Source organism: Colossoma macropomum, unplaced genomic scaffold (genome assembly GCF_904425465.1).
Source record: "Colossoma macropomum unplaced genomic scaffold, Colossoma_macropomum, whole genome shotgun sequence".
Taxonomy (NCBI): domain Eukaryota; kingdom Metazoa; phylum Chordata; class Actinopteri; order Characiformes; family Serrasalmidae; genus Colossoma; species Colossoma macropomum.
Window position 1 is genome coordinate 36,730,702 of NW_023494787.1, and position 144,179 is coordinate 36,874,880.

The 144,179-nt window shown below is 38.8% G+C and overlaps 6 protein-coding genes across 10 annotated transcripts in view; all 6 read right to left on the bottom strand.

Moving 5' to 3' along the window:
• Positions 1-14,989: 14,989 nt before the first annotated feature.
• rps27.1 (ribosomal protein S27) lies at positions 14,990-18,530 on the bottom strand. The gene is made up of 4 exons (XM_036567178.1): positions 18,473-18,530; positions 17,831-17,939; positions 17,157-17,267; positions 14,990-15,222 (listed from the first exon to the last, which is right to left on the bottom strand). Exons 1-4 carry the CDS (start codon positions 18,476-18,478, stop codon positions 15,194-15,196), a joined length of 255 nt encoding a protein of 84 aa, XP_036423071.1. The 5' UTR covers positions 18,479-18,530; the 3' UTR covers positions 14,990-15,193.
• A 4,346-nt stretch (positions 18,531-22,876) lies between these two features.
• On the bottom strand, positions 22,877-28,707 carry LOC118805970 (cortexin domain-containing 1-like). The gene is made up of 2 exons (XM_036567180.1): positions 28,599-28,707; positions 22,877-23,690 (listed from the first exon to the last, which is right to left on the bottom strand). The coding sequence occupies exon 2, from the start codon at positions 23,338-23,340 to the stop codon at positions 23,155-23,157; it is 186 nt and encodes a 61-aa protein (XP_036423073.1). The 5' UTR covers positions 23,341-23,690; positions 28,599-28,707; the 3' UTR covers positions 22,877-23,154.
• Positions 28,708-32,923: 4,216 nt separating this feature from the next.
• On the bottom strand, positions 32,924-59,087 carry cers2a (ceramide synthase 2a). The gene is made up of 11 exons (XM_036567179.1): positions 58,555-59,087; positions 49,513-49,686; positions 48,662-48,779; positions 46,909-47,027; positions 44,698-44,755; positions 44,550-44,600; positions 43,547-43,639; positions 40,601-40,729; positions 39,393-39,499; positions 39,051-39,204; positions 32,924-37,256 (listed from the first exon to the last, which is right to left on the bottom strand). The coding sequence occupies exons 2-11, from the start codon at positions 49,683-49,685 to the stop codon at positions 37,098-37,100; spliced, it is 1,161 nt and encodes a 386-aa protein (XP_036423072.1). The 5' UTR covers position 49,686; positions 58,555-59,087; the 3' UTR covers positions 32,924-37,097.
• Positions 59,088-61,294: 2,207 nt separating this feature from the next.
• celf3a (cugbp, Elav-like family member 3a) lies at positions 61,295-94,844 on the bottom strand. Of its 4 annotated transcripts, none has more exons than XR_005007072.1 (14): positions 93,147-93,336; positions 92,648-92,730; positions 76,601-76,649; positions 73,773-73,898; positions 70,638-70,717; positions 69,981-70,124; positions 68,692-68,836; positions 68,321-68,470; positions 67,482-67,541; positions 67,195-67,299; positions 66,815-66,958; positions 65,520-65,656; positions 65,043-65,142; positions 61,295-62,556 (listed from the first exon to the last, which is right to left on the bottom strand). XR_005007072.1 is itself a non-coding variant. In XM_036567183.1 (14 exons), the coding sequence occupies exons 2-13, from the start codon at positions 93,289-93,291 to the stop codon at positions 65,529-65,531; spliced, it is 1,359 nt and encodes a 452-aa protein (XP_036423076.1). In that variant the 5' UTR covers positions 93,292-93,362; positions 94,048-94,844; the 3' UTR covers positions 61,295-62,556; positions 65,520-65,528. The 4 variants fall into 4 exon arrangements, 2 of the variants coding, with proteins under 2 accessions (XP_036423076.1, XP_036423075.1); XM_036567183.1 differs by lacking the exon at positions 65,043-65,142 and adding an exon at positions 94,048-94,844 and having other exon boundaries at positions 93,147-93,362; XR_005007071.1 differs by having other exon boundaries at positions 65,043-65,656.
• An 11,428-nt stretch (positions 94,845-106,272) lies between these two features.
• rprd2a (regulation of nuclear pre-mRNA domain containing 2a) lies at positions 106,273-133,030 on the bottom strand. Its single transcript, XM_036567181.1, has 10 exons — positions 132,814-133,030; positions 115,663-115,792; positions 115,158-115,288; positions 114,861-114,913; positions 114,388-114,514; positions 114,037-114,212; positions 113,528-113,852; positions 113,132-113,362; positions 112,804-113,010; positions 106,273-110,573 (listed from the first exon to the last, which is right to left on the bottom strand). The coding sequence occupies exons 1-10, from the start codon at positions 133,004-133,006 to the stop codon at positions 108,730-108,732; spliced, it is 3,417 nt and encodes a 1,138-aa protein (XP_036423074.1). The 5' UTR covers positions 133,007-133,030; the 3' UTR covers positions 106,273-108,729.
• Positions 133,031-143,532: 10,502 nt separating this feature from the next.
• The window catches only part of ciarta (circadian associated repressor of transcription a), a 13,687-nt gene continuing 13,040 nt past the window's right edge, over positions 143,533-144,179 (bottom strand). For both annotated transcript variants that reach the window (XM_036567185.1, XM_036567186.1), the window contains one exon: positions 143,533-144,179. This exon is cut by the window's right edge. The gene's annotated coding sequence lies outside the window, so the exon portion shown is untranslated.

Sequence of the window (144,179 nt, forward strand, 5' to 3'; positions counted from 1 at the left end):
TAAAATGCTGTGCGTGTACGCTTTTGTTAGGCAGCTTTTAAATATTTCACACTCACAAGAGGTTCCTGAGCCTCTGATTTGACTCTGAAACTATGTAGGAGCTTTCTTTAATCATGTACACTCTTATAAATAATGCTGCCTTAAAGGGTTCTTAGGAGTGACGCCACAGGTTAACCAATTCTGAGTCCTTAGAGAACCTTTCAGTGGATGATTCTTCAAAGAACCATCAAAAATAAGATGAGTGAGTGTGAAGAACCTTTTTGAAGTTTAAAAGATCCTTAATATAACGTAAAGGATCCATACAAATTAAAGGAATCTGCTCGAAACGGCCAAAAAACTATTTAGGAAGCTTTATGATGAAACAGATAGTTCTGGTCACAAAGGCATAGCCAGGGGGTTGCCAAGGGTGGCCAGTGCCACCCTGGAATGAAGCATGGCCATGCTCCCGGTCAGCCCAGTTATGGAAAGTGAGACAGTCAGCCATCATTAATAAAACATCAATTATGCTTCATGGTGAAAATCTGCCTTTAGGGCAGTTACCAATCAGTTATAAGAGTCTGATGATGCTACATTTAATAATTAGCATATCTTGTTGTGGCCAATTTAATCAGCAAACAGGCGAGTGAATGTGCACTGGGTCCCTTCAGCAGGGATAACACACACATATGTATGTGTGTTATGAAGTAAGCTACCCGATGGTAAGACGCACTAACTACCAAAAATGAGTCATTATGAGTCATTTCTTTTTACAGTTGAATACAAGCATCTGTTGTAGGTTTCCTTATACAGTGCTGTGTAATCATTAAACTCATATATGACCTGTAGCAAGAACAGCCAAAATTAATAATTTCTATGTCTGTCTGTATAAAAAGTTAATATTGTGCACTGAAAAACTGAGGCATTTATTTTATTTTATTCAAATACATCATTTCCTCATAAATGACTAAATATGTTACATCAACACAGTTTTGTCTTTCAGTTTACTTTCAGCAGTAGCTGTACTGATGTGATATTTTATTCATGTGGAAATAATACAGAGAAAAAAACACTTTTTCTCTTAGCAGTGTGCCACCCCAACAAAATGTCTAGGTCTTACCTGGCCACCCCATTCTAAAAGCTCTAGCTACGCCCCTGTCCAGTCATAAAAGGTTGATGGCACACCACAATCGATAAATGCACACCTTTGACCACCTCACAACAACTGCATTCTCTATAAGTGCACCACTACACTGCTCACGTGATAGACAGGACCAGGCATCAGCATGTATATGAAGTTAATGGCCTGAAACATCTGCATATCCTACAGAATCCGGCACTGTTAAACAGACTAGCATCATCTACTGGATTCACTGCAAAACTGCAGCATAGAAAGTAAATAATATGTCACTTGCTATATATGTTTTGCAAGTTTGAAATGTCTATGTTTTTAGTAGATCTTCCTTAAACCTACTCAGTATGGCCAAGTATGATACCCCTCCTAATTACTGAGCTCAGGTGTTTCAGCCCCACCCTTTGCTAAACAGTGTATAAAATGAAGCACAAAGCTATGCAATCTCCATAGATAAATGCTGGCAGTAGAATGGGTAAGTACTATTATTGTGAAACTGAAGCATCTAGGAGCCACGACAGCTTAGCCACGAAGCATAGACTTGCAAACTCACATAGTAGCACTGCCGATTAGCTCTTGCATCACTTGCAACAGAGTTCCAAACTGCCTCCAGAAGCAATATCAGCACAAGAACTGTGTGGGAAGCTTCATAAAAATGGATAAGATCACTATGCACAATGCCAAGCATCAGAAGAAGCAGTGTAAAGAACGCCGCCACTGGACTCTGGAGCAGTGGAAACGTGTTTTCTGGATTGATGGATCACACTTCACTGTCTGGCAGCCTGATGGATGAATCTGGGTTTGGTGGATACCAGGAGAACACTCCCTACTGGAACACATAGTGCAAACAGTAAAGTTTGGTGGAGGAGGAATAATGATCTGGGGCTGTTTTTCAGGGTTTGGGCTCTGCCCCTTAGTTCCAGTGAAGGGTAATGTTAATGTTACGACATACAAAGACATTTTTGCCAACTACATGCTTCCAACTTTGTGGCAACAGCTTGGGGAAAGCCCTTTCCTGTTCCAGCATGACTGTACCCCTGTGCAGAAAGCGAGCTCCATAAAGATGTGGTTTGACAGATTTGGTGTGGAAGAACTCCAGAGCTGCACAAAGCCCTGACCTCAGTCATATATAATTTTCTAATTTAGTAATTTGTGATAGATTACTTTGAGTAACTTGTCCAACACAGCTAGCACCACTACATATGATAAATACTACTCATGATAAAATCACTGTAAAGCACAGTCTCTCGTAGTTTATTGCTTTATTTTTTAACTGTATAGGCTGCGTAGAACGTACGTGTCAGGCGGGGATGTAAGGCTATGAATATGAAGTGCAATTTTGGCTGAAAGTGTATGTGTTTAAAGAGACGGACGACTGTATGTTGAGGGACTTTAATTGACAAAGTGCAGGGAGATGCAGGCACCCTAAGCCAATGTGCTTAGTTAAACTCTTCTCCTCATTCGTCCACACGAAGTGCTGAGACAGGAACGAGGGAATGAGACGGGGAGAACAAGGAGAGAGAGAGGGAGGGAGAGAGAGAGAGAGAGAGAGGGAGGGCGAGAGAGAGAAAGAGAAAGTGAGAGAGGGAGGTACAGAGGAAGAGACGGTGTAATAGATTACCCTATTACTTCAGCTGCCCTTCCAAAGCCTCCATGGGGGGGTAGCCAGTATGTGTGTGTGTACACACGCACTTGTGTGTGTAGCACGGTCAGGCATCCCAGGAGTTCTGCAGGATGGAGGTTTTCACACTTCATTGCTCTAAGAGAGGAAACAGAGAATAGAACTGAAAATGAGAAACGCAGTTGTGACACAGGTAGCAATATATAATAAGAGAAACTAAAGTAGTTCATATTTCACTCGGAGACAGCCGCTAATTACCACGATTGCCTCGATATTCACAATGGCATCTCAAGTGTCAAAAGATGAACTCAGCAAATTTACTTCATAATGCATAACAGCTAAGCAGTAAAACAAGTTGTTAAGACAGATGAGTCAACAAATTTCAAATAAAACAACTATCCAGATCATTAAAATCACCACTATCTATCTTAAAATAAAAAAAATAATACTATAAACAGCCCATATCCTACATTATTCTTCTGTTTTCATTCTTTGCTGAAATCCACATATAACCTTTATATGGGTTTATGAGCCAAAAACAGCCACAAACGTCTTACTTTCAGACTTAAACAGGTCATTTTTCTCTGTTCTGTTTGGATGTCCTGTATTGTGCGTCACTCAAAAAGCAGTCCAGGTTGAAACACTCTTTATAACTTCAGCATTAGTGGGCGGGGCTAAACTGCTAAGCAGGCTGATATGGATCACTCTATCAAATTGGTTAAAAGTCAGCGATCAAAACACATTTCCGACTTTTTATTAACTGGGACTTTAAACTAATTCCTTCTGCTTTGAATGACCATATATTTAATCATGTTTATTTCATTAAAATAAATGACTCAACATTCCGATTTGTCACTACCAAAATAATCCGAAACTTTACCAAATGTTTCGGTAGTGACAATTTTAGCTAATTTTGAGCTTAACTCAAGAACACTAGTCAGAACATGACTAGCAAACACAGCAGATTTACACACATAAAATCATAAAATTTTTCAGTAAAACACAAAAAATGCTTACTTAATTGTCACATCGTTGACCATCATCCAAATACGACATATGCTGGTTTTGGAGGTGATCAGCAATGCTGCTCTAAGCTGATTTTTCTAGCAGTGTGAGTAAAAAGATGAAGTCATATCAGCAGTCATGTATAAGAAATGGAGCTTTTTGGAACCTAAAGTGCAGCAAATCAATTGTTAAGGTTTTAAAACGCTAAGCATTTTAAAGTAATTTATTGCTATGACTCATAAACAGCTTTGTCCGCCATTATTTTTGGGTTTGAGAAGGGAAATACGCCAGGTCGCAATGATTTCTGGGCAAGTTCTTCTGCTGAAGTTGACACAGGTGTTCTCTCGATCCCCTGTTCATCTAACACCCTTCATCTTAGCTAATAAAGTAATGGAACAGCCAAAGTGGACGAGTGCTTGTTAAAACCCGGTACTGAACCGTGCGGTAAGGAGTAAGCTGGCTTTTCAGCCACTTTAGGCCTGTACTTTAATAATTGCATACAAGGAACAAAAAAAGACAATTACATTGTTAATTGCAAGTATATGGTAATAATTGTCAGCTACGAATTCATGATTGTGACAGATGTGTTAATGAGGTGTGTCCACACTTTAGACTGTTGTATGTTGATGCATGTACCCAAAAGTCCAGAATATAATGCAAAAAATAGAAAAAGAAAAAAATGAATCTGCTGTGAATGTATTTCTCTAGCATAGTCTCGTAAGCAGCCTAATTGCTAATTCTTTAATGGCTAATTCTTTCTGTTACAATTAATGGAGCCACTGAAGTGATTCTGGCAGGCTGCTTATGCCAAGACTAAAGCAACAAACAGCATTAGACGGAAGGACCACTGGCCAAGTGTTACTTATTCAAATCTATCACAAGTTGCCTCGCATGTTTGGTGACTAATAAAAAATATTGGACGCATTAGCCTCCAAGCAACATTTTATGCGGACTGGTGCATTACGCTGGCGTAATGCATTTAAAGCCCACTTTAAAATCACATAGGCTTATCTGTTGCAGATGTTCAGTGAAACTCTTTAACCACATTTGTCACTGGAGGCTGCACTGCTCCTATTTTAAAACATTCAGTAGACTCGGTTCATCACGAGGCACAAACTAAAATAGAGTTAAATGTAACATTTTTTTTCTGCAGTTAAACAGGTTCAAACTGAACCCGCTTTTGATCATCTTCTTGTATTCCCATAGCAACCCCATCTTTGAATTTTCACAGCAGTCAGACAGATATTTCTCAAGATTCAGCCTGAAGTCTTTTTTTATCCTTTGAAAGTAACTTTTTCTCGTCAAAAGTGTTTCTGAATGCTGAGCTGTGTCTAAGTCACAGAACTCACACCTGTATTAAGTTGATCACTCTATTGGTGGATGTAACACAGCAACGCTTAAAACAAGGAAGTCGCAGTGACAGTCAGCCCCCCAAAGTAAACGATGAGCAAAATCCATATCGCTCCACACATATTTTACAAAGCTAATATTTTGGAACTTGTTTTTACAGATTAGTCAAAAGAGTTCTACTAGTAGCATATATAAAACAGATTTCAATTTTTTCATGCTAATATCAGCTCTTTTACTTCATGGTCAAAAATTTGACACAGCCTCTTTTCACTAATCATATATATTTTGATGCAGATATTTAGACTGGAAAGCTTGTTCTGATCCAAACAACATAGAAATGTCTTTGATTAATTTTGACCATATAAAACTGTCTGATTTGTCTAGCAAATGTCACAACCTGCCCCACAGTCTGTTATAATTAACCCTGCCTGTGGGGCAAGTTGTAATATTTGCTCAGGCCACTCTTGGCCCAAGTGTTCATAAAAGATAGGTGATAAGTGTGGATTTTCATTTGTAGCAGAGACATGCAGGTTGCTTGTATAAAATATTACAGTGCCATGAACAGATTTTCTGATTTCTTCTAATTTTGCATATTTGTGACAATCGTTTCAAGTCTTCAAACAACATTTAATGCAAGACAAAACCTAAGTAAACTAAAAAAAAAATGTAAATGATCATTTCTGTTATTAAGGGAAAATAACTATGTAACACCAAAAGTAGTTGCCGCATATCACAATTGCCAAAAAAACACTTTAATGACCTCAAAGCCTTTTGGAATAATATTCTGAGGACTGATGAGTTAAAAGTGGTACTTTTTTTGAAAGCATGTCCTGTTTATATCTGGCGTAAAGCTAACACAGCATTCCACAATAAGAATGTCATATCAGCAGTTAAAGGTGGTGGTAGTTTTATGGTTTGGGGATGTTTTGCTGCTTCAGAACCTTGGTGACTTGCCAACTGACGGAACCATGAATTCTGCTCTCTACCAGAAAAGCCTACAGGAGAATGTCTTGTTGTCAGTTCTTCAGTTTGTGATCTAAAGCTCAAGTGAAATTGGGTTATGCAGCAAGACAATGATCCACAGCACAAGAGCAAGTCCAGCTCTGAACAGCTTAAAAGAAAGTTCTGACTTGAACGCCACTAACATGCTGTGGCAGAATCCTAAACAGTCAGCTCATGCTTGAAAGTAGGGGTGGGCAATATGACTATTTTATCTTTAACATGATAAACTGCATTACAATATGGTTTATATCATGGATACCGTCAAAACTTAAAGAACACTCACCCAACTGCGCTTTTCTTCACAAATTCAGCATAATTATTCCTGTTTAATTGGAAATAGTGCAGTACAGCGTGTGAAACATTGAAAAAAATCACTTTAATTCGGATTAGCATTTGGCACTGATAGTTTTTTTCTGTTCCAATTTTTCAAACCTCACAAAAACTAAGTATCGCAATAAATATCCTGTATCTTGAAAACGTCTTTAAAGATCCTGATATTGTATTTTTGCTATATCACTCACCTCTACTTGAACGGCTGAATTAAAGCAATTCTACAAAGAAGAGTGAACCAAAATGTATCCACAGCGATGTGAAAGACTGATCTGTAGGAAGTGTTTGGTTGCAGTTGTTGATACTAATGGTGGCACACCAAGTTATTAAGTTTGGGGGACAATCACTTTTTCATATGGGTGATATAGGCATTGCGAAACTTCTTTTCCTTCAATAAATGAAATGATCATTTGAAAACTGTGTTTTGCGTTTCCTCATGTTATCCTTGTCTTATATTACATTTTGTATGAGGATCCACAAACATTCAGTGTGACAAGTATGCAAAAAGGGGAAATCGGGAGGGCAAATACTTTAATTTAGGTGGGCAATTTAAAAGGGCAAATACCTCTAGTTTAGCAAAAATCAAAATTTGTTAGATTCTGTTCTCCCCTATAAAACTAGATATTGCTGTGTAAGAAATCCTGTGTTGCTTAATTTTTTTGTACATTACATTGGTTCATTTGAATGTTACAGCTTTTTACTCTTAAAACAACAGAGCTTACAATAATAATGCTTTCATTATAGTTATGACTCAGTTAGAAGTCTCAGTTCAGCGTTTTGCTGTCAGCTGCTTGCCTCACTAAGCTCTCTCTTATTTAATTCTCATTTGATTCATATCTCATTTGCTGCTCGCATGATGGAATGAACAGGAGCTTCAGGGAATATTCTGGAGCTTTTCACTCAAACGTCAGGACTGTTCAGCTGAGCATGAGACAAGAGAGACTGCTGATGAACAGTTCTGACAGCTGCATACAGAGCAGAGATTATGGTGCTGCTTTGTTTACAAACATAGAAAGTGTCCGCTGCATCTCAGACTGGGGCAAAGTAGTTGAAGTGTTATCTTTGGCAACATCTAGTGGTAATTCTGGGATCTGCAATTCTCATAACATAATGTAATATATGCAGAATAATGTTAACTTTAGCATAATATTTACAATAATAATAATAATAATAATAATAATAATAATAATAATGTTTAGTTATGTAGCAAATTACATTTTCTAAGTGAAAATATGTTAACACATCCTCTACAGAGAAGACACTTCTGCTGATTTTTATGTACAATTACTGTTTATTTAGTGAGTTTAACATATTAGAAAAACACCAGTACAAAGTTAAAACATATTTTCTGTTTTATTTTTTTCCAGTATGTTAAACTCAGCAAAAATTGTGCATTAAAATTTGCTGGGAAAAAGTGTAATATTTAGGTTTCCTGTAGAGAATGTGTCAGCTAACTGAAGGTCTACAAACTTTTCTACAAACTTTTGCATACAACTATAGGTAAAACACTAGAGGGATAAGATACCATGTTCTAAATCAGTGTTTATTAGTCCTGCTCTTGGCTATGCACTCCACTCCACAGGTTCAGGTATTCCTTGTTGGAACACCTGTTCCAGCTCATTAACTGATTACAGAGTCCTTCATGAGCTGGATCAGGAGTGCTGAGTCAAGAAGTGCTTGAAACTATGCAGTGCTGTAGGTTGCAAGGAGCAGGATTAAGAAACAGTAGTTTGAATGAAACAACACCGGTTACAAAAAATATACGAGTAACTAAGAGAGAATGAACCACAGTACCACAGGCCAGGGGTGCTCCTGAAGATCTACCATGCTGCGGAGTTTAGCTCCACCCCTAATCTAACACACTTGTTCCAGGTTATGAAGGTCATCAGGGGCATCTGAGTATTCAAGCCAGGTGTGCTGGATCTGAAATCTCCAGGGTGGTAGATCTCCAGTACCCGGATTGGGCACTCCTGCTCCAGGCATAAACCGGCATAAACAAACATGTTTGAATCAGAATTGAAAAACACCCATTTTGCTTCCATTCCTATTACTGTCTGGAATGCTATTTGAGAGTTTAGAAGCTTTATAAGACAATGATTTTCCACCAACTGAGCTGTAAGCGATCCTAGAAGTTTGCAGCAAGCCTGCCTCAGCTGAGTGAGGCAGTCTGGACAGATATAACGCTTCAGATCAGTAAATGTCATAAGCAAGAACCTCTATTCACTTTTTCTTTAACAGAAAGCCAGTGTAAACAGTAAAGTGTGATAAGCACAAGTTTTTTTTTTTTTTCCTGGCAGGCACACAGGCTGCCACATTGACAGCTAGTTTCACTAGTTCTGAAAGAGGTTGAAATTTTGGCCATATTTCATTTTGACAGTCCCTCAAATAGATTATCTACAAATGCTATAAATGTTTTAAAACCATCTGGTAAAACTCAGATAAACAGTGTATGAACATACTTAGGTTTAGGATGGGGCCTGAAGTTAAGATCAAGTCTAAAGTTCAATTTCATAGAATTACCTGCACTGAGCGGAACAGTCAGTTGCATTTAGTAAATTGGCTTAGGATTCAAAACAAAGCAAGCATCTAGTATCAGCTTCAGTGTGATATCAAAATAAAATGTCATTGAAGTTTCTCTCTCCCATTTTACCTAAATTATATTTCTAAATTACATTCATTATAAGATTTTATATATATGCCATCCACAATATTAGAAACACCTACTTCCTCTCATCTAGCTCTTTATGAGCTCTGCCTGCCTTACAGATCTTTTATTTCTATTACTACTGTTGTTCAATAAAGTTGGATGCCAAACGTTTGAACACCCCTGGGGGTATTCCACAAAGTAGGATTTCTCAGTTTAGCAAGATAACTTAAGCCCAAAGTCAAGCCTGTCCAGCAGGAAAAGAGCTGAGGGACATTCACATTGGACAGTCCTCATCTTTGGGCTTAAGTTATCTGGCTACCTGGCTGACATGTTTTGTTGATTTCCAAAGTGAAAATATGTTGAAACATTCTCTACAACAAACAAACCACAATGTGGCATTATTCTGCAATGTTTAGTGCCCAGTTTCTATTTATTTGGTATGTTTCACATATTGGAAAAACATAAAATGTGCCATAACTTCTGCACAGGCACATTGAATGTTTTATTTTCTTTTCCAATGTGTTCAAGTCAGTAAATAAAAGTAACTGTGCATTAAAATGTGCAAGAGTGTTTTCCATAGAGGATGCATTAACTTTTCATTTGGAAAACCAACAAAACGTCATTTGATCGGGGTGCCCAAGATTTTGCACACGACTGTATATCTGTACATCACCACTGGGTCACTGCTGACCAGATATTATTTTTTGTGGCAGACCGTTCTCACCACAGTAGTGGCATTGACATGGTAGTGTGTGTGGTGCTGGTATGAGTGTATCAGGCAGGTGGTTTCACACACATTAACCACACCACTGTGTTGTGAGTGGTCCTAAAAGCAGCTCTGTGGTCAGAAAGTGACCCTGAAGAGTTGGAGGATGTCAAATGGAAATTGTGCATCAAGAAATGAGGTAAAGCCTTTTACAGAACACCATTACACTGGAGCTGCACAAAGTACAACAGGAAATAAATAATACATAAAAAGCTATACAGTTCAAACTGTACAAACAGTAGGCCAAAATAATTCACGCATGTCTAATTGAGTGAGTTAAACTGCAGCATAGCCTAAAGGTAATCAGATTAGAACTCTGTGCAATTAAGCTGAAGCATCTTAGTAGCATTAATGTGATTTTGAGAGAACTAGGGGAGAAAGAATTGCACACCAGGCATTTCCTATGTCAGTGCACTCACTTTCAGTTTAAAAAAAAGCAGTAGGGATCTAATTTAAATCAGATCTACAGATGTTAAAACCAAAGTCAGGCCAACACTCGCTGATTATTTAACTCAGGTGTGTCCAATCTTATCCGCCAAGGCCTGGTGCGGCTGCAGGTTTTCATTCCAACCAAGCCGGAGCACATATGATTAATTGTTGAAGACTGAGACCAAATGATTAAAGAAGTGGAATCAGGTGTCCTTCTGCTTGATTGAATTGAAAACCTGCCGCCACTCCAGCCCTTGGCGGATAAAACTGAACACACTTCATTTAACTGATGCAGGAAGGGGGAACTGAGGGCCAGAGTCCAGTAGAGTTTGGTGATTTTCCTCTTTTAACACACCCAGTTTAAGGGGATACTGCCTGACCACTTCTTATTTCTCCCATTATGCCTAAAATAAAAGAGATGAGCAATTCCTCAATGAATGGGGTAAACTGAGCTTAATGGCTAAGAATGAAAACAATTAAACCTGTTCATGCATGAACTTTCTTTAATTTTGGAAAGTAGAAGAATGTATTCAATTAAAAATCAAAGAAAACTTAACAGTATCTTTCCAATTTTCTACAGAAAACAGGTTTTAGTCAGTAGGACCATTGATAAAAAATATCTGTCTGTTGTTCTCAATCTGAGGTGATTCATCTGCGCTTGGATTGGTTGAGATCCGCTTGTCAACAAATACACACATACTGAGATATAATAAGTTTTCATGATTAAAATTCATGATAAAATTCCTTATTACTCAACCGATTTTCACTAAATTTGTTATAATCCTTAGACATCTCTGCATGTTGCTGATTCTTTAAACATATGATTGACCTGGTGCTATATTTGTAATGTGCCTCCAATAATGGGATCTCCCTTGAGCAGCACATCAAATGTTTGTGACCTAGATTTTAAAAATCTGAACAATAATGTTAAAATAGCTGTCATAAAAAACACATCAGATATAACTACAGATGTATTTACAATTATCAGAGAGATAAAAGCAGATTTCTTTGACAATTTGCTTACACCTGTGCACATAGGGCAGTGCTAAAAATAAATAAACAATAAATTAAAAAAGAAAAAAAAGAAAAATACAGGTTTCTGAGTTGCACTTATTGCTCTCAGTAGCTTTTATTTCTCTTTTATAACTGTGAACGTGCTGGTTAGCTGCCTAGAGCAGCAGGAAGTATTTAGTCTGCACTTGATTCTAAAAACCAACCTGAGCTTAGCTCAAGCCCCGGTGTTATTGCAGAGGAAAGCAGGCACACCAACGCACAAGCATGAATGCTCACAACAGCGTAGGCCACAGGTGTCAGTCTCCAGTCCTCGCGGGCCAACACACTGCAGACTCCAGCACACTGCCTCATTAAACACACCTGATTCAGCTCATCAGCTAATTAGCAAGGCCTTCATGAACTGAATTCAGAGCATTAGATGAGGGTAAACGCTAATCTCCACAGCAGTTTTGCCTGGAAGGTGCCCAGTTTGACACGCCTGGTCTAGACTCTGCGATGATTTGATGCAGAAGCATTTCAGCCTTTGAATATATGTACTGTTGTCTGTTGTTATATATATATATATATATATATATATATATATATGAACACACACACACACACATATTGTGACAGTGAAATGTTTTTAAATAGTAATGTTTTTAGATAGTAAAATTGAAATACTGAAACACAGTTATTCATTTTTAATGCACAGTCACAACACTGCTTTGACAGCGAGTCAGAGATTCATGAGTTCTCATAAACCTTCTCTGTTCTTCCCTCCCTCTTCCTTCCATGTCTGGATGGACACGACATAAACAAAATCACAAAATAAATGGGTATATCTGAGAATTTTAATTCTTTACCAAAAAAACTGACATTAGAGCCATCTTGTTTATAAATATTGTCGAACGGCTAATAGCCTATTAGCTGCTGAAGTGCTGCTAGTTTCAGAGTTGACCTTAGCAAAACCTAACCTAGCTGTGTCATATCTGTCTACAGGTCTAACTATAGGTAGGACAGCCTAAATTTGATCGCCTAAATCTCCTTAGCATATGATGTTACCAGCTTTAAAAGAAGAATTAGGATAATCACCTTATCAGGAGTAAGTAACTCGCGCGTGATGTTTATCTTTCTTCCTGATATGTGAAGCACTTTTTGGAATAAAAAAGTGTATTAAGTACACGCAAAATCGCATCTATAAAAGTCAGTATACCGCCTGGTTAAACAAAAAGGTCAGTATATTAACTTTCACCACTGCTAGAAAAACGACCTGATTAAAGTTACATTAAATACCTCCGTGCAGTTTTACAGTAATAAGCATTCGACTGTGACGGCCTAACACTACAGTAAGGCAGGGCTGGGCGGATCGATACTGAAATATAGATAAATCTGATCCTGACGTTTCTTTTTTAGAATCGATTCTGACATGACGATATCTGTACTAGGTGTTTCCTTTAAGAGTATGCAGTATTATTAAACTCATGATGAAAAAGAAAAAGAAAAAATATATATCAGCAAATAAATGTGTAGGATAGGAACTACTTTTCCTGCCGCCTTTTCTCTCCGGCACAGACAGCCACAGGTGACAGTAAATGCTCTGCAATGGCAGATCATTTGGAGTTATCTCCCCAAACAGTTTATTTAATACTAACGCATATTAATGTCCATTTTTTCCTGGTTTTTCATTTTTTCACGAATGATTCCCCTTTTAAAAGAACTGGTAAGTGTACTGATATATAAATGTTTTACTTGGTATCAGATGAAAATCCGTGGTGCTCTCATCCTTATAGTGAGGTGACAGCTGAACTATAAGCGCTCAGAAAAACTCTGGTGACATGGTGTTTTGTGCCCCTGGTGACAGTAAGACCTACACAGCACTGACACTGCGTTTCAGCACTTTTCCTCACAATGGCGGCCGGTGCTCTTTGTGCTGTGCTGTGGGATTTTCACTACTGACAGATCAGATCAGGATCTGGAGCTCGCTGATACACTTCATAAGAGATTAGTGGTGACAGGGCTCGGGCTTTAACCTGTCCTCTGCTCTTTCAGCTGCACCTCTGTCTGAAGATAATTCTCTGGTCAAAGTCATTCTGTGTTACCACAAACACACACGGGCCTGATGGACAGCCTGTTTTCTGAGAACTTCTCTCAGTTTAGAGGACCGATTAACTACACATGATGGTTTCTTTAAGGGCTCTTTAGTAAAGAAAATGGTTCAGTATAGAACCATGAACACTCAAAGAACCCTTTCCATGATTAAACGTTCTTTGCATCGTGAAAGGATTCTTCATATTAATGGACAATGTGCTGTAGATGGTTCTATATAGCACCAAAAGGGGTTCTTTTATTGGTACAAGCTTGATATCATGACAAAAGCAGAACCGTTTTTGGTGCTATATGGAATCATTTTCAGCACATTCTCCATCAGTCTGAAGTACCGTTTCATGATGCAAGGAATCTTGTAATCATGAAAAGGGTTCTTTGAATGTTCATGGTTCTATACAGAACCATTTTCTTTCCTAAATAACCCTTGAAGAACCATCATTTTTAAGTGTGTGCCTGAAGATCACAGAATCAGTGGAATTGATTTCAAAAGGTTTTTTTAAACAGTGAAGTGCATTATGTATTTTGTCTTTTTTCATACATGTTCAAATGTATTTCATAAATACATTACTTGTGTCATTTCCCAATACATTTTAAAATATGGTCAATATAACAATATACTCTGAAATTCATTTTAGTATTTGAAATGTATTTGAAACATATTTCAAATATATAAATACATAAAATTATACATTATTATACAGTATTATATAAATACATAAAGTTGTTATATAAAAGCTGAGAGAGAGAGACATGAGCTGGGTAGCAAATGAGCTGTTAGAAAAAAGCTTTGCTTATGTATGGTGTGCCTGAAAACAGCTGGAAAAAAAGCATCACAACTTGCTTTTGACGCTCTTGAAACACTTCAGTATTATTTTTATGCCTCTATTAATCCACACAACCCACGAAGGGTTCTAGTTTATGCATAGACCTTAGTACGTAATGTCCAAGACTAAAATTAAACATTTTTTTTTCAACTGAGTCATCAACTCGCACCAAACACACCAATAGCCTGTGACTGTGTTCAAATCAGACTGAGCAATAGATTCATTTTGATCCAATGATTCAAATGAATCAGTATGAGCATCACTAGTTACCACTGTCTTTGCAGCATCTAACAGCTTGAAGGCATGCATAGGCTTTTTTGAGAATGAAAGCATTTTAGTACAAAAACAATCGATGAATGGATTTACTGTTATCTCAGCAGCCTTAAACTCAAACTAAGAGCATTCCTGTTAAGGTGGCTCAGCATATATAACTTTACCTCAAGTTAAAAATAAATAATAAAAAAATTATAATAAAATTATTTGATAGAGCCCAACTATATGAACAGTTCCAGAGCAGCTGCTATCCATTTCCACGTTAACTTAAACAGAATATTTTAGCAGATGCAGTCTTGGAGCATTTTTATGAGACTGAAAGTCTAGTCAGTAGTCTCAGCTTCAATCACAAGTTCTGCTTTACATTCATTCGATTCTGCAGAACTTAAATACAGGCAACGAGATATAAACAGTTGCTTTGCCTCGACTGTAATAAAGATAATTATGACCGTAGGAAAAACATGCTCATGTCCCCAGACTGTAATATGAAATGTCTGTACCTCTTTACATTTTAGAAAGAGCAAACATCACATCTTTTTAGCCAAAACATTTTATTGAAAGAAAGAGACTGGGTTGGAGAGCCATCCTTTCAAGTAACCAAGCAACTAATGATGATGGTTCTGTTCCTTCTTTCATGTGGAATCAGCAGAGATCAAAGATCAAAGCCAGAAGCAGAGTTCACGAGGGTCCAACCCCATCTCTCTCTTCCTCTTTACTGGAACACCTAGCAAAGAGCTTAATGCTGCTTCCTCCTGAAGGAACACCCTGAGAGAAACACAAAGTAAGAGAATATTATACTTCAGAACCATTCATCACCAGGCACATCTGAATTAAGGTTACTAAAGCAAATAACTGAAAGCAGCACATTTACCCCATAAAATTTTACTTCTTTTCATTGTGCCAGCATAAATACAGTCCCTATAATAAGCTTGTGGATGTAGGTAATTTGTCCCGAAGAGCTCTCATGCTCCAGAATCAGTTAATCAATTTGAAATCAGCGGTCTCTGGGTTCAACATGTGCCATTAGTAATCATTTATCTTTTAATTAGCAAGAACATGGAATCAATCGCCCACACTCTCATCCAAAACAAAGATTTAGCGGATGTCTGCCCATATAATTCCACTTAAACTGCATGATTACCTCTTCAAGCTAATTCCCTCATATTAACACAAAGTAATGGACTACACTATGTTAATTATGTTTCCTGATGAAATTATGGGTGCTAACCTAGAAATTTGTAACACACAGTGAAGATCATTTGAGAAACATTTCTACAGCAATAAAGCAACCTTTTTACCATTAGCAGCATTACAGCAAAGACCCGAAATAGACTCATTTAAAAATGACAAAACAAATGCAAAGATCACTAAACCTCAACTAAATACAAGGTCAATTTCAAAACACTTATTTACCATATGACTATTGTAAACACAAGAGGCAGGCAAGCAGGCAAAATTTATGCTCATGTAACAAATTGCACTTCCAATTGCAGTCGCTTTTACCATTTCACATTATGACTGAGAAATGTGCTAAATGTGTCTTCTAAATGTTGCTCCACATTATTACTGAAATTGTTCTCATCAACATGAACTGGAAATCATGGCCCATTTTTCTTCCTTAACATAATGTATTTCTGAGTGAAACACCATCAGAGAGGAAGCGTCTCAGCTAATTGAGCATAAGGAAAAAAAGGGGGTAAAACTTGCCATTATTGGCTAATATTTCAAATAGTCAAATGGTGTGCGATAACGTAGCCAAAACCCTGAACTGTTTTAAGTGGCATGAAAGTCATTACATTTTAATGGGAGACAAGAGTTTCGCCTTTTAAAGAGGCACTCCAGCCAAGAAGAAAAAAAAAATTAGCCCTTGGTACATCTGTTGTAAAGAGGCCTATCTGCACCCTACAGGGGCACCACAGAAGTCTCTACAGTGAGATTTCACAGTTTAAAGACTACAAACCCCCCTCTGAAAATGGGATTAATTTATGCTGCATTTGGAATGCTAATTGGAAGGTTGTATATACCAGATTCTTAAATAGTAAATACAACTAAACTGTTTGGATGCTCGTTCACAGATACGCCCTTTACACGGAAAAAGAAAGCATGGGGATCTAGAAAATACATATCCTGCTATTTCTTTGCCGTGTTAAAGTGCACAGATTTACTAAAAGCCCAGCAAGTATGTATTTTTTTGCATTCACTACAAGTTGAGCGATTTTCCACTCGTGTAAAAGGTTGTGTTATATGTCACATCTCATAAACTCATGCATCATCTAGAATCACAAGCTTACCAACTGTAAATACGACTGTCGGCCGTTCACGCAGAATTTACAAGCAGGAAAAGCATGACTGCTAATGTTACTGCTAAGAAACTGAACATCACGTCTGTATTTATTTGCCTCTACACCAGTGGCTATGCTAGTAGTCAGGACAATTCTTTGTCAGAGGGGGGATTTCCAGCAGCTGAATGATGTAACTTAATGCATGCTGGGGACTGTAGTGAGAAAACACTGATGGACGAAGACAAAGGACACAAAAATTGTGAATTCTGTCAAACCTATAAGGGATGCAATCAAACATCACGTAACATGATAAGATATGGTGGCTTTCAGCTAGAAAACATGCTTAATATGGCCAGGGACATAAGATGAAAAGGGTCAACTGTAATTTCAGGTTCTTTTTAAGTGCAGGACACACACCTTCTGTGAGACGTGCTTTGCCTCCAGTGGGTTGACATAACACAGTTGAGCAGCCAACACAGAGCACTACTGTCTGAGCATGGCTGAACACTGTGGTGATCTTATAGCATCCTGTGAGAGAGACAGAGAGAAATTCTCAATATACATTCACATTGAAATGTATTGTTGCACCTCTCCATGTTATATACTTAAGAGTATTCCACCAATTACATTAACATTTCTGAATATTTCAGTGGTTAAGATGTAAACAGTCATTCAGAGTGGTTTGGTGTGAAATGCTTTATCATAGACTTCTTTACAGTGGTGGGGACAGAAATCAGAAGTCACAATGCCTACAACAGAAATAGTCACTTTATTCCCCAAAACCAGTGAACCTACATGTACCTTCTGAGTTTTCATATGCAAGGTTAAAGGTATAATAGTAATAAATCTAAAAATTAAGTATTCTTTAGTGAGTATTTAGCCTCATTATGCCACGAACTGATTCAAGTAAATAGATTAAAATCCATTTATGCCAAATCATTATCATAAAACTATCACAAAATGTTTCATATGAGGTTGCATGTATCATTTCATGTAATAACTCTTCAGGCATCTGGTTCCTATCACAACCCCTGTGAACAATTCTGACTCTGCAAGTTTCTCTAAAACAGAGCATGTTCAGGAGACTGTACCTGGACACTTGACATCCATGAAGTATGAGTTAGGGCTCTGTACGAGACGCTTCTTCTTGTGCCTCCTCCTCTCCTCCTCAGGGGTCGGGTGCAACAAGTCTTTTGCGAGCTGTAGGCGTTACAGTAAGCAATTACTTGAGGAGAAGGACTTTCACATGGGTTCCCACACAGTAAAACAGCAACCAAAACGCGAACAGTTCTACAACACTGCTGAGAAAAACAGCTTTTCATTTGCATTGTCTGCCCCATTTTCCCATGTTAATGCCTAGCGATTTCACCGACCTTTGTTTCAGTAATACTAGCTCAAATTCCTCTACAGTGTTTTCGAGATACATACACAGCCTAATAATGATTCAAAACCTTAAAATTTTGTAAGATTTGAAGAATGCGTCACTCAGGAGAAAAGCCTAGAAGCCTCCCTCCATGTTTAGTTGTATGCGCGCCGCCATCTTAGCAGAGGCAGCTCTTCAGCACGCAGCAGTCACCAAAAACACGGTGAATTCGGAGCTCCGACGAGACTAAACCTCTCAAAACATACAGCACGCTGCGCTGAACACACTCTTCCATATATATTGCGGTGTTTTCAGACCTAAAGCCGCCAAATAAGCTTGTATTTTGAGTAAATTTGTCTCCTCTACTTACTGGCATGTTGGCGAGGATTCAGCCGCTGCCGGAAAGGAAGTACTGGCGGAAACGGCGGGGTGTTATTGACAGTGCATGTGACCATTCTTCTGTTCGGGGAGGACGGAGAGGCCATGTTGGCGAGGTCAGCCTGCTGCCACACTCATCATGGCTGATTTTAAGTGGATGTTTATTCTATTTATATTACATATACATTATACAGTATAATAATATAGTACATTATTAAATAGTATGTCAAAATAGTACACCACCAATAGTACATTTAGCAATGTTTTAGGCTATCCAAAGGTATCCACACACCACCTCCATTTCGCAAATTCAGGTTCTTTTTTCCATTTCATAAATATTATTATTATTATTATTATTATTATTAGTAGTAGTAGTAGTAGTAGTAGTAGTAGTAGTATTTTGTTCCTAATTCAGTCATATACAATGCCAATGGTTCTCCCATCTCATGATGCTAAGCTGAGACAGTAAAAGAGAGCACATGCTTCCTCCAAGACATGTGGAGCGTTATTGCATCTTTTCTAACATTACTGGACAGTTTAACATGCTAACTACCATCCAGTTAGCAAGAGGATAGCAGGCCACTGTTGGCCTGCTGAAGGCTAACCTAGTGTTTTATGGGAGGCCCACTGGTGGTTAAGCAGAGTAAACTGCTGCTTTTCATTGCTGATTTTCCACTCACATTCGAATTTACTTATTTTTGCTCAATTTAGTTAATAATTTTAATCTAGCACATTAAACATTTTAATCTAGCCTAGTATCAGTAACATTCTGACCAAAACCAGTCTGTATTAGGCATTCTCACAATTTTTTACTCTCTCAGTAATTTGTAATATTTGTCTTAGTTTATTTTCCAAAATAAAAGACTTTGTGCATTTAAAATCTGTTTGAGTAGATTAAAAACTAGTTAGTCCTTGTATGCAGGACAATAATCTAGGTGGTCCGAGGGTGGACCAGCAGTGGCATATGATCAGCTTGGTGCCAAACTTTTGGGCAATTTTGTTAGATTAGCACCTGTGTTGGCTAGCTTCATGCTGAGTGATGGGGGAGATGGAGGGCCATCTTACCCACCCAGAGAGAGCAAGTGGACTTCCGGCCATGGATGGCTGTGGCACTGCTGAAGATTGAGTTTGCAACTTCGCAACAATAGGTTTAAACAAAACGCCGAATTCAGCCACTTTAAGGTGCACCAATTGCTGACAGACATCTTTTAGATGGAGTGAACAAAATAAAATACCAGATCATACGAAGTGTTTCCTACAATATGCTAAATTACTGAAAATGTTTGTTGCATGTCAATTTATAAGGTCTTTTTGGTTTCTAATACCCATAATTTCCATACAGGGGTATCTTTTAAAGAAAATTCAAAAAAGTTTCAAAAATGTCTGCACAGTTCAGTAGCTGAGCTGCAAACGAGTCATTCCAAGTGGTTTGATGTGAAATGTCTCAGATTGGCTCCGATTTTGTTACAGTGGTGGTGAAGGGAACCAGGGATTGTGATATCTATGCAGGGTTGGGATAGCTACTGAAAAATTAGTAGTTAGCTACTCGGTAGCTATACTTTCCCAAAAGTTGTAGCTAGCTACAATTTAGCTACTTTTCCAGAAAAAGTAGTGGCTACTTTTCAGCTACTTTTGAAAAGTAGTGCACTACTTTTTAGCTGCTTTAAAAGTGCGATTGTCAGAAAGTTTGTGAATCTCCACCTGACACACCAAACAAGCCCAACTGACAGTTCGAACAAGACACTGCATTTAATCATGTGCCAGAAAGAAACATACAATTGAAAAACTGCAAATATACAAAAAGATCACCAAAAAGTTGAAGTGTAACAAACAATCAAACTTACACAACCAAAGGTGTGATATCCAACAAAAACTTAGACTAAGTAACGGCAAAGTCAATTATTCCAGCTTTTTCCTAACAAAAATCAACAAAAATAAACTCATACAAACCAAACAATTTTGTGCAAAGCACTGTCAACTGCTGAAATAAAACTCCTCCAATTTACACATTTCAGCAAGATAGACATGACATTCAGAGTCCTTTATTAAACTTCAGCAACACTTTAGCCTCAAAATTCCCATCAGTGACCGTGACTCTGTTTGGGGTGAGAATCAGGCCTGAATAATCTCTCCACTGCTGCAGAGCTGTTGCAGATCCACAGCAGAACTAGATTTTTAGGCAAAATAACATAATCTTCCTTTGCTGTAAAATGGTTATAACACAGTTCTAGCACAGTTTTCACAGTAAATCGTCTTAAACGCTAGAGTTAATGTAGAACTTCAAATTCACCAACCTTTAACGCTGAAGACTGACGCACAGACTTCTGGTCACACAGCAGCTCAGATAACGAAAAGGCAAAGGGAAAGATTTAAGACGAACATCGATAAATTGGAGATGAATGGACTTATTTGCATTTATAAGCACTCAGCTGATTTCCTTATACATTTAATCTTCAACAAGTCGTGAGGCTGTAATCGTTTTTCATTCTCCAGCTTCTCGTTCCAATTTTCCAGTTCCACCTTAAATGGTGCAGCAGTGCAATCTGGCGCCTCAGGCACCATTTAAGGTGGAACGGGACAATTCAAATGAGAAGCTGGAGAATGAGAAGCAACTTCAGCCTCGTAAAAAGTTCAAAAGCGGCTATAGCTGAGGTAAAGGTTTTGCAGAGCAAAGTAAGTCTGAGTTTTCGGACTATGTATGACCGCGTTCTGTGGTTCAGATTTTGCGTGGATTGCTTGAAGCCTGTAGCGAAATTGTAACGAAAATGATCTCTATAGCTACACAAAAATTTGTAGGCGCTACAGCTATTAGCTACATTTTATAAAACTGTAGCGGCTACAGCTGTTAGCTACAAAAATTTGTAGTTAGCTACAAAAAGTAGCACGCTGCTTAGCTACTCCCCCATCCCTGTATCTATGCAATGCAAATATGGCCATTTTTTACAATCCAAAACCACCAGTGGACTTACACGTCTTTTGAGTTTTATATGTAACATTGATGCTGGTAACATAGTGGAAAATCTGAAAAATTAGTTACCTTCAGGGTCAATTTTGCCTTACAACACCCTGCTTGTACCTCTCCACCATGAATGGCTTGAATGGCTTTTAATGTCTTAAACCAAAACATTCTCTCAAACTAGTATAAAATAATGTCTTAAGCATCAGTCCATTTACTTGTAACCATTTCAGGCAATATCTTTAATGTAATTTCTTTATGTGAGAACAATAAACTTTTTTTCAGACATCTGGTTCCTGTTAACACCCAGTTAAGTTTCTCTAGAATGAAGTATTTCACATCAAACTACTCTGAATGGCTTTGTTTACATCTTAACCATTTAATTATACATATATAGTATACAAATATACATTATACATACATAATTTAGAAAAGTCATCGTAATTTCTTTTAACATTACATGTATTCACCTTTTTTCATTAACTTCTTTAGCCCAATATTCCCCACATGGTTTTGCATGAACTGGATGTTAAGAGAAGCACTCACCCAATTCAAAGTTTAGAACAGTTCAGAAAGTCAGGAAGATTAATATTTCATGACATTTCTGCACAGGTTACTGAGAAGACTCTTCATGTCATATTGATATAATAAAAGAATGTGACTGGCATGCAGAGGCTGCATGTCCTTTGTCAGTCTCTGCAAGTTGCCCTGAAAAATACAGCAACAGCCACAGTATGATTGTTTAACATGGGCAGTTTAGTCCTCCAACACTCTACTGTTGCATTACCTGTTGCCAGTGTCACTGTTATTTGTCGTAATTATTGCAACGTAGTGTAATTGTTATAGGGTTTAAACAATGAATGTTTCTTTTTAGTAGTGGTAAAATTTGCTGGTGTATGAAAAAAGTGTCTTATGTATCTCACAACTACACAATGTTTGTCCAAAAGTGTCCAGATGCCCTTTTAATTAGTGGATTCAGCTACTCTTTACGGCGGAAACATGTATTACAGTGCATACACACAGTTCCATAGAGACTGTACACAGTATAAAGCTCCCTGAAGTGTGACAGTGGAGCAATGGAAACACATTTTTCAGAGTTAAGTATGACTGGCATGAACTGGGGCAATGAAACACAATCCAATTCCCTTAGGATGAGTTGGATTGGCGTTTATGATGCAGAACTAATCATCCAACATCGGTAGCTGACCTCACTAATGCTCTTGTGGCTGAATGAAATGCAATGTCCCAACATCTGGGGGAAAGCCTTCCCAGAAGAGTAGAGGCTGTTATTGCAAAAAAAACTCCCTTTTTCTAACTTTGATTTCAGAAGAAAAGCTGGACATGTAGGTGTCTGGATACTTTTGGCCATATATTGTATGTCTAATCAATAGAAACAAAGCATGTTGATCTTCAAACATTTTTTTTTATTATTTCTTTCAAACAATGGTAGCATTAAGAATTCAAACATACAAATATCATTGTGACACACAAACAGTGGCAATAATCGGATATGTTGGTGCCTGTACAAAAATACTCCAAAGTCATACTCCATATTCATAAATTGGCCTTGACATATAGTCATACAAAGCTTGTTTCCCAGCACAGTCCCTATTATCTCCATGAACCAGGTCCCTCCACATCTATAGCTACTGTCCTCACAGAAGTCCAGGCCTAATCCCTGCAGTGTAATCACTGCGCGGGATTGGCCAAAGCAACCGTCAGTTATTGATCTGCTCCTCCTGATAGGTGGAGGTGGAGATGGCTCCATAAGGATCGATCACCGTTTGGGCGCAGCGGACAATTGTGACAAACAAGAAGAGGCAGAGCAGGAGTAGAAAGAAGAGGGCAAAGCCCAAGTCCACATCAACCTCTAGCCAAGATGATGGATGTGCTTGTTGGTCCATTGAGGCTCAGGAACTCAGGTAAGGATCAACTGTAGCACAAAGGCTTCTTCAGAGGCGTCTCCCACTATTGTAGTATCAGCTTACTCTCTTTGACTTTACACCAGTGTGATGTAATCTCCTCTACTTCTGCCCTTAAGGGTGGTTGGCTCAGTGGGGCTAAAGCCAGAGACCTTCTGGTGCAAAGGGGGTAGAGCCAAAGACCTATGACTGCAGAAAATGTAATATTTATTCCGCAATCCACAATTCAAATGCCACTCTGAACACAGACAGCCCCATCTTCAGGATGAACCTTCTCAGAAAAACTTCTGTAGGTTGCCTGATGTTTATGAATTCACAGTCATAAGAATCTCCTGAAATGAAAAAGAGCAACATAGCACTTGTTATGTATAACTAGGGGCGATTTAATGCAAAGGCTTACCTGAGCTGAAGCCCAGGGGCCCCAAGTAATTCAGGGCCTCTGATTGGTTGTTCTTTTTTATTATTACTGTTTTTTCACTCCTACCCAGATTGATAACAGGCCTACCCAATCAAATGTGGAAAGAATATTTATTAGGCGGACTTGTTAAGACAACAAGCACTGTCACTGTATAGCCATACAAATTATTATGCTCTCCGCCACGCTCCGCCTTCTTCTCTCCAAACACTCCAATCACTGCACAGCAACCATTGCTATCCACCATCGCCTCAAGATGAGTTTGTTATCTGTGCACCAGTGTTTGAATGTGAAGCTCCAGCTTCGGTTAAAAGATGTAACTGAGGTCAGTTACATGTGAGATTCTGTCCCATAGAGTGTCATTTTCTACAGTTTTCTGAGAATTTGGTATTTACGATGCTCCTTTAATACAATGGCAGAAATGAGCTTTGTGAAAATGTCAACACAAACTATTAATGTTACCTAAGTGCATCAAGGGTAGGACAAGAATATAATGTTACCATAAACGTGTTTTATGCCAGCCATGGCAGAATGTTTCACCTACGATACTTAGGGTTATGTTATTAAGTTTGCTGTATTGTTTTTCCTCATCTTTGCACATCTCATGTGTCTGATTTTATCTCATGTGGGCTTCTTTGGGTCTGCACATTTGGAAAAAAGTTAGGCTACCCATTTTTTCGAAGGCCTGGCCAAAATGTACTTATTCCAAGGCCACTGAAACAGATGATAGACTATAGCTTATCTTGGACCTCGGTTGTTTTGGTGATGTTGATGGTTTTACAGAGTAAACTGTACCACACACCGCTGGAGAAGCGTTGCACGACAGTTTATACAGAGCACAGCTAGCACATATGGGCTCAAGTTGAAGTTCATCTCAAGTTCAATGCAAATTTCAAATCTTGACTGACAATGGCTTTAAGTCATTTGGTTTTGGGTTTTGGGAGTTTTCTGAGGCTGAAACTGGCACCTTATTTGCCGGCTTCCTATTTGAATTTTCCTTTCCACCTTAAAAGGTGCAGCAGTCACAGGTGTCAGAATGTGGGATATGAAAAATGTAAATTATGTCCCCAATACAGCATGTCGTTTTCTACTCATTAAAGGCCAAAAACAAATTTAAAAATGTTGTCAGTGATTTGGTACTTACAATGCTCTTTTGGCACAAAAGCTAAAATGGGCTGTGTCAAAATGTCAAACGTCTACTTCAATGCCTCGTGTAATCAAAGGTAGGATATAAATAGTCCATGAACATTTTTCGTGCTTGCCGTGGCAGTATGCTTTAGCTTAGGATGATTAGTTTTTAAGTTTGCTGTGTTTTTTTCCTCATCTTTGTACATCTCAGCCATCTGATTTGAACTCAGTTATGTCATCTTCATTGGGCAAAGGTTGTGCCTGTGGTGAGCAGGCACATGCTTTATAGTGAAGGGTGATGCAGTGTTGGTTGGGTTAATGTGAATCCGACATTCTGGTTGATGTGTACATAGTCTTGCTATTGTTTTGTAAAAGTATAGGTTTAGAAGCATTGAAATAGGCAGTGTGAGGACTGCACTGCTGTTAGGAATAGATTATAGCCTGATGTTATGACACTGCGGTACATGGCGTGTTTGGAAATTGTTTGTACCAAATTGGTCCACATACTTTTTCACAGACCTACCCAAAAAACATTCTTGCCTACACAAAAATGCTCTAGATTTTACATCTCAGATTTTGAATTATTGAGAAATTTTGAAAAAATACATTTTTAATGAAGACAAGGAAAGAAAAGGAGGAAATACAGTCTAATTCCAGGACAACACATCACTTCTCAGCAAAGCAGAGATTTTCATTACAGGATACACAGTAGTGCAGATACATTCTCTAGTGGCCAAAACTGAAAAGTGAATTTAACATACTACCAGTCCATGAATCAAATATAACATTTGTCCACTGGTAACGATCTGCATTGTACTGTCTCCATTATTCTCTCATTCCACACTCATCATTTTCTGCTTCAGTATGTTGATCCACCACTCTCCTCCTCATAGTTGCACAAAAAGCTTTCATATTACCACACCTACGTTCTGTCCATCCTCCATCACCATAACAGCTCGCCCACGTGACGTCCCCTTGGCACATGGGCCTTAATCAATAGTTTAACAGGGGGGTTGAATGGCGACGAGTGCAGTTTGGTCGTAGCTCAGTACAGCCCTGCCTTTTGTTCTACTGTCACGCAGGGCTGCCATCCAGTCACCTGCCCTATTCAGCACCTCAGTAACTCAAGCAGGGTTCAGACCACAGGCTGTTACAGCAATGCGTTGCACCCAGAGAAGTGAAGGATGGAAGGAGGGAGTGGGGATAAAGAATTGGAAGAGAGGAGTGGATGATGCGAGGGAGGAGAAACATAATCCCTGGTGGCAATTAAGTTGCCCATCAGAGGCAGTCCAGAAAGAACCTGACTCTACTAATACAAATTGAACATTGCTACTGTTTGGGTGGCGGCTGTAAGGCTGTAAGGGGCAAAAGCAGGAAGTGGGGTGATGGAGTAAAGTGATCCTGCTCTCCTGCAATTAGCTGAAATGTCTACTGATCCGCTGCCCAATAAACAGTCGTTTGCAAATGTTTGAATACCCCGGGTTAAATTACGTTTTATTTCTCTTAAATATGGCATTTTAATGCGTTTTATTGCACAATATCTATTTATTTGCTGAGTTTAACATATTCAACATATATAGATATATATCGCTGCTCTCTGAAGAAAACCTCGTATCTCCATGTTTTGTTTTTCAGCTTTTTACATAATTTGAAAACGTCTGTCACCCTTTACATTGTATGTAAATTTCATGATGAATGGACCAAAAGAAACGGCCCAAAATGACTTGGAAAAAAAGTATAGTTCCATTGACAAGTAAAAGTAAAGTAGGTTTTTTCCTTTTCCTGTAAAGTTACTATTGTGGAGATACGAGGTTTTCTTTTGACGACATTGATATATAGTTTCAAAAATCTTCATTGCAAAAACAGCGTGTTTTTATTTCATCATGGTTGTGACATCACACCTATGAACACCGCCCATTAAACCTCCATCAGTTTAGCTTGCTCCTTCGCCTCAAAGTTTTTTAGGCAGATCTGAAGAAAACAATTAAACATTTTCCTGATTTAGCATGATCTTTACCTGGTGAAATGTGATGTTCCTGATTGCCAGAAAGCAAATGCATCATTGCAGCTTTCCAAAAATCCGGACAATCAAAAGGAGTGGCTTACCATAGTGTAGTGGAAGTTTTATATTTTTTCTAAAGTTCTTCAAGGCTACCACACGCCCGCCACGTCAGACGGACAGCAATCTCTCCATTGCACTCCACTCATTATTTTGCTAAGCTAAACTAAGAATGAGAAAAATGGTGGTAGATGAAAAGAAACAAGTTGTTTTTATATATTCCATTGCCATTTGCTACACAGCACGATGTGACGCTGCACAATGGTTAGTAGCCTTGAGGATTTTAGAATAAACTTAACTGTTGGTTCCTTACATTTCAGCGCAGACTGCTTTTTGAATGAGGTGTACCACATTTTACTTGTGAGAGGGAACAAAATAGTATTAAGAAAAATATTCCATTTAATTGTAAGGAACACAAAGAAGTAAAAAATATATAAATGAATTATGACCAAAACCACACAAATGTTATAAGTAGACTTACTTATTGATTCATTGCAAACACACAATTTATAAGTATGCCACAGCGCTTCTATGAATACTGAAGCCTAACCCACACTAGATGTGCCAGGTGCATGACACACAGCGTCCTCAACTACACTTTAAGTAATTCAAACACTGTTATCTCATTCTTTTTCTCAAACTCCACCTGTCTAGTTCAGCAGAGTTTGGTTTGGCAGGCGACACTGAAATCTCACCTTCTGTCTGTCGTCCTCAGATGTGCAAAGTAGGCCGTATTCCAATGAAAGTAGTGGCAAAGATGAACTTAGTCTGAGGGACGTCATGTGCTTACAACTGATAACACTCTCAGTCTGGAAATGATGCCAGTTAGGTGCTAAAATGAATCAAGGCGGTATCAGGCTATCACCTGAAAACTGAAGCTACTGGATTTGCATTTTGTTTATGGACAAAACAAAAGCTGTCTCCATCATCTATCATGGACAGGTCTGTTTTCGCCTACTGACTCCTAAGTTGATCAAAGCTTGTTAGTGAATGCTTGGGGTGGGTGAACATGCTCACCAGTCTACTCCCCTACTAAGGTATCATGCACCTTGCTTTACATTTTCAACAGGCAGCAGGACCCCCAGCAAGAGGACTACAGGAGCATCTCTGTAACATGAAGACAACTTCAGAAACAATGGTCCTTCCTCTGTATAAAACTATCTATACCCAGTAAATGAATACCCCAGACAAGGCTCAAATTTTGGAATGGAGCTTCAATAATGATGAAGAAGCACGTCTAGTATTTCTAAACATACTTTATATTCATATATCAAGTTACTGACTGCTAGTCAGTCTGCAGTTGTTCAGTAAGTTGGATAATAATAGTTCTAAAGCTATGAGTAAGTCTTGTTTGATGCTCTCAGGAATAATACAGATATTATACTGATACTGTATAATCAATGGTTTATTGAACAGTATTCTAACAGATGGATTACAACATAAGTTGCTGCAGTTGTAGGTCACTTAATGAGGCGGCTAAAATGTCAGGCATTATTACATATTCATAACGTGTAGCTTGTGATTCATCTTTAAGCACATTAACGTTCTATTGCACTCACAATTTTAAGGTCACTTTCACTTTTACTCAAGCAGTTTCCATAGTGTGTCTAATTTGTTGCTATAGTTGTGCTAACTTACCTGTGTAACGTACGTCCCATCAGCAGCTGTGTGTCTTCTATAAGGAACTGCAGATGGTCTATAGTGTGGCCTGGAGTTTATGGAGCATGGAGGGGAGAGTATGTGTGTGTGGGGGGGTTAATGCCACTCCCCCGCTCTTCTCTCTGCCAATAGAGTAACAAAGACCTTACCTCAATGGGATTAGAGTAACCTTCGGTGACCTTTCCACGTTCAGCAAGTGGAGAAGCGACACGGCCACATTAGCATACAGAGTCCATTACACCTAGAGTGTGTGTTGTTCCTGATTGCTGCACCGGGGTCTGATTTCACCCCACACGCTGCCACGCCAGTGTTAAGAACTGTACGATAGACAGTAACTGATCTGAGATATAAAGAGGCCTACAGCAGTTAAAAGGTAATGGCCTCCAAAGTTCATTACATGAGGCTCATCTCTATCAGTTGTAAATCTCTAAGTAGTGTCATGTGCTCGTCCTCACTGCAGGGAATTTCTTTACTGCAAGAAATTACAGTGTGGTACAGCACAGTGCAGTAAGACATTTTGCGGGTTGAAAAAACGTGCTGATTATTTCATACTTCTACCTTGACATAAAAATACTTACTCATTACTCATTGTCTCACCCAACAACAGGGTTGTTAAAACAGCTGGGAAAAATTGCAGGTCATCAACAGTTTAATGATCTATGTACCTTAATAATAGCTGTGTATGTAACAAAATAAAATGTAATATGAAAATGATTTTAACGGTTATCCATTTTGTCAAGAGCTTTGAGCACTGCAGTCTGTGTTAAAAGAAATGTCTCCTTGAATTAATACATTATAGAAATGTTTTATTTAGCAGGAATGGACAGTTAGCTGTATTTGGATACACTGACTGGCCACTTCATTAAGTACATCTCCTTATTTCTACCCTCACTGTCCATTTAATCAGCTCCACTTACCATATAGGAGCACTTTGTAGTTCTACAATTACAGTCTGTAGTCCGGCTGTTTCTCTGCATTCTTTGTTAGCCCCCTTTCACCCTGTTCTTCAATGGTCAGGACCCCTATAGGACCACCACAGAGCAGGTATTATTTTACTGACATGGTGGTGGCGTGTTAGCACTGGCATGAGTGGATCAGAGAGTGCCCTGATATGGGTAGCGCCAGTAGCACATTGATTTTGAGTGTCAGCCTGTCCGAGTGTAGGGCTATCATCACAAACTTTATACACTGCACATAGCAACCTAAATAGCACAACTAACAGTCAGTGTTTACATTAAATTTACAAATGTACATTCAATGGTGACAAGCTGTTCTTACTTCTAAGCTCTAGGCCTTTTGATGATAATTGAGTTGATAAAAATAACTTTAAACCCAAACTACTTATGCATTAAATACGATTTTTAAAATATGAAATATAAACAGAATTCTACTGTTACTTTAGTAATATTTTAAGAGTGTATCCCTACTTTAACTTAAGTAAAGACATTGTGTACTTCTCCACCACTGTTCAGTACAACTACTGATAAACATAAATGAAAAATTCATTACATTTGACTGATATAATTGCCATCATTATTTAATGTTTATATTTGTGGTTTAAATTCGAAATCGAATTATTTCTATATACTAGAGTGAATGCATTCTAGTCATGAATGCACCAGAAAATATTTTCTGACATTGAAAGGGTCTGTTTTTTAGGGATAATGTTTAGATTTCATTGCTGCTAGTTGAGTTATGCCAATGAATAATAGGCCTGGGATATACGGCACCAACACTGCCCTCCTCTACAGCAGATCTTTTGCAATTGCAATGATTTATTTCCTCTTATCTGTTATTATTTATGTTTGGTGTATATTAACGTATACCTAGTATAACTGGCTGAACAAGTTGAGTATTTGTACACTGTTAGAAATAAAAGGTACTGTGCAGGTACATTTTTCATTCATCAAGGTACAAACAATGTAAATGTACCTTCAAATGTACAACAGTGGTTTTAAGGTCCAATTGTGTACCTTAAATACATTTTTCCCAGATGAAAAGTACATATTTGTATCTTTTCATAACCTAATGTTTTAAAACTGATCAAAGAAATAAAAGACTGGAGACGAGACGGGATGTATGGAGTTAATACAACTTAGAAAATATAATTAATATAGTTAATACAACTTAGAAAATATAATTTTAATTATGGTTCAATGATGTTCCCTGACTAAAGGTACTGAGATGTACCCTTGAGGGTACCACCCCAGTGACAAGAGTGGTACTCAGTGACAGTTTTGTTCCTTTATTTCTGAGAGTGTACTGTATTTGTGGACCATAGTGAAGCCTAAGATTATTCCCCAGGACAATAAAATTCTGCTAAATAAAAAAAATAAAACACCACTTGACATAATGTTCTGAGGGAAAAAAATTGTAATTTGAAAATGCTGTTCATCTTAGTCCCTTTTCTTCACGATAGCTCCTTGAAACTCCCACTCAGTAAGCAGCAGGACACATTAAGTGGCTGTAATTTCCAGGTGACAGTATCACTGTTTATGTCCCACCCATAACCAGCATCCTGTTTTTGGAGAACGGGAAGCATTGTTCAAATGCAAGAGTCATTTTCTTCCAGTGAATCAAGTAACCACCGAGGTGTGACAGCTGGGATTTATGCTGAGTGAAGGGTTTTTCCATGGCGGATGCCACCAATCAGACTCACTCCACTCAAATACAATGTAACTTTATCATGTTGGGAACTCGAGACAAAGCTATAGGTTACCATACTGTACCACACCGCTCTAACCTGCATTACACAGAAAACGTAAAGTTTCGAGGATGTAATGGAAATATCCTTTGATTCCCAAGACATGCTGTATTTAAAGTATTTCAACACTTCTCTTTTATGCCACCTTGTTGATGGACGGCTGTGACTCCAGACATCAGTGGCTCATTTGTTCCAGATATACGTAATTGAATATACAGTGACCTTGGTATCATTTACAAAGGTTAGCTAGATTTGCTGGCTGGAGTTTGCAGCTGGTTAGAGTGTTAGAGTGCACATAATTTATGTTGGATGTTGGAATTTGACCACTTGACAATGTGCATGGAGAATCTATCACTGGTAGGCTAAACACATACATTTTCCTTTAATAGTCATTTTCGGAACCAGGTAATGAAGGCTTCGACCACCCCCGTTGAAAAATACATCATAAATCAGCACGGATTCCATGCTAGTCTGGTGCTGATTTAGCTGGCCACCATGCTGGCGTACCAGCATCCAAAACACAACATATGCTGGTTTTGCTGGTGGCCAGCCATGCTAGTTTTTGTAGCAGGGCCCTTTAACACCCCAAAGGCAGTATAAATAAAAAGTATTCCAATACAGTAAATAATTTTTCATAGTTTCTCAGCTGTGTCAGTAAAACACATGTAATACAATTTCAAACACTTTTAAAATGGGCTTAAAGTGTTGACACTGCCCCAGGCTTGACTCCCTCATTACACATTCATCCTTTGTGAATGTTTCTGTAAAGGTGAAGCAAAATTTCTGCATAATTCAGATGTAAACAAAGTCATTCAGAGTGGTTTAATAAGAAATGATTCACCGTAGAGAAACTTACTGACTTAGACTTCTTTACCGTGGTGCTTTGCCACACAACACCCTGCATGTTCCTCTCCACAATGAATGGCCTTTTAAAAACATTTTAGGCCAAAACCTTTTCTCAAAACTATCGTAAAACAGTGTTGCAGGCATCGTATTTGTGGGCGTTGTGTAACATCTTTCTGTGAGGAAGTTTTTAAGAGGCCTTAAGCTGTTCACAAGTCACCACCATGACAAATTCTGACTTTCTCTAGAGCAGAGCATTTCTCATCAAACCACTATGAATGACTTTGTCTACATCTTAACCACTTAATTTTGCAGAAAGAATCAATGGAATTCAGTTTTAATCTTGTATTTCAAATGAAGGTCTGTTAACTGTTGACTAATGTAGTTCAGGTTACTTGTGCAGGGCATTTCTTGAATATATGATGCTGGTTTTCTGTTAGTAAGATTTAGCAGTATAGTTACCTACATACAGAATCTGTTAGACTTCTATTAGATTAGATCTATTAGATTAGGTTTCTAGGATCCCTGTATTGGTCTGCAGATCTGAATGAGCATTCTTCTTTCAAGAGTCCAAGCACTTACGGAGTCCTAGAATGTTCTAAACAGAGAAACCTCTGAACATCTGAGAAACCACTGAATGCATTAAGAGGCTGATAATGGGAGACAAGGAGACAATACAGGTTTAGTTGCTGCATGGAATTCCACTCTTTTCCAACCGATAAGGAAAGAAAAACAATAATAAAACAAGGCCATGAACTTGGTTATCCACAAGAGTCTTTTATCTTACATTGCATAAAGGCAATACAAAATACAACATAAAAACACTGGCAGTTGGGACACTCATGTTTCTGTGTGTGTTTGGGACCACTGAAGGCAATACATGGTGAGAGCTATTTGGCTGAATTGGTCTTGGCATCTAGCCTGGAAAGAGTGATGGTTATAGGATAAAGAGGAGAGACAAACAGAAAAAGGTTGGGGGAAAGAAAAAAAATGAGGAGCTCCTCATGAAGAGGCTTGTGATAGCTGATGTAAAAACCACCCCAAAAGTTGCTAGGTTTCGCTTCCTGGACTCAGCCCAGCAAAATCAGAGCAATCAGTGTAAGCTTATGAGCTACAAGGCAGCTGAAGCTCTACACTGACATTGATGCTAATCCCATTCGCAGTAATGGTTTTCCTTTGGAGGGAAGGCAGACTGGCTCTGCAAAGCGGAACGGGTCGCAAGATTCAGGATGGTCTGAACTAAGGGTGGGCGACATGAGAGTACAATAACATTACTAGGATAAATGACATCATGATAAGCTTTTCTGAGCATATAGTGAGCAACATCAGTTCCTCTAGACTGACTGACTGGAAGCTCCTGGGCCTATTTGTGGAAGATTGTGAGTTCCTGGTGATGCTGCGAGTCCTAGAAAGCATAACTCATACTACCATGTACTAACAGTCTTTGATCGCTTTTTAAAATGCTGCATTAATGGAGTATATTAAACCTTAGTAAGGGTACATTTACTTGTAACTGTCTTTAAATACCATGATTTTAGATATTCGCCATATTACCCACCTCTAGCTTGTATCAGGGTTGAGGAGCAGTGCTTGTAGAGCAAGAGAAGAATGTGAATAAGCAGACAAGAAGATAGAACAAACATAAGACAAGGCGCTTACATGGGTGACATATATATAACACAACAAAACAAGAAACTGAATGGACACTATAGATAAACATAATGACTGGATCTTTCATTAGCTGCAATACAACAAAATAAACAACAAGGACCTGAACATGTAAACCGTATGACCTCAACAATAATTATATTCCTGGTCTCAGGTAGTGTTCTCCTCTTCAGTTCTAACACTTTGGACATAAGCATTCGGGTCGTGATACAGTATAAATGTTGAGTTAGTTGAATAATGAACAGGAAACACTTAAGAATATGGCCTCTTTCTACATGGATGCTATTACCCGTAAAACCTATAAAGCATAAGCTATTTCAGTCATGTTGGAGCACTGCTGTCTTATAGATGAGTTATGTGATGAACTGTCTGTTCAAGCAGTCTGACTCTGAATATTTTATAAAGTGCATCTGATGGTCAACAAATACTGACATACACTTAACATATGGAAGATAACACACTGGTTTGTCTGTTACTCTGAAAAGCCAGCTTCTTTTTAGTAGATCAGACTTTTCTGTTCAGAGATGAAGGTGTGGTGGGGAGGACTTCTGTTCAACTTGTTATAGACATGACTTTAGAACAGGCCTACCTCCACCTGGTGGTGATTTTTATCCTTCTTCCCAGCAGGCCCATGTTACTGAAGTGTAGAATGGGTAATATCAGTCCACAAGAAATGTGTACAAGCAATTCCAACTGAAAAAGAAACTATATTTGTTGTATTATTGGCTTATGGCATAAGTCAACTGAATAATTTTAGGCCTCAAATAAAAAAATTGAAAGGAAAGGCAATAAAAAAACAAAGATAAAACAAAAATACAATAAAAAATTAAAGTGAATAATCTCAATGTTCTCCTTTGTTTTAGAGAAGCAAAACAAATGGATCAAAAGAAATAAGCACAAACAAACGGTAAATTACTTATTTTTAAAATAATTTCTCTCCTTGATATGTAGCAGTTGTTGTTTTTTTTTTTTTTAGAGCAAATCTTGACGAGTCGTACAACTCCGACGTGCTGATTTAAGCAAGAACAGCATCTATGGCTGGATTACATTTTAGTTCCCATTATAATGCAGCAGAAAAAAAAGACAGTTGACACACAAAAAGGCAGGACATTTAAACATTTGGCGGTTTAGCTACTGGTCGCTCCCACAGTGGGACGTCATGGCAGCACAAATGGTTCCGCTGAACCAATCCCAGCAGTCCTGGAGGGTCCTAGTCATGCACAAGTTTAGTGTTTTCCCTGATTTACCACACTCAAGTCATCATGTGGTTGACCTGTTCATGCTCCGCCCACACATATTTATTTGTAGCTACTGTTACGATGTCGAACAAGTTTTATAGAATGTTAGTAAAAACCTCATTTAAATACCAAAAAAAATATAGGTTTTTGTTTGACGCAAACAAGCAAATTGGTGGCAAATTCATCATCATTTCCAACCTGCCTATTAGCTATAAGAGCAAAGTTCAGCACAAACCCAGGACCTCAATATTATTATGTAGACGCTAAACAAAGATTGAATAACATATTTTGACACAAACTTGTCCAACCTAGCAAGGGCTTGCTACAAAGGGCTGCACTTGCAAGCAGAGCATGAACAGGTCAATGACTAAGATGAGTCAGATGTGTTCTAACTGGGAAAACTCTCAACCGTGCATTGCTGTGGTCCTCGAGAACCAGCTTCTACAAGATAATCTTTAGGGCAGCGGTAGTGTATAGCAAGATTAGGCAATATAGTACATATAATAGTGCAAGTGAAATAAGGACAGGTCGAGTGAGGAGGGCTCTCGGCTAGGCGAGTGTGCATGCATACATACGTACACTAGGAATGTTTAGGGAGATTCAGCTAAAGGCCACTTGGTGAAAAGGGGATGCTGTACGCGGAATAAAATGGAAATTTAGCCAATAGTTTGTGGGTGGTGCACTTGCAACACTTCAGGTAATTCCACAAAGTTACCTGTTAAGACCTGCAGTCTTTTAATGTTAGCAGGGATATTCACCCCTACATGGGATCTGTATGAACAAGTAAGGAAGAGTGACTAGGGTCGCACAGTGACCTGATGTGATGAGAAGGAAGGGGAATCAGGCTAGAACTAAAAAGTGTGTGTGTGTGGGGCGAGTGAGGGTTCAATATCGAAGAAATACTTCAGCATTTTGTAAGCTAATATTTATCTGCCGCGTCTGTAGCCTTTAACCACAGAAAACAAAAACAAAGTTATAATAGAAGCCAATGGGCAGCTGCTTCAAGTGTTTTCCTTTTACTCTATAAAGGGAAACTACATTATTGTCTGTGGGAATTAAATGTATGCTGCAGACATGGTAGATGGAGATCCTGCTAAAAACACTGAAGTATTCTTTTAAAGTGGAATTCCACCAATTTTTAAATCGGTCAGATGTACCCGAAGTCATTGAGTGGTTTTATGTGAAATGCTCTGTTCTAAAGAAAGATTCATAAGACAGAAGTCATAACTGTTTTTTTTTTGTTTTTTGATACTTCTGCAACAAGAGTTTGGCCTAAAATATATATTTTTATTTAAATCCAGAGGTTCATGCATGGTATTCTAAGCAAACGCCCAAAGAAGTTAATTTTTTCTATGTTCAATATGACATATCACACATCAATATTACCTATCAAAACTCAGAAGCCTCACTGTTCATTTTGGACAGTAAATAAAATGACTGTATTTGACTATATCATGACCCCTGGTTCTTATCAGCACCACTCTAAAGAAATCTGAGTTAGCAAGTTACTCTACAATGAACTGTTTCACATCAAACCACTCTGAATGACTTTACATCTCAACCATTGAATTACGTTGTAATTTCAAAAAACTGTCAGAATTCCCCTTTAACAAGGCACTAAGCAGGTCATACACTGGACAGTGGAGAATTTCTAACAAGAACAAGTCCAGGTTTTATTCACTGCTTCAAGATCCCCTTGTTTCTTCTTTAGAATTTAGTGCATTTTAGTGCATAGACCAAAAAGACTTCTGGATTTATGGTTATTCAAGTTTGTTTGCTGGGACTATTAGGATTAGTGTTTGAGTGTAAGATAAATCAGCTTTTAACACTTGGTAAAATGTGTGCGTGTGTGTGTGTGAGTGTGTGTGTGTGTGTGTTTGTAGGCCAGTTCTTTAACTTGAGTGTCCCCCCACCCTGCCTCAGTCTACTGCTCTCGCCCAGGTGGTATGAGTGTGCGCCACAGGCAGCTAGGGAGGACATCACCACGTTTCCACCTCTTCACCCTCCCTCCTCCTCTCTGCTCCATTACTCCGTCTTGCGGTGGTTGTTGTTGGACGGAGAGTGGCCATTCTGCAGTGGTCCATTTTTTGTTTTGGCCCTTCTCTCTTTCTCCTGCATGGCCTCATCCTCCTCCTCTGAATCGTCCGTCTCTTCTCGGTCACTCCTCTCGTCCTCCACAATATGCTGAATGACAAAAGAAAGGCAGTTAGTGCTGTTTTAAATGACAGCGGATGCATCCAGTATGTTAGGTGTTTTCACTAATAATCTAGTTTTCACTAATAAACTAATCTTAAAACACACACACACACACACACACACACACACACACACTTATTATATCTATTTAAGCAGATAAGCTAAAAGACAACACACTGTCTTCACATCTTCCACTAGCCAAGCTGCTTTCCAATATTCAAATACTAAGAACCGTTGAGAATACTTTGATTTGTTCTTGATCCACCCAAAATACAGAGGATGCATTAGTTTAATGTGCCACTGAAAACAAACTGAAAGTCCTCTAACTCTTTTCAACATGATCATTATTGGTGGAGAATGCAAATAAATGGTGCATTTAAATCTGCTTAGAAGAAAAATGAGATGAGAAATTAGCAGTAAAATGTCAAATCTTTGCTCAACTGGTACAAATAATACCTAATATGAAAGTTTCGTCAAGAGAAGGCAGTAATATCAGACTGAGGTTGTCTTAGCTGAATTAGTGCTGGCTACCTGGATGTTCTGATGACGTCTGTTCAAACTCTCTCAAGCACGCTCCTTTTCATTGTCATTCATGGAGCAACATGCAATACGACTGAAAAGCATTCCTCTAGTCTGCACAGCGCACTTCACAGTGCAACTCCAACAAGACATAAAACTCCACAAGTCAGCTCCCTGCTTGCTTTAGCCTCGGGAGCGATTCATGCTGTCACTGTGCTACAGAGACTGTTGTTGACAGAGACAGATGAGAAACAGGATCAAAACTATGAAACCTACTTTAGTGTCATTCCATACCAACTCACCTAGCTCCCCCAGTTCATGTCATGGATTTTCTTGAAAAAATTCATGTAAAAACTTCTAATAAATTCATGAGACCTTGCAAAACCCGATATGGCTTTAAGCCTGGCCTCCTCAGCTATACCCATGCCCTGCTGATACAGGCTCTAGGTATGCCAAATTCCAAGACATTTTATAAAGTATGCCAAAGTATGCCAGCACACTAACTTCCAAAACATCTTACAACAGACTTCTTCACATAATACAAGTTACAGCGCCATACTTAAAGCCACCTAAATCTATGGGGCATAAGCATGGCTGTATTTTTGTGTATGATACAGATGATACAGAAAACGGTGTTAAAACTTTTGTTAAAGAAGCGTGCTGTGTCTTGTCCATACATTCACAGGAATAAATCAGATGCAAACATTTCCGCTCCTCGCTCAAAACATTCTGTAATAATGCCCCTCCAACTCCACTCCAGGTTTTCTATTTCTCGCTCCACGCTCACTTAACAGAGAAAACCTGGATCTAAGTTTAAAGTGCCGTCTTTACAGAACGCTTTGAGTCATTTCACTGAATGATGGTGTTATGTTAGTGTCTGAGAAATAAACCTTGAGGTTGAGCACGTAAAGGTTTCTTATTCCAGTGACGACATTGAAATTATGAGTAAACAGGAATTAAATACAAGTGCTATGTTTACGATAAGACATGACTAAAGAACTATTTTCAGAACACATTAGCTATCTAGCAAAGTAAACGGTAATAGCTGTTGAAGTGCTTCAGACTGGCTCTGCTCTGGATTAGCAATGTGCACAGATACTCAAGTTCCCAACTTATCCTTTCAAGTGGTAAATCCAGTTCACAAGCTCATTTAAATTATCTCCTTAATATGTCTCTGAAGCATTTCTGTAAAAATCAAGTCAGTAAACCTGAACATGAGCTGAATTTCAGCTCATCAGCAGAAAGAGAGAGAGGCTGTCTTACATTGCCAGGGAGGAACTTGATGGCCATGCGCAGAATAAGCACGAACCAGAAGATGTGCAGACACTGGAGCACCAGCAGAAGCCCATTAAAAAAATAATAACCAAAGAATGGTGGATAGATGGTCACTGGATACACCCACGTACAATGCATGATCCTAAAAGAGTGAGAGAAAGAGAGAGCACAAAGCAGAGATTAGATTTCAAATTAATTAAATGAGTTAAAAGTGCAGTCAAATTAATTATAGATTTGTCCCATTAATTCTGATTCTTTCAAAACATCTGTGGGAAAAAAAAGCAAGGGGTCTGTTAATAAGCTGAAGTTCAGCTGAACTGTACTGCTCACCAGAACGGGAAGATCACAAGTCTTGTGATGAAGAAGACAGCAGCAAAAACGATGAAGATGTAGTTACATGTCTTTCTCCAGCCGGCGTAGTTAAACATTTTTGCTGACTGTAACACAGAAAGAGATAGATAGATAGATAGATAGATAGATAGATAGATAGAGTGAGAGGGTGAGAGGGTGAGAGGGTGAAAAAGAAAAACAAAGAGAGAAAGAAAGAAAAAGAGGAAGAGACAAAATTATTGTGAGAAATAAAGAGAAAACAAGAGAGGAAAAGAGAGTGAGAGAAAAAAATAAGAGAGTAAAAGGTTTATAGTGTTGTTGCTCTGAGGCTCCACCAGGTGTGAGCATTAGACAGTGTCTGTGAACACCTTACTTTATTTAGTGAAGAAGTTAGAAACGGAAGTATACAGGAATCCTGAGGGACGTTTTAAGCAGCTCCAAACTTCCCATTTACCATCCAGATAAATAAAAATCAAAAAGTTTGTAAGCAACATCTCATTTTACACAGCTTGTGATGGATCTTAACACTGTAAACTGCACTGAACTAAGAGTTTTGCACTTAGTTATGTACTGATGTCTGTGTGTATAGACCGATTGTTATCATTACAGCACATACACTGCCTGTCGGCGGTTTGGGGACATCCAGCTTTCAGCATGTTTTAATACAAATGAGCACATTTTCTCCGTTGGTTGGTAACTCATTATGACAAAGCAATTAATGAAATAAAGTTCATTTTGTGGCAAAAAAGGTCCCACACAGTTAATTGTGGGGTTACAGCACTAGCTTGGGAATAACGTAAATCCCTACACATTTTATCCTTTCATGTCAACACTCACCAACACTCACCAACACTCATGCTAAAACATGCTTTTAACAATAGTTTGGAAAAGAAAACTGTCAATTCATTATTATATATAGTATGTGCACCTTGATTCAGACAGATTTGCTATCAGAGCATTATGAACATCTTTGTATGTGGTTTTGTTAAATTGCATTGAACTGTTCAAGTTCTTGACACTATGAATGTCGTCTTCTAGTCATATTAAGACCTTCTGTTAAGTGTGGATATGGAAACTAACAGTGTTGTGGGATGTGACTGGAGCCAGAATGTCACTGAGAATCTGTGAGATAATAATGATAAGTGAATAATAATAAGTGAGCACATAAATATTTTGTCTCCGTTAACGTGTGAATGTTATTTGCAAACCTCTAGCAGTGAGTCGGAGGTGTCGTGCACCAGCATGATCAGAGTTCCAGCTCGAATGTAGTTCACACACCAGGAGAAACTGATCAAGAGGATAGTGGCCAAATGGTGAACAATCTGCTCCTTAAAGTCCTGAGAGAGAGAGAGAGAGAGAGAGAGAGAGGGAGAGAGGGAGAGAGAGACACATCAGAAGGTAATGAGATGAGTCAAAGAGAAAAGGCAATGAGGGTTTTTATTTATTTATTTATTTTAACCCCAACTCTGTATTTTGTTTAATAATATACTGTGAAAGCTCATTCCAGTCAAGTCCATTTTGACAGCACTGTGTCAATTTTCACATAGTACCTTGAAATATTGACTTACTTTCTTGAGATTTTACGTTAACTATGTTAAATAAGTTTCAACATAGTAAGTAATTCTTTTGGTACAGTAAGTCATTAATTTGACACTATAGGTCATTATTTTGAGATACAAAGAAAGTTATTATTTTGACATGAAAAGTCTAAAATTCAAGCCATTATTTAAACACAGCAAGTCAAAATTGTGAAAGAATAAAAAAAAGTTGAGATGGTAAGTTAGAATTCTGAGAAAAAAGCTAAGCCATTATTTCAAAATAAGTCATTGCGCGCGCACACACACACACACACACACACACACACACACACACACAAAATGATGAGTATAGGCTAAGGAGGAATATATTTTTTCCTGTACAATGTCATTCTTGTTTTAACTGTTGTTTTTTTAGAAAACAGTATTACAGTCTTTTCTTCTGAACATATCAGGAGATGTTTTCCAAATTGTTTAAAGGCTTAATTGTTTATTTGAACACTAATCCCACACTGGATGATAAGGCTGGTTATGTGCTAGAAACAGAACAGTCAGATTAGCAATACAGTGAAAAGAATGTGCTTTTCGGCTATCTTGGGAAGTACGTTTAGTGCAACAGCAAAGCAATCAGAATCAGTCAGGTGAAAAAGACTCACCACTGAATCAAAATCCTGCAGCTGTTTCTGCACTTTTGATTAGATGCGAGTTTTCCATTTTTTTGGCGAGTAAATGGTAAAATAGCATTACATAACATTAATGAGCAGTTTTGCAGACAGCTGAGACCTATCATTCATGCTGCCAAAGGTAATTTTCCAATTTAAAAAAAAACCTCCATGAGTAGTTTTTTTTTAACAGCACAGGCAAAGGTTAAAAAACAAATAACAACTAATACAACTAGTGCCGTGTGTTTGAAAAATCTTAATCCCTGTCCTGGTGTGATTGGAAAATGTGGTAGGGGAAACGTGACTGTGGTTTACAGAAGTCAAACATTAACCACTCTAAATCTGGACCTTTATCTGCTCTTGACCTCAAGACTCATTTATACTTTTGTTAAACAGTCAGAACACTGGGAGGAAAGTTTTGAAACTCCAGAGATTCAGAGGAGGATACAGTTGTTTGATAGCAAAGAAAAGCATTGCTAACAGAATTTGATGCTCTGGAGCAACTGCACATGAGTCTAAAGTCACCATGCCCAATACCAAATATCAGCAGGAGGACTATAAAGACCCCCAGCATCGAGTTGTGAGTTCTCTGGAGTGAGTACAATCCAAATCCAGTGGGACCCTTAATACTGTTCTTATCACACCTGCTAGTCCATAATCACAGCAGATATAAGATACAATGAGCAATAAAAACAAGATTGATTTAATAGTTGCAAATCACATCAATAACAGGAAACACAGTTCAAAATTAAGTTGTTGATAATCTGTTTGCCACCAGAGTCAATCTGAATTCATAACCAAATACTGTATTGTTTCTAGTCATCCCCTTGGGTGGTATAAGACAGAATCCAGTTAAATAAGAACAGCTATTTTTATTAGCTCCCACTTTTTGATTCAAAATACTAAAATGCAACAGAAAAAGCAGGGTTGTTTCTTAACACTCAGGAGCCCTAAGCAACATGTTACTTGGAGGCTCCTACTACCACCGCAATCAAATTATTTGTAAATTGTGTGCAAAAATGAAAAAGTCTTTCATTTGTAACAGGTTAAAAGATCAGCAGCTAAAATGTCTTAAAGCAAAAGGCCCAGAGAACAAGATGCATTTGAAGAGCCGTCCACTTTAACAGCGGAGGGAGTTTAACCTACTGACTGACAAAAATCATCACAGGATGAATGGAATAGTCACAAGGTGATACACTCTGACCCATGTCTTAAGACAGATTTCCACTGACTTTTCCAAATTTCTGCACAATTAAATTAGTAAGATGTAAACATTCAGAATGGTTTGATGTTAAATGCTCCATTCTAGAGAAATTTACTGAATCAGAATTGCTCATAGCTGTGATGAGAGGAACTAGACATCTGAAGTACTTAAATCTTCTAAAAGCTCTCTCAGAGACGGTTATTACATGGAAAGGGTATGAATACATTGCCTGATATCTGAGAATTGTTTTATAACAGTTTTAAGAAGATTTTGGCCTAAATGGTATTTTTATTTTAAACACATTCCTGGTGGAGAGGTACATGCAGGGCATTGTAAAGCAAAATAGTACCCAAAGAAAACTTTTAGACCACTATTTTAGCATCAACATTACATCTAAAACATAGAAAACGTGTAGGTGCGCTGGTGGATTTGGATAGTAAATAAAAGGGCTATAGTTGTGTTGCTGACATGTGTCTCCTGGTTCCTGTCACCACCACTGTAAAGAAATAAGAGTCAGTAAGGCTACATTTACACTGCAGGTAAAAGCGCCCAAATCCAAACTTTTTTTCATATGTGACACAGATTTGAGATTTGCCTTTTGTGTATATCAGACTTGTTGGCACCTGCAGAATAATAGAGGGCCCGTCACCTGTAATACAACACTTAAACATCTGTACTCTCCAAATGATGCTCAAAGTAACAAAACAGGAACTGAAAATGAATTCAAAATAAACAGTTGTTGGAGCCACTTACTTTTCGCTTCACGTCAGATGCCACACTAAAAAGAAGTGAAATGTAGAAACCCAGTTCAATCATATAGTACCAGTACTGAGAGGGCAGCAGAGTCTGAAAGAGAAAGAGAAAGAGAAAGAGAAAGAGAAAGAGAGAGAGAGAGAGAGAGAGAGAGAGAGAGAGAGAGAGAGAGAGAGAGAGAGAGAATTAGATACTGATCTCATCATATTAGGCGCTAAAATCGCCAAGAGTTCCAATCATGTCAGTCAAACCGGAGGACATCGTTTCCTATTTCATTCCCAGAATGACCCTGCTCAGAGTCCCGTCTGATCCAAGACACTCAGCTAATTATTACCACCCTCAGGAGAAGAATAAAAGTAATAAATGGGTGAGCAGAAAAACACCAGTCACTGTAGAGCAGGGCTGTTCTAGTACTGGGATTAGGAAACAGCTCTGAACACATGTCTAGCCAATTAGCTGGAATAATGGATTATTCACTCCTGAGTGCTAGGGTCATATAAATCAGCCCTCTAGACCAGTAGTTCTTAAACCGGTCCTCAGTGCATAGACTTAAGCTGACTGACAGTAGTATCATCCATCATTTAAATGCCCAAAAACAAGCCATCTGCAGTTTTAAGATACAGATGGCTTGTTCTATTTGTCTCGTAATTTTTTTTTCCTGTTTTCTTCTAATGAGAAATGTTAGTAACCTTTCGTCCCCTCGGCCATTACTTCCATTTAACAAAAGACGACTGTGTCTTACAGGAACCTTGTCCTTTTTTGTTAGCTTTCTCTACAGCTATCACTAACCTGCACATACAAGAGACATTGATCTTTTCTATGACATTACAGATAACTCTATGATGGCACCGTCAATGAGCTAGAGCTTGGAATGGGGGTACTGGACCTTCTGGGACCATCAGAGGGCTCTGAGGACTGACTTAAGAAGCACTGCTCTCGATCAAAAACAGGTGTCCCTGTTGGAGTGCAAATTTAGGACTGGAATGCATTGATGTAAACCCACCAGTCCTGGGAAGCCCTTCCACATCTCCTCCATTTTGTAGAGCCAGGGTTTCTGTACACACAGACACACACAATTACACTGACAGCTTCATATCCAAACATACATACAGCTCAACGTTTCTCACTACACCTCAGCTGAGAGTACTCACGTCAATGAGGGCGCCCAGGCCAGCAAGGAAAGCAAGAAGGTAAAACGTAAATCTCCAACTGTAAGAGAACGCAGTCAGTCACCTCTACAGTGCTCTACAGTCACAACGTAGCAGATCAAAAACAGCCTGCAAGGATTCTCTTAAATGTCACTTATTCACTTATGTACTTCCAAAAAGACTTTTGACATGCCTACTAACAGAACAATTTTCTTTATTTTCAGCCTATTCTTTTACTCATTTTAGGATAAAAGTAAAGACATCAGACTGTGAAACAGCACATCTGAATTATGCAGTGACCATATTAAGAAAAAAAAGGATCTTTGGCAGTGGCAAACTATTACAGTTAGGCCTTCAGTTTGGACCATAACTGTCAAAACTCTACAATAAATGTTAATTTCTGCTAGCATTCCTAAGGAATTCTAATAGTATGTTAGTGCTAAGGTAACTGCAATTGACATGAACATTTTTGGCAATGCGAGATAAAACAGACATTTGAAGAAAATCAGAAATCACACAATGTTACATTGGTTTCAGATCTAAAAGACCACATATAATAATATTTAATAATATATAATATTAACAAATAATTAGCTGAATTACAAAGGCTCCTAAAGGAATAGTATCTTTTTATGTCACATGTATTGGTAAATATCCCTGGGCAACAGGAATGCGATAGAGTTATGGAACAGAGGGAAAGGCAGGTAAACTGGGAAACAGCATGAGCTAATGTTTTTGGGGCATCATATAACCTCGATCATCAATTCATCCATCTGAAAAATCTTCTACAAAGCTTATGTGACACCCAGGGTAAGACATTTAATAGGTTGAACTGCTCACCTCTTCTATACTTATTGTCCATATGGGACTCTGGGGACTTTTATACATATTATGTGGGACTGCCTGCAACTGCCCAAGTGTATATCTTTTGGGAGGAGGTAGTTAAATCTCTTCTTTGACTAAGATACACCTCTCCATGGACCCTGAACTTCATTTGCTTAATGATGACTCAAGATTCTCCATCACAGAAAGTGTCTCCATCATGGAAAATGTGACTTGCTGGCTTAACTGCAGCAAAAAAAAAAGTCATCGTCCAACCCCCTCATAATCTGTCCTTACATAACTGGCTTCACACCTTATTGGACATCCTCTATCTGGAACTACCATCAGCAAGAATTAGCAATGCAGCCCCTAGAAGTCTTCATATGTATGATGCAACCCAATTTTCATGTGCCCTGTAGTGCAAGCATGATCAGTTTCTGTTGATAAGTTCCATGTGGGTGTGGGTCGAGATTGGAATGGGGGGTTGTTTGGCTTTTCTTTAAATGGAAAATAATTTAAAAAAAAATACAAAAATATGTCAAAATGTCTTTAAGATTATGAAAGAAATATTCAATCGAGTGGCTCTAAACTTTTTACTGGTAGTGTAAATTCTTTTCATGGTTTTTCCTGTATAGAAAATCTCTCTCTAAAGACACTCATCAATACATCTGTTAATGTATTGTTTCATGCCCTATATACAGTTGCATGCAAAAGTCTGGGCACCCCTGGTCAAATGACATTTTGCTGATTTTCAAAGTGAAAATAAGTAAACACATCCTAAACACACACTTCTGCACATTTTAAAGCACTATTACTTTTATTTACTGAACGCAACATTTTGTGGGAAAAAACATAAAATGCAAAAGTTATGGTACATTTTATAAAATGTCAAAATTGTGCACTAAAATTAAAAATAAAATTCCATATTTATTGTTGCCTATAGAGGATGTGTTATTTTCACCCAGTTGCATAAGAGTGCATTTAACCATACAATATATTCAAGGTAATTAGTAGTAGGTACATTCAAATGCTCATTCATTAATATCATTCTCACATGAATTTGTACAGACAGGTTACACAAGTTACATGATGCCAGAAGTAAAATCATGCTTGTATACAGGGAAAAAAAAATTATAAAAGTTGTATTTAGGGCAGAGGCTGAGTCGAGTTTGCTTACATGTACAGGGTGTTTTCAGTGCAATCTCTACATTATTAGTAACCTAATGACTCGCTAGGCTAGGGTGCAATATGCACTTGGAAACAGAGCTGAGAGAGGAATGTGTGTAATTCAGGACATGAGGCAGTCTCATGCCTGGGCATCATCTAGTTTGAGGGTTTGTGTGTGTATATATATATATATGTGTATGTGTGTGTGCGCGTGTGTGTGTGTACCTGGCCTCTCTGAACTTCTTGAGCTGGTTGGGACGATCCTGGTTCCGCCGTCTCCGGAACCATCTCTGGACCTGCCGCTCTGAATAGCCTGTTTGTTTACTTAAACTCTCCACCACATTCTGTACAGATAAAAAGAAAGATAAGAGAGTGTATGAGTGTATCTCACAACATGAAATCCAGTGTGGGCCTTTATAATGCTGGGTAAAATATCCTCTATACCAGCATTATGGATCTGGTGTCACACAACAACACTGACTTATTTTTATGCATACTGATGAACAACAAAAATGCATGCAATTCGCTAAGCACTTTAAACAGGGTTCCTACACTCTAAACAGTGGAATTTCATGATTTTTCCATGACAAATGTTCATGCTAAACAATAAGCATAGTGCCGGGCGATACATAATCTATGCCAAAATATTGTGATACCAACATACCATGATATGGCTTTCCTTGACAAGTTATGACCATAATGATCTGATAGCACAATATTGTGATACATGTAAAAATATCATCTTGAATTTTATAAGTACCTCCCAGCACTAATTTAACACATAGACAGCTGTTCTGTTCATGTTTGTAAATGTTAGGAAAGCTAGTCCACGCGCAGCACAGTGGGCTGGGGGAGGCAGAGAGTCCAGGAAATTCGATTACTTTTCTAATACTCATTATTTTTCAGGACTTTTTCCAGGCCTCGAAAACCAGTCAGCTGCAGGCTCAGAGACATGTGAATTGCTTAAGAGAGCTGATGATGGTGTTTCCAATTCACACATTTCTTACAAGCTCTCCATGAGCTCAGCCCAGTTCAGATTCAGACTCTTCAATGTCCAAGTGGGACACCTCAATTTTCTCAACAAATCACATGGTGCTGGAGGGTCAACCGCTTGAGGTGGCAACAGAACACACATGCATCAGGATGTGCTAAAGCCAACCTAGCATGGACGATTCCCAAGGAGACTGGGCATGCATCCTGTTGGTCCTTCTCGTGAATAGGAAAGCCACACTCTGAGACAAGGACGGGTGGTTTTCTTGCCAGGCTGAGAAGTTTCTTTTCAGATAGCCGTTACAGGTCTCATACAGAGACTTTGCAAAGTGGATTTTAGAGACTTTGAAAGAAGCTGCAAAATCCTTCAAACAGTGCTCTGTGGGCACACGGCATATCAACAAGTAGCTGTCGCCATTCTTGCCTACTGAAACAGTTAACAGGGTTTTTTTCCCTTAAAAAAAGACTGGGCTAACCAGCTAGCTAGATTAGCAGAGGTGATTTTAGAGAGGTGAAGAGAATAAGAACTGAGGGGACTGAGTCAACTTGCACGCAAGGGCCGTTATCCCATACGATATGTGTTGTGCAGAGTGAACAAAAGTAAATATGGCATTTTTCTGCAAAGTTTAGAACATCATTTCTATTTGTTTGCTTAATTTAACATAATGGAAAAACTAAAACATAAAATGTGCAACAATGTTTGCACAGGCCACATTTTATATGTTTAATTTAACAAATAGATAAAAAGTAATTCTCCACTAAAATGTTCAGACATTTGCTCGCTGTAGAGGAAGTGTTGACTCATGTTCACTTAGAAAAATCAACAAAATGTAATATAATTTGACCAGGGCCCAAAATTAGCATAACTACATATTCTGCTTCAGCACCCCAAACCTAAAATGCCTTGCCGCATCTTTCACCTACCATATGATAAGGCAGATAACAGAAATGTGCAGTTTAGAGACAAAGTAAAGTATAAGGGCTGTACCTGTGCAGGATGTTTACTTGTGGTGCAAAAGAAAGACTCCAGTGTTGGGTTGGGTGCGGCCCGCACTCGCACTTTCTCTTTCACGCCCATCACTGAGGCCAGCCAAACAGCCACTGTCCTACAAATGTCAATTCACCACAATCAGTAAAAAGTCTTAAAATCATTGAATCAGTTGTCTTTTCTTAAACATAAAAAATACGCAGTGGGTAGCGCTGTCGCCTCACAGCAAGAAGGGCCTGGGTTCGATTCCCCGGCTGGGCAACCAGGGTCCTTTCTGTGTGGATGTTCTCCCCATGTCTGCGTGGGTTTCCTTCCACAGTCCAAAGACATGCAGTCAGGCTAGCTGGACATGCTAAATTGCCCTAGGTGTGAGCATGTGTGTGAATGTATATGTCTGTCTGCCCTGTGATGGACTGGTGACCTGTCCAGGGTGTATCCTGCTTTCCACCCAATGACTGCTGGGATAGGCCCCAGCTCCCCCAACAACCCAGAAGGAAACGCAGCTTAGAAGGTATGTGTGCGTGTGTGTGTGTGTGTGTGTGTGTGCGAACATAAAAAAACATGAAATTCAATCGTTCTTAGTAGATTCGTAATTCTTTAAAATTCTTTGAAATTTCCCATGAAGTGATTTGGTGTTAAAACACTTAAAAAGAGGCTACGATTCAATGAAGCACACAAACATAATACCATGGTAATGTTAAAAATAATTTATCAGCTGCATTTATTTTCTTGTGCAAACACAAGGGTGATATAATTTAGTAGCTTGTACTCTATGTTTTAGAAAATCAAACTTAAATCTGAAGTTGTCCATGTAAAACAATGTATTCAAATATATATTGGTCTCCACAGACCTCTCGAAGATCTGCCGTACGATGAGGAAGGCAAGCGCAATGGGCAGGGAGGCCCACAGGTCAGATCCTTTGGCGTAGGTGCGACCATCCCGATCCTGGAGGTCAGCCCAGCCCAAACCCACCGGAAACCATAGTCTCTCGTTCCAGAACCACTCACTCAGTCTGGACAACATACTGCAGAGGAGAAGAGGAGGACTGATTAGCATTTAATAACAAATGAAACCCAATGGAAATCAGACAGCAAATAATTTACAGAAGACTAACTCTCCCTTCTAGCTTTAATTTACTATTAGCAACCAGTGTTGTAGTATTCTGTGAATTATTAGCCCACCTTGTCACAGTCTCGACATCATTTTTACATGGTCTCGGGGTAAGGAGAACTCAAAATTTCTCATGACCAGCAAGCCTGAACCTGGCTCCCACATGGAGAGTAAGTAACTTGACCATTTGGCTAAAACGCCAATTACAAAACACAAAGCACAGCTCAAAAACTACCATCTTGAACTACTAACCCGTAAAAATATGATTAATGCACTGTATGGTAAAATGTATGCAGCAGCAATGACTACTTGTTGTGACTATTTGTCACAACAAATCTGTATCATCTTAATATTATATATTAATTCATTTTCGTAGACCTATTTTGGAAATAAACATATTCATGTTTGTGTTTGTAGCCTGACTGCTAGCTGTTCAGGGAATCCTGACTGTTTTTCTTCATAAAGGCCAATGACACTGATGTGCAAAATATAAATAAAAACAGAATGCAGTGATGTGCAAATCATCTAATAAGGGTCACTTAACTACCTAACTTTTTTGGGGTGAAATATTCCACAGTATAATGGCCTGGTGGGCCTCAGAGACCTGCTTTTATACAAAAGCCACTTTGAGAGTTTCGAGAGTTGAGAGCTTCTCTTAAATACCACACTATTCAAACTAGACTCAATTGGACATAACCCAGCCTGGACCAGTCCCCAGTACAAAGTTAATGCCAACGTTAATGAAAATACAAAAGGTACTGTTGTTCTACAACATCAACACTATTGAGTCATCAGTACTATAATTCTGTAAGAAGAACTTAAACACCTATCTACATTAAAGGTAAACACTGTGTAGAGCTGCAACAGTAATAACCTGACCAGTGTATTCCCCAAATCCCACCACCCCCACACCAAAATGGCTATTACCAAAAGGATGAGCATGACAACTCACTGTATGGCTGCAAACATACCTAGATGCAGTAGTTAAAAGGGGTAGACTACTAACCTCACATTCAAATCTACTGTGCAGTGGTAGACAGTCCCCTGCCTCTCCTGAGTCCCTGGGACATATTCAAATAAGGACACTCCTGACCGGGTGTTCCACTGTTCACACAGGCGTAACACTGGATGTTGGCATCGTGTGAAACAGCTGATGATTTTATACTACTGTTGAATCATTCTGTATAGGTTGATGTTTGATTGGTCAACCACTCAAAATATTCTTTAACAAGAGGACCTGAAGTTTGCTACGTTTAACAACGTTTGTTCTTCCGAATCTGACTTGTCTAGCCCAATTTAATCCGTAATGCTATCAGTAACCCTAAACATGAACTAACAGGTTACTATAAAAAGACACTTTGAGGTTTGAGAAATATCAGATCTGACAACAGCTGAGCAAAAAGAAAGAAAGAAAGAAAGAAAGAAAGACATTCTGCATTGTGCAACATTAGCAACATTTTGCTAGCTACGGCAGCACACTTTCAGGTCTGAGCTGAGCAAGTACGTGCCTTTTTGCAACCATGATCTATGTGATCTCAATGCCACAACGTTTCCTTAAAGGCAGACACAAAAAAGGAAGTAAAAAGAGATGCCTAGCTGTAGATTCCTGTGTAATGTCTTACAACATTTCACAATCACAGATGAGCTAAACTTTCACCCCTGCAAAACGAGACGCAGCAGAAGGCCATTAGATGAATTCCTCCTATCCTTGCACTGTGAGCGGCACATATTGAGCCAATGGGCCACCAGCTCCACTAAAGGCCGGGTCCATCAATGGAGCCATTCTGAGAACGCAGCATGACATCATGGCCCCAGTCATTGGCTGGCAGCTCCTGAATGCCAGTACTGTCACCTGTAGTCATTAGTACTGCCTGGAGCCAGCCGGAACAGAGAGAGAGCCAGAGACAACGAGAGAGAGACAACGAGAGAGAGAGAGAGAGAGACAACGAGAGAGACAACGAGAGAGAGAGAGAGAGAGAGAGAGAGAGAGAGAGAGAGAGAGAGAGAGAGAGAGAGAGAGAGTCCTTCAGTGGACAATGCTGACACACACAATGGAAGACATCTGAGAGGATTTTAGAAATGAGAAATAACAAAACCTAGTGGGCGGCATGGCCAAAAGTTTAAATTACAGTATAATTAAAATTTCTGAAAGTTTAGATGCATACTGTTTAGGTATATCTTATTCTGGGATGTTCCTTCATTTAATAATAAACCATTTTTAAAAACCTAACTGAATATGAAAAAATTCTATATGTCTAGATAAACCAATGTATTGCATTTTAACACTTCATATCTTAATTTCTTCAAACCAGCTTTTGGTTTGTATTTTCCATTCCACCTTAATTGAAGCAGTAATCACATTCTGGCACCTGTACAGCCATTCTTTTATGTCCGACGCCTCAAAAAGAAAGTGGACTACATCAGAGGCAACAGACTATACAGCAGGAGGTGACCAAGGGTCTGCTGTGTTTTACTTTCATTTGAAAAGTGACCAGCTATAATATAGTATATCGCACTGTATGTACGTCGCGCTATCTGCGTTTGTTTGTGGCAACTCCATTATGACAAAACTCATAACTCAGGAAGAATTTCAGTTGGTAAACTGGATGAACATACAACCCACTACTAATCTCAAGTGGAGGTAGAGCTTAAACATCAGCCCTTTTTAGTCCGAAATCACAACTTAGAGTGCAACTTTCAAATCGCAAGAGCTGCATTTTTTACTACTGTCTACATTATCAACAGTGTTGTCTTAAAGTCTTAAAGATGGGAAATACCTAGTAACACTAAGCTTGTGGACTTCCTGTAGATGAGTTTGTCCAATCTGAAGCAACCAAACATTCATTTGTGCATGACAACACAAAACTAACTGGCAGCAAACTGCACCCAGCGTTCAAGTTTCAAGCCAGAAAACGTGGATCTCATTGGCTAAAATAACAGGCCTGGACCTCAATTTATCATTTAAAAAATTAATCGCAATTTAATTTGAATCACAGTCACATCATTGGTCAGAAAAATCGCATTAGATATTTCCCCCCAAATACTTCAGCCCAAAGTGAAAGACAACTTAGCCTGTTCAACACAACCAGTACAACCCAGCTCCACTGAAAGGGAACACGCTGAAATGGTTCAGTTCTGAGTTTTTCTATTCGTTAACACACAGGAGTCTGATCCACTCAAGAAGAACCATTTCTGATAAAGCGTTTGTATTTGTGTGTAGTGCAAAACAATTTCACACTCATAGCTTAATCTAATCTTAATCGCTTTCCTAAAAATAGCTGACGAAAAAAGCCATAAGCTCATGCAACAAGTACTCAAAGCTTTTTATACAAAATATATTTTTTCTTCACTTTCTCTCCTGATAAAAAAAAAAAATAAAATAACCACATGTTCCAGATGAAGTCATTTTTCTTCCATTAATCTCTACAGGAAAGTAACTGTGGCTGCTGCAGTTTCAGGCCTGAGAGGAACTTTCCTTCACTGGCTACCTGGCATGGTCAGCAGCTAAATTTTGAGAGCAGGGAAGCGGACTTTGACCGTTCTAACGGAAGCCTTGCTGGCGATGTCTGCTCTTGTTTGTGCAAACTCCGCACAGCCTGCACAGGATTTAGCTAACAAAAGCCAAAGTTCATCTAGGACCTGTTTTTGTCCTTAAATTATCCATGAGCTACTGATGGAGCATAATTTAGAGAAGAATAAACCAGTTAAGTTACAACTAAGGTACAAACATGCCTGGAAACACTACAGTGTTTCAAATTAAAAATGCTAAATGATGTCATATCCTTATATATCCAGCTATTGTCTAACCAAATGCTGATCATATCAAATCATGTACTTGTCAATAGAACCCTACAGGCAAAATGGCAATGTTGGTGGTAAAGTTGAGAGATGACAGTTAGAATTAGGCAAATGAGATCAAGTTTACAGGTCCTTCCAAGTTTCTATTCACTGTTAGATGAAGCAGACATTTCCTTTGTCTCAAGGAAAGATGAAAGTCACACTAGCTTGGCTGAAAACATCAGGCGCACATGGTACAAAACTCATCCATTTTGATCTCCTGACCCTTTGTCACATGACATAAAGGACTGTATCATGTTGGCCTACAGTTTCACAGCTATGGAGCAGAGATGGCACAACACCACTTTTTCTTTTCTGATACTGATGTTGAAACTGAGTTTCGGCTCATACTGATATCTTTATTTTTGCTTTAAAGCTGTTTTTTCTTACTAATCTTTAAGAGGCCCATATCGTGGACAACCGAAATCCTTTGCCTTTTGGTTTTTTTATCATAACTGAGTTATATGTAAACACTGTGAAAGTTTCCAAATGCACCACTCACCCCTCAGCATTTACTGATTCACAAGAATTACAAGAATTCACTGATGTCACAAGAACCCACTAATTTATATATACACACCCCACCACCCATTCATACTAAAGTTATAAGGAGAGTTTCAACTCCTGCGTTTTGAATGAGGCACAAAACAGGGCAGCCAAACAGAACAGAGCTCATTTACATAAATCAGTATTAAGGGCAGGTAACAAAAACTATGACCATAAAACCTAAAATTATGACCATAAAACCACACAAATAATACAAGTGGACCACAAGGGAAAAACTAAAATATAAGAAAAATGTAGGATATGGGCCCCTAAAATTAGGCCATCATGCTCAAACTACTCAAACACTCTAATCCACAGGAAGAAACACACAGCTAACATCACATCACACAGAGAATGTGACAATGTGCTATTTCAGGAAAGATTTGTAACAATAGAATCAGATTCATTCTTTTTTTCAATGCGATACCTGATTCAGCACTTCCTGATGATACCGACACCCAGTATCACACTGGTGCCATCTCTATTATTCTCCTGCGCATCCCGAAGCATACTTATTTTGATACTTATAAGGCCTGACACAGAACACCTCCACGACTTAATGCTGATCTATTCAAACCAGTCCAAGGTTTTTAAGCTTCTCTGGTTAGAATCACTGAAATAGATGTAGGAAGGCTATGTTGTTCTTGTATAGTCTAAATTTAGTATAGTCTAAACATCACAAAACAAACAATAAGAGAAAGCAACTTTGTGTAGGCCTGTGCACACTTTGAACCTTAGAGACCAAAAGAACCAGGCAAGAGCTTTTTCCACACTCTGTAATGGCTGTTTTTCTAGTGTTTATTTTATGAATGTTTTATGGCACAACTATTCCGAAAACAAGCGACACCTTTGCTAAAAAGTCTTCCCCCTTTCCCCAAAAATAATAAATTTGCCAAAACGTTTGGTGTCCAAATTTTGCTAGTTTAGCACTGGAGTACAGCGCTAATGTAGCTAAAAAGTAATGGAAGCTGATTTGCCACCAGTTAGCACTGAGTAAACCAGGCCTAAAATCACTATTTTTAAGTAATCTCTGATTTAGAGTTGCTTATGTGTTTTCTGATGCTGTATAACATACTGTTTATATATGACATACTGTTTATATATATAATATGCTTTAGTATGTTTACAGTGTCAGAAACTACATAGTATTTTTAAGAGCGTCTTGAGGAAAGTGTGAAATGATTCAGGAGTACAGTTTGGTCAATGCTAAGGTACGAGCTTCCATTACTTATTAGCTACATCAGCCTTCCAGCTCCAGTGCAAAGAAGCAAACTTTGGACACCAAGCATAGCAATGACAACATTTGGGGTGATGTGGGAATGTGTAAATTTGTTTTTTCTTTTCCTCCAAATTATCACTTTAAACTGAAATGACAGCATACTTCCAAGATGGTTACCTGGACCTACATCAGTAAACTGAACTGATACTGCAGAGACTTTTTTTTGTCTTCTTGCACACATTCAAATGCGAAACTTAATACTTTCTGGATCAGTTCTAACCAGATGATTACGGAAATAGGGAATTACATACAAGTCTCCGCAAGCCCTTGGCATTACGATAAATTGATAGGAGTGGGCCGTAAGAAGTGAAAGGCATCCTGCCACGTCCTGCCTAGACAACTGCTCTTGTCCTAAAGAAGAAAAGGCCTACAGTGAACAGATCAAGTGATGCTTCACAGTATTGACCAACTTGCATACATTATCCTGCATACATTTATGCAACAGACAGTGCTGGCTCAACCATCAATGACACAACTGCTTGAAAAAAAACACAATATGGAGAAGCAGAACAGAGTTACAGGCCAACTAATCTATAATATACCATCACTATCACTACATACATCACATGTTCACCTTGCAATACCTACAACAACTGACCATGTACTGAACAGCCTTGTAAAGCACAGTTTTGTCAGGACTTCTCTGTGACTGGCCACATTTTCAAGGTCGTCGTGTGGACAGTTTTGCTGCCTCTTTGAACAGAAAAACTACAAGAAGTTCTGGGTGATTAAACGATCTTGATTCTTTACACCAAATTAGGCAACAATTTAGCCTTTGACAGCATGCAGGATTAGCATTAGGCCAGTGCAACAATCAGTCTGCACGTCACCAAAATGCACGCCTACTTAAAGGAAACACGGCACAAACAACAATGTGGTTGATGAGTGGTACAGGTGATGAGTAAAAGCAAGCCTGAAGATGAGAACAGAGGTGAAGTTGTTGTCAGGGTGATCAAAAATGAAACATGTTTTCATTCTAATTTTTGTTTTTGATCAAATTATTATACTACATACACAAAGTGGCAATGTCCAGATTTCATACTCATTTAAATACTAACAGTGACCCATTTAAACAGGGATAACTTTTTTTTAATCTGTAAAACCCTGTCATACATTTGTATTCTTTCATGCGTGACTATTTTTACGAAAGAGAAAAAGGGATCTATACTTTGGCAACTTTTGTTAGACTAAATGGGTCATCACTGAGCTTTAGGATGTAAATTATAAATATCAATAAGTTTCGATAAAATGTTTAGTGACAAGACTTTTGGCCATATCACCCAGCACTGGTTCTCTTTTTCAGGGGCTAACAATCTCAGTGTTTTACCACAGTAAGCAACAGATCATCTAACTTTTTGATCATCTATCTCTCCATATTCATTTCCACAGAGGCTACACCAAATCCTAGATATATTAGACATATCAGACAGATTATGACTAACAGGTGCATTTGTCAGCTTTGAATAGAACAAGTTATTTGTAGGCTTTTATTTCTTCAGTGCATTTTCGCAACCACACTGCAATAGCTTTACTCCTGCCCTCAACCAGGTAAACTTTTCAGATCAAACAGACTTTACGGATACATATCTGCCATAACAACCTTCATAAACCATTACAGACAACAGAAAACCACATAAGAAATGCTGCTTCCCTTTCTAACCCACACAGTTTGACACAGCCCATGCATTTAGTATACCGATCCAGGCTCACACACAGCCAGGTGTCCAAAATCAATCATTTCTAAATATTTAATCATTAACAAAGACAATAACAAATGCATGTACTGGCACCACAGGCCTGTAAAAACTAGAGTGAATGACAGAGATAGAACTATATTTGTCTATCAAATCAACATGATGATCTGAGAGCTTACACATGTAGAATGGCACAAGATATTTGTCTATGAATCATGCTGTTCAAAACCTTTGTAAAAGAGATTTCCAAAAATCTACATGTATATTTGTTGTATTCTGTTGTGTGACCAGAGCTTGTTTCCCCTGGAACTGCCACCACTGCACATGACTTCACAACAGGCTTATCCACATTTAATCAGTTACATATCTGAGCAAAGTTTGACAGATTTGCATTTTTTCTGATTCTTTTCAAACTATTCATTCAAATGAACAAATACTTGAGTGTGTGTTTGAGGAAAGGAATCTGCACTCCATTATAATCATTTACACGTTGGTACTATTTTCTTACTGTCTTTAATTTCATTCTCTTCTTTTGGTTTAGCACTTGGATTACTCTGCTGTCGCTCATACTTCTTATTTTCAAGCTTTATCATTATTTTAGAGCTAAGGAACCCAAAATAAGTTCTATATAGAACCACTTCATGCTCAAACAGTTCTTTGCATGGTGAAACGGTTCTTCAGGTTAATGGAGAATGTGCTGTATACGCCTCTATATAGAAAGTGGTCTTATATAGCACCAAAAAGCGTTCTTCTTTTGTTGCAAGCCTGACATCACAACAACAGAAGAACCATATACAACACATTTTCCATCAATCTGAGGAACCATGTCACCATGCACAGAACCAGTCAAGCAGCAAAAAAGGTTCTATATAGGACTCAGGTCTCTGAAAAGAACAATTACCTTTACTAAAGAAGCCCTGAAGAACCAGTGTGTAGACATCGAGACCCCTGGTTCCTGTTACCACTATGTAATGTGTTAAGTATATGTTATGTTTCTCTACAGTGAATCATTTCACAGCAAACTGACTTGAATTACTGTATTTACAGCTCAGTGAGTAAACTGGGCAGAAATTTTGAGAAGTCAGTGAAATTCCCCTTTAACACATACTTTCAGTTGTTAATATGACGGTGAAAACACGGTAACAGCACAGTCTTGTATTTTTAGCCCACATCTTTTCCTGGATAAAGTTAACAGAGAGGCTAAATAAAAACAGGCAGTCAGGCAGTTAGTCTGTAGTCCCTTTAAAACAGGCCTGAGCTCTGCGCTCGAGCGGCCTCCCCCCGCGACCAACCGACATGTTAAAGCGGTTAATAAGGAGGAAACCGGGCACGTTTTAGGACAAAAAAATGTCCTTATTACAGCTACAAAAACAACACAGGAGTGGAGGCGGCGGTTCGTGTTCGAGCTTCATGTAACGGTACTCACTTCCGTCCAAACGTTTCCGCAGATAGAAGAAGAAGAAGCAGAGGGCGAACTCGTGATCCAGCGAGGGAGGAGGATATTACACTCGAGTAGAGGAGCTGCTGCTAAACACAACCACACTACTGCTCCCAAACCGCCATTAGAGACGTTAGAGAGAAGTCAGGAGTTACTGGAGTCGACTCGGACAACTTCACAAGCCCACCACGTCCGCATTTTCCTCAAAGTCCTGAAGGAGAAACAGAGTTAAAGGAGAGGAGGATGTCGGCCGCTGGAGCTGCACCTCCTCCACGTCTTCTCACTTTGTTGGTCCGGTTTCATTCAGCTGCGTCCTATTTTCCTGTCCTTCTACCCAAAACACAAATCACATATCCGACGTTTCGCCGTGTTTTTGAAGCGTCCGCAATGCTGGGAGGTCTTTTGCTTTTTATGTTTACACGCATTTATCAGCTCAATCTGCTGGGCAGATGTTTGTCAGGTAGTTAGCACTCAGAGCAGCGGGAAGACCAGCAGCAGCTGAAAGAGAGGAGGGGGAGGGGCATCAGCACATGGGGCGGGGCCAAGCGGATAACAAATTACGTTTTACGGCACGTGAGAGGAAGCAGGTAGAGCGTCCAGATACTTCAATAAAACTTACTTTCCTATCCGCCTTCACTGAGTTTGCCTGATCTGTAGCTCATGGCGTTTGACTAGCGGACTAACACATGATTACCAGATCAGGCAAAATCCAGGCCCGCAGATAGAGGAAGCTTCATTACGGTATTCGGACACAGCCCGCGTGTGTCTGTGATACAGACTAAAGGAATTCATAGCTTTGAGCTCAAATGGCTCCCTACCACCTATATAGTGCACAGCAATTATCTGCATTAGTCCCTATCTAACATTTAGAGCAGTATTTGGGTATAGTAGCCATAGTTTCATGGTCTATGCAGTGCACTCCATAGGGGGTGAGAAGATTTGCGATTCATCCATATTGATCAGCATGAATGTCGAATTGAGCCCTAATTTATGTGAGTTTTAGTGTCTACAGTAAAAAAATTGAGTGACATCATCAGGTCACACAGGGACTAGGGCTGTGTCTCAAATCAACCTCTCATTTCATATGTAAACAAACTGTTTTAGGATGCTATGCTAAATCTGCCCGAGTCAACTGTAGTAGTAGCCATAGTTTCATGGTCTATGCAGTGCACTCCATAGAATGGAATGTACTGAAAAGCTCAGTGACTTTAAAGATGGCACTGTTTTAGGATGCTATGCTAACTCTGCCCCAGTCAACTGTAATTGCTATTATTTTGAAATGGAAGCATCTAGGAGCAACAACAGCTTGGTCTCAAAATGGGAGAAACTTAGTGGGCCCACCAAGTGCTTAAGTGTCCCAACAAGGTCATATAGATGTGATGGTCAGGGGTCCACATTACTAGCATAATGCAGGTCAGTGACTAGGTGAATTAATGAACAAATGCATTTCAGCTCATCAGAGTATCTTCTTATCCACCATGTTGGTCTGGCAGCTGTAAATCTGTCCACTCTTTTTGGGTAATAGGCCGTTGCAGAGTCCGCATCAATGCGGTACTCACCAAACGCCACAGTAGGGGCGCATAGAGGGCACTCGTGAGTGCTCCTTGAGAAATGGGACACCCTACAGCCTCGTAGGGACATGCAAATCAGCACTACAGGACAGCAATCGCATCAAATAGGACAGTGCTTTAGACAATAAAATGTAATAGCATAAGTATTTAAACTGTAAAGGGGACCACTGTAGAAATATAAATGTTAAATTGACCATTAAAACACATTTAGCAACAAAATACAGTCATTTTAAAACGAAATAAACTATGCTTGACATTACATAATGATTAGCTGCATTGTTGCTGTATCAAAGTAAACATGGGCCTAACATTCATTATAGAAACAGATATTTCTGAGGGGATTAAATATAATATACGCATAAGTGAGGGGAAAGTCAAAGAGAAACAATTATTAAAAAATAGAAAGAAAATGTGACTCCAAACAACTGCGGAAGACCTGGTAGACCAGCAAAACTGCCTAAAAAAGATCTGTCAAACAAATCAAAAACAAACAAATAAAAAAAAAACTGCTTGGATTGTGAGAAGCAGAAAATGCAGCCAACTTCTAAGACTGAACTTTGGAGGTATAAAAAAAAAAAAACTTCTGCAGATTTCTTTGAAAAAACTGAAAGCAAGTCTGCTGACACGAATGGAAGCTGTAATGAATGTAAAGAGTGGACACACTAACACAATTTAGCTCGTGAAACTTCCGTGTAATTCGGCTATTGAAGGGAAGAACGCAATTTCATAAGAAAATAAACATTTATTGGACCCTTTTACACCAACTGAACCTTAACCTTCAGTCAAAAGTTACTATCGGCATATTGACTTGTTCAGATGACTGTAGTTTGTAGCTTTGGTGGGTAAACTGTTCAAACTGATTAGCAAAACAAGGTTTCACAGCAGTGTGAACATACTTAAGACATATATATTAATATGAAGACAGCAATGCCTCAGAAACCTTGAGGATAGGATGTAGGTGAGTGTTTCTCAGTTACAAATCACTTCCTTTCAAAGCCATCCTATTAGGAACATTGCACTACACAGTTAAGTGTTAAAAACAGCTACAAAGAAAAATATCTTAGAAATAACTGAATCGTTAAATGTAAGAATCCTCTGGACAAGATTTCACTTGGAAAAGAAAAACAAAAAACTGACAGTGATCACAATGCAAGACACTTTATTATTTAAAATTTTATTTTATTTTTCTGGTAATTGACAGGTTGTGAAACAAGGCCTGAAGAAAATAAATAGAGAATAATGATTGTTCATTAATTGTAATTCTGTAAATAAAAGTTCTAAAAATACTTTGATCCACGGGCATACATGCCAATGAACCTCTATCTTCATAAATAATTTAAAAAACAGCCTTCATCGAGAAATCAATAAATTAATCAACTGTTTAAAAAAAGAATAAAAAATTACCTTTTTTGAACCAAGGAGAATACTATAATAATAATAGTAATAATAATAGTAATAATAATAATAATAATAACAATAATAATAATAATCAGATTCTTAACTTCCATTTTCAAACCATGATATATACAATGAAATACATTATTTTAAAATGCTTTCCACTCTATTTTCCCCACAAGTTTCCCCCAAAATCATCCTAAACATATCTGAAAATGTAAAATCTAACTACGGCCTTACTGTGATGGACAATATTCATTTTCTTACCCCAACTCCCACCCGTGCCCCCCTCCCTTTTGTCTTCGCTCTTCTCTGATCTTCCTGAACTCTCTGATTTCTTGTCTTCCGCAATCCATTTCTACTTGAATTAGATCAGTGCTTGCAGGCAACTTCTACTGCAATGCTCTTTCCCTAGCTAACGTACCCACTGGTGAGCTTAAATAATTTAAAAACCCAACCAATTCCCCCCACAACACCACTGATATGCCTTTTTATGGCCCAAATAAATTTCTATATACACGTAACTGGCGCTTAATAGACTTCAGTAGTCCAGTGTAAGCACAAGCCAGTCTTATCCCCCTTTGTGTGGACGTGACATATTTGTGTTGGTCCCGTTTTATGTGCAGAGTGTTGCTGTGATGGTTCCAGACCTGATGGAGCCTTGAAACCACCTGAAACACCCAAACACACACACACTTTCAAATAGTGCGCATGAAACAAATGTGCAAAGTCTGTGACATTGCATCGATAGTGTTTTAGCCAGTGACTAGCTGTACAGAATGCCTACAAAAAGTTCTCGCTCATATACTGTATACTGATGAGGTTGTAAATGTATATTTTTTATTTTTTTTATACCCAAGCCTTGTGCAGCGGGTTAGGTAAATCTGTTAAATGTATATATTCGTATTCATTATCTTCGTACGATATTTGAAACAAGCAGTTGGTCCCGTAATTTTGCAGCTGAGGAAAAAAAAAAGGTGGTTTTTTTATTCTCTCCAAACTTCTTCAGTCCTCTTTTTTAAACCTGAGATAGAGAGAGGGGGAGAGAAAGAGAGAGAAAAGGAGAGAAAAATAAAAGGTTTAGGTCATTTGAAATGACTTTTGGTCATGACAAAAGGGGGACAAGTTAATACATGTGGTGTGTCTGGTGGGGGCATTTTAGCAGTGATCTTACCATACGTCCATGCAATTAAAGTATTAAGCCAGTGAATGGGTGTATGGTCAATAATGTGTGTTCAGGTGTTAGTGGCTGTTTCAAAGTGGGAAAGATTTCTGGCAGGCAAACAAATTTCCAACATGCACCATAGGAATTCTGGGCTGTACGTTATGATTTATTATATTTATGATATCTGCTGAAATCGGTATTGTGTTGAGTGAACATAATCGTAAACTGAATACAATTATGTAGGAAAGCTATGAGGAAAGTGGTTGTATGTGTGTTTTTTTTAAATGAACTTAAACATTACAAAACCCAGAATTCCTACAGAGGAATGCTGTTCTTTGGTCAGCACAATGCGTCACTTATGTCACCATAACAATAACAATCACGAACTGTCACCTCAAACCTCACGTGAGAGATTTGAGAGATAGTGGATGAATTTTCTCTCATCATTCTCTCTCTCTCTTTCTCTCTCACTCTCTCTCTCTCTCTCACACACACATACACACACACACACACACACACAGACTCAGGTACATGTAATAGTGGCCGATATTCCAGTCCATGTGGTATACTGGTTAAAAGAAACAGTTCTGTGAAAAATTGCCACCATTTTTCAATTTTAAATTTCTCTTACCCCAGATATTCTTATTCTTATTATATATCAGATATTAGTTGTTCATGCAATACATGTTCATTTTATAGCTCACAGTTAGTTATACTGTATCCTAAACCATATTGATAAGTCTGGATGACTGTAATGAAGACTTGGATGCATTCTGAATGGGTCGAGAGAAGATTTTGGAATGTATTAACAGAAAAAGTTGGGTTTGAAGAAAAATTTGCAAAATTTGGACACTAAACATGTCTTGGCTGATTAACTACATCTGTGGCGGAAAATTATGTAAATACAATTTTCACAAAACCATATTAGGCATTATTTGTCATAACTTGTATGCAGATATGCCAGAAATAAGCGCAAACGATGCAAGGTACAAACTGGAATAAATAGTTTGTTTAAAATTATATCTATATAGTTCTACAGCATGCTTACGAGTACACGTCATAGGTTTATCTAAATATTATTAACTTTTTTCTATTTTTGCAATTAAACTATTTAAAATTTTCTTCACCTGTAAAATATGGTGCTTTTAAAAGTGAATGAATAATTTCAGAATAATAAGCTACAGATAAACATAGGTTCTTTTAAGCATCTGAAACGGTTTCACTTAAAACTATTGATACAGTAACTTTACAGGAAAGGGCAAAAACATGCTAGATTGTAAGTAAATGTCATTTGGACCATTTCTGTTGGCCCATTTGTCATGAGAAAAAGTAAAAGAAACGGCCTTGTTGCGACAGTAACAACATACATATAAGTTGTATACAGAATTTTGCACACCCCTGGTAAAATTACATATTTTGTTGATTTTCTAAGTTAAAATAAGTTTGCACATCCTCTATAGAGAACACACTTAAATACGACATATTTGTGTAACTGTTATGTAACAAATATGACATATTTGAACAGAAAATGTGCCACAGGTTTTGCATTTGCCACATTTATGTTATTTCTTTTCCCCCAAATGTGTTAAATTTAGCAAATAAGCAGTAACTGTGGATTAAAATGTGCAGAAGTGTGCTCTCTGTAGAGGATGTGGGTACTTATTTTCACTTGGAAAATTAACAAAACGTTATCTAACCAGGGGTGCGCAAACTTTTGCTTACATATATACATATTCGATATGCTGACACAGTGAGAAATCTGGATTATACTGTGATTTTTTTTTTGGTCATATCGCCCACTACTACATGCACACACACCCACGCTCATTCACTGAGGTTCATTCATTCCCTCACTCATTGCACAAAACAGCATACCCACTAGCACAAACTTTCTCGTAATCAAATACAACCACACTGTATCCCCCACGGTCACAGTAACTAAAACACCACCAGACTACGCATGGGAATAGTTGTAAGAAATAGTCATGACCAAACAAAACACAGAGGAGACTGATCAAAAACAAAATCCGCCCAAACACTAGAGCATTTAAATAACTAATGAAGTGCTTAATTAGCTTTGAGTTACTTTTGCATGATTAGCTATTTACACTTACGATACGTTAAAGATCTTCAAAAAATAGTAATGTCAGTTATTGATCAGTATTTACAAAACAAAAGAGAAAGTCACAACGCACCAAACACAGTCCATGGTCACCACGGTAACCCGCCATGCACTCTCAGCATGGAGGATAGAAGACAAAAGGGCCAGAAAACAAAACTTGCTAATGGCAACCATCACAGGCAGGAATATCGCCACAGCAACCAACACAGGCCAATCAACTTACAACAAACGCTGTGAGAGGAAGGGGGGAGCTTTATTGGTTGCTAGGCCACCGTAGCCATAGCGACGTGGTCTCCACACGAGTTATGATTGGACGGGGCAGCCTTGGGTGTGGATGAGGTTTTGTTTGTTTGTTTGTTTGTTTGTTTTCAGGAGAATGAACAATGACACAGCACAAAAACAATAAATGAAAAGTAAAAATTAATCAACTGGTTACTGTCTAGCTTCTCTTTCACTTTAAGTAAGCATTTCTTTCAAGTGTAATTTACATGTATTTAGACAAGAATTACACAATCGCTTAAGTCAAAATAGTATTGAAACAGAGAGAGCCTGTCTTTCTGTTTAAGTTACAGAATTAGCAGTGCATTATTGAAAATGAGGGCCAAATTTACTTTAAACATTGTAAGCATACACAACCATATTTCACTCTGTCATTAGGATACATTACTGACCCTCTCTTTCCTCCCCATCTCATTCTCACCTGGCCATCTCAGTATGGACGGTTGGCGTCTTTAGGCCTCTTCAGCTGCACTTTTAGTCTTTTCATGCCAATCTGAAAGCCATTCATGGCCTGGATGGCAGTCTGAGCGCTGGCTGGGTTGTCGAAGCTTACGAAGCCTGCAAAGAAATGAGAGAATGCAGAGCATGAGCCAGAGCACTAAAGATCCTGTAGAATCCTTCTTACCATATCTCACCATATTAAAACCTTGTAACTATATTCATTAACATACACTATATGGCCAAAAGTATGTGGACACTGCTCCTAACTGCTGAGTTCAGGTGTTTCAGCCTCATCCATTGCTAACAGTTGTATAAAATCAAGCACAATGGGTTGAAAATGGATTGTTCTGAAAAGGTCAGTGACTTTAAACGTGGAACTGTCATAGGATGCAAGCTTTGCCACCAATCAGTTTCTGCTCTGCTAGATCTGCCCCAGTCAACTGTAAGTGCTATTACTGTGAAATGGAAGCATCTAGGAACAACAACAGCTCAGCCATGAAAAGGTACACCACACAAATTCACAGAGCAGGGCCACCAAGTGCTAAAGCACAAAAAATCTCCTATCCTCTGTTGCACCATTCACTACACAGTTCCAAACTGCCTCTAGAAGCTACATCCACAGAAGAACCGTGCATTGGGAGCTTCATGAAATGAGTTTCCGTGGCCGAGCAGCAGCACACAAGCCTAAGAAGACTGTGCTAACGCTAAGCGTCAGCTAGAGTGGCGTAAAGCATGCTGCCACTTGACTCTGGAGAAGTGGAAACATGTACTCTGGAGTGATGTATCACACTTCACTGTCTGGCAGTCTGATGGTCAAAACGGTTTGATGGATGCCAGAACAATGCTTCCTAGAGAAATACATAGCGCCAACAGTAAAGTTTGGCGGAGGAGAGATAATGGTCTGGGGCTGTTCTGCAGTGTTTGGGCTCAGCCCCATAGTTCCAGTGAAGGATCATGTTAATGCTACAGCATATAAAAACATTTTAGACAATTATACGCTCAACACTTTGCGGAAACAGTTAGGGGCAGGTCAGTTCCTGTTCCAGCATGACTGTGCCCCTCATATTGGTGTGATGGTCAGGTGTCATACTGCTGGCCAAATTGTGTATATAAAATTTAGAATATTTTTCCTCCTCTCTGAAAATTTCATAGATAAAATCTTTTGTTAAGGCATAATATCATGCTAACGTTACTCTGTGAGCCCAGTCATATTTGTTTTACCTTCTAAACACCTTCTAAACTGTTATTCCCTCTAAACATCTCTCTTTGACTCACCGAAGCATTTGCTCTGATTGGTGGCACGGTCAACAAAAACCTTGGCCGAGATGACGTTGCCGAATGGGAGAAACATCTGCAGCATCTCTGAGTCTGTGAACTCCTGAGGCAGGTGATAGATGAAGATATTACAGCCCTCTGGACCTTAGAAAAAACAGAAGAATGTGAAGAGCTGTTTTAGTACAATGAAAAAGAGAAGATATGTTTACATGGTGATCCAGATTCTTTTTTTCCCCCTTTTTTAATTCTAAACTATTTAGACGGTAAGACAGTTAAGAGAAAAATGGAGAAAAATGGCTTCTTTATCCAGAAGAGGAGAGTGAGTAATGAAAACAGGATGTTTGTGGTCCTAGAGGCCAGGAACAGGAAGTGGCCACTACCTTCTCGCTGCTGCAGCTGCTGTGGCTGCTGGGGTTGCTGAGCAACCAGGGTGGGCTGATGTGGGAATGGCTGACCAACCAATCCATAAGCAGCAGGATATGTGGCTGTGGGTGGTGAAAAAAATGAGTTATGACGTTTTCTTATGACAGCTACAATAAACATTCTACAAAGCAAAAATAAGCATAACTGAATATTATTATTGTAAATTCTAAAAGTGTTGTTTCCAAATATTAGCCATACACAAAAAAAAACTCAATGCAGGGTACAACAACTCTGTACGCCTCACCAGTGTAGTGCTGCATGCCAGTGTAGGCCTGCTGAAGAGGATCCAAAGCAGGACTCTGAGCTTTAAGACACAGAAAACAAACAGAAACCCAAGAAAGAGGGAGAGACAGAATACAAGAGAGAACAAATAGATGGAAAAGAGAGTTAATAGAAGAAAGAACAAGACAGAAACAATGGAACAGGCTACAGTACTGTTAAACAGCTGTATGCAAAAGTTTGAACACCCTAGGTTAAATTTTAATGTCATGTTGATTTTCTAGGTGGTTAACACAAATTTTAGTGCACAGTTTCTTGTCATTTGCTTAGTTTAACATATTGGCAAAAAAGTAAAACATAAAACAGAAAATATTCCATAATTTTGCATAAACAATTTATGCCTCCCTCCAATAGTTTTTCCCCCCAATTTGTTACATTTAGCAAATAAACAGTAATTGAGTATTAAAATATGCAGACGTGTGTTCTCTGTAGAGGATGTGTTAACTTATTTCCATTTAGAAAATCAACAAAATATATAATTTGACCAGGGGTGCCCAAACTTTTGCATTACAGTGTAGGTCTTATGGTGGTTTTCCACCGGACAGTGCGGTACAGTACAGTACGATTACAAATCTGTGATCTTGCATTTTGTTGCAATTTCCACTGCCAAGTAAACTGTATTACCAGTCCCGAATTTGGTTATCCTTCTTGCTGGGGTACCAAGCGTACCGAGCCGTAACGTATGGAACAAATAATGGTGCAAATCGTTGAATGGTCAAACGCAAACATAAAAGAATCGTCACACGTTGTTGATCTCAGACTGCATGGTGGAAATACGCCATTAGAGAGTGGGTGGGGCTTCACCTTGATAAGGGTGGACTCCATTGGTGTACAGTGTTTCTGAGGCTGATTGCCCACTGGGTGGGGCAGGCACAGGTGGGTAACTGTTGACTGCGATTGGTGGAGGCAGAGTAGGCACAGGTGTGGCAGCAATGGCTGGAGGGGTGCTTGTACCTTTAGAAGAGCAATTACAAAAATTAAGTACTGAAAAAAATGTTTCACATACAGGAGTTTTACACATCAATGTAGCGACTACCTCAAGGGAGAAAAATATATTCATAATTTACGAGAAGTGAGATGTGTGCTGTACTGTAGCTTTGGCAAAAAAAGTTCATTTTAAAAGAGCATCTGTCACAGGGAAGTGCATTTTGGGGTGATGAAAAGGGCATGGTCACCTGAGGAGGGGGTGATTGATGCAATGGGTGTGGCTATGATGCTGCTGGGGTTGAGAGCAGCCAGCTGCTGCATCTGCACTGCTGCAACTGTTGCCACAGGAGACAGGTAAGCGGACTGAGCCACCAAAGCTTGCTGCTGAACAAGCTAGAGGGAAAAGAGCAGAAGAGAATAAATTTACTGTGCTATAGGTGCTTAGTACATTTCTACCGTAGTATATTACATCAAGCACTCTTGGCTACATGTACATATGGCCTTTGTAAGAGGTTAGAAGTAATTAGTGCAACTAAGTGGTACTTAGGACTCTACTATTGCCTGTATGTAGAGGTAAAGTGTTAAACTACAGTATGTTGTACAACTTAGTGCAGCCTGTGTGTAGACACCCTGCATTCTAAGACTCACTGCATGTGTATAGACATAAGGCCTAATGATTTCTGAACATAAATGTCTAATTTGTTGTAGTAGTACTCTCTTATTACGTATTCATTGGACACAAAATGGACAAATTCTGGAAACGTCCAAAGGAAAATCATCCAATCAGAAAGTTTTATGCTGTGCTATCTAGGTAGATAAAGACAAATAAGCTCTCCCATTGGTTAGGACTTCAGGAGCTGTATTGAACGCCTTACACATTAGATTAACTACCAGCATAATTAGGAAGTGACAGTGGAATCAACCAATCCCATAATGATATACAATAGGTGAAACCAATTTTGTGAGAAAAAAGGCCTTCCGGAAGTCCTAGATGCATCACTGTCTGAAATCATGTGGTAATCTAACCAGGGTTCAGTCAGTTGTTAGAAATGGAAGCAGTGGCAGCTCTATGTCTGGACTCTTTGCTGAGAGTCAGACTAAAACTTGAACATACAAGGTAGGATATATGCCGTTGTCTGTTGCAAGCATCAAATAAAACATATGGAATGTCTTTTGCTAAGTTTTACTAAGTTTTACATGCCCATGTTTAATCTAGAATTAAAAAAATGACCTTAACCCCAATACACTAGTAGAAAATTAGCATTGTTTTTTTAATGACTCGAATTGGCCTAACTCTAATAGTTAATGGTTCATGACTGGTTAGTACAGTACTCAGCTCTTTTATTGAAGAAAGTACTAGTTAGTACAGGGACAGTACATGCTGCGGTTTAGGGTTAGTACACGCTGCAATAACACTAAGTACACACTCACTGACTGTAAGCATATATTAGTACTCTCTATTTTAAGGTTCTAGTACTCAGTATATCTCAGTTAGGACTCTGTTGTATTAGTATGTTAGGTAAAGGTTAGTACTCACTGCCTGTGTGTAAGCATTGTAGGCCCCCAGGTGGAGGCTCATGGGGCTGATGACGCCCAGCTGAGAAGCGACCTGCTGCATGCGCCTGATGCCTCTCTCCTTCTCTGTGTCTGCAAACTTCACCACCAGGCTGGAGGAGGCCCCCTGAGTGAAGGAGAGAGAGAGAAGAGAGAGAGAGAAGTCTTCAGCTTCAAAGCACTGAGCAGTTGAGAATGTTGGAAGTGGAAGTGTTGTGTTGAGAGGAAATATGGCGGGGGTGATGAAAGCACAAAGCATCCATTCTGTTAGCATGTGTCCGACTGAGTGTTATTCTGACAGTGCTCCTCTGTCACAGTATGCTGGTAGGTGTGACTGTAGGAGGCATGTACAGGCACAAAAGTACTAAAATCAGAGAGTAACATCTGTTTAGTGAAACTACTGCTTCCTCCGCAGTTTGTCTTTATGCTTATTTTATTCCCTGTGTTATGTGTATGTACCCTTCATTTTGTTTTATGGTTTAATTTCTTTTCACACTGTTTTTGTTCTTTTATTCTATTCTTCTAAACAATGAATCCTCAAGGAAATCTGAAGTTGCTTGTGTAAGAGATTAACTATAATATCAACCAAGAGACAGAGAGTCAGAGAGAGAGAGAGAGAGAGAGACAAAGACAGACTGACCGGTAGAGTGCGGCTGCCGTGTAGAGCGCTGATGGCTGCTTGAGCTTCTGCGTTGCTCTGATATTTCACAAACGCACAACCTGCAATACAAAGCAGTCAGTTTTAATCATACAACACACAGCAGCCTCAAATACAACACAACAGCACACAGCATCTTTACATACAACACACAGCATCTTTACATACAACACAGCATCTTTACATACAACACACAGCATCTTCATATACAACACACAGCAGCACAGAGAGATCCTGAGCGACACTGTCAGCCCTCATGGCTTCTCTCCATTTTGTTCTATTTTTTTGTACAATAAATAATTAAAAGTCATTCAAAGTGGTTTGATGTGAAATGTGCATTCTAGATTCGTAATTGTTCAGAAAGGTGTGATCGGAATCAGACATGTAAAGCGTTTCATGCCTCTAAAACCTCCTTCACAGAAAATTACTACACAAAATGCAGATGATATGTTAAAATGTCATCCATGACAGAGAAGCACAAGCAGGGTGTTGTAGGACAAAATAGTCCACAAAGAAAATGTACACATTTTTTCATATATATTACTATTTTACCATTATCAACATTACACATAAAACCCAAAAGGCGCATGTAGGTTCACATGTTAGTTTAGACAGTAAATAAAGTGGCTATATTAGTGTTGTTGACATTGAGACCTCTGGTTCCTATTACCACCACTGTACGGAAGTGTGTAAATTTCTCTACTATGAACCATTTCACATCAAAGTCACTGAATGACTATATTTACAATCAGTAAATAAATAGTAAATAACTGAAGAATTAATGAAAAATCTTCATGGCAAACAGATAATACTAGACAGACATAAAGGAATTCAATGGAGAATATCAACCACTACCTGGTTCTGTCATTCAACTAAATCTCTGGGGAAAGTTCTTCTGTGGAATTTTAATCAATATCTCACAATATAAGCCAAACATTGTCTATTCATGGCCACTGATGTTAAACCGCATCATACTGACCTAAATTTGACTCTCTTTATTCTTGGTCTTGTTGCCCTCCAGGCATTTTCCAACCATTTGAGCTGAAACATTACATGCATTGCATGCCATGCTGCTTAAAATGCAACTGAAAAAAAAGACACTCCAATACATTTTTTAAAAATATTTTGTAATGTAATTTTGGATGTTTTTAAATTCAAAGAAATATTGCAGTATTAAAGCCATTTCATCTGGCAAGTCTGATATAAAGTGCCTCAGTCAAGGCAAAGGCCTTTAACTTGTACTACAGAATGCTCTCCCACACTAATGAATTATACAAGGACAGGGCGGTTTTCTCATCTCTGTCTCACCAGGAAATCACAAAAGTCCATCAACCCACAGGGCCTGTACACTTCTACATGATCCATCATCCAACAAGCCCAAAGGCAGATTCAAATAATCTCCCAATGTGCCATCAAATTGGAGCCACACCTTTCTTATGACCTACATACAGCAACATACTGGAACACGAGTCTGTTAATGATTTACCACAGCGAGCGCATCATCCGCTCCAGACACACAGTCACACAGAGCACAGCACGCATAATTGCCCTCCACAAACATATCAATCAAACTAATGCAGCCAGTGCATAAAGCCAATGTGAAATAAGCAGCAAGCCAATAGCATAAGACTTTAACATTAATCGGAAATTAGGGATGCATGGTCATATAGAAATCATATCGGTATCAGCAAATAAGTTCAGTTTAGACTTGACTGATAGTTGATGGCACATTTATTGCAGAAACATCTTAACTCAGAAATCATATCTGTTTAATAATTATGACAACTTCAGTCAGAACTGAGTTTAGGACAGAAGCTACTACAGAATAAAAGTCCCTAAGTTCATAATCTTATCTTAACTCCATTTAAAAAGAGAATTACAGAAGCATCCTAAATACATTTCGTAAATACTGTCCTAATTGCGGTGTCCTAACTTTTGTTTCCACCTTCCGTTTATATCATTCTTAGATCACATAATGGTGTTACCATAAATTTATTCATTCTGCATGAACCTTCTGTCTAATTCCTTCTCATCACCCAAGTCTGTTAAGGTGTAGGTGAAAACTTGCCCTATATTGCAGCAATAGCAGTGAATAATGAGGAAACAGAATTAAATGAGTGACTATTTATTAGGAGGAATAGCACAGCGGACTGGGTGCCAAAAGTCTTGACAAAAATGAGAGATGCCCCTGTTAAACAGCAGGGGGCACAGTCACAATATTCTTAATCTTTCCAATTGAGGTCACTGAAACTACCAGTTTGTCACACTTAATTTTAGTTGTTTTTTTAACACACTGTAGCTGTTTATACTATAGCTTACAGTTTTGTTTACGTAACTTTTGATGATGTGTTTATGCCTCAGCTGAGCGTGTATGAAAACAGACATAACAACCGCTAATCTGTCTCCACTGAGTGGATTATAACTGCCTTCCTTCCTAGAAAAACTAGCATACACCAGCATGGCTGGTTACCAGCAAAACCGGTATATGTTGCGATGTGGATGCTGGTGTGCTGGTCAACCAGCATGACCATACTGGGTGATGAGTTAAACCAGCACCAGATAAGAATAAACCAGCTGTGCTGCTTTTTGCAGCAGATTTACTTGAGATAAGATGTTGTACGAAGCTGTAAAGGATAAAATTCCTAAATTAAGATGAGATTTGCTTCAGTAACATGAATTTGTGAAAGATCTTGTGTTGACCTTGACAGGTCTTAACGTAGGATAGGAATTTTCTGTAATATGGCTGCAGAAGAGCAAAATGTTTAAACAACCCTGCACTAAAATATTGGCATTTTATTCATTTTGCTGCATTTGTAACTCCATGGAAACAAACATTCCATTTCTCTGAAATGCTAATGCAAGTAGATTTAATACAAATTTCTAATATCATTACTGTGCTGTATTTCCCACCCACTGGCGCATGGTGATGTGATCAACTCAGTCATTTTCAAGGCGAGGAAAAGTCATTAAACTAGAAAGCATTTGTTTTTAAAATGCTTAACCAGGTTCATGAACTAAGACCGTAAATAACATTGTCAGATTGACGCTAAAGGTATTTATAGTAGTAGCTTGTACATGTGTGCATTTGAAGTGGTGTGTGCGTGCACGGTTGCTGACCTTTGCTGACTCCGTCTGGCCCTCGAAGCACAGTGCACTCCTCTATGCTGCCGAATGGCTCAAACATCTTCCTCACATCAGCATCCGACTGCTGCTTCCCCAGCATTCCGACAAACAGCTTCCTGTCTATAGAGAGAGAGAGAGAGAGAGAGAGAGAGAGAGAGAGAGAGAGAGACCGAGAGAGGAGAGAGAGAGAGAGAGAGAGACCGAGAGAGGAGAGAGAGAGAGAGAGAGAGAGAGAGAGAGAGAGAGAGAGAGAGAGAGAGAGAGAGACCGAGAGAGGAGAGAGAGAGAGAGAGAGAGACCGAGAGAGGAGAGAGAGAGAGAGAGAGAGAGAGAGAGAGAGAGAGAGAGAGAGAGAGAGGGACAGAGAGAGACAGAGAGAAAGACAGAGAGACAGAGAGAGAGGAGAGAGAGAGAGAGAGAGACAGAGAGAGAGACAGAGAGAGAGACAGAGAGAAAGACAGAGAGACAGAGAAGGGGTAAACCTACCAAATTTGGATTCCATATCAGTATTGATGCCATATACAGTTGTATGCAAAAGTTTATACGTCTTGGTCAAATTATTATTATTATTTTTTTTTTTTTTTAATGAAAGAGTTCACTCATCCTTTACACACTTAGAACACACTTCTGCACATTTTAATACAAAATTACTATTTATTTGCATAATTAAATATATTGGAATACAAAAAAGAATAAAATGTGGCCTGTGCAGAAATTATGGCACATTTTTTTTTCCCCAAAATAAAATAAATTAAAAATATATTAAATATTCTGCACTTCAAATTTCAGAAAAATGTCATATTTAAATGTGTTCTCTGTAGAGGATGTGTTAACTTATTTTCATTTAGAAAAATCAACAAAACATGTAATTTGACTGATGGTTCAGACATGACGGTACAATGCTGCTGTTTAGCTGCTTTGCTAGTTCTGTCCACTAGAGAGCAGCATCCATCTTTTACTGATAAAGTGTGTGTGTGTGTGTGTGTGGGTGTGTGTGTGTGTGTGTGTGTGTGTGTCAGACAAGAAGAAACCTTTTCCACAATGTTTTCCATGATGACCCTTAAAAAGTCTGGAATTACTTGCCATATTAGCCTTTTCATTACTTTCCATATATAATAATTTATGCATTGTACAGTGAAATATTACAAACCTTTCACCAAAAGGTAATTTTTAAAATATTTTATTAATTATTATTACATTGCAAGTAATACAGTAATGTGAATATGGATTTACATTAATTTGTTATGCGCCTTATTATTTCATCTCTAATTTTTTTAAATGAACTCCGGACAGTAAATGTTACTCTATCTTAATTCTTAATGTTATACAACTTTCTTAGTGATGTTAGAATCTTAGCATCATTCTGGACACATCTAGCATTACTTTATTTTTACTTACAACTTCTCAATGTTAATTGAATGCTACATCAAAAAGTCACAATCTGTAATTGCACAACTACAAAGTACGCCTATATGATAAACATACTTGACAAAAATGGACCATGGAAATGGATCTTTTTAGGACTACATTTTCACCTGCAAATCTAATGAGAGCAATGAGTGTAATATATTACTAATCTTTGTACTGCACATTATATTTTTTGCTATATTTTATTCTGTATCTTTACTTCTTCTATTTATGCATATAAATAACGTACGGCAATACTAAGTCTTTTTTTTTTTTTGGTCTTTACTGTACTTTGTCCCTCTGAGATTAATAAAGTGATCTGTGTATTTAACACCAACTTAACATGGCCCTATCCAGGCAAAAGTGTCCTGTGAGCAGTGTCCTTCGACCAGTGCTATGCTGAGAATGATCCACCACCCAGAGAATACCTGTTCTATGTCAGTCCTGACCATTGAAAAACAGAGTGAAAGGGGGCTAACAAATTGTGCAGAGGAACAGTATTCACTGTATTGTTAAACAAAATTCAAATGAAGAAATATAAATATGTTGTTGCACAGTCTGCGATACTAGGGCTGGTAGTCAAGGGGAGTGCAGGAGTGAGGCGCTGATTAGTGCAGACTGCAAACTTCTGGTGTTCAAACAATCCAACTGCATTAGATGGCATAACTAATAGAATGTCCATTGTCCACAATGCTTTGTTACAGTTTTGCAATGCGATATCACAACACCACAATGCACCGTTGCACCCCTATCTAGAACAGCAGTGTATGTATGGCTTGTTGTTTCAGTTAAAGGAAAATAAGAGTTTAATGCAGCACATAAACGTTCAAAACGTAGCACTCATCCCAATTATGAAAATTAAGCTGCAATGACCTGTTCTGAACTCACTGCTCTTGTGATTTCACAAAAAAGAATGCATTTACATTACCTGCCTGTTCAGCCTACAACAGTTTAGCTTCATGCTGAAGTTATAGGGAATGTTTCATCTCTGACTGTTTTTTGAACAAGGCACAATACACGGCAATCAGAACAGAGCTAATTTACACATATCAGTCTTAAAAACACAGCCTGTTTAATTCTAAAGGATTTAATTCTAAAGAGGCTGGAAAGTGGTCATTTAAAAATGAATTATAACTGTTTTGGTTCATAAAGCCAGACAAATATTAGAAATGGACCTCTATGTATAAAAAAAAAATTCATTAAATAAAGTACACAAAAAATGTGGGATATAAGCCCTTTAATGTAAGCGTGACTGCAGTTTTGTTTTCTCCCTTTCATTTTATCAGACTGAAGAAGTGTTTCTTCGTATACATGAAAATGCATCCCCCTGAACTACTGTCAACAAACTAATGTTGGTGATTGAACGTTGTTGAATGCTGTGATAAATTAGGTGGTGTTTTGTTTCTGCCTCTTACCTCCGCGGCCCTCGCTGTCCGCTGGCTTCACCTGAATGGGCCGGTTCATCTGGAACACACACAAACAATTCACATGTCATAATCCTCTCTCTCTCTCCTTCTCTAAATGTTTATCATGCCCTATAAACCGAGGCTGGATATATGTGGGATGATGCTGACATCTTTTGATCTGCCCATCTGTCCCTGTGTTCCACTTCCAAAGTGCATTCCCTACCTGACGCCCTATTTCTCCTTTTTCTACACTCGCTCCATCTTTTCATTCACTTCAGGTATCTTTAAAAGGGGAAGTTCACAGATTTTTCTAAATTCCTCCATAATTGAATAGTTAAGATATGAACACAGTCATTCAGAGAGGTTTACTGTGAAATGCTCCGTTCTAAATAAAGTGAGTTAGAATTGTTAATAGCAGTGAAGATGGGAACCGGACGTCTGAAGAGTTGAATACGCTGCCTGATGCCTGAGATATTGTTTTATGATAGTTCTGAGATAAGGTTTTGGCTTAAAACATATTTTTTAAAACGACATGTGTAAGTACATTGGTCATTTTGGATAGTAAATAAAATGGCTATATTTGTATTGTGACTTCTGGTTTCTGTCACCATCACTGTGAACAAATCTGAGTCGGTAAGTTTCTCTACACTGAAACACTTCACAGCAAACTGCTCTGAATGTGAACTTTGTTTACATCCTAATGATTTCATTATGCAGAATCCTTTAAAAAAATCAGTGGAATTCCCTTTTAACCCTTGTCTGCCTGCTTCACAGTCTCTTTCTCTCTCTCCAACCTCATCATAGATCACGTTTGTGCTCTCTCTCCCTCTCTCTGCTAATCCCTCTCTCTTTCTCTCTCTCCCTCTCAGCTGGATGACACCAGGAAAAAGCACACACCCACGCGAGATTAAAGGAGTGATGGGATTAAGCGCGCTCGCCGGCTAATCTGGCTTACAGCCCTTCGCCAGATTAAAATGGTGAGAGATTCAGAGCTCGCAAAAGAGAGGAGAAAAAGCATCGTGAGGGGAAAGAGAGAGGGATGAAAAAGGGGGAGGAGGAGAAGGAGGAAAGAGGGAGAAAGAGAAAGAGTAATTGATATATTATCGGAGCGCATGCTAACCTTTTAACCGTTTGGCATGTTTACAAATCAAGATCTTTCTTTTTACACTCGAACTTTTTCAGTCTAGCCTCATAAATAAAAACAAACAAGGCCTGAGGAGACTTTCATTCAGAAATAAGGTTAAACATATGTTAAATATCAAGAATACAACTCAGAGAAATTTTCGCATCAAACTGCCAGCTTTAGTTTCTGTTTTTAAGTGCTAAAAGATAAACGTAAGAGAGGAGAGGAGAGGAGAGGAGAGGAGAAAAGCAGAGAGGAGAGGAAAGGAGAGGAGAGGAGAGAAAATGTGAGAAGGATGAGGAGGAAAGAAAAGTGAAGAGAAAAAAGTGGTTACAGAATCAAAGAAGCCACAGCAAAAAAAGAAAAGACAGGAAAAGGAAACATGAGAAAAGAAGTATAAAGAAATAAGAATAAGTAAGAGTAAGTAACAAGAGAAGAGAAGAGAAAAGAAAAGAAAAGAAATGAAAAAAGAAGAGAAGAGAAGAGAAGAGAAGAGAATTAAGGATAAAAGAGAGAAGGTTGACTAAAGCCATAGACACAGTTTCAAAGTTGTCATGTACTGTTCACACTACACAACTTGCTGTCTTATAATCCTGTCTCCTTCAAGTTGATCTGGTTTGCACATGACTGGTGAGCGATGGGGTCACACATTACAAGATCTTTCACCAGAAGGAATCTCCGATAAGTCTGTCTGGTCTCCAAACTATGTGCTGTAAACACACATGAGAGATAACACAGGGAATGATACCGTGTGGGATACAGTTTTTTTTTCCCCAAAAAACGGATGTTAGCAAAAAGCGAGGGTTGCAAGTTGTTCGTACGCTGATTTGCAGTGAAAAAACAAGGAGGAAAAAAAAGATGGGCAAGAGAATGGATTGATGATTTAGCCCACCATTTTGCCCCAGATCTGTGGCTTTTCTCTGCAATCTCCAAAAACTGCCAGTGTAAAATCAGGGCTGAAATCGTGTAGTGTGAACGCAGCATTAGCTAACAAAAGCTTTGTAATTGTGACAAAGAAGCTTAATTATGGAGCAGGTGATTGTTGATATTTGTAAATCATTCATTTCATCCACACACTACACTGATCACACACACACAAACACACACACACACACACACACACACACACACACACACACACACACACACATTATACAGAAAACCTTTAAAATGACTCATTAACTTACACACATGCACACACGGGTCAAATACCCAGAGGGCCGTTTATCACTGTGACTAATGAAGGATGTTGCATTGATTACTTCAGTCATTTGTGGCGCTGTAACATTTCACCACACCCCAGTGGGTTTGCCTGAGGGTCAGTTCTGATGGGGGTCTTCGGACTATAATGTCAGCAGCTGCACATGCGGCTGAGCTACTTTAACATCAGCTCTGACAGCAGAAGGCCGCTCTGAAGCGAAAACAGTAGCGTGAGCCGAACAGACGGGCGACTCTTTCAGCAATTGGAGGCATATTAATGGCTGTTTTCCTGCTGGCCTGTTTGGTTGCAATACTGCCGCATCACTGCTGCTCCACGCTGGTTAAATGGCTGGTCACGTGCCTGAAAATTACTTTTCATTTCAAGCCAAGCACTATGGCCTACAAAGGCCTCTTCCCGAGCCTAGATATCAGCCTGAGCCTTCACTGTTGCTACTATAAAGCCGCTGTTTTTAGATTCTTCTCTGTGAAATAATGTGAAATGAGCTTTTCTCACACAGATGTAACACGGGCTCACGGTTCTGTAGGTCACTGTAGATAAAACGCAATAAAAAATACAGACAACGCTGCTGCTGCCGTGTTTATCTCCAAAGAATGGCTCCATTTAAAACCAATATTAGTCCTTTTGATTCAGTGCAATCTGTCAAATTGAAATTCACGGCTAATTTGGAGAGCTGCTTTATTCAGCTCCCTTTTGTGCTGATGACGAGCTTCCGAGATGAAGAAGAGAGGAGGAGGAAGGGATGGAGTGGTTGGGAGGAAAAAAAAGGAGACAGAGGGAGAGAGCATACAAAGGGATGAGTGCAACAGAGAGAGAGGGAGAGGGAGAGAGAGAGAAAGAGCGTCATGGCACTGCCACTTCAGGTCGGCACGGCAACCAGACTGCGGCTGCCATGACAACAGGGAGCCGAGCTCTCCAGCAGGTAAACAAGGTTGCCCCGGACAACCGGGGAAGGGAAGGGGAGAGAGAGAGAGAGAGAGAGGGAGAGAGAGAGAGAGAGAGAGAGAGAGAGAGAAAGAAAACAGGGGAGCGAAGGTGAAAGATAAGTGGAAGACAGGAAATTGAATGAGTGTTTGAGAAAGGGATGAAGGGAAAGAAAAAAGAAGAATAAAAAAAGAGTTCTGATTGAGTCACTGGGGAGAGAGAAAGAGCATCATGGAAAGACAGGAAAACAGGAGGAGAGTGATAGCAAAAAGATGTAGAGAGAGAAAGAGGGAAAGAGAGGGGGGAATATCAGAGGAGAAGGAATGAAACAGAAAAGAGGAAAAAGAAAAAGAAAGGAAAGAGTGAGAGAAAAGAAAAAAAGAGAGAAATACAGAAAAAAGAGAGAGGAAAAGAAAGAAAAGAGAGGGAGACAGAAAAGAAGAAGGAAAAGAAGAGGGGAGAAAGAAAAGAGAGGATGACAAAAAGAAGAAAGGAAAAAGAAAAAAGAGGGAGAGAAAGGAGAGAGACAAAGAGGAAAAAGAGGAAAGGAGAAAGAAAAGGGGGAGAGAGAAAAAATAAAACAGAGAGAAAAGAGAAAAAGAGAAAAGAGAGGGAAAGAGAGAAGAGACAGTGACAAAGAAAAGAGAAAAGCTAATAGAAAAGAGAGGGAAGGAGAGAAGAGAGAAAAAAGAGAAAAAGAAAGGAGAGCAAAAAAGAGAGACAGAGAAAAGAGAGCAAACGAGAGAGAGAGAGAGGAAAAGAGAGAGAGATGATGGTGATGAGTAATTAGTTGCCAGAGAAACAGAATCAGAGCATCTCAATGTTCTAGAGAAGCTGTTGGTTCGGATAAATAAGCAGCAGAAATGTTGATGTTTGAAGTTGTTCATCCTCAACAAGCAAATACACTCACACAGAGCGCTGGAGTGTGTGGAACATTAACAGACCTCTTCCGGCTCCACTCGCCACTCTGCTGCTTACACACACACACACACACGCCATACTCACTAAACACAAACCATAAACACACACATACACACACACTTCTAAACTCTCGTGTGTGCTGCTGTGGCGTTGGAGGATTTTTCTGGGATTATAGAATATTAAATCCATAGATTATTCAATCAAATCACATCACCCCCCCTTATCCACACACACACACACTTTTAATGCTCCACAGGCTCGATGCCAAATCACGACACAGTGTAGAGTGAGATCACATTCAACACACCACAAACCTAATACAAATCTCTAAAAAGAACACACACACCCCTCCTCCGTAAAGTGCTCTTAAGTGTATAAAACATAGACACACCCACAAAAAGCAATGATGCAATCAAAGGATCATCATATATATTATGGCAGGAAAAAAAAGAGTGATGCTTTGCATCAGTGACATTGTGTGGCATTTTTTTTTTATTCCAAAGAACAAAATATTTTCTCCTTGGAATTAAAATGGGACGAAATGGGCGTTCCTCTCATTTCTAGCCTGCAGCATTCGGCCATTTGAAAGGGCAATGACTCACACATTGGAGCCCATCTCACACGCATGTGTGTGTGTGTGTGTGCGCGTCATCGCTGTCGAAATAAAACTTGTATCTACATTTTTGTTTCGCTTTTCATTTTTTTAAGAATCTAAAAACACCAGCTGCCATTTACATTGTGTCCAAAATTACCTTTAATAAAATCTTTCTTTTTTTTGCTGTGACAGGCGATATTTGTGTGTGTGTGTGTGTGTGTGTGTCTGTGTGTATGTGAGTGCATCCATGTGTGAGTATGCGCGTGTGTGTGTGTGTGTGTAACTTCAGGCGTTCTGCTACTTGCCACAGTGTGTAAATCCATGTTGATTTGGGAGTGTGTGTGTGTGTGCGCATGTGTCTCTACACAGAGCCTAATTCTCACTCTCGCTCTTTCTCCCTCCATCCAATTGCCACGCATTGCATCGCTCCCGTTCCTTAGCAACCCAGCATCTCTCGTCCCAGCCGTCTCCTGGCAACAGGACCCGCGACCGTAATCAACCTGCCACCCCACCCCCAATGTCTCTCTCTCTCTTCCAATCCTTTTCTCTGTGTGCACGCTACTCCCGTTTCCTGCTTTTTCCGCCGACACAAAGACAAAACAATGCCTGTTCACACACACACACAGACACACACACAAACACACTACACATGCATTATTTGATTAATTAACTGATCTTTAATGCTTTAAACAATAAAAGCAGAAAACCCTCTGTTTTCCCTGAAAGTAGTGCTGGGTGATCATCGTCTATACTGGTGTACTTGTATTGATGTCACACAACAATATCGATTCTTAGGTTTGGCATTATTGATAGATAACAGGAATTAAGAAATTATGGAGTGGAGTATTTCACCCCCTAATGTAGTGATATCCAATTCCCACCTGCTATAGGTGTCCCCCTATGAAGTTATGCTACCAAGCTAGGGGGGTCAGGGCTAGCACATGCTGCCACCAAGACACATGAAGCGAAAACATCAACATTGGACAGCTCAACACGCTTGGAGGAGAACACTAACTGCCAATGCAGTTACATTAGCTAACAGACACCTGAGTTGGCTAGCATTGCGCTGAGTGACTGGGTGGGCAGGATGGAACTCCATCTCCCCCCAGAGAGAGTGAGACCTATTATGATCTCTTGGACTCCTGATCACGGTCGACTATGGCTTCGCCAGAGATCGAACTCACAATCTCTCAGTGATAGGCCAGGACTGGAGCCGTCTTAAGAGAAGTAGAACAGAATAAAATGTTTGGAAGATATTGTTTTAACACAAAGGTTCCAGCACTGAGAAAAACAAGATTATTAAACTTCACTAATAATGCAAACCTTATATACTTGGAAAAGTATTATAATATTTACTTTTATCAGTACATTAAAACTACATTTAGGCTACACAATATGGAACAGATACACTGATGTATTAACATGATTCAGACTGTATGAAAACCTGTGGTCGATCAAAATGTTTATAGAACATTATCTGGGAACAAGTGTGGTTCTAAATCTGAAGAATTGTTGTTGTTTTGCAGTGTATATCACGACAAAGCTTTACAGTGGACTGCGTCCTCCAGAACACCTCGCTCTACCTTCACATCGTACAAAATCCCAGAAGACGCTTTACTGCCTGAACCAATCAATAAGCCAAAACCAATTAGCCTTATCCAAAAGGTGCCCATCACCGATAATCAATGACTCTGAAAGAGAAAACAAGAGGACGTGGCAAAGATCACATAACTCCATCGCGTTAACGCCACTGAGCACTTGATGACTGCCATGAAGATGGATTTGGGAAGCAGTGTCCTTTTGTAGCACTGGTGTGGTGTAATCATGTTTAGGTGCACTCCTCTCCAGTGCATTCTTCAGATTCTCAACAGGTTCTGATATCTGTCTTACTAGCAGGTGGATAGTTCTAGCATGTAATGATGCAATCATAAATACAGAGCTTAATGTGTGCTGTCAAAGTGCTGAGGTGTAAATACTGGAGTGTTACATTTGACTATCATCTATAAGGTTGTGGGCAAGACACTAAGAGTGGGAAAAACAATCGATTCATAGATGCATCTCGATTCTCTAATGAAATCAATTGTTTTTATATACAGTCAAATGCAAAGGTTTGAACACCCTCAGTCAAATTACATTATTTTGTTGATTTATTAAAGACCTATCTGAGCTGGATCAGTTTTAACCAAGGTGGTCAGTTAATGAAAGTTGTAAGGGATTCGACGGGCTGATTCGTGCGGGATAAAATTTCCCAAAATACCTTTGATAGCCTGGATCGATACGTCATAGGTGTTCACTTCAACATTAGGAGTAGAATTAACCAGATCCAAGTCAACAAAAACAAACATTGTTAATCTCAGATGCAGCAGCATTAGGCTAGTAAAGTGGGCTCATTCAAATAAACATGTTGTTCAACAGGACAGAAACCGCTGTGCTTGGTGAAAGGCATCTTCAGACTTCACTTTTTATACTCTTTCTAATTAGCCCATCACCAAAAATATGGTACGTTGTACTTCCGTTTTAAACTTCACGATAAAGGAAGGACGATTTGAACACGACGAGCTCAGAGTTTGACAAATTACAGAAAGTAATTCACTTCAGATTGATTACTTAGCAGACTTGTGAAAACCACAAACATTTCGTATTAGATTTAAATCAAGAATCTCATCTGTAATCACTCAAATTATAGCAATAATTGCAACTAATCTAGCTTGAAAAGGGTTTATGTGAACCTAAGTTAACGCATCCTCTAAAGCAGACGTTCCCAACCTTTTTTAACTCACGGCTCACACAACCGATCATTAAAGCTTCTGCAGCCCACAAGATTTTAGCGACAACATCACTTAAAGTGCAAAAGAATATATAATAATCTCTGTAGCCTGTCAATTTTGCTTCTTCATATATCTCATATACATGTACATATAACTCAATACAAACACAATAAAATAAGTAAACATTTTCTAACTTACTTAACAAGTTAGCTGATGTTATTTGGCAGCTACCAACAGATTTTGCACACCAAATGTTATTTTTTCGAATGTCAAAATTGTGACATTATTTTATTTGCGCTCTGTTTGATAATTTTGAACTTTTTGCCAGCAACAGACTTCTGCTTTCTTATGACTGGTGTTAGCATCTCCCAAATCAGCTCAAACTGGGGTCAAACTGAGTTACAAACATCCGAGCTATATCCAAAACCTCTCAAAGTTCCAGCTCCTGAATGAGGCGGTGAGACTATCGGTGCTCCTTTCACTCAACGAAAATGGAAAACAGCCCACCCAGTGTCATCATTTTCACGATTTGTGAGGAGCAAAGGAGATCCTTGTCACAGACATTCTGCCTGTTTGTATGTTTCTGTCACGGCACAAGCAGGCCTGGTACTTTCTGCTGCACTGAACGTTTTGGTTCATACTTGGTTCAGTCTGAGATGTGCTGGTTGTTTCACTTGTAAGTGGTCCAGCCTTGGGATCTTTCTTTTGGAAGACCCTGTTTGTAACCATTAATCTGTGATGCAGGAATTCCATACAAATGAAAAGAGAAACGTTTGACTTGCACTGAAAACGTAAACATAGAGACCATTTTGTCAGACTAATAAATGAGGTAGAGCTAAATATGATGTTCTGTGTTTGCAAATAATTACTCATGTTTAAAATAACATTTGTTTAAAAACATTTGTTTAAAAGACAGCAGCAGCCCCCTAGCAGTACTACTGCGGTCCACAGGTCGAAAGCCACTGCTCTACAGGGAACAAACTTAAATATAACATTTTTCTGCAAATTTTGGTGCACAATTTCTTTTCATGTGCTGAGTTTATATTGGTAAAAAAATAAATTCAGCAAAAAAATCTGTAAATCAACAGAAAGTGTACTTTAAAATGTGCAGAAGCTGACCGAGGTGCCCAAACATCTGCATACTGCTGTGAGCTCTGCATTTCCCCTACTGTAAAATAAAATTCTTGTGCAGTCAGAGCTATTATAAAGTACGATACTTGGTACAGCCTGGCTTGGAGGTGTGAAAAATCCAGGATCTCACTGATTAATCCACGTTTGTAGTCACAAATTGGACACTGTCGTGCTTATGAAATGAAGGGCTTGAAACAACAGTAAACATGATTTGGAGGCTTTGTTGAACACCCACCTTGATTGCCAAGTGGCTAATAAGCTAATCCAGTACTATTCAGAGTTATATTCAGAGCCAGAGCTATGCTGTATACAACATGTGACACAAAAATATCAAATAAAAATGTATTTTCTGTTTTTTAGATTTAAGTTAAAAGCCTATATATGGTGAAACAGGCACATAGACTTAGCAAGTGCAATTCAATTCAGGCTACATTTAAGTTTGACTGAAGTAACACTACTAAAAAACTTAATATGAGCTATAAAAATCAAATCTGCAGACGCATCGAGAAAAGTTTAATAAATGCATCCTAGCACTTTGAATCGTCTTCTAAATGAAGAGCTACAACAGCACACCTAATAGGCTATCAATTTAACCTGGGTTATACTTTAACAAATACGGGTGAATCTTTAACCAGCACCTGTAGTTCATCTGTAGTGCATCTGTTCACACACTTGATTAAAATCTTTTGCCAAGCTATTTACATTACTAATACAAAGGAGCTAACACTGATTTTTTAAGATAAACAAAAGACAAACGGTCCTCATACACGTTTAAAAGGAAGAAGGCCACAAAGTTAACCTGCTTTAATTCCCCACAGCCTCTTCATCATTCACTGGACATTATGTATTATTGATCACGGACACATTCGGCGAAGTACACCGTCTTTGACAAACGAGTGTTGGGCAGGATCTTGGTGTAAGTGATCTGTTCGAGAAAATAAATAAAGTACAACTCACCTATCAATCAAAAGGCACAGAGGGACAACACTGCAGAAGGGTGTGATTAATAACCTAATCAGGAGCCAAAGGGATACGATTCATTTCCAGCCCGACATCTAACAGAAGGTACGATTAAGGTTATTTAGAGTCCAACTGCTACTTACTTTCACAAGTTTACTTTCGAGTTTTTCACTAACCAAACATGGAAAACAAATAGAAGGGGGGAAACCGGCCAGCATCATATACAACTGAGGGGAAAATGCACCCATTAGAATAAAATTGAATTGAATGTGGAGTCTTGATAAAAACATTTTATAACTCTGTCTTTTATTTTACCTTAATTAAATAATTTATTCATTTACTAGCCTCTGAATAGTAGAACAAAATGCTAAATTGTTTTAAAATTTTAGTTGTTTTTTAATTAAACAACAAAACCGTATTACAAGAAAAAAAATAGTTATTTGAGGTTTGTTAATGGTGCAAATAAATCTGCCCGTCTAGATGCACGTCTATATCTGATTAAGTTCTACTTTTACTGACTTTAATCATCAAAGGACACACACACACATCCTAACAGATGTCCATGTTTAAGCTGATAGATGTTCTCCCTCATCCAATCCCCCCACCCCCAAACACACACACACACACACACACACACACACGCTCGGCCGCACCCCTCCCCCAATCGCCCGTAGCTCATTATGTCAAATTTTCATTCATTCATTCACTCATTTCTCCCTTCCCCCCTTCTCCCTCTTTCACTTATCCCACCAATTTCTCTTTAATTATCCTTCTTTTCACCTCGCTCCCTCGTTCCCTTCTCTCCAACCCTTCAACCCCTCATTTATTCCAACAATGGTTTCATCTTGTCTCAGTGTGAGTATAGATACTGACACTAACGCACACTTAATCTCATAGCTCCTGTAAACCACACACACACACACTTTAACAGTGAACAGTGGCACTCACTTGGGACTGTGTGTGTGTGTGTGTGTGTCTCATTTATTTATTTGTTTATTTATATATATATATATATATATATATATATATATATATATATATATATATATATATATAGTCATTAGACTTACAGACACATATGCGTTGGGATGCGGGGATACATGATATTTCTCACGTACATATCTTTCATACATAATGATACACCCAGATTAGCACTAGCGAAGGTCACAATGTGTGTATATATACACACACACACTTGCATGCACAAGCACACATACACACATATTACTAAAAATACAAAACACAAAAAATAACAATAATAATATATCGCTTTATGTACATCAACATGTTTGTTTAAGCATTTTTAAACCTCTTCTTATGGCAGCTCAGTACTACTTGTAACCATCGCCCACCTAGTTTTTCTCACCAGTCCCTTATTAAATTAAATCAGGAGTGCTGGTGATAGATTTGAACAAACCCATGTGACACCTTACGTTGATATAGTCTTGTTAAATTTTGCTGTAACTATGTTTATTTGTATTTATTCTAATGGTATACAGTGTTTTTAGAGGCAGAAAAAACACTTATTACCAAGCTATATGGTTTCTGCTTAGGTGTCCGACTTCTGCACAGTTCTGTACTTTCACATGCTCAGGCACATAAACACGGCTTCATCTGCTAATAAGACCAAAAACAGTTAACATATTAATTTCCCTAGGCAGAAGATACAGCACAACTAATGATGTTTAATATCAATCTAAAGGATTAAACACACTACAACTGTGTCTGCTCTTATCTACAACACACACACATACACATTTAGCATCCCCCCTTTCAATCAAAACACCTGCCCGGCCCTCCCCCACAACAAAAGCATGTCACACACGCTCTTAGCCATACACACCTCAGTGCACGCACATACACAGTTGCTAAAGTGACCTCACTGCCATTTTCCTTGCAGAGCTGTCTATGTGCAGACTGAACTGTGAGCATGCTAACGCTGTTAAATGTTAATTAAGTCAGGGCTGGTTGGACAGACGCTGATGAGAACCATGGCTCTCCTGGAGTTTGCAAATGGGGTTCTGATCTAAGAATGAGGCCAGAATCCATTCATTCTGCCTATTAGGGCCGCTCAATATATAATTTGTAAATCACAACATCGATAAGTATGCAAATGTGTTTTTAACCAATCACTATTTGTTTTTTTGTGTGCTGGCCAATCACAGACAGGTGTTTGGATGAATTAAGGCATGAAGGAACAAATGTATGATATTCCATATATAAAACAATGAAGGCCTATTCATAATGTGTTTCCAGTATTTTGCAAGGAATATCGCAATTGCAATATGTAGCAATAGGCCCATAATAGCAATAAAGCATCACACAGCTCCAAGTAGAACACTGAACTACTGGCTTAATCATCCTTTAAACGAACGCTTTCCACTGTTATAGCCATAATTCACTGGAAATCAAAAACTGGACTAATACCTGCTAATATCTGCAACCAGTTTTGTGGTGATTACACAATAGCTCTGATTAGATTTGCACTAGGAGTGGCAGTTTGTAGCTATTCAACAAATAGAAGGCCCGAAAAGCAGCATCATTTAGGCTGTCCATGAAGTTCAATTAGTAGCTAGCTACAATCAGAAAGCTCTCTTTTGTCTCTGTCCAAAAAAAAAATTATCTCCAAAATGGTAACTACACAGGAAAAGGCAAAACATCAATTACTTCTAATATAAGTTAATGTAAAGAGGTTTTATTCCAACTTTTGGAGCATTTCTATTGGTCTATTTATCATGCAAGTTTCACACAAAGTAAAGGGCATTTGCTGTGCTCAAATGATGTACAAAAAAATGGAGATACTAGTTTTATTTTGTACAGCAACGATTCAGAACATCTTTTGCCCTTCAGTAGATTAATATTGGCTATAGATATTGGCCATAGAGCACTGATTTTAATATAATGAATGCTCATTTAAAAAAAAAGAAAAAAAAAGAAATAAACTGCCCATTAGGAGAAGAGTAAAATGTGATGCATTGCTGGCCCTAAAAAGTCAGTCCACTGTGGCAGACCACTTCAGCACAGTGACTGATCTAAAACTGAGCAGCAAAGTGACCAAGTACAGACTCAGTCTGGCTACAGAGAGTAGCAGACACAAGAACAGAACGTGCAAAATTCACTGAGTTTTGCAAAGAAGTCTCTACAAGAATTAGCAATAAATATCTCTTAGTGGGCAACCTCTCTAAATGACCATACTTATCAGGAGAACACAGTGAATGGTGCAAACTGGCACAATGCATCCTGGCTTGCCACTATAAGTGAAACAGCAAGTGACCACATCACACTTTAAAGATTGAGTCCACACAAACATTTAAGTGTACTCTGTATGTGTCTCTATATATGTCATGTATATATATGTAGGCTTTCCTCTTCTTATGCTCCTACAATTTCAACAGCACAATCTTGAAATGTTTAATGTTTGAGCTTACCAGTTTAAACTGTATTGTCATTATAACTTGCCTAATCATTATTCTTTTCCCCCCAAATTCTTTTTTTGTATTTTTTTTTTTTTATTTTCAAACTCTGGAGTCTGAGCTTATGAAATACAAATGTAGCATTACATTACAAGCCAATAAAGCAGACTGAATTGAACTGAATTTAAATTGAACTGATTGAACTGAATTTAAATTGAATTTGAGTTGGATATGGCAGTGATCTGAGATGCAGCCTGTAATAGAATAGCACCGTAACAAAAGGGTTCAAATGAGGGTGAGAGTATCATCAGGCTAACACAATGGATTTAAATGAGTGTGTCATTAAATGTGTTTGTGTTTGTGTGTGTGTGTGTGTGTGTGTGTGTGTGTGTGTGTGTGTGTACGTGTACGTGTACTGCCGCTTTTGTTGTGCCTGAATGCGTGACGAACACAGCTAAGCAAACATGTTGGGATGGCAACTGGATCCAGGGAGCAAGAGATAGCAGAGATGGGCAGATGATAAGAGGCAGAGAAGAGAAGAGAAGAGAAGAAAGAAACAAACAAGGAGGAGAAGACAAGCAAGGAAACAAGAAAAGAGAATGAGATGAGAGACTAGAAAAGAGAGAAGCTGTGATGATATGACAAAAAAGAGGTAGAAAATATGAGAAAAGAGAAGAGTTAGACAAAATGAGACAAGAGGTACAAAAAAGAGAAAAGAGAACAGGTAAGAAATGAGGGAAGAAGTAGGAAAAAAAGAGAAGATAAATAGAGACAAGCGAACGAGGAAAAGAGCTTTACCCCTCCTCCTCCTCTTTGTCTGTTTTCTCCCCTCTCTCGCTCTCTCTGTCCACAATCTGTGTGCCTCTCACCTGAAATTAAACATAGGGCCAGGTGCCACTCCAACTATACCATCTGTTCCACCCCTCCCTCCCTCAGTCACTCTGTTTTCTCTTTCTTGCTCTCCTATATTCCCAGGACTCTTTACTAAATGGTCCCAGGGCGGTTACCTAAGCGCTTCAATGTATATAAGTGATACTACGAGAAACTACCTAGAAAAACTTTGATCATGAGAGAGAGATGAGCCTGTTTTTATCTTTTCTTTTTTTTTCTTTTTTACAGTCCAGCTCACTGTGCCTATCTGAGTCACGCACATGCTAAGCATTCATGGAGGTGCATTGTCATGGCAATTCTATATGACTGACAGAGCAGGGGGGTGTGGTCTACCCCAAGAGGCAGGTGCTGTCAGCCGGTAATAATGCCACACAGCTGGGGTGTGCGTGCAGGAGAGAGAGAGAGTGAGAGAGGGAGAGACTGCTGTTTAGTGTTGGGGGGGATGTGTTCTTAATAATGTGGTTTTCCTTGTAGCAGAGAAAGCACGGGGAAGGGGTGTGGAGTGGAAGTCCGGTCTGGATGGTTTTGGAGACGGTCTCGCAAGGCTTAGGTGATGAGGGCAGACAAATGGAAGGATGGAGGGATTGAGAAGGAGGATTTAAGTGAGGCACCAACAAGCCTCCTCTTTGAAAGGTCATGAAGGTCAGACTACTGTCATGCTAATAATAGGATTTTGAAAGGAGCTCCTGGGTCTCTACAGGGCCACATGCCTACTTGATATTGATTTAGCAGTATTGGTAAATAACAAACTTAGTTAACTGCAGCATATATCATTTGCTACTCGAGATTGGCATTAAAGAACAGTACAGTGTGTTCTGGCTACAAATTACATAAAAAAAAAGCATGTTTCCTGTCCGGAAATCTTTTGTTTTTTTCTTGTTAATGTTTACAACAGTGTTTAAGGCTCTTTTTGGTGTCATTATAAGAAAAGAAAAAAGATCAAAGCAAGCCATGTCAGGTTTATAAGGCATTCTTTTAGCATAAAGTACCACATACAGGTACATTAATTGCATTAATGCAGGCTTAAATATCATCTAATAACATCATTTATTTGAAAAAATGAACTTCATCAGTCTCGCTAGCACTAAAGTACCTGCGCATAAATGTAAACATTGAGTCTACACGCTGTATAAATAGTTGGCTTTCTATAATGTGTTCATCTGTAATCCCCCATTTCTCTGACCCCTCAATAAGTCTCGGCAGGCTAACGGCATCTCCTAGCACAATGGATGCAAATCAGAACTGAATCGCTTCCTTTATCGTTCGCGAACGGGTGGCGGACATTCTCCCACTCCGCTTTCCCCCCTCAGGCCGATTACATTTACTCAAATCCAATTTAAAGGAAAAAGCAAATGCCCTCCTGGTCTTCATTGCCAGCTCTTAACCTACTGGAACATAAAGCTGACGGAGTGTAGTCCTATTACAGGAATACTGGAGAATACTACAGAAACCCACCGCCTCAAAGCACATTTATAACAGAGTCTGTTTTGAGTCAATGGATTTTGTTCTTTTACTTAGAACAGCGAATGCATTTAACATCTTTGGCAATCGGCTGAAATATTCCTTTAAGGCCTCATTCCAAACCCAACAGACCCTTCAGGACCCTCAGTGCAGGCCTGAAAGGCAAGAAAGGACACAAGCCAAAAGGTTTCGACCATGTTCCTGAAGCCCATGGTATGATAAATAAGGGAATAAGGACTGATTTGAGCCAGAACATAAGGGTGGGAGGACTTTAAGCGGGGGGGGTGCGGTTTGAAGATTTTTCGAATTTGCAGGTTGCTCATTATTGTGCGGATAGAGCAGATGGCCGAGCGAGTTAGCTAATCAACAACTTCAGAGAGAGTGCCACCATCGCGGATGCCTTCTCAAGGATTATGCTCCTCCTACATGCCTAATTAGAGTCTGGTTGGTTGGCAAAGACTTCCACAGCTCCCCCCGATTCTCAACACCATGTAGCACATCTCATTTGCTATACATAGAACATTATATTTAATGCTCTGTAATACTTAAAGGAAATTTTATGTTATATGGACCACATTGACCATTTCATCGTCCAGCCTGCTGTAATAATGCCATGACATGAAAAAACTGGATTATGAGAAGCCACTTACCCCTGGCAACGTTTTCTGTTCATGCAACGCGTTCTGGGCCTTCAAAGCGGACTCCCTGGCGCAGTACGTCAAGAACGCACATCCTGTTGGAACAGAACAGAAAAAGGAACTGATTGCACAATACTTATTTTGGTGGTTATGATATTCTGTACACACAAAAAACAACCAAAGCCGTATTTATTGTTCAGCAGTGCAAAGAAACGACTTTGCTGCTACCAGAAACAACACGTTAGTCACATAAGACAATCAAACAACAACAACAACACACACAGACACAACAGCCACCTTATTTTTTTCCATCTCAATCTAGAGCCACTCACATTTGATCAAGTTTGGCTGAAAACAACCCGTCATGGGTGTGCACGTATTTATAAAGTTATTACATTTCACGACACAAATAGCTGCGCTGTGGAGAGCTCATCCCCTGCCAACAGCCCGTCTCTCTCCTCTTCCCTCTCCCCTTGAGGCTGCCCGTTCAATAGTGTCATTGCTGAGTTACCTTTGTGCATGCCCGTGTACTTGTCCTTGATGACCGTCAGCTCATAGATCTTGCCGAACTGCTCGAAGATGGGCTTCAGGTCTTTCTCCTCCAGGTTCCTGGGGATCTGGCCGATGAAGAGCTTGATGGCGTCGGGCTCCTTCATTGCGACGGACTCGCGGCGCCCTCGGAAGGGGGAGAGAGGGTCTCCGGTACAGGGGCTTCCTTCAGCCGGCTCTGAAGAGGAAGACGTCAAAAACAAAACAATGAAGGGGTGGGAGCGAGAGGCGACCACACAGGACAGAGACGGGAGCAGATGAGCGCTTAGAGTGAGAAGAAAGAAGAATTCAAGAAAAATATAATTATAATAATGATAATAATAATAATAATAATAATAGCAGTAGCAATAATTACAACAATAGTAACAGTATGAACATCACTTGAACATACATGTACAGTCACATACAAGCATAGAGCATGCGTGCCTATATAGACATATGTATTTATATATACAGCATACATGTCTATTTACCCACATATGCACATACACACATATATAAAAACACACTTACACATATACACACATACATAATTGACTAATAGGAGAAGACCAAAAATTTAGGCAAAAAATACATTTTTCAAGCCCTAAACTGAATTAAAACTCATATTGTGTGCTATGAAAAATCCCATAAACAAACCACATTGCCTCTGTATTGTACAGAGCTATGTGGTGCCGGGTGACCTGGCTGCTTCTTTGTTTAATCCCGTATAGATGCACACAGCCGTATGTCACGCTCTTTGTCCCAGGACCCTCACAGCCTACGTGACTGAGAGCAACAAGACAGCCAGCGCTCCCTGCCTTACAGCCTCCAACGGGCTTTTTAAACGAATATCAGCCGTTAAAAATGTCCTTGTATCTTACATGATCCAGCTCCTGTAGTGGAAATCTCTGCTGCTCTTCTCCGTCTCTCTCTCAGTGTTAATCCTGAGGGGGGTTGATGCTGGCTTGTTTTCTCGCAGCCTCTCTCACTCGGGTCCTCGCGTCGTCCCCGCCAGCGATGCTGGAGATAAAGGAGCTTTGTGGAGATGATGGTGGTGACCGAGTCTGGAGGGGGTCTGTGCTGTGTGTCCTCTCGCTCGCGCTGATTACCTCTTTATCTCCGGCGCGATTCAGTGTCGACCGCTCTCGGTTTCAAAACGCGGTTTTACTGAAAAGGATGAAAATGTCCCTGCGAGGCGGTCCAGCTGCTCTCGGGCTGTGTGAGCGGTCTGGACAGTCTCTCTGTGAAGGTACCCCGGCGCTTTGACGTCGTAAGCCGGTGTCTCCCCCCATGTCCAGCCCCCACCCTCCCGCAGCGGGGGGAGTGTGGAAAAGCGGGGGCTCTGCTCAAGGGAGCGTCCACATTTTCTTTAACAGAGACCACACGAAGCCAGGTGGAACGATACTGTACATTTTAAAATTTAATTCGCTGCTAATTAACAAATGCAGGTCAAACAATGTTCATTCTCTGACTGCGACCAGAGTCATATTAGTCATGTATTTACATTTGAAGACATGAATTTCATAGAGGTAGACCATACTAAGGGCCCTCATGTTTATAACCTCAAATACACAAAAGCAAGACAAACACATACAGTTAGCTCTATAATTATTAGGACCCTTAGAATATGACTAAAAAAGGTCACAAAAATGTATTTGTGATTAATTAGTTCTATCTCTCACAAAATATGAGAAATCTAACCTCTAAATAGGTTTTAGTCTAAGAAAACTGTGCATATACACACACTATATATACACGTGTGTGTGGTTAAATGATTAACAAGAAAGGCATGTTTCTATTGTCTTGTTTGCTTAACTATATTCATGCCATATTTGAATATTTGAATTGTATTCACATTTCAAGACTTGCTGCTGAAAAACAATATCTATCCTAAATGTTTACAAATGCATTACAATGCTGTACTGATGACATTAAATATCATAAGGCATATTAAATATTATAAAAAGACCAGTTTATATTATACATATATTATACTGCAGCAGTACTGATATACAGAATAGCACTGCAACATAGTAACGTTTAAAATATCGAATCAGTGTTTCGCTAATCAAACCTGTATCGTAGTGTGGAAAGGCCTGAATATTAGAGAGATGTTTTGTCCCTCCTCGTGTTCGTCTTTGAGTTTGCACGTAGTTTACAGACGGTGCCTGACGCCGGGGACGCTAATCCGCCTTTTGTTCTCTCAGGCTCTGACCGCGGTGCTGAAACCGTCCGCGGCCATGAGGCTTTCGGTGGCAGCTTTATCACCACACAGTCAAACAACTGCAGCGGCTTTACAGCTTAAACCACCCACAGGACCGAGCAGAGACACAGCAATATGAGACAGTGCTGAAAACTAGCCGTGCAGGCGAACGTTACCTCAGGAGGAGGAAACAGCACAGATGCTGTAGTAAACAGCAGCAAGGCTACTTCATAAAAACACAGCCTATCGTGGTCTCGTTTGGGGGGTTTTAAGCGTGTGACCGGGAATTTGCTTTAATTTGAACGGCTTGGCAACCATCTGCTGCCCCTAAATCCCACAAAGTCCGTCTCTGTCCAGATCCCAAAGTCCACACAAAGGGCTTAGTGGGCTTCTCACCTTTCGACCCCAATTTAAAGCACGAACCATCGACAACTGCGCTAAGGAGCATTCAGCATCCAGGCACAGAGTAAACACAAAACACAGTGTAAACACAATGAATCTCGGTTTGCCCTTAAGAACACAGGAGGGAATCACCTGGCAGCGAGTGCAGCGACACCTGGCGGTGATTCAAGTAACCAGCAGCCAAACACCAGTGGAAAGTGTTGGTGTGGTCTTAAAGGGCCAATATGACGGAAAAAGACATTTTCCTCGATTTTTATAAATGACATAATAACTAAGCCCGTTCTGGACTGACTGTGTTTGTGTTTTGTCACGAAAACCAACACAAATAATCTAAATATACAGTGAATATATGTATATCCAGTCTACAGCTGTTTAGCCCCACACATTCACACTTAAGTTATAAGGAGCGTTTCTGAATGACACACAACAGCCTTATAGACTCAGTGACAAAACAGCCTGTTTAATTCCAATGAATAAAAAAGGAAGCTGAAAAATGAATTAGAACTGTTTTTGGCATGTAAAACTCCACGAAAGTGGACCTTTAAAAATTTGTGGAAAAAATACAGAATATCGGTTCTTTAAACATACTTTTGTACATCAGCCATTATTATACATTAAATTATATTATTCTGTACTGTATTATATCACATACCATCTACATGATAAATTATATTTTATTATATTATCTGTATATCCAGCCTATAGCAGTTTAACCCACATTCTCGGTGAAGGAGTAGGTCATCACAGGTTCAACTTTTTTTTAATGAAGCACAATACAGGGCAGCCAATCAGAACAGAGCTCTTTTACATGTAAGTGTTAAAAGCAAAGTAACACTAACAGCCTGTTTAATTCTAAGGGACTAAGAGAGGCTGGGAAAAATGTAAAATTAATTTGAACTGCTTTTGGTACATTCAGCCAAACAAATGTTAAAGTCTAAGTGGAAAATTAAAATACTGCATGTCATTTCTTAATAATCAGTGGTTATACATTTTGGTTTGTGGTAAACTACCCTGATGAATCTTTTAATAATGGCACAGCAAGTCTTCATTCATTTCTGAAAGCTGTTTTTTTGTGAACAGTTTAACAGGCATCATATATTTGTTTTTTCTAACCAGGCGGTGGACCCTTAGTAATCCCGATAACACACAGAGTATGAAAAGATAGTGTTCTTTAATGTGAGCTGTGAAAGCGCTCAGACCAATAACACTGTGGTATAAGCGTCGAATAAAGCATCAGATCACAATGTGACAGCACAGTAAGAGCTGGACAAACTATATCTTTTTATTGAATATCAGCACATGTCTGGTCATACATGAGACAAACTCACCTCCTTGAGCACTGATGTAACATGCAGGAAAAAAAGAATTTGAAAAGCAGCACAGATCAACAGAGGAAAACGGAGCATGATGCCTAACGGGCATCTGTATGGCTCCAGTTCTGGAAAATGTGCAGCGTTACAAACAGTATCAGTAGATCAGCCTGCGTCTACTCTCAGTTATGCAAGAAATGATGATGCCCTGCTTCGGTTTTTTAACACAAACACAGACACTTACATTACAATTTTAATAGGGGTTTTATACATATATACGTACATACATACACTCACACATACACATTCCATGTTTTTTGAGACCATTTGAAAATACCAGATGCCATTTACATTTTGTCAAAGGCATCTGATGTGGCCTGATAGAAAAAGCCCAAAATTGTTTGGATTAAAATCTCATTATATCAAGAGTAGGAGACTGCAGTCTTGGAGGGCCAGAGGGTTAGATAATTTTCCTGCTCAAACAAACCTGATTTAACTCTGGTTTGTTAGAGTGTAGATAATCAGTAAACTGTGCTTGACCCGTTCCTCACCTCAGATTCACATTAACATTTAATAAAACATCCCACATCTTACATTTTTCTTGTATTTTATTTTCTCTCCTGAGGTCCACTTCTAACATTGTTTTTTGTATTTTTTTTTGTATTGTTTTTTGTAAAATGGTCATAATTAATTTTTACATGAACATCAACTTTTCTTCATCCTTCAGAATTAAACAGTTTGTTTTTATTACTGTACTTTTAAGACTGATATATGTGAACAAATTCTGTTCTGATTGACTGCCCTGTCACTCAAAAAGCACTCAGTGCTGAAACACTCCCTATAACTTCAGCGTGAATGGGCGAAGCTAAACTGCTTTATGCTAAATAGATGTATGTATGTAAATTAGATGGTTCTCGTGACATCACAGAAGCAATGAATGCAAAACAGGCTGTTTTTGCAGCTTAGTTGCCCTATATGGACTGGGGGTGATGAGTATGTTCTGAAACCTTTACAAATGTTTACATATCACTTTAAACTCCTTCATTTCAAAAAAGTGAAGGAAATTTGTTTTTTACATGATACGGGCTCTCTCAAGTTAAAAGAACAGTCCAGCCATGCTAGGAATATGCCCTTTTGTTGATGTGTTGATGAGCAAGTTTAGAAATGCTGCAACTGCGACAAGAAGTGCTGGACGTGCACATGCACACACTCACCCTGCCTTTTGTTTAAAATGTGTTTCAAGTCATTTCAAATCAGCCCACCCCTAAATATCCATCCCAAAACAGCTTGATTTTTCAAAGCTTCCTCCCACCTTTGGATACATCAGCCGAAGGTGGTTTTCCTAGTCTGGCCAGATTGTCCCTTTGAGAACGTTTTCTTTCTTCTTCTATGAAACTAAAATTTTGGAGAAATGGGGTTTGTCATGACATCAGCAGCATACAATTTTTTCTCAGCAAAGCAGCAAAATGTAAAGGAGAATGTGATCCTCAGAGAACGAAACCAGGATACAGCCTATACGGAGGCTATGAGGACAAAATTCAAACCGAAGGGTGCCTTGGAGGTGAACCAGGGGAAACCAAGGCTATGTTTATTGAGCCAGTCTGACCCTCTGTATATACAGTCGCATGCAAAAGTTTGTACATCCTGGTCAAATTACATCTTTTGTTGATTTTCTAAGTAAAAAACACATCCAACAAACTTAAATATGCAATTTTCTGCAAACGTACTGCACAATTTCTATCTATGTAATAATTTCAACATTGTAAAAAAATAAAATATAATACAAAACATGCCATAACTTTTGCACAGGCAGAGTTTTAGTTTTTTTATGTCAATGTTAAATTCAGCAAATAAACAGTAATGTGTATAAAAATGTGTCAACAAAACATGTCATTTGACCAGGGGCGCCTAGTTGCACACAACTAACTTCACAATAACAAAAAACCCCATAAAAAATAAATAATAATAATAAAGAAACAAATACTAGCTTGTCAGATCTTTTCTTATCTAGGCCACAATCATATAGTAACCAGTCATTTCTGTAACATATTATGTCATATTTAAACACGCAAATCCAGAAACGAATGTTTACTGCACAGTTTAAATGCAGCCTCATGGACACTGCAGTGCTCTGTAGATCATGCGGTGCCAGTAGGGAGCACCAAAGCTCCAACCTCATAAGTATTGTTGGTGCGTTGCTGGAAACTGGCTCTGCTGAGAATATCTTTGAATCAACCTGTACATGACCATCTCACTCATACAGTAAAAAGCAGAAGACTCTGTCCTTGGTCACTTCAACTTCATTTAAACACTGTCTTTTACCTCAAGCAACAAGACATGCATTCACATGCATTCACTGAAAACTCCCATATCACAAAAAGTTCCAATGACAAAAAACAGCTTAGATTCTCAAACATGTATAATCTGCACTATGTCTAATAACATATAGTTTACCTTGAATTTCAAGTAGGTGAAATATCCAGACAGTTGGCGTCCTCTAACCCTCTCTGTTGTCAGGCAGAAGAAATCCTTCTCAACAACAAGGAGCGCTCACTGGTACAGCTGGAAGTGAGAGAGAAAAGGAAAGACTGATGAAGTAGAAGAGAACAGAATAGGAAATGAATAAGAAACAAAAGGGCAGAGGTCAAAATCATAGAGAACCAAATCTGAATATGTACAGCACTAACAAATATTCAGTGCAATTTAACACCATATAAGTAAACCCTTTAAAAATGGTTCTTTGAAGGGTTCACTAGTAAAGGCAATGATTATATTTTGAACAATGAACACTCTGACAAACATGATGGAAAACCTGTTGTTTATGGTTCTATATTGCACCAACAATGATTCCATTACAGTTACAAGTCACCGAACCTTTTGTTTTGGTACTAAAGCCCTTTCTGCTAAGAGCATCCGCTTAACTATATCAGGGTAAAGTGAAAAAGATACAATAAAGTGAAAAAAACATACTTTGAAAGTATGAACCTGCACTATTCTATCAGATAAAGCAGGACAAAATAATGTGAACAGTAACTGAAAATGAATTGTAAAAATGACACAATTGAAATCATCCTCTCTCAGTAATCTTTTTTCTTTCTTTCTCACAACAGCTGAACTACGTTCGAGACTAAAGCAGTCTGTCAGCTATGAGCTCCATTCAAACTGCACAGTCACAAAGTTTGACTATATTATCTTCAGTGTTGTGCTTTTTCTGCCATTTGCACAGCTCTCACGCCCAGTTACTGGGCTGCTGTGTGGGCGTGGCCGCTCAGCGCCGATTGGCTGCTATGGTCGGCGGAGTTAAACCAATCAGAACCCACGCGAGGGAAAACAAGCGAGAGGCGGGAGAGCGCGAGGCTCTCGTTGCTAAGCTGCAGCGCGAACAGCAGCAGCTGAGGGAGAAAATGAAATCACGCCGCTGAGTAAGGTACAGGCCTCAGACACTGAACCTGTCTCTGTTAAACGGTTTTGGTTATAAATGTCCATTTACATTCAAAACAACTTAAACATGCTCTCCGAGAGCGTAATGTTATATTTACATTGACTTAAGTTTCGTCAACGCGTCGGTCACGTCCAAGTTTGTCCAAGAACAAGGTCGCAGGATTGTTGCTGATGGAGTTTTCAGCAGAGACCTTCTACAGCTTAGTAAACTGCTTTGAAATTACATGGGACGGACACTGAAGCCATTCCCTGCATTGTAAAACAATTAAAAGATGACTTTCACTTTGTTCATGAGACTAAAAGAGCGAGTAGGAGATGAAGATTCTGCTGACACTGACATTTGTGGTAAATTCTAAAATGGCCGAATCTTAAGCTCTTTAGAGTTGATCTTTATCTAACTGGTACCTTTCAAATTTACTGACTTAAAAGTCCACTCATGCACATAAATAGTAGTAAATAGTAGTAACTACTCACTTAAACAGATGGTTCTTCAAGGGTTCTTTGCTAAAGGCAATGGTTCTGTTTAGAACCATGAGTTCTACATAGAATCATTTCATACTTAAATGGTTCTTTGCATGGTGAAATTTTCTTCAGACTGATGGAGAATGTGTTGAAAATTGTTCTGTACAGCAGCAAAAAGGATTACAAGCTTGACATTGTAACAATAACAAACCAAAAGCAGAAATCTTTTGATGCTATATAGAACCATATACAATACATTCTACATCAGTCTGAAGAACCATTTCACCCTGCAAAGAACCATTTAAGCATGACATGGTTCTATGTAGAACTCATGGTTCAACCACTGCCTTCAGTAAAGAACCCTTGAAGAACCATCTTTTTTAAGTGGGTAGTTACTAGACACCAAAAGCAGCGTCCTTTAATAGGGTCGCATGTTTTACTACTTTACTAAGAATCATTCACTCAAAGGTTCTTCAGGGAACCAAAGGTGGTCCCTCTCTGTCTGAAGTCTAGACCAGGAATCCAGTTTCTAATCCTGTATTTTGTATTCACTGGTAGTCACCTGAACTGTTGATGTAACTAACTGGCCACCTTATGTCAAACCTCCAAGTATTTACATCCCAGACTGGAAACTGGATTCAATGTCCAGATCTGAAGACCTCAATGCTATATCATCACTCCAAGAAACCCTACTTGGCACCTTTATTTTGACGTGTATACTGTGTATCAACTCTTCTCTCCCTGTCCATACAGAGCAATGCTACACAGTCAAGGCGGTTGGAATGCATGTATACGGAATCGAGCAGTTCTCCACAAACGTTGAGCTGTCCTATTAAACTGCACGAGCGCCAGTTTAAAAAGATGCCCTGAGAAGCTACATGTCATGAAGAAAAAATGTAAGCATTTCCAAAAACTGGAAAAATATAAAAAAGGGTGTTGTATGCGAGAGGTATTGTCATCAGTTTGAGTGTGTGCAAGTATGAGTGAGCTTAATATTTGTCTAGGTGAGTATGTAGATCTTTGAAAGTAAGCATTGGAGGTAATCAGTAAAGACGGCTCGAATCTGTATTTAGTTTGTGTACATCCAAAACTTGCGCTATCCTGCTACTTACTACATTTACTGTACTATATAGTCACTATAAAATTTAGACGGAAGTGCACTTCAAACAGTCCAGAAACATTCCTTTCCGTTCTGAAGTGTCTGAACATGCCGCTGAAAAGATCTGATTACTGATCTGTAATTCTATGCTGGTATAGAATTAGAGGAGACTTTTCCTCTCATAGAATTAGATAGAAAACGTTCAAAAACCCTATAACAATTTAATATTTCTCGCATTAGCATTAGATTTTTTTATTCAATATTGTTAACAGTTTAACTGTAGCTGAAGTGGTAATTCGTAAAAAGGGTGCAAACAGTTGCTGATAGGCTTCCGTCTCTATTACAGCCTTTTCACAGGCCATAACTGGATTCAATCAGCTCTAATTAGTAGGCAAACTTTTTTTTTTTAAATGGGTGATGACGGGAATTTAAGGTGGACAAATACTAAATGTCAAGCGAATTTAACAGCCCAAAGTTTCCATAAGGTGGAGTAACTTTGCTTTTCGAACCAGTGATCTAGAACAATGCCAAAAACTTTGCCACATTGGTACCAGCCCTGAAAAGAAACACTACTTCTTTCTCATTTTCGAAGCCGTCAGGCTAAAGAGTACAAGGGGTTTAAGCCTAGTGAAAAACCCAGGCAGATATCACACACATTTATATCATGAGCACTAGTAATGCCATGATCACAACTGTCTACTGAGACATTTACACAAACACCTCATGCACTCAAACTCATGCCACTTATTTACTTAGTAAACGTTTTAGTCTATTATAACTATTTTTTGATTGTATAAATTCTGCAACAAAAAAGTTTCACTTTTCCTCTCATCACAATCATTGTTAGAGGTATTTTACTAAAATACATATCACAATTGTGTTCTATATTGTCCAGCTCTAGGTTCTAACCATCTCAAGAGCATGGTCTACCATACACTGCTAACGCTGTCTCCAAAATTCTCACTGGTGCTGACAAGCATACCTTAGTCTAATCTTACAAACAGTTGTATTTCCATATTTAAAGGAACAGTCCAACCTTATCCCCTATAAACATCTCTTCTTTTTTCTTTACTTTTCAGTATTTTATTATTTTGGTGGCATTTTTGGGAAATACACGCTTCTAAAATACAATACAGCACAAAAACCCATAGGCCTCCCAGGTGGTGTAGAACAATATTGCTTTAAAAACCAGTGTTGCTCACTTGTTTGAATGTTCTGGGAAGTTATTTGTTTCTGGCCACATCACTTCCCCATTTCCTCCCTCTCGAGTGTAGGATCACACAAGGCACGGCCAAAATACTACAATTAAATTAATAGATGAATAACAATTGTTTTATGCTCAAGATCTTTGGTGAATGTCAAAACTGTAATTCACAGTTCACACAATAACTTGTTGTGATGCCACCTGGCCATGGTGCAGAGATCAACAATGGCTGCTGCGGAGCTCGGTGTGGACAGATCATAAATGCTCTGCTTTTAGAGCTTGTTTACACTGAGCACCAGATACAGTCATGAGCATTAGTATGAGCATGTGCCAGTCAAGCATTCCGTTAGACAGCAATATTTGTAATTCGCTTTGCAACTAGCTTTGTTTTCTTATTTGCCACTGCTAAAATTTCCACCTTAATGGAGTTTTCAATGTTAAGTTAGCACCAAGATAAGGGTTGTAAGTTTAAACACAGCCTTTTACTTTAGATGCTGCAATCTGGAATCTGTAGCCTGTTACTGGAGCCTGTGGTCTTGGTTGTATCTTACAGCCAACATATTTATATACTTATAATACTGGCTTAATCTAAAAAGAACAGAACAATTATCTTGTAGAGAACCCGTTAGCATCAACGACAAAGTGTGCCGAGTCACCAACACAAACTGTTAACAAAAATGTGACATCACATTTCTGTTTTACATTCTTATGTGCATCACAGACGTCTATGTGAAATAGCAGAAGCAATGGTGAAAGTATGGCTGTAAGGCAATAAGGCTTGTCCTTGTGAGTGTGGTTATTTCAAGGGGGGGGGGGCACTTGCTCGATGTGACAGCATCAATCAGCAAATCTTATCAGCCTGTAAAATCATGTTTTCTGTAAAAGGCAAATGTCAAAACAGCAGAAACTTTGCATTTTACTATTTGTCGGATGGTAGATACAATGAAAAGTAATGTATATGTGAATGTGAATTACAAGTTTTATTTACTATTTCTCCTAAAAATAAAACAACAGACAAAATTAAGATGGCTTACAGGTTCAGGGATTTCATCTGGATGCACAAGTATTTTTTCATTGGCTCTTGCCAAGCACAGACAATGCTGGATATGGTTATTGACTTTAATAACTAGATTAGCAAAGGAAATGATAACCTACAGAGTTAGTTAGCTACCTAGCATATGCTACATAGAATCAGCTTAAAAACCTAAAGTAGCAGCATCAACATTATGCTATGAACGAGAATGGCTGTAATCTCAGTAAACAGATTTGCTAATGCAATGTACCTAATGTGCAGGGAGGAGTCTTAAATATTGACATAGGAGGTAAGAATGTAACTTAGCTATTATGCTCATTTTGACTTATAGCTAGCTAAATCTTTGTGGATTCATTCATGATATAGCAATGGATTTCACTGGCATCTCTCTATGCTGCATTTTATTAACAAGTTTATTAACAAATTTAGTATTTGCTTAATAAAAATGGCTCCTTGTTCTGCTACATAGTGTAACTTGGGCTGTTAACATTATTCATCTTAATGGTCATGTTTCATCGTTTATACACGATCACTGATTAATATCATGGAGCTGAAAGGGAAGGCAGATGGATTTGGAGGACTGTTCCATTTCTGTCCATTTTATATTATCAATTTTATTTACAAGTTACAGGTTTTTGCTGTAAAGATGTTCTGTTTAAATAACCAACATTTAACTTAATGTACTTGAGCATTATTGCTATTATTAGTCTGATAGATTCATCTAATCAAAATTGGTATGCTGGCTCAGAACCACAACATATACCAGTGAGTCAAAGTTCTCAAAAGGTAGAGGGTGTGGAGTCAACAAACCAGTCGTAATTTCTTTGTTTTTAGACAGCTGTATTGTAATGAAATTGCAAAATTAAAAAATTATGGACAAGATGAAAATGAAGACACTTGTTTGTGGTGTCAACCCAAATTTTTTAAGGTTAGATAGTATTTTGTTTTAAGCTCTTAAGCACCACCTCTGCATCTAGAATCTCAGAATCACTTTAGTATAACCTCTTAAGTTATTATGCTTTAAAACATACCTTTAATGCCTTTTGTACTTACATGTATATTATATTGTAATATGGGCTATTTCTATAAGATCTCTTTCCAAGCTAACTGAAATATTTTGGATTTAGTACATGATTGTTTCAAAAGGGCATTTGAAGTGGGTTAGAGTTTAAGGGTGTCCTGCTTTTTTTTTTCTTGTATCTTACTTATTTCTTGTATTTTATTTTTTCTTGATGTTTGTGTAGTTTTATATAACAAAACCAGTACCAGTTTCAATTCATTTTTCAACCTCCTTTCCAATTATCTGTGCTATATTGTGCTAAAAATTTGGGCTCAACATACAGAATAAAGTCTTGGACAGAACCAGAAAGAGGCTGGAAAAAAATTTTACTGTTTCCCGATGAGTAGATCCTTGATATGTTTGCTTCCTGAAAGTCAGGAACCGCAAGATTAATAGTTTTCTCTTGTATCTTCTGCTCCAAAAACCTGTTCTGCAGACTGTTTGCAGTAACACTCTTCACCACTTCAATGTTAATTTGCAGTCATATGTAAAAATGCATTCATGGTTGAGACGTCACAACCATAAATGTAAAATGATTTTTTTGGGGTTTTTTTTGGCTGGATAGTTTCCATATGTGCATGATGCATTTTGAACCTGTTGACATTTTTTTTCACCTACTACGTCAAACTCAGTTAACAAAAAGCAAGCAAAATTAATCATCCATTATCTGAGCCACTTAGGGACTGTGAAGCATAGAGAGTAAGAGTATGCTCCACTACTTCACTATTTTCAAGCATGCACATCACACATTTAAAACACACAGTATGGAGACTGAAGTTTTCTCCAATAACATTAGGGATACAGACAACATCTCTGCTATTTATACTCTTTTTGTTTTTATGGTTAGTTTATAAACTGATTTTTTCAAGTGTGAACAAAGTACAAGAGACAACACCAGGAATTAACCTTTACTTTTGATGCTCATTAGTGTTACTGTTTAGCATTTAGTTCACAGGAAAACATTTAATCAATGCAGACGTCTGCAGGTCCTGTTTGCTTTTGTCAGTTATATACATTGAAGTACTTTAAAAATCAAGTGGATTTTTAATCAGAGAAATTTAAGTCATCAGCTTTTACTTAATTTTAATAGTCACTTAAGCCTTGATCGCAATTTCACCCTCTGTACTGGAACATGTGGATAGAGAATGCTTCTTAGACTTTTCAGAGGCTTCTCAAATTTGCCCAGAGTTTTTTCTTTTCTTCTTAAACCTGTCAGTTCCAGTGCAATACAGTGTAGGGTGCATAAACATTACAGGCAGAACTGCACATCAGTTTACTTAAAATACTGATATATGTACATTGTAGACCTGGGAAAAGATAGAACAAACGCAACAGTCTGACAACTATCACAAACATTTAAATGACAATTATAATTTATTATTCTCAACCTTGAACCGACAAGTTTAAGGTTTTAGCATTTTATTTGAAATGAAAAGATTAAGTCTGAAAAGTACGATAATGAAAAGCTATATACAGTAAACATTGAGCAGTGCCTCACTAACAATTAACAAAAGTTTGCAAATGAAAATTAGCTTCGTAATATTTTAAACAAGTATGAAACCTTGTCAGAAAATGATGCAAACCAAACAAAAGCAGCCTCTGAAGATGATGGGATGAAAAGACTCAGAGACACCATGGTTGAGAAACACTCCACCATGGAGTTTTTCCAAACACTTTATTTAAGTCTGTACAATAAAGAATCTCCAGGAACTAGGAAAGAACGCTATGTTGATTCTGGCCCCATCAGAGAATAACTTCTTTTCTTCAGCATCTTCAGTCATTTAAGACACCATTGCCCCATTTAACGTCCTTCTTTCCCTCCCCCACACACGAAATGAGGCATTTTCCCTCTGCAGTGCCGCATTTCCCGACTCTCCATGAAGGACGATTACAGCGTTTAGTCTGTAAGGGCCACACTCTAACGGTTACATGGACACCATGCACGTCTAAGCGAAACCTGTACGACTTGGCCTCAGATCCATAACCTATTACGGTTTAAATATCTCCCTCTACATGGCAGCAGACAGTAATAGTCTACTGAATGTAGTCTATGTAGAAAGTGCTGTACACGAAGACTGAAGTGAACTTGAATGAATTATCAAACTGAGTACTCAAAATCAGTGCGCAGCAATTGACTTTTTGGTAGGTTAAACATAATATTTGGATTAATCTAAACCCATAGAACTATTTAACTCAAATAGGAATTTTAAAATCGTCTGCATAGTCAAGCTGTAGAGATGGGAACATTCAGTAAGAGTGGTTAGATGTGGAATGGTGCCTTCAGTCAGAACTTTTCATAGTGATGGTAATAGGAACCAGAGGTCTGCAACACAAATATGGCCACTTTCTTTACTGTCCAAAACTACCAGTGAACCTACACATGCTTTCTGTTTTTATATGTAATACTGATAATGGTAAAATAGTCTTCTTAGGATGCTAAGAAGCCCCATATGCACCTCTACACCATGAATGTATATTTAAAAATATATATATTTTAGTCCAAAACTTATCACAAATCTACCATACACATTGTTTCAGGCATCAGGCAATGCATTCTTAACCATTTCATATATTAGCTTTCCAAGATGGACCTTTCAGAGCCATAAACATTTCGGACATTTGGTTCCCATCAACACCGCTATGAACAATTCTCAGTCATTTCTCCAGAACAGAGCATTTCACATGAAATTACTCCAAATGACTGTTTACGTATTAAGGATGAACTTATGCAGAAATTTTGAAATGTAATTACTATTTAGTGCCAGTGGAAAAGTTTAGACAAACATCCAAACTCAATCAGGCGAGCACGCGCACACACACACACACACACACACACACACACTTTTTGTTTAGAGGGATGGATGAACAGAATAAAATCATTCCATATATTGCATTTTAACTGGAAATAAATTCAATGCCAAAAACACTATCAAATAAAAGGAGGAGCACCTCATTCTTTCTTTATCTTGCAATTTCAAGGGTCGTCCGCTTGCCTGATCCATCTTGCCACCAGCATTTCAAAAGGGGTTCGCTCCATTCTTCTCCACCAGTAATCATCCCTTCTCACTGATTTCTTCACAGTCCATGTAGAGATTAAAGGACTTTCAAATCCCATCCCCAACTCACTTCAGAGCACAGATCTTCAAGATGCCCAAGACCAATGAGTGTACGTGGGTTTTTATTATATGTACTTGTCCATCAATGTAAATTAGTGCAGCTATCTTATGAGGTCTAGTGAAGGAACCAAACATTCAAATCCACGTTGCATGGTTGCCAGCAGAAAGCTTCATGTCTGCTAGTCCAATATTATAGCATTTGGACATGGATACCTCATCAGTTCATCAATCACTTAGTAGCGTGGTGGTAAGAAAGGTCTTTTAGGGGGGTAAAACACACCCCCAGCTCTGGGAGGTCCTGCAAAAGGAGGGCCATGTCTCTTGCCTCTCTGAAATTGTGGTTCGCTGGGATATGGCATATGTGGTGGAGGAGGACGACGGAGAGGTCTCTGCGGTGGGTAATGACCAGGGTGTGGAGCACGATAGGGATGGGGGGCAGGAGGCCTGTGTTCAAGATGAGGACGTAGTCTATGTTCCGGGTGGCGTGGTGGTAGATCTCTGTCTTCAGCATAATACCCGTGTGACTGAGGTGAGGGGGGGTGCTCAGCCTCATAAGAAGGAGGAGAAGGGCTACTAGGGGGGTGGTTAAAGTATGGATCAACACAGGGCTCCTCAGATTGAGACTGTGGAGGACTACTAGCCTCATGGTAGCCTCTTACAGCAGAGGGAGGGTTCATGCGGTGGGGGGGCATACTAGGGTGGCGCTGATGATGTACAGGGCCTCTGGGACGATGGTTATAGTCCAAAGGGCCATTCTGAGGGCCTGGAGGGCCAAAGCGTGGAGGGGCAGCACGATGCCTAGGCCCAGACACATTCATATGGCCATGGAAAGGCTCCTTTGCCTGGATGTGATGGGGGACACGTTCGTCATAATCTTCATAACTAACAGGATTTTCTGCAACATATTCAGGAACATGACCACCAGCCTGCATCTCGTTGGCAGGATCCAGGTGCTCAACAGAATCTTTGACTCCACCTCCAACTGGAGGCAAAAAATCTTGTGGAGGAGGTGGAAGCTGGGGGATTGGTGGGAGTGGGGGTAGTTGGCTGTTAAAGAAATCAGAAGGAGAATTGACATTTGGATCTTGGCTAGGTTCTGCAGAGCGGTATGGTTCTCTTCCATATGCTTCAGAGCTGGCCACACGCTGCTCTTGACTATCTCCATATGTTTTACCATACCAACCATCACCTGCTAAGCCAGTATTGTCTCCGGCGTTACCAATAACGGAATAAGGCTTTGCCCTTTGAGATACTGAGCCAATCCGCTCCATGGTTTCAGAGTTTTCAGTTGACAACTGATTGTTGCTTGGCATGGATGATGGCAGCAGAGATTCTACATGTTGACTGCGTCCAGCCTTGGCTTCTGCAGGAGAAAGCACAGAATTTCTGAAGTCCTGTTTTGCTGTAAAATCCCTCTGGTAGATCTCTCCTCCATTTTGTGCCCCAGGACCAAACTGTGAACCATGAATTCTTTGTTCTTGCCATGAATCATTAGTGTAAGTGGCCACTGATGATTCTCTATCCACTGGGGGTGCAGAATTGGCTGCCAAAGCTGCAGTGGTTGATGGCGTTTGGAGAGGCCCACCTTTATACATGAACGGTTGTGCTACAGGATCATCCATGACTTCATCTTGAGTCGGAGTAGCACCAGACTCATCCCTCACAGGGGTCCCCCCTAGGTTCTCTGTGCTTGCTAAGGGACTATCAACAGCCTTAGGCCAGGGAAGAACAGATGGGAAACCCATATTCAAGCCTCTTATTCCTGGATTCACCTGCAGGAAATTATCAATTTTGGAATCCAGGCTAGAGATGGCAGAGGGAATATGCTCTACTTTATCTTTCTCCACATTCGTCTGAAGATCTCTGGTTTGCGCAATGTTGGGAGACTGAGAAGGCTGGAGAGGAACAACTCTTTGAGGGGTTGAGCCTCTTGCCAATGGTGGAGTAGATGACACTGAAGTGGTCTTGGGAGATGCATGGGCTTGTGCTAAGAGAGTGGGGTCTGGGGATGGGTCCATATCTGAGCCTGAAGGAGTAGAGGTCATTCCAGTCTGACTGTTCAGCAAAGATGACAATCCTGAAAGGAGAGATGGACATGGAGAAAAGAAAGAAACAAGGGTATAGGAAAAGCTGGAGTAAACATGTTTGTAAAGAAGCCAATCACAAGGATAAAAACCTTCCTTCCTCCTGCTTTCTTTTTTCATGTCACTCCACTTTTTCCCAAAATACCTCTATTAACCAACCATATTATACCCAGAAGCAGCATTTTAAATGATTCTTTTATCAATTAATTACCTCCATGTATCTACAGTATTCCATAAATCCTTCTATCCATCCACGGATCCCCAAAATTCAAATTACATTACCAGAAGTGAAATTACTTATTTGCCAATTTGTCGCATAAGGCTGTACCATGTTTCCACCAGCATCTGCAAAATCAGTGTATGCAAACACCATGCACCTACCAAATACTCTGTGCACTTTCAATAATGACGGATACATTCCCATATATAGTACAGATATACTTAGAGGAAAAAAATAGATTAAATTTTAGGTTTAGATTTAGTAAAGCCTAAACGTATTGATTATTAAGGTGTAATAAAAGAGGGAGAGGCATCCCTGTCACAGATTGCTGTGGCATTTGAATGACCCGAAGAGCAGGCAAACACTTAAGACAGTTGCACCACTTGACATTCCAGCTGCAATGTTTTTGACTAAACCACAGCCAGTAGGCCTCTCACCATCCAAGTCTGTCTACAGTCATTAGAATTCAAACTGCTGTGGACAAGAATGACTAGAGACAACAGTTATAGCATTTGCAAGGTGGTTGTCCTAGATGGTTGCACTGATACTGTAACTGGTATGTATAATGTCAGGGCATTTTCACACTTAGGTCTGCAACCAGGACAGATCCTGGGGTCTGTTTGGGGGAAGGGCTCATTGGTGTAGTTTTGTTTAAACACAGAAGAATTTCTTCCAAGCCGTGAATCAACTGCACAATTCCATACATCACTTTTGTGTACACATTTTTTTTGCAAAATGGTAGATAACAGGTAAATCCTTTTGGTGGTTCTGACAACTAAGGGATAGCAATTGCCAATGGACTCCTACTTTTAGTGCTATGCTCCTTGGATAGGCAACTGACATTCAAACAGTGTTGAACAGTGATTATCAGATGGGTGGCTTGTCCTTGTGTGAGAACCCGTAAACAGACAGCTATTCTCTCTTGGGAACATTTTCAGCCACGAGACATGCGTTTTTTTTGCAGTGAGCGCAAACTAAATCTCTGGTTTTCTCCAGGCTTCAGGCATGCAATCTTAACATGTGCATTACCAAAAAAGTCAACAGGGCCATAGGGCCAATTCAGTCAGTCATTCATTTTAGCCATAAGAGGGATAATGTGGACATTCTGGGAACTTCTAGAGATTCCGCTTGAGACTCAACTTCAGCAGACTTAGCATGTGCATTACCCAGTATTTATAGCCAAACGCATGAGATGATGGGAGGAGTTTCCAAAAAACTAAATTAAAATGAAATATTTTAGACAAACAAACAAAGAACCAGGAAGTGAATCGAGCTGAAGTGCCCTATCAACAGCGACCAGGGGTCGGTTCTCTGAACAGACAAATTTCTCTGAAAAAGCTCTTGGTCTGGAAAAAAAAACTGAAGTGTGAAAACACCCCTGAAGCGAACACTTATTTAGATTAAAATGAACTATTAGCTACTCAGATTCAAACAAAATGACTGAGCAACAGTCACTGATCAGTAAACGTTATTTTATCCTTTGGGCTGGCTGAACCACTACTGTATATTTATCTAATCAGTGTGTAAAAATAGGTGTCTTGAGTATACAAGAGGCCAAAAAAAACATTAATAATAAAATAAAAGTTTTGTAAAAAACAAGTAGTCAAGTCAAATAATCTTTTTGCTAAACTGATTTTTTTTAACTTAAGAGATCTAATATCTCAAAGCAGTGTATGATTTAACTGTTTTTTGTACTTGTATCGAAACAAGTATTACTTCTGGACCCTGCATCAAAGTCAAGGTTTCAGTACTGAAATATTTTGAACAACATCTATCCCTGGTTCAGGCACACTATTTAGTCTGCACTCGTCCACGTTTATTTCTTCCAATTCAAATGTACTATGTTACCACAGCTATTAAGCTAACAGCACAAAGCTGTTTTGAATACTCTGAATTCTTAATTCGTGAAAATGCACTAGGGAATACGTCACACCAAACAGAAACCTTGTTCACTAATCCTATAACTCTTTTCCAATAAACTTTTTGAAGTTCTCCTTTCTCACCCTGAAGGCCAATTCCTTGCGCCTGGGTTTTAGACAAGGCGTTGAGCAGGGTGCTGGGGTTGAAGTCCACCCTGGAGAGCATGCTGGCCAGTGGGTTGGGTGCAGGAGCTGCTGCTGGGGCAGAGGTGGTTGGGGTTTTCAGAGATGAACTTGCTGTGGTAGAGGTGCTTGAAGTACTAGTGGACGAGCGGGATGCTGGGCTTACTCCTACAGGAGTGAAAAAGCAGAGAGAAGTTAAGCTGATGATCTTGCTGCAGTGTTCAAAGTCCTTATTTTATTTATCTGTAAAATACATGTACATATATGTGTGTGGGATATATGATCTTACCAGAGTTCTTCATAACATTTGTGAGTGTGCTAAGGATGGAGCTGATTTTGCCTAGATCCACACCAGCAAGGTTAATGGGAAGTGACGTGGTTGTTGGAGTCACTGATGCAGCTGGGGTTGTGACCTGTTTCGCTGGTTCGGCCTGACCTGACTGAGACGGTTCAGTGACACCAAGCCTAGGACTTTCACTGCATTCACTCACAGGATCAGGCTGCTCCACTCGCTCTTCCACTGTAGAGTGGATAAATGAGTAAAAAGAAAGGAAACCTTGTGGTAATATTTACAGTGTGTTCTACCAATCCAACAATGTTAAACTTTTCACATACAAGACTCAGCTTTTGTACTGACTAGGGATGAGAATTCTGACTATACTTTTTAAACATTTAAGTGACTTACCTATGATGGCTGGCCCTTCTGTCTCCTCCACATCAGAGAGCTCCATGTCTTCTACCTCACGGTTGTCTTTGTCGCCAGGAGATGAGAGTGGACTAGGGGCATCACCCAAGGCAATCAGGTCTTCCTCCATAGCTTGGCCATCCAGCTCTGGGTCTGGGGTACCAATACGTGGCAGGTTGTGGAAGGGTGACTCGGAGCCTGTGGGTGAGGGGGCATCTTCAACAGGAGAGGGGACTGGCGAGTCATTGGGGTCAGGTAAAGAGGATTTGATTGTATCCAGCTTGCGCTTGAGATGCAATACTCGGTTGGCAAAAGTTTGATAGGCCTGAAGAATGAGAGACAGTTATTAGTAATATGTAATGTAATACAAAACTATTCCACACATTCTGAATCATTAGTCTAACCCAGCTCATAGATGCCTCCTACTTGTATCCTGTAAAGAGTAATTACTCAGTTAGGATCTACGTGAGCAGAACTACACTAACTCATAGAACTACATTGTAACTTACTTTTGTAACAATTTTGACCTCTTTGTACTGCATTTCATAGAAGATGTCTGCATTCTCTAGAGTCTCCATCAAGGAAGGTCCTTTTTTGACCTGTCCATCCAGAAAGGCCACAAAGTCCTGCAGCTTTGTGCTACCATCCTCAAAATCTTTAGAAAATCGCTTGCCCCCTGCCTTATCTGGAAGAAAAGATGGCAGAAAGAAAGAATTTAAACATTTTCACAAAGTAGAAACATGCTGGCACTAACAGCTATCGAGCATCAGTTTTTCATAAGGTAATTCTAAAATGTAGCATGGAAAAATGTTCACATGTAAGAAATAACTAAGCAGTCAGTGTGTTTATACGGTAGTCACCTTTGAGTTTCTTTAAAGCCGTTGTGCTGCACACATCCACTCTCATAGCAGCTAGCTGCTTCTCTCTTAGTTCAATCTCATCCATGGAGTTCCTGTACTTCGTCAGTTGCTCAATGAATGCCGAGGGCTGCCCAAAAACAGATTCACAGAAAAGTAATTAGACATTTCGTAGAAACTGTTACAAGAGGCATAATCTAAGGTTTAACATCTGTGAATCTCTTGTCCATTTTATTCATTTTACTGTGTTTGTAACCCTACAGAAATAAATGTTATATTTCTCTGTAATGCTACTGCAGGTGGATTTAGTCAGAATCCTCTATAATGTTATAAATGTTAACATACTGGCATCAGCAGGTATGTTCAAGAACAACATTAGTTATCAGTATCATCTCACACTTTCTACATTGGTGTAACCCTAATTTCAAGGTAGGTCCACATAAAACTCATGCTTACAAAAAAGTATTGCCACTCACCACAAACTCAGCTACTATCTTGGATCTCAGTGCTGCCTTTGGGTTGACAGGAGCTGAAATAAAAACATGCATAAATGAAATATCACTCAGCAAATCACTGCAAATTACCCACTACGCAAGGAAGAACAAAAATCTTACACACACACACACACAGGTATCGGAAGGGTAAGAGTGATATTTGCATACCATGTCCAAAGTAATAAAGGATTAAAATGTTGAGTTAGTCTACATTGACTCTGCTGAGACATTATCCAGTATAGCTGATAATACTGAACAGTGTGGTGAAAGACTTTTCACCTGGTGGTTCTTCTCTCTGGATCAGACCAGTCCTTAGCTGGTTAATAAGCTCCTCTGAATAAACATTCCTCTCCTCCCAGATGGACAGGATCCTCTCCACAGATTTGCGCACCTGTGAGTCTTTCACATTACTGCAGAGAGACAGAAAATGTTATTTTCAATAACGTATACTACTAAGGGGGAGAGAGAGATTAAAGTTCATAGAATATAGAATACAGGAATATCATGAAAGGGGACAAACAGTGAAGATTTGAGGACAAGAAGTATTTTCTTTTTGTAACAGTTTTGCATTTTTATTTCTTTAATAAAGATGGTATTAATCATAATATAGCATTAATATTCCTTGTATGTGTAAAGCCTGCCTATATCATAAAAAAAAAAACTTGAAAGTGGTCCATTATGCATTTTGGAACTAAACTCTTCAATTAGACATGATCACCAAAGAGGAAGAGTCAGTTCATGCTTATTAGTTTTAAGTAATGGATGTGGACAAAAACTGTCTCACTTGACAAGCTTAATCGCCTCTGGAAGAACATCAGTGAAGGTCGTGCGGTAGACGATGGCATTTTTCCTCTTGCAATTCTGAATGACATCATTAGCCAGGTAGAAGAGATTGAGTCTGTGAGATGCGTCCGCTAAAAAAAAAAAAGGAAAAAGAAATTCAGTTCAGCTAACTTGCATAAGTTACATATATGTGACAGAGTCCTTGTTTGTACATAATTCCATTTTAAGTTGTATGTAGAACATATTAGCAAAATATTGATGGATATTATCAGTATGCTTAAAAAACAAAACAAAAAAAAAAAAAACACATGATGACTATGCTGTTTTTTTGTTTCTAAGGTATTTATTGTGTAGTCTATATCCTGTATCAAACCTGAACAAGTTCTGACTTCATAACTTTCTACTGCAGCAAAAGGCAAGCTGTGCTTACTACACAAAAAGTTAGTTTATAAATATGTTTCTGACCAGAAACACAAGCATGTTTACTCACTCCAGCTGAAGTAGACTTCTCTGTACAGTTACTGCATTACATGCTGTGCTAATACCGATTATTAAGGAAACATGCCATGAATAATTCTCAGAACCAAACCAAACGGTTGTCCTTGGATGCAGCTCACAGCGTTATGAATGTCAATGATCTGAGCAGTCTTTTTAAATAAGCAAACTTCTCCAGTCTAATTAAATACAACTTTTTTTCACGGGGTACATCAGAAGTGTCAACTTTTTTAGGTAAGAATATTCATATGTACACTGCATATCTACACTGACAACTTTTTCATAAACTATTTTCGTTACACTAGGAGATGGACCTTTAGTTCTCTAGCACAGTGATTCCCAGCCCTGGTTCTGAAGGACCTGCTGTCCTGTACATTTGTGTTTGCCCTGCTCCAACTAATCCACTGATTAACAAACCCTTCTTGTACTAACTGTACTAACACTTTTGCACACAGTCACCATTTTATGGCATCAAAATCATGGGCAATTTTACATTAGCCAAAGCAAATAAGCAATAAAAATAAACCATCTATAAGGTTCACTGTGTGCTGAGAATCTGTACCTTAGCACTGCAGCTTTTTCCTACAGCCAAGAAAACAACTATATAATTAAAATATACAAATAAACAAATAGTGTGTGCTATGGTACATCCTAGTCATTTCATAAAATTTTCATGAAATATTCTTTATATAAATCACGCAGATCCACAACAGTGTATAATGTAGAAGCCTTTTTTCCCTCAAATAACTTTTTTTTCCCTCAAATAAGATTTCTTATTTCATATGCTGCAATTTTGCAGTGCTCCTTTCAGTAAATATTTCAACCCAACTCTGAATAATACTGGAGGAGCCTGCCAGCTGTTTGCCAAGATGGGTGTTAAACAAAACAAATAAGCAAATAAACAAACCAAAGCATCTTTACTTTGTAACACTCAGAGACCAAAACAGAGTGCAGTATTCTCATTTCATCAACAGCCCAACACAGCATTACCTTATTGCAGGGGAGTCAAACTGGGTTCATTCCAGGCCAGAGCTCTGCAAAGTTCAGCATTCTGCCTCAATAAACACAGCTGATTCTGCTCCTCAGCTAGTTAGCAAGGCCTTTTAGAGCTGAATTCAGGGAGTTTGAAGAGGAAAACACAAATGTCTGCAGAGCTGTTGCCTGGAAGAAACCCAGTCTGACACCTCTGCCTTAAAGTAAGACAACCACTTACTACACCAGTGTGAGTAGTATGTACTCACTACAGCTACATTTTTCTCTTCTCTTAGCTGGGCAGCGAGGCAAGTTTGACCGGGACGCCCAACTATTTAAAGAAACACTGCACTACAACCGCCAACTAAAAAGTGAAAGTGAACTTGAATACACAACTAGACACACACTAGCTGCCTAGCTAGCTAATCCTAGCTGAACAGGACCTGTGTTTACTATTTACCTTTACTGTGTATCTACTTACTCAACTTCAAATCTGTTGCGAATATTTTATTACAAGTGCCTATTAGCTAGCTACTTTAGTTAATAGTGTCAACCCATAGCATGCAGTTGACCTGTTTAAAATATAACTTAAGTTTAATCACCGTTTTGGAGATGCATGGCCACATACGGCTGTGATACAGGAAATCTAGTCTAATACAGTTCTTCATAAATTCTGGACAATAATTCTGTAGTACCGTTGTTTTTTTTTTTAAGATTACTGGCCTAATCTGATCAGACTGCAGGTGGTAGTTCTTTGGTCACATGCATGCTGTACACAGACAAATCAGAGTTCACCTCACATTAATAAAGAGCCATCAGAGACACCAGGGCATCAAGCAGAGTTTGCTATAATACTGAGATTATTGTTCAGTTTAATTGTGGAAAAAACCTGTACAGTTTAGGCTGTACACTTTTTTTCCTTAGAGATAAAACCTTATCAGACTTGTCAGTTCATTACAGAACGTTTCTCTCTCTCTCTCTGCCTTTGTGTTTGTATTTAACTGTATGAGAGGCTGATTTTAACTGTCAAATAAGTAAAAATACATTTCTGATTTTGTATGAAGTAATCAATATGATTACCAGAGGAATCTCAGAGTAAAGAAAGACACCACTGGATAAACTGCTGTTGCAACTAACGATCTGAAGGGTAGAAATGTATTATACAGGTGTCAGTTAATTTATACAGTTTGAAGGCCGTGAATGTAATGTGTACTGTTTGTAGAAGATGACAATGTAAGCTAACATTTCTGAAGCTGATGGGCTGTAGGGCTGTCACTAAAAACAACATTAACTGGAATCTACTCATAGTTTTGACTCAAACAAGTAATCTTTTTTTAATGCAGATTGAATTAAAATTTTAAAGTCTCCAGAGCCTTTAAGGGATTCTAAACTTCTTTGGGAACAGACAAACAAGGAAACCTTATATGATCATTTGACCATGAAATGCATGCAGTTTAACATAAACCTTGTTCCTTGTACAGTTCACAAGATTTATGTGTAAATGTGCACTAGCAGAGCAGACTGTGATCAGTCTCGGGACTCAGAAGTGCTTTTTCTCCTGAAATATGTTTTGCTTTTGTTTGTACAGATCATTTCCATTGATGTAGTCAAGTCAACTCAAACATTTTCAGGTTGTGATTGTGGATACACAAAAAAATAACAATTACTCAAGTAGTTTTTACTTTTCTGCTACTTATTTACTCAAAGAATTTCCATTACTAATACTTTTACCTGTACTCAAGTAAATTATCACCAGTGACAGCACTTTTACTTAAGTAGTGATTTGCAGTACTCTTTCCACCCCTGCAGTCAGCCATAGCTAAAGTAGTTAGCGCTAAAGCCCCACCAGGTAGTACAGTCTCTGCATTCTCAGTCATGTCATTAACAATGCACATCCTTGGAGTTTCACAGCAGCAAAGTGTAATATTATACACTTACTTACTTGTCACTAGTGATGAAACCATTACCAGTTTCTCAGTAAACCATGGTAAAATTCCAGACAGTTAGTATTACATTTCAGCTTCAAATGTATCACTAAGGCCCAATCCCATTTCACCCCTTGCCCCTACCACTTAGCCCTTAGCCTTCTGTTTTGTGCATTCACCTCTATGGTTAAGGTGTCCCAGTTTTTGTTGAGATGATCGTTTTCTTCATAACAAGCATACATTTTTTATTGTTTTTTAAAAATCGCTAATAGCATGCTAATGTCTCGGTAGCTAGCTAGCTAACTTTCCCGTTCCACCTTAAATAGTCCAGCAGTTTCTGATGCCTGAAGCGCCAGAATTTAACTGCTGCACCATTTAAGTTGGAGCAGGAAAATTCGAACAAGAAGCTGGTGAATAGCTGACTTCAGCTTTGTATAACCAAAGATTTAGTGGTAGGCGATAATAAATAATTGTCTTATAGCCCCTCTTTGAAAACATGTGATGCTCTAAATGTAACTAAAGCCCAGAAATGAAGTTATTAAATGTTAATGAAGCAAGGTTAGTTTTGAGGGTTGTCCCATTTCATAGGGCAAGATTTCAACCAATACCCCTTGTAACTCAGTTCCAAGGGGTTAGGGTGACATTCGAAAACAAGGGGTAGGGGTAAAAAGAAGAAATGGGATTGGACCTAAAATGCTGGTACATTACAGCACTTTGGAAAACTCTCATTAAATACTGTCTTGTATGAACCAAAGTTAACAACAGTCTCTCAGACACAGGCCTGCAAGTGTAGAATGCAACATGGCAGAAGCCAGTGACAGCACAGATTTTTCAGAGATTTTTCAGCCTTCTAAGAGGACTGAATCTGAAGTGTGGTCATGTTTTGTTTTTTATAAGAGTGAAGAGGAGAGTGATGGAAGATGGTCACCCAGTCTGCAGAACATGCAGAAAGGAAACTGTTGGAGCCTCTCCTGGTGCCACCTTTAATCTTACTGCACATTCTATATGGTTTTCATGTTTACATAAGGTATTGACTATATTATTATTGTAATGTTTATGCAAACAGAATGCGCATAATGCTGCTAACTTTATTTGTGGTTTTCCATACAAAACTTATGCAAACTGAAATCATTTGACCATCAGTAGTTTTGAACATTTTCAGGACATTTTAACAGTACTGCAACAACACTGATAACTGTGATAATTTTGTACACTATAAGCATGACATTAAATTTTCATATTGTTTCCTCTCTACTCACCACGTTTTACTAAACTGCTGGTCTGTATATTTTCTTCATATTTCCATGATGGATAGTGGAATAGTGATTACAGTACTGACCCCTCGATTATTTGAATACCTGTACACATCCCTAATGCAGACGGCATTAGTGACAGACAGCAGAGTTTAGTGCATGTTCAGGTATAAAGCCGTTTTTGAGTGTTTAAAAAAAACTTCAAAAAACATGGTCACCCTCTCGGTGACTGAAAAATAAATGTGTATATGCCTCAACAGTTATTAAAGGGACATCGTGATAGCGCTCACACACACAGCAGGACATTAACTAACTTTACTTAGTCATTAGTTTCTCCAGAGCATGTGATGCAGAAAATCCCAGAGTGCAATGCCTTCTTCTCCAGTGCAGTCCATCATGCAAATAACAAACAAAAAGTAAAACCTCTGACTAATAAAGCACAAACTTGCTATGAGGGTTTGGTAATAATGGAATACATGTAATAGTGTTACATCATCAGGACACAAGAAAGTAACTATTCTGTTAATATTCAAATTTCTAACTTGACACTCCAAAGTTTAGAGAGCAATGCTGAGTAACATTGTTGTACTTGTTAGCTATGTAGCCAATGCTACACCTAAACTAGCTGAATAAGTGTTTTTTGCTTATATTTCCACTCTCATGTTGCTTTGCTTGACTCTACCCATAAATCTGTGTAACTGCAGACTTCTGTGTGAGTATTAGCTACTGATCAAACGTAGCTAGGAAGGAAGATGGCTAATCAGCCAGTCTGACCACTTTAGGCTTATATTTTTATAACTTCAATCAATCAACAAGAAAAAACTTACTTGAGTTACTTGCAATTATTTATATGAGTTAATCATAAGCTTAAACTTCATGATCATGACGGGCCTTGTTACAATTACATTTAACAGGTAATCAGTGATCTGTACCGAAATACATTTTTAAAGTAACCCTCCCAGCCCTGCTTGCTATGTATGGTATGTTATAAATCTCACCGTCACCCTACCACTCATTCAAACATGCCCTTTGTCAAAGTGAACTTATCAATATTGTCATAAATAGGTGTGACCAACAGTCATGACTTTTGATTCAACATAAACAATAAGTACTTCATTGTAACTTAAAAAAATGGCCAACAAAAATGTCATCACCAATCTTAACAACCTTATTTATTTGTTTATTCTTTCTTTAGTTTCTAAAACAAATTGAGCTAAACATTGCCAAAAATGTGTTATACATCTGGTACGTTTTGTAATCGTATTGTATCGTGATATGTATCATATCGCAAACTAGCTGACAACACCCAGCCCTAAGTTTAGCCATGATATATTGGCATATTTCATATTTTGAACACAGATATACTCTGAAGAGGGTCAAAGAAATTTAAAATAGCACACTGTGCACATGATAATTCCAGGCATTCCAGGCACTACAAGATAACTTAAGTGAGTGTCACCAAAGAGCTTATAGGAAAGTCTGTTCACCCGGTGGCCACTTCTGCAACAGCACAGGGCAGTTATTTCCAGCCATACAAGTCCAGGCTCCTATCTATTTGAATGGGGAGCGACCTAAATACTCAAAACTGAAGGTCAGGTTACCATTTCAAAAACATATTTGAAATCACTGGTAAAATCTAAAAAAAAATCTCAAACAGTTTGTAGCATTTGGCTCAATAACACACAAACTTTCTGGCCACAGCGCTTGTGCAGATCTTTAGACCAGTTACAATGTCTTGTGGTACCTCTACTTTTCTTGAAGCACCAAAAGAAACAAAGAGAGGCTTAAAAGACACAGGAGAAAGTTCAATGGGTTTTGAGGACACAAGAGTAGAGACATCATTAAAGTTGCATTGACTTTCAGTCTCTTTACACATCCCATCTTTAAAGAGCTGTAGCACAAAGTACCAATTTACGGGAAGCCTTCATAGCATTCTGAGACTCAGAAAGAGAGTGGACAGCTAATTCGGTACAAATGCATCAGCGGAGAAAAATTGCTAATTTTGCCTGCTTCATAGCATGACAGGTCACACTCACATTTAAACAGCTCTCCATCACCTGATTAGAGGACAGTAGACCACATTTGGAGTGAAAGTCTCCATTTATGCAGTGCTTCTGAGGTTCTTGGTAGGAACACATCTGCCCACAACTTCTCACTTTGTTATTGTGCTCTTTCCAAAAAGATTAACCACAACATCTGCACCAAAATCAAAAAAAAAAAATCTATGCAATTTTTCTAAATCCAACAAATGAAGCAATACCAGCAATAGGATTTGAACATTTAGTCATCATCAGCTGAACAGTTGATCAAAGAAACAGGCCACAACTGAGCTTTTGCAAAATAATGATCAACATGCTTTTCAGCCAGTCACAATCATCTCTAAAGGAAACTTTGCCAAGCAAAGAAAAAACTTCAACAAAACTCCTCAGAACAAATGCATAGCAGTGGCTTTAAATGAGTCAGTATTAGTGCTGCGAAAAAGTATTTGCCCCTTAATTTCTTCTGATTTTGCATATTTGTCACAGTGGAATATTTCAGATCATCAAACTTCTTTTAGTATTAGTCAGAAATAACCCAAGTAAACACAAAATGCTGATTTTAAATGATGATTTCATTTACTGAAGGAAAAATGCTACCCAGCCCTACCTGGCCCTATGTGAAAAAATAACTGACCTCTTAGCTACTAAATCAGCCAGTTAACCAAATTCAATTGACTGTTGGGTTTAATTTCACTGCCACACCCAGACATGATTACTGCCAGAATTGTTGAGTCTAAACATGGCTTAAATAGACCCTGCCTGGCAGTGTGAAACAGACTAGAAGGTTTCCAAAAGCAGCACATGATGCCACATTCCAAAGAGATTAAAATGCAAATGCAAAACAAAGTCATTGAAATCTACCAGTCTGGAAAGGGTTACAGAGCCATTACTAGGGCTCTGGGACTCCACAGTGAGAGCCATTATCTAGAAAAGGACAAACCTGAAACTGTGGTAAACCTTCCTAGGAGTGGCTGGTCCACCAAAATTTCACCAGCGCATCAACAACCCATCCAGGAGGTCACAAAAGCACCCAGACAAACATCTAAAGAACTGCAGGCCTCACTTCCCTCAATTAAGGTCAGTGTACATGATTGCACAATAAGAAAGACACTGGGCAAAAATGGCATCCATGGGAGAGCTGCAAAGTTCAAAATACTGCTGACCAAAAAAAGAACACAAAGGCTTGTCTCACATTTGCCAAAAAGCATCTAGATGACCCTCAAGACTTTTGGGATAATATTCTGTGAACTGATGAGTCAAAGGTGAAACTTTTTGGAAGACGTGGGTCCCATTACATATGACATAAACCTAACACAGCATTCCACCACAAGAACATCATACCCTCAGTCAAACATGGTGGTGGTGATGTGATGGTCTGGGGTGGCTTTGCCTCTGCAGGACCTGGACAACTTGTCATAATCAAAGGAACCATGAATTCTGCTTTCTATCAGAAAATCCTGAAGGAGAATGTGCGCCTGTCAGTTTGTGACCTAAAGCTCAAGCGCAGTTGGGTTATGCAGCAGGACAGTGATCCAAAGCACAAAAGCAAGTCCAACTCTGAGCGTCTCAAAAGAAACAAAATTAAGGTTTTGGAGTGGCTGAGTCAAAGTCCTGACTTGAATCCCATTGGAATGCTGTGACTTTAAACAGGCAGTTCATGCTTGAAAACCCTCCAATGTAGCTGAATTAAAACAATTCAGCAAAGAGCGAGACTAAATTCCTACACAGAGATGTAAAAGACTCATCGCAAGTTATTGCAAATATTTGACTGCAGTTGTTACTGCCAAGGGTGGCACAACCAGTATTAGATTGGGGGCAATTACTTTTTCACATGGTTGACAGAGATTTTGAATAAATCTTTATCTTCAATATAGGGCTGGGCAATATTGCAAAAAAGTAAAATCTCGATTATTTTCAAACTTATTGACGATATTCGATTCCAATTTTTTTTGGTTCTTGCATAATGCTGTTGGAAAAAGATAATTTAATTTTATTAATTTAATTAATTTAATTAAATTAATAAAATAATAAAAAGAATCGTTTTCCAGCAGTCATGAAACTTATCATAAAATGTCACAGCGTCACATGGAGCATACGCGACAGGCAACACGAAACTGCAGAAAGTATGTGAGCTTATAAGCCCACGAAGGGGTTTTCAGCTTCGCACAACCCTCGAGAACAATGTCGCACTGAAAACCCGCTCATTTCATCGCGTTGTTTCACTCATTGCTCCCATTCCACTGGTTGTGTGTGTCGTAAGTGCTGGAACAGATTCGTTGTACTGCTACATTTGGTTGCAACTGTCTTTCGACACAACTTACACTTTACGTGAATTTGTTCAACATCTGACTTTTCAAATCTGTACCAGTTCCACACCACTGAGCTGATGTTTCCACCTTTCTTTGGTACGAGCTCACTCCTCTGCGAAGCGCCGCCACCTCCATCTTGGAGTATGTGTTTTTTTTTTTTCCCTACCGCGCGGCTGAGGGCAGCGTACAGATCTGTGAGAGGCAGAGGTTTTTTTTTTTATTTAAGATGCATTTTTCATACATCTTGAAAATATGAATAGTTCTTGTTGGTATTTTAATTAAAAAGTACAAGTAATGTAAACATGTACAAACTCAACTGTCACATTTCCAATTTCGAATTAACTGAATTAATCGTGAAAATCGTCCAGCACTACTTCGATAAATAGAATGATCATTTAAAAGCAAAAAAAGAAAATTATTTAAATGTGACAAAATAGCAAATAATGTAAATTTTTTACAGTTATTTAATGAATGTGCTATATGTTTGAAGTATATCCAGATACATTTTTTGCCCTTCCATGACATCCATTAGGGGTAAAACAGTCTTAAACCAAAACCAAAACACATTGTTCTATACTTTATAGGTTGGTCCATGTTTTTTCAGGCAACACCATTCTCATCATGTAATGCACACACGACTGAGCTGAGTATTGGCGCATAGTCTGCATCTTCACAATGCTGGGTAAGAGCCTGAACCATACTATGGAAAATTCTGGATTTCAGTTGCTGTTATAAGTGCCTGAGTGCAAGATTCAAATTCAAATTATCACCAGCTCTCTGCTCAACAAATTAAAGATTATTATAGTTGAATTTCTTGCCAGCTTTAAATGTTTTCCAGGGTTTATGTTAGTGTGTTATCATTTAGAGCATCTTAAGGGTTTTCTTGTGTCCATCTTTACTCATAACTATACAAAATATCTTGTGAACAGGTTGTTCAATTACTATTTGTTTAAAATTTCAGACATTAAAAAAACAAATTATTTAAAAGCTTATTGGTAGTAATAAAACCTTGCAACTTGCACTCACATTGAAAAATCTGATTACTCTTTGTCTGTGCCCTCTTAGAAGTGCTTTACTCACTTTTGTTTCTCTTATGCGCTCATTCGCTAAGCTGATAAAACAAAATCAGAAAACGTTCACATTCCAACCGGCAGCTCAGGTTCAACACATGCTCAATCAGCCGAAACAGCAGTGACGAAGACTTCCAACAGTGCAGAACACGCCACAGGAATAGTCAACCACAGACACTCAGCAATGACCAACAGTCAGCTTGGTAGGGACGTTAAGTATAATAGGAAGGACCTGATCCTGATGATAATTCTGGTGGTGTGCCAGATAGACGAGGACTTCATATTTTATAAATGATTTTTATTTTAAACCAAAGAGTTGCAAACTGGTGGTGAGGGCAGAGGTATAGCCCAGTGCTTGACAGAACCAGTGAGTATAGCTAAGCAAGAAATCTCGAATATCTACGCATTAGACTGATAAGAACCTTTCCTTTCCACACCACCGACCACAAAGCACATTTGTTTCCGTGCTGTCACTTCAACACTAGTCTCTTTGTGTCCTCTCAGATTCTTTATCTTCTAGATGGGTGTTATTTCAGCAGTGGGTTTCACCTGTAGCTGACTAACTACACTAGCATTAGTGTCTCCCAGCAGAGTACAGCTTAAAGCACCACAGAACAAGACTATTCGTCATATTTCCGTCACTTTAACACAAGTCATTCAAATTTATGCTCTTAGTCTTTAACCTCTAAACGGCTGCTTTTTTAAGCATCAGTCTGCTGCGACTGAGTCTGTACTACTGTGGGAGGCACCATACAGTGGCCTTAGCTTAACCTAGCAGGCTGCAGCTTAAAACACTATAGAACAGGTTCGATTCAGCTTTCTGTCACTACAACACTAATCAGAGGACTTTGCTCTCGCTGAAATAAGTTTTTATCATCATCTACACTTGCGATAGCAGAGCACCGGTTAGTCATATCAAACTTGTACTGGGTTGTCTGGATCTCTTCAGCTGAGCTAAGGAGAGATGAGCCAGCCAACATTAGCATAGCTAGGATGCTCCAAACACCACAGAATAAGTTTAATTTCAGCTTTCTGACCCTCCAACACCATCCACTCAACTTCAGTTCCTCAGATTTTGGTCATTATTATCTAAACCTGCTTCAGTAAAGCTTTACTTAGTAGAATCAAATTCTGAGCATCAGAAATTGGTGTTAGATGGAAGCCTTGACGTATATTGAGAGGTGGATTTAAAATCGTGCACTGCTATCATTTATTTTGCATCTGTGTAAGTGAACTGAACTTATTTTATTATTTTCAGGTTTAAAATAACGCAGCTGGATACGGGGCAGTATACCAACATAAAGGTACAACCAATCAGCGAATAGCTACGTTATTATGTCATCCCACCGTATGGTTCTGTGGCCCCAAATACAGTTAGGTAACCGTGCTGGGCTCAGTTTTTATGCATTGCGTGTCAAACCAAGTCCGTGTAAAAAGCCACTGGAACGGTTACCCTGCATGCTCAGAACCATTCAGCCCTGCAGTGGAAAAGAGGCCATTGTAACGAGTTGCTAAATTTGCCAAGTTAGCAGTCATCAGGTATTTGAAAACCTTTTAAAACTTTGCTATTCAATAATCAAATCTCATTTCTGACAAATCTGCCTACCAGCGTTACTGTTGGGAAAAAAACTCCAAACTTTGTATCTCCAAAGGGGTAACTTTACAGGAGAAACACAATGCAAAGGGAAGTATAGAGTTATCAAATTATGCAAAAAAGTAAAAAACAACAAACATGGAGAGGTTTTTGTGCAACAGTGACAATATGAAAACAACATGAAAGTGCATTCCAGCAAGGAGACACTGGACCCCTAACATTTAGCACAAGAGTTTTCACCATATAGGTCAAGTTGCAGTGCAGTCACAATATGCAACAAATACAAACATTAACGATTAACCGATCAAGACATACGAATACATAAACGCTGAACCAATCATTTTGGTTAAAATGTTTCAGTAATTTCCGATAAACATGAGTGTATAAGAGCACAATTGCCCTGGCAGCCCTACTTAGCGATGCACATCGCCGTGTTTTCTGGAGCTGACGTTGGCTCGTCGACCTAATTTTAGCTGATAACACAAGAACCACTGACAAAAGGATATAGCAAAAATTAAAGTAAATCCTTAATGTAGTTCACAGAACTATTCTAACTAGAATATTTAGCCACATGACACAGTACAAAGTAGTGACAGGTTAAAGTGTCGTGTTGCAGATGTGAAAGCAAATATATCGACAGCATGAGAGTAATCTTTGTGAAGTTAAAGAAAAAAGTCACAGCTCATCAAAATATGGTATTAACGAATAACTTTGCTTGATCTCTGATTCTTTAGGATTGATTAGTTTAAATCTGTGCTTGAATTTAATCAATCAGACTGCTATTGTTTGGTCCAACATATCAAAAAGTATTGTGCAATTCACATACAAAATGTATTCTCACATGCACTGCTTCATTGTTCTTTTGTCTGCTGTTATTAGCAGCAGCTCAACAATAAGAACATCTTTAAAAAGTTAAAATGTTAGATTATGCAGACAATACAGTACTGACACTGCTGCTAGAAGAAGAGGAACACATGCTCTGATGTTGAATCACATTGCCTAATGTCCATTGCCTCAGGCCACAACATTTCACACATTGGACACCAAAAATGCTGATCCTCAAAAGTACTGAGGCCTTCATTCTTTTGTCCCTTATTTACCAAGACCAGTTAAATTTTCACACATTCACAAATATCTACCATTAATAACAAAAATCATTTTCACCCTTCCTCACAAGATCCAGAGCATGTTGTATAATTCTGGCCATAAGATTATCTAGTACGGTGGCCTGAGTGACCAGTGCAACCTGTTTATATCTGTCTACCCCAGATTACATCTATCCTATGCAAATTGGCATCCTGGTAAATGTTCTGTCATGTCTTGAGGAAATTAGGTTACATGCTTTTCCTTAAGTATGGGGGTAGAGCCAATAAGTGGTGGCCTAACTCAAGTGTATATGTACAACCTGTAATATGACAGGAAAAAAAGTTTGACTTCATGTGATGAAAACAATAACTGGCTGTAAACAATTTAGGTAATGACACATTCACCAATGTTTCTTTGCATACACAGGCCTGGGACTAGGGCTGCACTGACCACCACAACAAACACCACAGTGATACGCATCACGACACAAGCTTCATATGATATGATGCAATTACAAAACACACTAGATGCGCAACACACATTTTTGGTCAATGTTTACCTTACAATGTGTTCTAAAAACACAACAGAAATGATGAATAAACAAATAAGGATAGAGAGAATAAAAGTGACATTTTTATTTACATTTACACTTAACATACAAAAAGATGAATTAATATTATTGGGGAGCATCTAAGAACAATATTAAAGGTGTGGTTTGCTCAAAAGTGCTGGTCAGAACACAGAAGCAGAAGAGTGATCTTTGCGCTTGTAATCACAAAAGCAGCAGTCATTATTTTTGTGCACATATGAAAGTGAAACTAGTTCTTGTATATAACCAACATCAAACATGCCAGAAAGATGAAAGATGAAAGATGCTCACTTCATTCACATAAACACAATAACAAATTAAAAACAAATTTCACTCCAAGCCTGGCATCAGATGGTCATTTAGCTGGACAATGCCCAAACATCCAATCTGAAAGTTCTAGTAAACTCATCAAATTTTTTTTTTTAAACACACAGGCTTCTGCAGCAGCAGATGTCAAAAACAAAGTGAAACTAAACTTTGTGCATGCTGCTGCTGCTTCCTGTGCACGCCTTCAATATAAAAGCCTCGCACTAACATAGTTCACATAGGAGGGTTCACTTGCATTACTTTGTATTGGCTGCAGTTTAAGGATACGCTGTATGGTGTGAAACAAATCAGCAAACAGATTTTATACATTAGTAGACCTGTAGTGATGAACTGTTCATGTGGCTCGTCTGTTGGTTCTCATTTTATCGTCCCGCATTTTCCTTAGCTCTTTTTTTTTTTTGCAACTGGATACAGTAGAAAGGGACTGGAGTGAACCATTTATAGCTTTTTATACAAATAATAAATTGAGTTTAATCCCAGCAGGATGTATTAAACATCGCACTCTAAGACTTGCAGTGTTGGGTTCAATATCAATGATACAGCAATCACTGAATCGCAACAAGCTTATCCATGATATAGTGCTGTATCAACACTTTGAACACAGATTTAGGAGACCAGTACCAAGTCTCTGTCATAACCACACTTACTTCCCTTGTTTTCTTTTTTTTTTTAATCCAATGCAGCCAAGTGAAGCACATTTTAAACAAAATGTGAGAACTACATATTTCCACACTGTTGCCACTTACAATCCTGTCCTGTGTTCATCAATGTGGTGTTTTATTCTGGGGACGCCTAGCAAGCAGCAGAAGTGGTCACACGTGCACAAAGTAGTTTTAAGCTTTGATTCTGTTTTTGGCCTCTAAAAGTATGTGCAAAACTCCTGCAATGGTGAGGCACCAAACACTGGGCAAGCAGCAGGCTAACCTTTCTGACATACCAACTGCTTGATTTTTATAGGTTCTGTGAGTCTGGCAATTACGCATGTCACTGTATAAATATATCTGTTCAACGACAACCCATCACACACAAGCAGAACAGGAAAACAGCCTATTTATGAGGTACCAGATGATGTTCTTCCAACCACTACTCAGTCAACATAATAGCTTTCCTGGCCTACTTTACAATAAAAGAGATGCCACTGGACAGAAGAGTCAGTTGCGATTCACAGTCAAGAGTAGTTACAATTACACCTGTAGACATTCACCACAGAATCATGATACAGAACATAATGTTTTGTAAAGGGTTTGTGAACCACAAGCAAAAAAGCAAATAGAAATACAAAAGTCAAAAATTTAGAAGTCAAAGATAAAACTGGTAAAAGCAGACAATTTTCTGGACTTGAAGTGCAAAATGCTGTACAACAACCAATAACAACTCAAAATCATCTTCAGAAAGTCCAGATTTAGAAAGAAACAAAGAAGCATTACCATTATTCCTCTCACTTTCAAAATTAAAAAGCAAAACTAGTCTGATAAAGGTGGTTGTGCAAAAGGTTATCGGTCCCGTTGTTCATATGAACCAATTTCCCCTGGAAAGCACTTGTGCCAATCAAACGTTGGTTAACATCAAGCCTAAATAAGGTTCTGTGCATGAGCAGTAACACAAACTACAACAAACCAGTCCATCGCTATTAATTTTCCTTTAACTCATTCATTGTAATACATACATCTGCACAATGCTCTCTGTAGGCACCACCTCACAGGGTACCCTGACCCAAATACCCCACAGTCAGTTTCTTTACCCTGCAACATTTCACATCAAACTTCTCTGAATAACTCTGTGCATCTCAACAACTAAATTATTGCAACTGGCCTTTTAATTCATGTTGATGGACCATATATACATCCCACAGAGTAAAATAAAGGTCAAACAAAAAGCAATGATGTATTTTACAGGAGAGTCTGATGAACCTTCACAAAGAGGAAATTTATCTGGAAACAGGCGAATAACACACACCAACCAAGTGCAAGAAAACTTGCCAACCAAAAGTTAAAGATAAAATGCCCCGCAACTGAAAACTGTTAAAAACTGAATAGGAAGAGCTCACAGATTTGTGCCAAACTGTGCATGAAAGGGTTTTGAGATTAGTCCTCTGAATTGCACCATGCTTCATTTAACTACATATAGGTATACATAGGTATAAACAAAGCCATTCAGAGTGGTTTGATGTGAAATGGTTAATTCGCAGATAAACATATTGACTCAGACTTCTCTACAGCGGTGTTGTGATAGGAACCAGGGGTCACCATGTCTACAACACAAACTTAGCCATTTTATTTACTGCCCAAAACCACCAGTGAACCTACATGTGTCTTCTGAGTTTTTATATGTAATGTTGATAATGACACTATAGTGGAAAATCTGGAGGGTAAAAAAAAAAAGTTTTCTTTGATGGCTGTTTTGCCATAGAACACCCTTATTGTATCCCTCCAAAAAAACAGATTAAACCAAATTGATTAAAATACGTTTGAGGCCACAGTTTTATCACGAAACAATGCAACTGACCTCAGGCTGAGTATTCATAACCACTTCATGTAGTAGTGCGGGAGCTTTCAGAACCATTAAACTCATCAGACGTCTGGTTCCCATCACCACAATTGTGAACAATTCCGTTCTAGAAAATGTTCTCTAGAACGGAGCATTTCACACCAAACCAATCAAAATGACTGTATTTACATCTTAATCGTTTAATTACGCAGAATTTTTGTAAAAACGGTGGAGTTTGCCTTTAAGAAAAACTTACCTAGCTTCAAATAATAGAAATCAGTATCATATAATAACTCGAGCCAGTCTACAGCGTACTCTTGCGTTTTCTCAATGCAGAAGCCCACAGCTTTAGCATAGTTTTTATCAAACACGTCTGAAATGCACTCGACCATATTAGCTAGCATCAAGTATCTGCCACGAGAAAACATCACTGGTTGTGAAACAAACGATGCTTCTTGGCAGCCAGAGTTTAACACACTCTACACCAGTCCGGCCAGCGCTGCACCATCCCGCACTGCTAAACTGCCCAACATGTTCAATAACTCTGCTTCACTGCAAAGTAAACATTAACCATCAAATGCTTCAGGCAAATGAACAGCGCACGTTCTAGACAACTGCGCTACGTCTACACACGAACTGAAACCATACAGCAACGGCGAGCTAGCTAGCCAGCTAGCTAACGTAGCAACCGAGCATAATCTGGCAGAAACCTCATTGAGTTAGCCAGCTGGCTAGCTAGCTCGCTAACTTGCAAGTGAAGTTATACGACTGTTATCTGACACTATTCCGACGACAGAGTTTACACGAGTCTCTCAGCTGACCAAGCACATTACTGGTTCAACGTGAAAATGTTTCTAAGCTAGTTTAACAGTTCTAAGCTAACTATCTAACTTCCCTAATCCAAATTCAGTCATTACGTTAGTCGTAGCACGCTAGCAGGCTACGCTGCTAAGCTAACGTTAGCTGACCACTGGCTGTTAGCTATTAAGACCGTCTCGGTACTCACACTTTCGCAGCCACTTTATCCAGTGGCGCACGATAACGCTGTGGTGTTTCTTGTTCTCGATGCACCAGGTCGACAGTCCTTGAATTGACTCCATTGTGTTTGTTACTCCTTGAAAACGGCGGTCCAAGGTCGACTCCAGAACAGCGGTCGAGCCGCGGCTATTGCCGCTCACGGCTTCACCTCCAGCCGCCATTTTCAGGCCCTCTGTCCTCCTTCACTGTCTCTTGTGTTTGCTGGGCTGATGAGTACAGAAGCCCGTTTCCGCCACTGGGAAAAAAATATGTAGGCACTCAGTAAGTCATTATAACGAGAAAGTTTTCCATAATTATGACTTACTATCTCGTAATAATGAGAGAATTTTCTCATAAGCACAAGAAAGTAAAAGTTATGAAATATCAAGTCATAATAATAAGATATTAAGTCATAATCATTAGGTTCAGTCTCATTGTTATCAGATGCTAGGTCATAATTGATAAGTCACAATTATAAGATAGGTTCTCATTAATATGACAGTCAAAATTATGAGATACTAGGTCATAAATGTAAGACAGAATGTCATTATCATGAGATTTTAAGTCATAATTATGTGTAAGTCATTATTAGGACGCAGAAGGTAGTAGATACTAGGCCATAATTATGAGATAATATCTCATAATAATGAGATACTAAGACATAATGATGAGATACTAAGTAAAAATTCTGGAAAACTTCCTCATTATTGTGACTTACTAAATGCTTGTATATTTTTCTGGTGGTGGAAACGGGCTTTCATAAATGAGGCATCCTGGAACTAAAGGTTAAGGTCACTCTGGAGTGTTTAGTTTCTCTGGAAACTGTATGGGTGATTACATGACTGGGGTGCCACTTAGTCCTTGTAACTTTATTTACATTTTTTATTATTTTTCAACATTAATCTTAATAAAGCATTTAACTATTCAAATGTATTAACCCAACTCAAGCACAATCTCTTTTTTCGTTTGTTGGATGATGGCTTGAGTGACTGGGTGTAGTTTTGAGCATAAAATTAGCAAATATTGATAAATAAATGTGGTTAACTGCATACACGCTCAAGGTACGAAGACATTAGTGACATTCTAACACTTTACATAAAATTAATCATTTACTTTTAATCTATAATTTGAGTAACACTGGTTTCAAAGTGGCCTCAAGAGTCAATTTCACTAAAATACATTGAAAATAGAGGAAAAATAAGGAGCTATTTTTTTCCTTTTTCTTTTGATCTTCCAGAAATGCAGATTATCTTTAATTCCGGTTGAACATGTGACTTGAAGAATATTTCAGATAGGGGGAACATGTTCAGGTGACAGGGCTGAGTTTTGGATGTTGTGGGAGGTAAGCTGTACATTTTCTTAACCTATAATGGTTGATTCATTCAAATTACATAAGCTGTTCATGACAACTGACATAAACCTACAAAAGCATTTATAAAGGCTTATTTCAATAGGTGGCAGTTGTCATAAAGACTGCTTTTGTCTACTTGTCACAGTGAGTCCTTGTGAGTTCTTGGGACTTTTGGCTTGTACATGAAGAGGTTACAAAGGATGTTTGAAGCATTAAATGTTAAATGTATTCACACATTAATCCAATAATAAGAAGAATTTTAAAACATGTTAATGAATGTATTTTAAGGGATATTAAACTGTAGTCATAGTTGGCCAGGATGGACCAAAATGTAGAGGTTTTATTAATGTTTTAAGTCATTGCGGCGTCCACCACAAGCCACGCTGCCATGGGGAGCTCGGAGAGTGTGGCCATGCAAGATGGCTCTCATGAGGCGCCACACTTCATTATTTCTACTCTTAGGAACCGAGGTTGTAGGAATAGTTTGGCAAAAAAATCTATTTGAGAGTTTTTGGGCAAAAGTACTTTGGATAGCTAAAAACAGTGTTACAAAAACTCCTGTAAAATTAACTGTAGAATAAAATATAAAAGAAAAATTAACAAAAATAAAACCACAGGGAATGCTGGGAAGCTCCATGACCATTACAACAATATTCAGAAAAAAGAATGCTCAAGACTGCAAAAAGCACTTTCCAAATATATTTTAAAAATAACAGCTAATTACTGTAAAATTCAACATTTTAATTTGTTTGACAAGCAGCTTGACGTGTTTCCAGGATGCACCTTTTTTTTTTTACAACAACGTGCTGTATTTAAGGAATACAGTAGATTACTGTAGAATTTCTGTTGTAAGTTTGAGGCAAATGTGTGATGATTTATGCAAAGTAATTGGTGGTCATAAGGTTTCATTACTTGTTAGCTACATTAACCTGAGATTAAGTGCAAAACTAAAGAAACAAAATTCAGGCATCAAACATACTTTGCCTCATCAACTAACATTGGATTAAGGGGAAAAAATGAACTTTGTGGAACTTTCTAAAGGACTAGACTAAGACCATTCTCAGCTCCAACAGACTCTGTGGCACAAGGGTATGAATGTATTTTTAAGGAGGAATAGAACAATGATATTTAGTCACTCTATAGTGAGAGAGTGGCTGTATGAGGAACAGAGTGGGTAATTTGGGCACGTGTCAGTAATTACTACCATCCAACAGGAGCAACATTGCCTTAAACATTAGCTGAGATTATCTCAACTGTGAACGTCACTATAATGAAAGACAGTAAATATGTAATGGCTTTGGGCCGTTTACATATTCCCAACACGCTTACATACTCCCAAGACAATTGATCCAACAAATCAACTCATTAACAACCCCTTGTTTCGCTGAAGTGGATGCGCTAGAGTAGGGAAAACACTAAACTATGCAGGACACTGGGACTCCAGTAGTCGTGGGCAATATGGTCAAAAATTTAAATCACACTACAATTGCAATTTCTGCCAATTTCGGCATATATCATTGCATATACGTATCTTTTCAAATAAAACTTTTTACTTTTGGTCAAGTTCATAAGGCTTCTTGAAAATTACATAAGCTGTTCATGACAACTGACATAAACCTACAAAAGCATTTATAAAGGCTTATTTCAGTAGGTGGCAGTTGTCATAAAGACTGCTTTTGTCTACTTGTCACAGTGAGTCCTTGTGAGTTCTTGGGACTTTTGACTTGTACATGAAGGCAGGTGTGGTTTGCCCAGTCTCCACTTTCAGACCACATTGTGCTAATATGAGGTCCTTGTTTCTGGTACATGGCCAACTTTTCGGCCCTGCAGTGAAAGAGGCCTTAGGGAGACGGACACAGGCATCTGAAACATGCCACAAGTAGGAGAGATAAGGCCCGACAGCTACCTCACCATTCCACCCCTCCTCGCTTCCACCTCCCCCACCCCAGTGTAATTTTTCATGGGTCTTTTTCACTCCGCTACAGCTGGTTTGTCACAAGTTGCACATTCCACTGAACGTACTAGAGTTCACATGTCAACATTTCATCAGTTTGTAATGGTCCATCAAGGTCTGCCACATCACATCAGACGAGTCTTTGGGCCATGTTGATTTCTGATCCAGGGATAGCCCAAGCAGTTCTGTTCAGGCTGACACTGGTCATAAATAGCAAAAGCCTACAGTATGTTGGAGTGCTTCACTTGCACAGCATGCTGACTGCAGCAGCGCAGTCATTCAGCTTGGTCAGCTGTGACTGCGGCCATTCCAAATTTGCGTTATACACCTTCGACTCCACCCAGTTCGACACAGACACACCTTGGTCAGAATTACCTGTCAATGTGTATGCGCCCAAGACTGTGGAGAAGTCTGGATGTTCTAACCAATGGTGTACATCTAGGCATGAACCCATCACGCAGAGTGGTGATCACCACAGATGCTTCCCTCATAGGTTGAGGTGTCTGGAACAGCCAGGGCATAAGCGGGAGGTGGGCCAGTGCTTACCAGTTAGATAATGCCAACGAGCTTCAGTTAAGCGTAGCCCTCTTGACCTTGGCATGCTTTGCGTCAAACCTATCATGCAAACATGTTCTTGCTCAAACAGACAATAATCACAATGTTCCACATCAACAATGTAGGGGGCAATCAATCAAGCAGCCAATGCGCTTTCCAGTCATAAGATTTTTCAGGGAAATTGGAGATTAATTTCAGAGGTAGTTCAGATAATATGGAACATGCATGGCGGAGCCGAGATGGACCTGTTTGCAGATGCTCATTCAACACGCTGCCCTCTCTGGTTTGTGACGAGTAGTTAAAAATGAGTAGACAATGGCTTTACACCTTTTCACTTTGTCACAGGTGTTTGTATAAGCTTAGCTATTATTATTATTATTATTATTTTATTTTTTTTTTATTATCATTGACATTGTCAGCATTTCCTTCATGAATTACATATATATGCTGTAACTTTCTATTCTTTGCACTTAAAACTCATCTTTCGGTCATAATTTATTACATTTTAATGTCATTTTCAAAAAGCAGTATAGCACTAATTACAGTTGTAATGTCTGACATTTTATAGAACTGAAATACCAAAGCTCAAAGGTAATTGGTTTGTATTGCAATACTTTTTACTTAAAGGATGCCTTAGTCACAAAAAAAGAAACTAACCTATGCAGGATTACGGCCCTAACAGCAGCTGATGGTCATACGTACACGTGACATAAAATGACTTTAGGCCAAAAGGTGTTGAATTTCGAAGAGGTTCTCATAAATTAAAAGTCTACAAATTATTTCTGGAGGATGGTAGTTGGGTTGAAACAAGCACCCTGTTTGTTGATTAACTTTCCAAGACAGTTACTCAACAACCAGCATCAAATTAGAATTGCACTATAATGACTGCCTCGAATCACTAAGCGTTGGCTTAGACCAGTACACTGTGCTGTCACGTGTCAACAGTAATGTAGTAAAGTGAGGTTTACTACACTGTCATGTTTCACTGTAATCCTGCCGAGCCTTTTTGTGTCTAAGGCATCCTTAAAGTCAAAAAAGGACTCAAAAATTACTGTGCCGTCTGCCATGCACTACGCTGCTGTGAGGAGCTTAGGGGGTGTGGCCATGCTAAGTGGCTCTCAGGAGCCACCACACTCCCAGTGTAAAATGGAGACATTTGTTGTTGTTGCTGTTGTATTGTTGTTGTTGTTTGGTTGCTAGCGTAGTTAGTTTATTTGTAGTCAACTGTGTTGCTGGAGGGCAGGCTTTGGTATGAGTTTGTCCAGTGGTTTCGTGTCGAGCTGTTTCTTGCTGTCTGTTACTGTGCCTTTTTTGAAATTAAAAGAGCGTTTGCCCAATCATGCCATGTTGTCCGCGTCTTCTTCTGAGCCGATGTACGTTTATGTTTAAGCCATGGCAATTCACTTCTTGGATTTGCATTTTGTAATAAAACATTGTGTGTGTAAAGTGTATGTAACCAACATTTCACATATGAAAATGGAGCACATTTTTTTCTGCATGGGGTGAGAAAAACAATTATATTAAATTACTTTTACCATTTAGTATCACTGTAATGACTCTCATATAACACTAGAGGGCTTTTATATCACTCCCACATGCCACTGTCATGAAGGCCAAGCCAGTGACATGAAAATGTCACAGTACACTACACACACAGCTTTAACTGCTACTTCTCAGGGGTTCACATCTATTAACGTTACTAACATTCAAGGACAGCAGCATGGCCAACACTAAAAGTGACACTATTATTTAAGTATTCTACCTGTTATTTTGACTCAATCACTTTTTTGACCAAACAAAAAATAGAATTTATTATACAATAACAAACCCTGCAGAGCCTTTCAGGGATTCTAAACTACTTTACTGAAAACAGATACATTAAAAAGCCTTATATAATCATCTGACCACAAAAAGCATGTAGTTTAATGCAAACCTTGTGCCTTACCACAGTACACAAAAATGTGTGTAAATGTGCACTAGCAGAGCACACTGTGATCAGTCTCAGTTTTTTTTCTATGTAATATCATGTTTGGCTTTAGTTATTATTTTTTTACTTGTGCAGATTTCCAATGATTTCCAATGATGTAGCTAAGTGAACTCAGATTATGAGTACAGATGTAGAAAAAAGTAAGTCACTCAAGTAGTTTTTCAGTAAACAACTTATTTACTCTTATTTGTGTGCTTTCTTTTATTATACATTTACTAGAATTATCACTACAGTAACAGTACTTAAGTATGAATTTTCAGTACTGTTTCTACCCTTCTCGTGTTAGCTAGAAACCAACCAGAGTTATTGACCACCATGGAGCTTCCTGCTGTACAATGCTGGGCAAACCTCACCCGCATGCCGCTGACCCTCCTGTTGATGCTACGGCTGGACAGACTCAAATTATTTAATCATAGCCATTGCTTGACCTGCTTTTCCCCTTTTCTGCATTTTAATATTTTATACTAACATTAAAAACTTATTCTCAGTTCATATTGCTCTTTTGTTAGTTTGCTATTCAGCGTCGACCAGAGGATGATGGGTTCCCCTTTTGAGTCTTGGTTCCTCTCAAGGTTTCTTCATCTTGCTCTTAGGGAGTTTTTCCTTGCCTGTCTCCATTGGCTTGCTCATGCGGGCTCGGGCCTGGATTTTTCGGTAAAGCTGCTTTGCGACATCAGCTGTTGTAAAAAGCGCTATATAAATGAAGTTTGACTTTGAGGTATTAATACTAAGGTAAAATGACTCAAGTGAAAGTGAAAGCAACCCCCCCCCCCCAAAAAAAAAACAACTTGAAAGGAAGTATCAAGTCTAAAAACTACTAAATTAGTGCGCGAATTATAGAGCTGTGGTGGATCTTCTTAGTGAATTCATCATCCATCAACAGAGGATCTGAAGATTGTGTGGCTCTATTCTTCTCTTTTTGGGGTTCTTTTGGTCTAAAATAAAAAGCTAAAGATGTGACCAATCACAAAGTGCAGATGTTGTCACCAACATAACAATGACATTAAACCCAATAAAGGAGTTATTAACTAAATATGAATGGCTAAAATGTATCTGAGTAAAAAAGTAGATTCCATTACTCACTTATGTACTTGAGTAGAAGTAAAAGTGTTATGATTTGAAAACCATCAACATTTTACTTGAGTAAATGTAACTAGTTACTACCCACCTCTGGAACCAACATGGGACATGAAGTCCAAGTGAAGGCTGCAGAAGAGGAAGGAGAGACCTGGTAGATGAGGCTCCTCTTCAGTCTACACTCATGCACATTTGCGGCGGCCTGAGCAGGCTGTACAACACGTAACAGTTCACTGACATCACAGCATTGGTGGAAGCACACCACACAAACTTCAGAAACAAGTAAACATTTAATCATATGAAAACAGACTTTTGTAAAACTTTTTAACAACCAACAAAAACAATTTCAGTACAATGAAAGGAATAACTTACAGGGGAAGATGGAACATGTTTTAAGATATAAAAGATTACAATTAGAATGAGTGATAAAGTACTGTACATGACAGTATACTGTACTGTACAATGAGGTTTATCCAAATGAAAGAAACAGGGAAGCAATATCTGCCTAGCACAATACCTCACACTAATGTGTAACAGATACACACTACGCAAAAACAGTTAATCCCATAAGCCGCCTGCAGAGGCATTAAACGCTGCACACGTTCCAACTCGTGTAGACACTCACCCTCAAAGATGCAATTCCAAAATTGTTAATGTCACATTCTCCTTTTAATATTGCTACACTCAGCACTGTTTATGTGCTATTTAGGTGTTAAAAATGTACCTTGAATTATGCATCCTACTGAAAAGTTTTATCCTTAATGTTTAATCCTGAGAGGGCATGAGCTCACAAAGCACATTCCTGACTAAGTTTCAGCTTCACAAAACATAACAAATGCAGACATGTTTGGATTGACTAATGGCAGTTCCACCCAATTTTCCTAAATCTTTGTATAATTCAATCAATGCGATGGAAACAAAGTCATTCAGAGTGGTTCAGCATGAAATGCTCTGTTCTGGAGAAACCGAGAATTATTCACAGTGATGGTAATAGGAACCTGATGTCTGAAGAATTTAATGCTTCTAAAAATCCCCTCGCATAAAAGTTATTACATGAAATGATAAATACATTACATGATGCCTGAGATATTGTTTTGGAGAGATACACTATATAAGGCTAAACAGTTCCCTTGGAGCTATATTGTCAGATTTACTACTACTTACATGATGCCTGAAACATTGTTTCACAATCGTTCTGAGATAAGATTTTCACTTAAAATATAGTTTGAAAATCATTTCATGGGGAAACAAACAAACAGACCATTGTACGGCAAAATACTGCCCAAAAAAGATAAAATTCCCCAGGTTTCTATCAGCACTACTGTTTCTCTACAATGCATCATTTTACATCAAACCACCCTAAATTACAAACCCAGTTCCAAAAAAGTTGGGACAGTATGTGAAATGCAAATAAAATTTTGACCTGTATTTGAATGAAAACAGTACAAAGACATGTGTAATGTTTTATCAAATTAACTTCATTGTTTTTTGTACACTCATTCTGCAATTGATGATTAGAACATGTTCCAAAGTTGAGACAGGGCCAATGTAAGACTAGAAAAATAAATCATAAAAAAATAAAAATAAAAGATTATCTTGAGCATGTCATGCTTGGGTTTAAAAGAAAAAGACCAAGTGCTTTAAGAGAAAAAAAAAATGTGTCAAGGCTTATCATTCTGACAAAAATGTATCAGAAAAAAACCCAACAGTTTAACAATAACGTTCCTCAGCAAGTGACAAGGATTTTAGGTATTTCAACCTCTACAGTGCATAACATCATCAAAAAATGTGGGGAATTCAGATAAAACTCTTACACTGTGTGTAAGCAGCAAGGCTGAAAACCACAACTGAATGTTATAGAACCCTTGATCCCCCAGATGGCACTGCATTAAAAACCAACATGTTTCTATAATGGATATCACCATAGGGGTTCGGAAACACTTTGACAAACCATTGTCGACAAATACTGTCTGTCGCTGCATCCACAAATGCAAGTTAGGACTGTAATATGTATAGCAGAAGTCATTTGTGAACAGAGTACAGAAACACCGCCGACTTCTCTGGGCTTGAAATGCATCTGAAATGCACAATGGAAACATGTACTGTGGTCTGAAAAGTTAATCTTTCAGACTGTTTATGGAAATAATGGATGTCATGTTCTCCAAACTGAAGAAGAAAAGAACCATCCAGATTGTTATCAGCATAGAGTTCAAAAGTCGGGGTCTGTCATGGTATGGGGAAAAGGTATTAGTCGGTAATCTGCACATCTGCGAATGCACCATTAATGCTGAACACATTCTGGAACTACGTATGCTGCCTTTTAGGTGCTGTCTTTTTCAGGGATGTCATCTTGAAATAAGCATGGACAACACCAAGGCACATTCTGCATGTGTTACAACAGCAGGGCTGCATAATCAGATGCAATCATCATTCTAATCATGGAATCACTGCAGTCATTCCAATCATGGAATCAGTGCAGGTGCTAGACTGGCCTGCCTGCAGTCCTGAATCGCCTCCCATTGAAAATGTGTGCAAAATACAACAATGAATGCCCCATATGGTTGCACAGCTGAAGGAAATTACAATTTCAAAAAAGGTTTGTGTCTTCAGTCCCCAAAAGATTAAGTACTGTTAAAAGGAAAGCTGATGGAACAGTGGAAAACATGCTCCTGTTCCAACTTTTTAAAATGTGTTGCAGTCATCAAATTTTATAATAAGTGTGTATTCACAAAAACAATAAAGTTCATAAAGTGAAAATGTTTTTGTACCATTTTCAATTTAATACAATCAAATAGAATTGACTAATTACTGCTTTCTGTTTTATTGGCCAACTATTCTGGAACTGGGTTTGTACATTGTTTACATCTTAAAATACATACACATTTTGAAACATCTAATTTAACTTTTTTCTGTTAACCCAGGTTTAGAGACTTAAGCTTTAATTAATCCTGCATGTGTATGTGAGCACATGACATTGCTGAGTGGATTGTTTTTCAAAGAAGAAAAAAAAAAAAAAATCTCTCATGCAGACATAAAAGTAATTTATAAAAGGAAAAAGTTGCCACTGCCCATGTTTGCTTACTGGGTTTATGTTCTTGATATTGATGTATTATGATTTGCTTCCTATGTTATCAGCATGATTTACGCCACAAATGTTTCAAAGGGGCCCCGTCTCCATCAGAAACCTGTCCCTGATTGGTCAGAAGCTCAGCCCTGATTGGTCCAAGCGCTGTTTATGACCTGAACTCCCAAAGTTTAGGACAGGATTGCAGCATAACGTGCTATGGTGAGAGCATTGTTATAAAAGTGATCCACTCTCAAGAGACAGAAAATCTAGGGTTCTAGATTAATCTAGATTAAATTAAGCAAATAAGATGGCTAAGCCATAAATCCTGCTTCATGAGACAGACCCCTGATTTCACCTTTAAACAGTGTGGAGTTCTGGACGATAAACGTACAATACCTCTTGACTCCTACTGAAATTCTTAAAGCCGTGCTCTTTGGCCAGAGCTTGCTTACAAATGTAAAATCGGTCCATTAGCATGGTCCTGCATGAAGAAAAAGATTCCAATGTGTATCAAGTTTAATGTGTGCTTTAATAGTTAATCTTATCAGTTAAAAAAAAACAATATAGGTTATATATGTTGTAAAAAGTTTAATTTGCCCAGAAGGTGACTAAACCAACTGGCTTTTTCAAGCACAATGGTTTCAAATTTTTGAAATAAAAAAACACAACATATCTTTTTAAATGTGCAAATAAATAGTGAAACCTCCCATTAAAAGACACTAAGATGTGCAGTACACTATACATGTGCAAGTTGTATTTGACAATGAAAGTTGTCTCACGCCACAATGTCCTCCATATTTCATATTACACTAAAACATTACACAACAGCCACTTGTCACACCTTTTAAAATAACTGAAATTATGTTCTTTGCCACTGAATAAATACACATCAAGTTATGGTAAAGGAATCTGCTCAGTAAAGGTGTACTGGCTCTTGGGATTAAGGCTTTCAGTGAGTCCAGTGTCTTCAAGTAAGAAATCAATTTTAAAAACCTGCTGTTAAATCAACTTTTAGGTTTTTTTTTTCCTTTAAACAAAATCTACACTTTCATATCTGTCCTTTTGTTTTGCACTCAATGTGGTGGTTTACAATTCCAGCTGAAGGTGGTTAAGGTGGTTTGTGATCTTCCTTAGATTGCCCAGTTTGTCATGGCAGCAAATGGGTGAAGTCTATGGCAGGTAAAGCATCTAATGGCAGTAACGGCAGAAAGTTCCAGAATCTTTTTCATGTGTTTCAGCGACTCCTTTCGCTGCTCAAGATGTTGAAGTACAATTACTGAAGCGAAGTTCAGCCACTTCCCTGGAAACCGTAAAAGGCATTATCACAGCCTTTCAGGGAAGTTCAGCACAGGACTTTCATAGAA

Excerpts from the sequence above, each read along its gene's own strand:
- cers2a (XM_036567179.1), bottom strand. The coding sequence starts at position 49,685 with ATGTTGTCCAGACTGAGTGAGTGGTTCTGGAACGAGAGACTATGGTTT. Across the intron at positions 48,780-49,512 it reads GTACGGCAGATCTTCGAGAG|GACAGTGGCTGTTTGGCTGG; the intron begins GTCTGTGGAGAC and ends TGACATTTGTAG. Across the intron at positions 39,205-39,392 it reads CTTGTGATCTTCCCGTTCTG|GATCATGCATTGTACGTGGG; the intron begins GTGAGCAGTACA and ends TCACTCTTTTAG.
- celf3a (XM_036567183.1), bottom strand. The coding sequence starts at position 93,291 with ATGAAGGAGCCCGACGCCATCAAGCTCTTCATCGGCCAGATCCCCAGG. Across the intron at positions 76,650-92,647 it reads AACAGAAAACGTTGCCAGGG|ATGAACCGGCCCATTCAGGT; the intron begins GTAAGTGGCTTC and ends TGTGTGTTCCAG. Across the intron at positions 70,718-73,772 it reads GCCAGACGGAGTCAGCAAAG|GTTGTGCGTTTGTGAAATAT; the intron begins GTCAGCAACCGT and ends TTTGTATTGCAG.
- rps27.1 (XM_036567178.1), bottom strand. Across the intron at positions 17,268-17,830 it reads CATGGATGTCAAGTGTCCAG|GATGCTATAAGATCACCACA; the intron begins GTACAGTCTCCT and ends TCTCTCTCACAG. Across the intron at positions 15,223-17,156 it reads CAAAGCACGTCTCACAGAAG|GGTGTTCCTTCAGGAGGAAG; the intron begins GTGTGTGTCCTG and ends TGTTTCTCTCAG.
- rprd2a (XM_036567181.1), bottom strand. The coding sequence starts at position 133,006 with ATGGCGGCTGGAGGTGAAGCCGTGAGCGGCAATAGCCGCGGCTCGACC. Across the intron at positions 113,011-113,131 it reads AAATGTTATGAAGAACTCTG|GAGTAAGCCCAGCATCCCGC; the intron begins GTAAGATCATAT and ends TCACTCCTGTAG. Across the intron at positions 110,574-112,803 it reads GCAAGGAATTGGCCTTCAGG|GATTGTCATCTTTGCTGAAC; the intron begins GTGAGAAAGGAG and ends CTCTCCTTTCAG.
- LOC118805970 (XM_036567180.1), bottom strand. The coding sequence starts at position 23,340 with ATGGACCAACAAGCACATCCATCATCTTGGCTAGAGGTTGATGTGGAC.